This window comes from Pholcus phalangioides, unplaced genomic scaffold (genome assembly GCF_987345545.1).
Source record: "Pholcus phalangioides strain wild (caught in Gottingen) unplaced genomic scaffold, Ppha-v1.0 ptg000004l_1, whole genome shotgun sequence".
NCBI lineage: Eukaryota > Metazoa > Arthropoda > Arachnida > Araneae > Pholcidae > Pholcus > Pholcus phalangioides.
In genome coordinates, this window is record NW_028301597.1 from 26,600,790 (window position 1) to 26,733,829 (window position 133,040).

At 36.0% G+C, this 133,040-nt stretch overlaps 8 protein-coding genes and 1 long non-coding RNA gene across 11 annotated transcripts in view; 5 read left to right on the forward strand and 4 right to left on the reverse strand.

Moving 5' to 3' along the window:
- mei-9 (DNA repair endonuclease XPF mei-9) overlaps positions 1–3,177 on the forward strand; it is a 5,333-nt gene extending 2,156 nt beyond the window's left edge. The window contains exon 1 of the mRNA XM_089231229.1: positions 1–3,177. This exon is cut by the window's left edge and continues 2,156 nt beyond it. Coding sequence (XP_089087355.1) covers positions 1–608 — 608 coding nt within the window. The 3' untranslated portion in view covers positions 609–3,177.
- A 6,876-nt stretch (positions 3,178–10,053) lies between these two features.
- On the reverse strand, positions 10,054–18,728 carry LOC149087010 (XK-related protein 6-like). The gene is made up of 4 exons (XM_089231230.1): positions 18,476–18,728; positions 15,201–15,636; positions 14,559–14,761; positions 10,054–13,565 (listed from the first exon to the last, which is right to left on the reverse strand). Exons 2-4 carry the CDS (start codon positions 15,614–15,616, stop codon positions 12,946–12,948), a joined length of 1,239 nt encoding a protein of 412 aa, XP_089087356.1. The 5' UTR covers positions 15,617–15,636; positions 18,476–18,728; the 3' UTR covers positions 10,054–12,945.
- An 809-nt stretch (positions 18,729–19,537) lies between these two features.
- rt (Protein O-mannosyltransferase rt) lies at positions 19,538–50,075 on the forward strand. 2 transcript variants are annotated; one of them, XM_089231231.1, is made up of 20 exons: positions 19,538–20,021; positions 21,709–21,872; positions 22,461–22,564; positions 24,093–24,143; positions 24,307–24,453; positions 25,242–25,350; positions 25,465–25,530; positions 26,159–26,252; positions 27,982–28,137; positions 28,271–28,432; positions 30,165–30,223; positions 30,369–30,461; positions 31,199–31,295; positions 31,425–31,517; positions 31,965–32,079; positions 33,865–33,965; positions 34,954–35,070; positions 37,662–37,788; positions 41,857–42,031; positions 45,523–50,075. In XM_089231231.1, exons 1-20 carry the CDS (start codon positions 19,800–19,802, stop codon positions 45,710–45,712), a joined length of 2,442 nt encoding a protein of 813 aa, XP_089087357.1. In that variant the 5' UTR covers positions 19,538–19,799; the 3' UTR covers positions 45,713–50,075. The 2 variants fall into 2 exon arrangements, with proteins under 2 accessions (XP_089087357.1, XP_089087358.1); XM_089231232.1 differs by lacking the exons at positions 41,857–42,031; positions 45,523–50,075 and adding an exon at positions 37,925–39,363 and having other exon boundaries at positions 19,623–20,021.
- Positions 50,076–58,738: 8,663 nt separating this feature from the next.
- On the reverse strand, positions 58,739–66,779 carry LOC149087012 (torsin-1A-interacting protein 1-like). 2 transcript variants are annotated; one of them, XM_089231234.1, is made up of 3 exons: positions 66,468–66,779; positions 62,462–62,615; positions 58,739–59,724 (listed from the first exon to the last, which is right to left on the reverse strand). In XM_089231234.1, the coding sequence occupies exons 2-3, from the start codon at positions 62,594–62,596 to the stop codon at positions 58,852–58,854; spliced, it is 1,008 nt and encodes a 335-aa protein (XP_089087360.1). In that variant the 5' UTR covers positions 62,597–62,615; positions 66,468–66,779; the 3' UTR covers positions 58,739–58,851. The 2 variants fall into 2 exon arrangements, with proteins under 2 accessions (XP_089087360.1, XP_089087359.1); XM_089231233.1 differs by having other exon boundaries at positions 66,461–66,767.
- A 4,182-nt stretch (positions 66,780–70,961) lies between these two features.
- Positions 70,962–77,361, reverse strand: LOC149087013 (uncharacterized). Its single transcript, XM_089231893.1, has 3 exons — positions 77,104–77,361; positions 72,201–72,349; positions 70,962–71,275 (listed from the first exon to the last, which is right to left on the reverse strand). Exons 1-3 carry the CDS (start codon positions 77,359–77,361, stop codon positions 71,179–71,181), a joined length of 504 nt encoding a protein of 167 aa, XP_089088019.1. The 3' UTR covers positions 70,962–71,178.
- Positions 77,362–82,528: 5,167 nt separating this feature from the next.
- On the forward strand, positions 82,529–83,725 carry LOC149087014 (angiotensin-converting enzyme-like). The gene has a single exon (XM_089231894.1). The coding sequence runs from the start codon at positions 82,529–82,531 to the stop codon at positions 83,723–83,725; it is 1,197 nt and encodes a 398-aa protein (XP_089088020.1).
- Positions 83,726–84,937: 1,212 nt separating this feature from the next.
- LOC149087015 (torsin-1A-like) lies at positions 84,938–95,783 on the reverse strand. The gene is made up of 5 exons (XM_089231235.1): positions 95,446–95,783; positions 93,920–94,185; positions 93,542–93,717; positions 88,621–88,745; positions 84,938–86,874 (listed from the first exon to the last, which is right to left on the reverse strand). Exons 1-5 carry the CDS (start codon positions 95,645–95,647, stop codon positions 86,627–86,629), a joined length of 1,017 nt encoding a protein of 338 aa, XP_089087361.1. The 5' UTR covers positions 95,648–95,783; the 3' UTR covers positions 84,938–86,626.
- LOC149087016 (uncharacterized) lies at positions 90,339–93,132 on the forward strand. Its single transcript, XR_016192523.1, has 2 exons — positions 90,339–90,633; positions 93,009–93,132. It is a non-coding gene; the product is annotated as an uncharacterized LOC149087016 (long non-coding RNA).
- Positions 95,784–96,033: 250 nt separating the features above from the next.
- On the forward strand, positions 96,034–103,380 carry LOC149087017 (zinc transporter Slc39a7-like). Its single transcript, XM_089231236.1, has 3 exons — positions 96,034–97,241; positions 98,573–98,778; positions 103,054–103,380. The coding sequence occupies exons 1-3, from the start codon at positions 96,425–96,427 to the stop codon at positions 103,303–103,305; spliced, it is 1,275 nt and encodes a 424-aa protein (XP_089087362.1). The 5' UTR covers positions 96,034–96,424; the 3' UTR covers positions 103,306–103,380.
- The last annotated feature ends 29,660 nt before the right edge of the window (positions 103,381–133,040 follow it).

Below are 133,040 nucleotides of genomic sequence, written 5' to 3' on the forward strand. Positions count from 1 at the left end.
TTGGATCTTTGAATAGCGGACGTCTTTACACCCAAGCTCAAGCAATGTGTAGAGCTTATAAACGTCCGATATTACTGATAGAATTTGATCAAAACAAAGCCTTCTCTCTCCAAGGAAAATATTACGGTGGACAGAGCACTCCTCAAAATATAACTTCTAAGCTGATACTTCTGACTTGCCATTTTCCTCAGTTGCGAATTCTATGGTGCACGTCCCCCTATGTAACAGCAGAAATGTTTGAACTGTTGAAATGCAAGAAAGAGCAGCCAAATGTTGAACAGGCTATGCTATTAAAACCAGAAGGTTCAGAAGGAGAAGTTGCCTCCGACAAGTACAACACCGTGGGCTGTGAACTAATTTCTAAATTGCCTGGTTTGAATTCAAAGAATATGTGGCCATTGATGAACAAGATGAGTTGCGTTGGTGACATAGTGAAATATTCTGAAGAAGAGTTGACTGAAGTGTTGGGGAATTCTGTTGCCGCTAAAATGTTGTGGAACAGTATCCATATCGAATTAAAAGGAGATGCCGAGACAACACAGACTGTGTCCAAAAAGCCAAAGAAGAATTGGAGGTCAAACAGAAAGAAAACTACCCAAAACTCTTAATTTTAATGTCGAACTTTCATATTAATGTATATTGCTGTATAAGTTTTTGATCTTTCGGTTTCCAAATTCTTCCTTTTGTGATTTTGCATGTTTTCATATGCGAAAACAGCTGTCAAGATTTATATACCATCTCCCAAAAAAGTTCTAACATCTTGAGTTTTTACCATTATTGAAATAATCTCTACATTCGAGAGAAGAAAATTATTCCTAAAGAATTCACCCAAGAAAAAAATCTGTAGCCCTGTCCCCCCCCCACATCCCAGAATGGCATGACATGCATATTCCATAATTCTCCTTGCCACCTTTTACTGGTAAACCATTGACCCTAGAGGCACACCTCCAATTAGAAAAAGTATATGTAGACCTGAGATATGCCATTCATGTTGCAAGGGGTTGTATATAGCTATTAAAATAAAAGAGTTTACTTTTTATACGAACACCTTGTCCTAAAGAACCAATTAGAAAGTTGTTGCCTGGTCTCTCTCTGGAAGCCAACAAAAAAAATTCTGCTTTTCTTATTGCAATATTTGTAGCGATATTTGAATTCAAAAAATGGGATAAAAGGTGGGAAAGAACAGCATAAACTAAGGGGTAATGCTTTTTTTCTCTCACTTATATGCTGTTCTTTCTTAACTTTTCTCCAATTTTTGAAATACTATATCAAAACGGATATTGCACTTAGAAACGGGAAATTTTCTCTTTTGTTGGCATCAGGAGAGGCCAGGCTACAACTTTCTCTTATAGGGGTTTTTTAGGACTAGGTGTCTGTACGAAAAAGTTAATTTTTTATAACTATGCAACCCCTTGCAAATATGAATGATGTATCTGAGGTCTGCTTTATTTCAATATTTTTTATAATTAGAAGTGCACCTCCCAACCAACAGTTTGGGAGTAAGGGAAATTATGGTATCACCCTGCAGATTGTTGACATTGCATCAAGTCACAAAAAATATAGTAAAATCCCTCTTAATGGTTACCCCTCTTTCATACCCAAATAGTTTTCTGGGTCTATTTGAAGTATGTATTTTAAATCCCTGCAAGTGTCACCTCTCTTTTCTGGACAAGTTTTTTTTTTTTTATCCTGCTGGTGTCTGTAGAAGAGGGTTTTTACTGTACAGTCGATCCCAATTGAACATTTTCCCACTTATTTTCACGGTCCCAATTCTAATCCTCATTAAAATTTCTTGTTTAAAGCATTTTCCCGCATATTTTTTTGTGTGATGGTTTTTTTGAAAAACATTAAGTGTGATCCACTGTATATCATTTAGGTTAAAAAAGACCAAATTCCCCAAACAGCCATTGTCAGTTTGGCCAATCAGACAGAATAAGTTCCATTTTGCCCAAAATGCCATTGCATCTAATCGCAAAGAAATATATAATAAAACTTTTTTTTAATGGTCTCACCTTGTCTTTTACATTCAAATAATAATTTCCTGGGTCTATTTTAAAAAATTTATTTCAAACCTCTTGCTTAATGGTCACCCTTCTTTTTTGTACAAACAATTTTTTTTTTCTCTTGCTAGTGTCAGCTGGGGAGGGGGGGGGGGGTTTACTGTACATCATTTCTGCGGTGTTTGGTCAGAACATAACTCCAAAATCACATTTTTGAGATATAAGCATTTTCATTGTCATTTAAAAATAAAAAAATAAAGCATACACACAAATACAAATGAAAATATCCATCAACATGTTGTTTAGCCGTATGCATGTATTTGGGCATTTATCTCACTTCTAATTAGCAAAACGCCATTCTAGATCAAAAAGCCATTTTTGGAGATATCATGTTCTGACCAAACATCACAGATTTTAGCTGGGAAAAGACAGAATTCACCAAACAGCCATAGTCACTTTAGTCAATCAACAAAATAAGCTACTTTTTTTAATAAGTCTATCACTTTGATATTATAATTTGATTGTAGACCAGTGTTTCCCAAAGTGATGTATCACCGCATGTATCACCCGCTGGTGGGCGATGGAATGGTCTAGGAGGGGGGGGGGGTGCAATAGAAGCTACAGACTTAACATAGGATCCTATGGGTTCACTTGAGTTGCGGGGGTGATGAAAGAAATTTCTGATGAAGGGGGCGATGGAACAAAAAGTTTGGACAAATATGGTGTAGACTGACAGGTAATTTAACCTTCTGTTGGGTGATAATTGCCGTTTTTGACCTAATTTGTGATGGCTAGCACATTAAGTTTTTCCTCAAAGGAACAGGGCTGTCTTAAGAGCATCGTGGGCCCTTACATGGAAATTTCTCGAAAATTTTAACCAGTCATAATTTTTGTGAGGCCCTTCTCTTTAAGCCGATATCTTAAGATGGCACGACAAAGGAGAAAAAGTCCCTACGATTTTATTTTCCTTAATGAAAATCCATTCTTTGATTTTTTAAAAATTCCCCTTTTATTTGTGTGGGTACTGTGGTTTTTTTTAAAGGAATTCGGATTCATGCCAAAATCTCCCTAAATCTCATTCTCCAAGGTTGGCAGCTGTGTGAAAGTGACATAATGCATATCAACCGATTTTATTTTGTCTCTGCGTCATATTGAATCAAATGGTTTCGATGTATTAATTTCCTAATATTAAATGTTTGAAATAAAATTATGAAAATAATGGAGTTTTTTCTGTATTTTATTTTTCAAAAAAATCAGTTTGAAAACAGACTATTTCTGCAAGTGCATCTACACATCATGGAAATGGTTGGATTGCAGGTTATGCTGATTTCCAAGGCATATTTACAGGAAAGGGTTAAGCAGGTATAACCCAATGTGGCAACTTTAAAGGGATAACAAGAAAAGAAAAGAGAAGCAAGAAATTTGAATAGCCCAGATGGCAGCAAAGCCATAAATTTACCTCTGTTTGATTTACGAGACAATCAATAAAGTGTACTCATGAGCAATAGCAGAGGAAACTATAATAAATCACATCTTTATTTGTCATAACATAATGGTATCTGCTCAGGGCCACAAGGTAAACAATGAGATTGAAGCATGTTATAATTTTATTTTTTAAATTAAAAGAACAAGGTGTCTGCTCTTTCAACAATGGGAATGGAGAAACTATGTGAGACGATAGTAGAAATCACATTCATATTGCCATATATCACATTCAGGGGGCCGTTATTATTTTTGCTCTGGGTCCCACTTCTGGTAAGGGCTGCCCCGCCAACAGTAATTTAACCCGTGGCATTTGGATGAAAGTTTTAAGAGCTATTTTTGCCAATTTTCATAACTATTGCCATATTTGTTGTAAAATACTTTTTATGTAAAAAATAGCAAAAAAAAAAATTTGAATTCAGATCATCAAATATCTCCTTTCTCTGTCCATGTATTAAAGGATAAAAGAAGAAAAGATTAGCCTGAATGAGATGTCTTCATTCCAGGAGAAAATAACATTCATCATAATCCTCTTGTTGATCTGATGTTTTGCTGCTACCACTTTTTAAAATGGGCTGATGAAAAACTCTAGACCAGTGGTTCTCAACCTTTTTTTGACTCGCGGAGCCCTTTTTAATAAGAAAATTCTTTGGCGGAGCTCGCAGGCCAATTTCTAATTATTCATCAAAGTTACTGATTTATTTTTACTATTTAAAAATATTTGTAATTATTTTTAAATTTTACTGGTTTATTTTCCTCGAGTGGCCGAGGAGCCCCTGGAGAGTTCCTTCACAAGCAGCCCTAAGGGCTCTGCGGAACACCAGTTGAGAACCGCTGCTCTAGACCATGGACAAATCCGGCACAGATTTCTTGCACTTGAAAAATTTCAGAAATTAAGTGAGATGAAACAAAAAAGAATGAATTCTTTTAGGTCCTTGAATAAGGAAACTATTGAGTGATTTTATTTTCAGAGATTTTGAATAGAAAAGAATTTCCTATATGAATATTATTCACGCCTGTGGTTTTTGGGTTTTTAGAGAACCACAAAGAGGAAAAGTACCAACCAAAACCACAAGTGGATTGAAAATGATTGATGATGATTCAAGACTTACCAACAGCTGTCCGTATAAAAATCTTGGATGTTGAATGTCTCTGAAAATACAGTTTTTACATTCACACTTGGATTTTTTCCTGATAAACTGGGAAAATTTATAAATGAAAAAGTAGGAAGGTTTTACTGTCTTTTACTTCAAAGCAGAGGCTCTTAACCTTTTGTACTCTACGAACTGATGCCAATAAGATGAAAGCCACAGAACGATATTACACAGATTATAGTGTGTAAACAATTGGTTGTTTTCTCATCCAGAAACTCCAAGGGATCGGAGGACCTCTGGTTGAGAACCCTGCTTTTTAAGTACATTAAAACTTTTAATTGCGAGCAATTCCATTTATTAATTTCTCGCAAGATGAGAAAACTAAACAAATTTTGACTCGATTAGCAAACAAAACTAAGTTTAACAGTTTTTAACTTGATAAAGAAAATATTTCTCACAATATGTGCCATTCGTATGCAAAAGGCTCCTGATGAGCATTATAGCTTTGCGTACACATTGTCTGTTAAGCACCATGTGATCATAACTAAAAAGCTGATATGGTTTGCTTTCTCTCGCTGCAGGCAAAGCCGTCTTAAGATGTTAATGGGCCAGGCTCAAGCATTTTTCTGGGTTCTTTTAATAATTTTAATGGAAGACGACTGAAAAAATACATTGCGTGTGTTTGTGTATTATTAATTAAACACTTCAATCGTTTAAATACCCTTGTTTGATTTGGCCCATTTGATAAGATGTCACTGATTACAAGAGTATAGCATTCATAGCACAGACCCATGAAAGACTGTCTCAACTCTAGTTAGATGTTAATGCAAACAGAGATTCCAAAGTGAAACCCTTTGCTCTTCTATACCATTCTGGTAATACCAGGGCCTTCAATATAAAATAAGTAAAAATACAAAAACTCAAAATAAATCAACATGCATATATCTTTGAAAAGGATTGCATCACATTAGTGTATTTCTTGAGGTCTAAAAATTGAATGAAAACAATATACTGAAAGCCAATCATTTTATTCTGTAGCAAGGAATAGCTTAACTATAAAACTACAATTTTCTGCCCTTTAAACCTATTGCTTTCCATTGTATAAGAAACTTTTGTATATAAAGGCAGCATACTTAAGGTATACAATAAAATATTCAACTAACAACAATCACAAAATTTTACAAATTCTCATCACTAGCACACATCCACAATATCAGGGAAAATGGAAGTAAAAACTTGCAGTAGTAAAAACGATTCACAAGTATCAAAATAATAAAACAAAATACTTTGTACTATCACTGGATAACTTAAAAAGCACAAAAAACAAACAAAAAAAAAATCTTCATACAGAACTAAGTCAAAAAAATTTACAAAATAATCCCAGAAGAAAATAAATGTATGCATAATTTTTTCGTGCAAGCACAGAAATATCAGATCGATGACCTGCATGTGGTATCATCAGCGAGGAATTCATAGCTTCTGAGCTCAAACCATCAAAAGCAGCAGGAAATACAGAGACAAAAACACCAGTTTCTGGTAAGAGAAACTGGAAATTTAATTTTGTACCTACAATTACCCCCATCAATTGAGTGATAACTTGAATGAGTATTAATCCGAGTATTAATGTGCAAATAGTTGGAAATATACCTTTCTATATGTACGATAGAAAAAAAGAACTTTTCCCTCGTGCAGAAAGTGATTCAGTAAGCTACTATAAGCTCTTGATCCATTTACAACGAGTGTAGTTTAAGGATATATTAAAATGTTTCTTTTTAATTTTTCATATTATAGAACGTATTTGCTATTGCAAGCATGTGATTAATTTTCATCATTTATGTAAATGTTGATTCTATATAAAAGGGATTTTAAAACTGTGGGACATGCCTTTCTCCAGAGAGCAGCCAAAGTTTCCTACGTAAATATTTGAAAGGCATTTAACTCAAAGATCTCTAGGTAACATTTCAATGATAAGAATTTTTATACTTATCAAAAGTTTTATAATAATACTGATTAAACATAAGGCATTATCCAAAAAAAAATTAACTGCAATAAAAAATAAGAACACAATTTCTTTTTATAGGAATTCATTAAAATCTCCTGAAGTCAGAAAAAAAAATATTACTGAATAGGCTGTGGCTTTGAATTCACTGCAAGAGCAAAAAATTAACTTTTGAAACTATATGAGAAACAGCTTTATTACAGAATACTTCAACAATGAATGTTTGTGTCCATCAGGGTTCTACAAATCTCAGGCACCCAGGCTGCCATAGCAATTAGAAAATATGTATTGGGGTCTAAAATTTTCTATATGCGATTGCTAGAGTCTAAAAATGACAGAAAATTTTCTGATTTCATGACAGTGTGGTCTCCAACAAGAGAATGAACCATAGAGTCCAGGAAATGTCGCAAAGAACATTATTTTTAGGACCCCTTCTTCTAGAGATAAAACCCATGCCTGGCTTTTGAGAAATTTGGTTGATGCCAAATTTTTTTTTTGTCAGGCCCTAGTGTCCATACAGGAGCTCCAACCTAATGGATCAAATAATGAAAATAATGTCCATGACTGTATCTCAGAATGACAATTAAGAAGGGCAACAAAATGCATATATTAAATATATAATATATATTTAAATATATATAATATATATAAATATATAATATATATTTAATTTAACTGGGGGGTGGCAGTAGGGGGGGGGGGGGTTTCACTGCGCCTTTAATTTTGTCAAGATCCATTTGCAGGTCAACTGTAACTGTAAATCAACCTGATAAATCTTAAAATAAAATTTATGATCTATCACACAAAATAGATGATGTATAATTTCATCAGTTACAAGTGAGCAATATTATGCAGAACACACACACAAAAAAACATTGAAATCACAATTAGACCTTTATATAATAGGTACCACAACCCAAATACATTTAATACTTAATTAAAATTCACATTGGCACATCTTGTGCAGTCACAAGTGAAAAAAATTCAAACAAGTAAAACCTGTTATGGAAGGGTATATTGCATAATACTATACACACGCACGTACACAATATATTTGTACACATTAAAAGTCACACATACAAAACATGGATAAAATGACATCACGCAATACATGTAATCGATTTTCCATTCGTTTTTCAATCAAGTAGGGCGGGAATAAATTGTCTTATCAGTCCATAGTGGAAAAAGGAAAAAGCACAAGCAAGTTCTTTCTGGACTAATTAGCTAATGTATTATTGCTTTTAAAAAAATGGCATAATAATGTGCCAGTAATTGTGCGATTCTTCAATTTTCTCACTGCGACTTTTGTATTAATACTGATATTTAAATTGTATATACCAATTTTCAAAATGATTTTGGTTGTAAAAAAACTAATTCTAGATTACAGATAAAGTATGTCAGCTCATTTGAATAAAGTGTAGTTTGTATCTAGTTTGAGGTTTTGTAAATTTAATACAGATTATCAGTAGGAGGAAAATTTCAAACCACCATTCAGAATTTTTTTTTTGACTATGTCCATCCAATACATAAATTATAAAATTTCCAGTAAATTTTTCGAAATGTCATAATTTCCTGCATATTAATCCACAGATTGTACATTAAAACAATTGGAATTTATTATGATAGATTGCAGGCAGCTACCTTTTCCTCAGAGGTTTGGAAGGTGAAAATAAATATATTTCTTAAATAACCCACATTTTGTTTTAAGAATAAGCAGATGGTTTATGGAAGAAAAGGCATTTCTTCTAAAAATGTGGCCAACAAACCAATCTACTGTTCAAGATTTTATTGGTGGTGATAGTGGTAGTAATTTGTGGTGATTACATATCACTATAAGAACGCCAACCTCAAGATCTAACGAAAATGTACCCTGCATTAAGTAAATTCAAATTAAAAGGTTAGTAGTGTTTTTGTTTCCCACACAATTATATAAATTAAGAACATTAACATTGTGATGTTTTCTTCACACATTAAACGTAGCTGCTGTGGACTCTCTTGAAGGAACTTTGTCCCTCAAATTAGCAAAATTTGCAGATGTGGATTATACGCAGGAAAAAGTACTATATGGTTAAAGGATATAGAAGATTTTTAGAAAATCTCTCTCATTCATTTGATGTTTCGCAAAAATACATAAAATGTTTTCAGAATTTTGAAGCTAAAAATATTGAAAATTTAATGAAATTTACGACTCAAAAACTATCAAGGAAAAAAGGCAAGAATGGCAACAAACTTTCAGCTGGAGTTGAAAAAAAATTGCACTTTCACCCATTTTCCTCATTAGTCTTTTGTGGCTACCACACATTACAGATTTTACAGAAAATTATAAAGACAAAAAAAAAATTCAATAAACCTAAAGGTGTGAGGTGAGAGTATTCTCCAAGATGTAAAAATTGGAGAAAATCGAGAGTATTCGAGAATATTAATTTCCCTTTTTAAATAATTAAAAACAGGTTACTATTTTTTTTAATATTATGAAATATAATTGAGTTTTCATTGCCAGAAACATTTAAAACAAAACAATTTTTGGCATAATCACATCATAATGAAAACTTTTAGTTCGAGTATATTCTTCGAATTTTTGAGAATATTCTTTTCCATATATATAATGAGAGGTTTCAAAAGTCTTCATTAAGATTTTGAAAACCTTTAGAGATTAAAAAATTCTTTTTAAAACTAGATAAATTTTCAGAAATAAGTTCAAAACAAAAAAATAAAATTGAAGTTGATTGACAGGGGAAGCTATTTTTATAGTCACTTCCATTCTAAGATACAGCACTGTTGTTTTCTTCAACACACACACCATTAAATTTTTTTATCACTCATATTTCTTTACAAGTTCTATGTTGGTTTCATTTTCTTGCTTTTAAAGTTTAATATTGTGGCTACAAACCTGAATTTTCTCAGTGTTTTTAGTTGAAAATTTGGTATTTTGTATTTCACAATTTGCTATGATGAAAAACAAAATTCTTTAAGATCAATTAAGATCAAAAAAAGAAATCAAATTTTTAAAAACTTTGAACAAATGAAAAAAACAATTATAACAACCTGCACAACACAAGCACACAGAAACACATATTTATATATAAAATACTTGGGAAAAAATAATAAAGAGTTCTAAAGAATAAAACATTTTCTAAGCTCACACATAGATATTGATTAACACCAAAGAAAAATATAAAGAATCAACTATATTCAATACAACCAATAAAAGGAATGAAACACTCTCTGACAATGAAAGATTTCACAGGAGGGACGAAGATTGAACATTTGGATCAAGCTCAATGTCATATAAAAGCAATGTAAGGATGGAATTCCATCTTAAACAAAGCATGGCAATTCCCCAAACTATGCATGAATGACCTTGTAAGTGTCCTCACAAGATGTGTATTGAATTTGAGTGTTTTAGTTTGTTTGTGTTTTGTTTAAGTGTTTCAGCAAGTAAACACTTTATTCATTTTTTTTTTTTACAAATTTTTTTAACAAAAATAAAAAAAGAGGTAATGTAAATTCCTGCCTATAACATTCAAATTGCTTAGTGCAGATTGTAGACCTCAGCATATCTACACTTTTTCTTTCATAAATGTTGGATAAAAAACTGAATATTTTTTTGAATACATAAAATGTATATAGAATATTTTCTTCACAAAAATTTTTTTGAAGTATTTTTTCTCTATTTTCAAAAGGTAACAGATTCGCTAACAGGAATGAGCAGCAGAATTACAATTTTTTTCCTTTGAAAACACTGACCAACAATTCATCTGTATGCTTTAAAATTTCAGCCTTCTGAAGATGGGCAGAGGTTGGGGGGGGGGGCAACATCAATGATTCGAGTGTGACATGTTAAACAATAAAAAATTGCTTTTTTAAAAGGCAAAAATGATAAACAATTTAACAACTTTATATGAAGCAATGAAGAAGGTAATTCATAGTAAGAATTTCTGGATATATTCCACTCAATGTCCGACAACTCATTCAAATAAATCTTTTAAACTTTTTTCGTTGTCTTGTTTTGCCTACATTCAGTTGCACAGTGATGGTAGTCATGGTCTTCAACTTCCATGAAATGAAAAATCTGCATACATAGGACATGTCAGTGTATATTGCAAGACGACTTTTTTCAAAGTAGTGAAATTCAACTTGTGCAGAATTATAGGCAAGAAATGACTGTATGCTATATGTGACATCAGAGAGATCATTTTCAAAGATCTATGATTTAGACTGGTTACAGATCGTCACAAACTGATATTTCTTTTAAATTAACATTCAATATTCCACATTCAGTCATAAAATAAAATATTTTAGTATATTTTGTATAGAAATAATTCTCTTCATAAACATATTTCCTATTGCATTGAGCATGCATGAAAGATTTTTTCTTTTTTCCTCTGCAATAATAATACGTTCCAAACATATTATGAAAGGTAAAAATTAATTCACTTATGCAGGCATACAATGATTTATAAGTGGATGAAATAACAATCCTTTTTCACAGCTTCGTAATTTTCTACCATGACCTTCTGAACAAACATAATAATACAAACACGAGAAATTATATTGTACAGCAAATATTCTATCAGAAAAATTTTCTTACATGAAAAATAAAACTTTTAAATTTTCTAACAAGCTAATAACAGGTGGCAAGATATTTGCTAAGGGAGCATCTTTAAGGCAACGTGTACAAAAGTTGCATAGTAACTAGCATATCAAGCAAAATAACTGACACAAAAGAACAGGGTAACAAACCTATATTAGAACATACTACTGAGAAGTTATATATGTGAAGGCGAAACAGTCAGCAAACCTGTCTGCAAGTTATACTCGCATAAAAATTTAATGTCAGAGTTCTGTAGTTTAATATGTTCAGCATGAGTAAAGATGATCAACTTTGAAAGCACATTTTCAGCTCTTTGTCAATTAATACAGAACTATACCCTTGGCAGCCAAACTTCAGCAATAATTAGAAAGCTCAGCTTATATTTCTTTCTATACCTATTCATATACTACATCAGTCTTTTATTCTTAAAATAAAAAATAAACCAAACATTTGAAACTAATATAAATACTTATTAATAAGTATTACAAACAAATCTGTTTAATTACTGGTCTCAGCATCATTTTGAGACATGATATGTACAAATCATACTTCTCTCTGCTCAAAAAAAAAAAAAAAAACATGGGGGAGGGGGGAAACACATTAAAATACCAAAAAAGTAAAAATAAACACATTCTACCTAAAATTAAAAACATATAAATTGAATAAAATGAAATTTTGGATCTTTGAAATTTCTTTAAACATTTTTTTGTATGTTCCTTCATACCCACACAATTAAAGCCCTCCGCTCTATATCAATGGAAAATATGTTCTAGAGTTCCTCATTCTGATTTTCATGGAGTTTTCAAAAATTCACCAATCTATTTAAAAAAAATTAAATAAAAATCACACTTTCAAACAGATTAATTTAAATAAGTGACACACCCAAAGGATTTGTCACAAGAAATAAATTTGATTATTTTTATTATTAAAATTTGAAAATAAAGTTAAATTTGAAATAGAATTTATGTTGCTTCTTACACTCATTACATTATAATGTATTTGTTGAATGCTTGAAAATTTTTATAAAACCAATGAAAAATATTAATTCTTTTTGCAAAAAAATTTTTTTTCAATGATATATAAACAATGAAGTAACCTAAGCTCTAGATTTATTGTATAACTTTACAATAAAAGCTTCATTTAAGAGATATTTAATTCATTATTAAAAGCATGAACTGATTATTTTATAAATTGTTATGCTCTGCAATTGATTTATGAACAGAAATATGATACAAGGGAAAATTAAATTTTGATTATTTCAAATCGAAGGAATCATTGCCATAAGGTTTGTGTGTGTATATGCTCATACTTATTAACTTAAAACTTTTAAAAATTCACATGTTGGCACAATCAAGAAATGCTCAGATGGTTCTGAGAAGACAGAAAAAATTATGACAGCTACTCAACAAAATTAAAAAGTGGTTCAAAATCATGTTAATTCAATGTTAATTCTCAACACCTGAATCATTTTATTTCTAAAATTTTCTCAGTCTATATGAATGTTTACTTGGCTTAATGACGGTAAAAGTGTTGTTGAAAATAGGCAGTATCAAGAAACAAGTAGCTGACGAAAAATTTAATATAGCTCAAATATACAAGAACATAATGTTTGAGCATTTTCTTTTCTTCTTCCCAAGAGACACCTGTCATTTCCAACCACTGAGACCAGCAAAAAATTATTTAAAAAACAAGGCATGAAACTTTAACACAAATAACAACATTGTGACGATGAGGAAGGTATGAGCTAAAATTCGTAGTGCATTAGAGCGCTTCATATCATGCATTAGGAGCTTTATTTCTGTCCCTGAGGAATCTCAAATAAAATGGCCTCAGCAATCCTAGATAAAAAAGCATGAGGATTATACCTAGGAAAAATAGAATAAAGTGACTCACAGTAATAGGCAAATGATACCAATGATCTGTACTTGAGAGATAATAAGCTGATAAGACCATGCATATATTCTGAATGAATGTGAATGCGTAATACAGAGTGTATAAGCCTATGATGCGTCCTAGCATACCAAAATCAACTTTATACTCAATAAAACAAAATATGTAAACAAACCCCATGAAAACTGATACTACAAGATTCTTCCATGAATAACTTGGAGGTGTGAAGAACAAACATGCAAATACTGTCAGGGCATGGATAGCACAAATTAAAAACACCCAATATGTGAAAACAGAAGCAAAAAAAGCTAGAGCAAGGATCCTGGATGTTATCGAGCAAAACCACCATGCATACTCAATTATAACCAGGCAAAGATCTCCAACTTCTTGTCTTTGTTGAGCACTAGGAGCTTGGCTTGGGTGATGCTTACTGTTCACTTCAAAATGAACGACTACAACAGTCATTGCATTGAGCGAACATATTATGGCAAACACCTGAGCTGCAACTGTCAAGGAGAAACAAAAAAGAAGCAAAACATTAGCTTACCACATAAAATTAAAATTGAACATAAAGTACAGAAATCAGTTTTTTCTGGTGTAAAATGAAAAAGTTTCATACACATTGGAAATACTAATATGTATTACAAGATATACAGAAGACTGGATGTTGTGAAGATATTTATTATTTGAGATGTTAATTAACATCTCAAATAATAAATATCTTCACAACATCCAGTCTTCTGTATATCTTGTATTAACAAGTGGAGAGCGACATTCTTGTCATATAATATGTATTAGTATATTGTTGATCATATTCAATCTGTCCTGTCAATCCTGACAGGATGATCAATCAAAAATATAAATATATATATGATCAAGACAAAATATATTTTTATTTTCTGATAAGTAAATTTTACTGATTGAATTGGCATTGATTTTTATTATTTTATTCCTTTATTTCTATCCTAACCTCTCGAGGGAGAAAAAGAAAAGCTGCAAATAATATGTAGCACAAATAAATTCACACCATGAAATTCAGATGGAAAAAATTCAGATCTATGGATCAAATGGGCAGGGTTTATACTTGTTTTCGTAAAGAAATTTCCTTGACTTTTCCATGTTTTCCAGTCAAATATTCAAAAAATTCCACATGCAATTTTTAATTGAAAATTTAACATCAATTAATTACAATTAATAAAATAAATTATATTAATTACAAAATTGCTTACATTATAAAATTAATTTTTTAATTAACTAATTATTGTCAAATCAGAATCATAATTATTAATTACATTTTTTTATACACACATTTATGCTTTTCAAATACACCTGATAGAAAAATGAAACACAAGATTTTCCTTTTCTGCAATATCACTGTCTGAAAAAGCTGGAAAAGCACCAATGCCAATTCTTTTGTCACCACGTAATCTGGGATTTGACGTGCCCTAATGTAATTAGTTTAAATACGGTAAAACTGATTAAATGAGTATGGTATTTACTTGTATGAATATCCAATGCTTTTGGAGTGGAGAATATTATATACAACTGCAACAGCAACTGAGGAGCCGATTGCAGAAAAGCTTTGAATAACTTTTGCAAGTTATCCTTGCTCTCCCCAGCTCCATGAAATTTCTCGAGATGCTCTACACTTCTGTCTTTGTCAAATAATGCCCGGACTACATAATAAAGTCTTTTCATATAGCTAAATTACAAAGAGAAGGAAAAAAGAAATTATTGGCAATTTTAAATGAAAAAATACATTAGTAAAATCAAATTACAACAGAAAAATTACTTCCTTCATTTCAACCCTTCAAGTCGATAAGAGATGTAATGTATGTGTCGTCATTGCTGCAACTTTTTTGATGATGATGCGAGTTATGAATGTCATGCAAAACACTGTGTGTGCCAATGTTCACTGTTATTTCTGAAATGTTAAGTTTGCGTTATTAAATTACCATCCTACAGGATAGTACATGGGCCATTCAAATACCAACTTGAAGGGTTAAAAAAAATTTGATGTATAGGATATACAATAATTTTTCATGAAAGAAAAATGTGACAAAATAAAAGTTTAAATAGTGAAGCAAACTCATTATTTTTGCTATAATATGACCAATTTATACATGGCAAAAACCACATACCTCCATAGAGGCCAAAGAAGAAATCCAGCACCTGTAAAGATGTATAAAATAACCCATAGAAATTTTCTTGGTACATTGACTTTGGAATTGATCACCAACTGCAGAATAGCATTAATGATGAACATAACAGCTGGAGCACATATGAACAAGACAGTCAAACCAAACCACCAATAATGCCCATCGATGTAATGGCGAATGGCCACAGCAACATCACTGTACACATCAGCTAGAAAACTAACAAAAAGGATGAAAGCTGGAGCAACATATTTGAAAAGCACATACAGTCTTCTTGGCAAAGGAATGCAACAAATTTTTAAGGAACTGTTCAGCTCTTGAACTTCTTCATTTGCCCAGTCCTTTAGCTCCCCTTCCGTTTTTATGTATTCGATACGATCTGGGGATTCTGCGTTATTCATCTTTAATCGTCAGATATATTCTGAAAGCAGAACAAATAAGTTATCATTTAGATAGCAATGAAAGATAACATTATCAAATGCCACAAGCAACAATTTCTAATAAAGGCTGTACATTTCACATTTCCATTCTTATTAATTTTTTGCATACTGGCCATTATAATTTTAATCCCACACTCATTGTTTATATTGAACCCAGAGAGATTTCTTTACTCTGACCATAGTACTACAGTAAAACCTTAATAAGTCATCACTCACGTTATAAAAAAATTATGACTGCTTAAGCGGAGCAATGACTTAAGCAAAATGACATCACTTTCAATGTGCAATATTGAGAAATCTTACACAAATTCAAAGTAATATAAAATTTATTAAAATATGAATTAAAATCCCAATATTAGCAAAATTTATACATAACAAGAAAAAAACTGAATTTTTAACTGAGTTTTTAGTCTACCTTATTATGGTAAAATACATGGTACACTAGTGATTTATACTAGTTATTTTTAATTTAGACAAGTGATTCCCAGCGTGGGCGATGGGATGTTTCAGGAGGGTGGTAGAAGGTACGGGTATAACATAGGATCCTATGGGTTACATTGCGTTGGGGGGGGGGGTGTGATGGGAGAAAAAAATTTCTGAAGGGGTTGATGGGACAAAAAAGGTTGGGAAACTATGATTTAGTCTAATTAGAGCAACTGTTAAAATAGTTAGCCTTTTCCTAATAACAGAACTATATGTATTGCAGATCAACAAAAATAGTTTTAAATTTGAAGCTCTAAATTAGTGGAGCTCCATGTAGAAATCAGGGTCAGCTAAAACAGTTCCCTAATGTTTGTAACTTAATTGGCAAATTAACTTCCTCAGTGTAACTTTCGTTACTTAAGCTATTCTAATTTGGTGCATAAGGCTTTGATGGTCATCTTTGAATATATGAAAATATGCTGTTATCATGGGTGGAGATATGGGAGGCATTCCCCCCCCCCCCCCATATCTCCACCCAGGGTGGTGTCGACCGATCTAATGTATATGTGTATATATAAATTGACATCATTATCATGCCCAGGGCCGCAACTAGATGCTTCGTCACCCAGGGCAAGTGACATTTTGGCACCCCTTTGTAATGTTGGAGAGGTTTGAGAATAAAATTTGCGCCCCCTCTGGTCCAGCGCCCGGGACCCATCTGCTCCCCCTTAGTTGCGGCCCTGATCATGCCCTTTCCCAAACTTCTAAGTCTATCTCTGCCTATAGCTATTATCAAGCTCTTTCTTTAAAGGGAGCCATAGAAATAATATGTTCCTTTCTTTCAAACTTTTCCATAGTGATGAGTCAAGTCCACCAAAACTTGTGAGGAGTAAATGAGGGTTTATAAAAACATGATTATCTATTCCAGAGAATATTTACCATATTTTAACATGTATAAGGAACTCCTTTTTTTGCCAAAAATCTGGTCCCAAACATAAAAGGGATTTCTTATACATGGATAGTATTATAGATGCATCTTTTCAACTTCTTTCCGACAAGTCCAAAAAATGAGAGGATCCTTTATAGGCTACACATTAAAATACGGCGTATATAAGGAAGAATGTTTTTTTTTTAAAGAGAGTCCTGGTTTTTATTATTTACAATCCCTATAGGCTATAGTCTAGGATGTTATATTTTTCATTTGAATCCCTTTTTTGTTCAAAATGTCTTATTTTTCATCTTGATCCCTTACTTAGTTCTGAAAGCGTTACTGTTTTTGTCATTCATTTTCCCCCCCTTTTTTTAACAGCTATAGTTACCTTTCGGCAATGTGTTAACAATTTTTTCCTTGGCAAGAAAGCCGTACGAAAGCTTGACTCCACTTTATTTTTGGAGACTTTTTCATCATGCTTTTGGGAATTTCCCTCGCCAAAGAAAAAATTATCAATACAACGACAAAATAGATTATACTATTAAATTTTATGTTTTGACATGCATGCAATTCTCAGATAAGATAATTCATTTCAGTTTGACAGTTATTTGTTAGCAGAGCTACTTTCTTGTCATAAATGCTTTAAGTTATTTTCAAAACGATATGTTCCGTAAATGCATATGCAAAAATATAAAATATGCTTCTGAAATGTGTAATTTCCTGCATGATATGGATAACTGAAAATTTTGAATGCATATTTCACGTTTTTTATAAGTATATATTTTCTTAATTTTTATGACATGAATGTCGCTCTTCACTTGTTAATACAAGATATACGGAAGACTGTATGTTGTGAAGATATTTATTATTTGAGATGCTAATTTTTTTAAGGAAGGAAAAACTCATCTCTGCCTCTACCGGGAGTCGAACCCGGGTCCCTCGATTGCCGGACGAGTGCTCTGACTACTAAGCTACAGAGGAGATAGAGATTTTCCTTCGCTAGAGCGTATATATGTGCCCAACGGAACCGATCAGCCAATAGCTCATGGACGACGAGCCACCAGATGGCTATATATATATATATGACATGAATGTCGCTCTTCACTTGTTAATACAAGATATACAGAAGACTGGATGTTGTGAAGATATTTATTATTTGAGATGTTAATTTTTTTTAAGGAAGGAAAAACTCATCTACGTCACAGCACTCGTCCGGCAATCGAGGGACCCGGGTTCGACTCCCGGTAGAGGCAGAGATGAGTTTTTCCTTCCTTAAAAAAATTAACATCTCAAATAATAAATATCTTCACAACATCCAGTCTTCCGTGTATCTTGTTTTAATTTTTAGTTCATATTTTTACTTTTTTGGTTGCATAATTGCATACTTTAACTACATATTTTGCCACTTTTTTTAATGCATATAATCCGGCCCCTAGTAATAATTATCCATCCATATAAATACTCACACTTCACAGGCTTGATCATTTGTTTACTATCAACAACCAACAACACCGAGCAAAAATCGGCGCATTACTGTTAGTATTAAAACTTATCAGCAATGAATCAATATCATCTAGGCAAAATCACCGCTCAAAATAAACATAAAGTGCTTTTTTAATCAGTGTCTATAGCACTGATAAATTCATATATATTTTTTTAATAAAAAAAAAAGATAAATTTTTTTGATAACTACATTTTCATTACATCACGGTTACAGGTAATGACTCAATGGTTCAAGGAGAACTCACGAAATGGGGTCAAGATTAAACTGATAATTATGATGAATTTTTATATTATGAAAAAAATATGAATAAGGAGATTAAGGAGTAATTGTTTAATTTTTATATTTGAGGGGACAGTAAATCTCTAGGGTAAAGTCCTGTTTTTCCTCAGAGCAGGGATTTTTTTTTTTTTTTGCGCCGCGTACAACGTGAATCATTCAACGCGACACGGCGTTCCCTAACCAATAGGAAAGGTTGTTTCCCTTCAGAGCGCACGATGCCTCATGCCAGCGCTTTGCGTCGGGCGGGATTGGCCGGAGCAGTGAAATACGTCTCACGCCGCGCGTTTCGCCGATCTTTGCGTTGTTGTTGTGTTTGCACAGAAATCAAACGCTTGAATTGAGATATGCCAACACCTTTCTATAGCTGGTGTTTGATACGCAGACGACAGAAATGCTGATGCGCCACGCTAGGAAACACACAAAAGCATAGCGATCTTCTGAAATCTTTCAATTTAAACCGGGCTTTCCTAAGAGCAGGTTTTCTACGGTGCATGCTGCGTGGGAACGCTGATTGGTTAAAGAAAAAAAAAACGTGAATTTCAGGTTTCCAATCAATCCCCTATCACGCTGCACACGACGCAGAAATCCTACACCTAGGAAAACCCGACTTAAACATAACAAAAACGCCGATTGGTGAAACACGCGGCGTACGACGCATTTGACTACTCCAAAACCAGTCGGCCAATCATGCCCAACGTGAAGCTACGGCGTGAGGCGTCTGTTGGAAGCTCAGTGATTGGAAGACAGTCATACTGCTTTTCCTATGGTCAGTGCACGGCATGTCGCGTTGTACGCGTCGCAAAAAAACCTGCTCCTAAGAAAAGGGGCTTAAGATTCAAATTGGAGATCCAGGCGGACAGACCAGAACGCTCAGCTTGGTCGAAAAACTTGTTTATGTCTGAAAAAAGGGACATTTAATTTACATTTTTTTTTATACAAATGCATTTTGTAGTGTATGAGGTATTGTTTTATCGCCGGTGGATTTGAGGACACCATAGAAAGACGAAATGAATTCCTCAAAATCTCCTTCAGTTGCGACGAAAAAGACGTGTAGCGATGCAACGGACAAGCAACTGCCCGACAAAAACGACGATCGCGTTAAACAAGCGATGAGCGACCGTGTCAACGTGTCAGATGCACTGCCCACTAAAAAAGATGAGTCGCCAAAAGTTGATTGTGACAAGAAATTCGAAAAAAATGGACCGAAACCTTCGATACGCGCGAAGGCGGTGAGTTTGGCGTAAATTTAAACGTTTAATTATTTACATTGTAAATTCACAACCGGTTTTTTTAGTATGTTGAAAAAAAAAATGTGGATAAATTAGCTGTTAAAATTGCGACCAGAGTTTTATTTGTAAGCGCCATATATCATATTATTCACTCGTGAAATTGTACGTATGTTACAGGCGAAGTCTGGCCACTTCTCCATTGGTGCCACAAATCGGCCACTTCATAAAGTGGATGACCAGATAGTGGCCACCTTGTGAAGTGCCTAGCCTTCGGGCATTGGCCATAACCAGGGTCATCTTAACAATTAGCGCTGTTGTTTTAAAGCATGGGCAAAGCCCTGGGGGGTCTCATGATAGAGAGATCTAGTACTATGATATTTCACATCACAAGGACCTGGGTTTAAACCCCACCAGTGTCACAGTGGTGGTCGGCTGAAGTTTATTTTCTATGTTTCCCAAAAAAAAAAAAAATTTGATGCGTTAATGTGAGCCGATCTCCTCGTTAGAAATTCTTGCTGCAGAGAGCAACTGCCATACAATGGGTACAAATATTCAACACACAACACTAGATACTCTCTCAGACTGTAGGCCTAAAACACATACGCACATTTCCGTCATAACTCAATCATCAGTAGACCATAACATAGGCGGAGATTGACTTGGAAGTTTGGGGGGGGGGCACGATGATGATGATGTCAATTCATATATACATATATACATTAGATCCGTCGATTCCACCTTTGACTCTGGGGAGGGGGCAATCTCCGCCCATGGACCATAACAATAGACCAGAGTTGTGCTTGATAAGAAAGATAGCGCGGTCGATGCTCGTTATAAAGTCCTCACATTATAGCGACCATTCCATTACAACGATGTTTGGGATAAATTCCAAATTCTTTCGAAATAAAAATATCCTTTATGTTTACTTTTTGATATAACAACCACCCAATATCACGCCCATTTTTGATGGAACGATGGAGGATCATTATAATGAGTGTCGACTGTACTATGCAAAAAATAATTAATGCTTGTCCTAGAAAGCCAGAAATGCATGTGGGATATTTGCAGAGGGGAATGTTTTGTTTTAGTACAGGGCTGGACAAATCCCAGCTCGCCATGTCGACTAAAAAATTGCTATCAGCATCTAAAATTTTCTCTGTGTAGAGTTAATAAATTGCCGGCTGAAAGAAGCACAAAACATTTGGAATTTATAGCAGCATATCTGCCAACATGAAAGGGGGTCAGCATGTCTTGAAAAAGTCAAAAGAAACATCATTTTAGACATTTTTCTTCAGGGAAATTTTTGTAGAGCCTAAAAAATTGTTCAGTCACCTAGTTTTTTTTTTGCAATTTGTCCGCCATGCTTTACTATAATTTTATAATGAGATAACTAATGACACTTTTTTGATCAGAGTCAGAAAACCTATCAAAATAAATTTAAAAAAATTCTTTATTATTGATCGTAAATTTTTCTGTAAAATATGATTTTGCAACCTTATAAAATTTTCTATATATAAACTCATGATTTTAGGTTTCCAGAGGAAAATCTCTGTTGTGCGTAAATATTATATTATGTATTAAACAAAGAATAGTTTTAATTTTTTTTTTTTCATGTTTATAGTAATTTTACATGAATCAGTTATTGTTTCTTTGTGGAAATAACATAAATATGAAATTTTTTTTCTAGGAGGACTTGTCTAAAACTCCCGATTCCATGTTCACGAAGTCTTGGTTTAGTCATGACTCTAGGCCGCTCACATTTGAGATAAAAGTTGATGTTGCAGCAATACTGATTTTTATATGTGCTGCTATTACCCGCATGTGGAGGTTGGATCAACCCAGAGGAATTGTGTGAGTTGATATATTTTCTTTTTTTTTTATAAAGCATCTGGTGATTTTTTGCATGATAAAATACAATATTTATTTCTGTATACATACAGGAATAAATGTTGAATAATTGATATTTATTTAATTTCACAATACATCTCTTTATTTTAAAAAAAACATTTGTAGGACCAAGTGGTACTTTGTTAATGGTGCTAAACGTTTCCTCTTGTTGAGTGTGCAAATAAATATTAATATTTAATACTGAGGAACCAGTTTAGTCTTTTAACAGGTGTATTCACTTATTTGCAGCCTTCCTGCAAATGGGTGAAATATGCAATGCTAATACTACTTGGGTGGTATCGTTATGTATTGATAAAGAAATAAGTTTTCACATACTATAAGCTTACAAGGGTATTACTCTACATTCTAGGGACATTTACTAATTTGTAGATTATTCCGCTTCTGGATGCAAATTGGTTAATAGCTTCAATGTAGAAAATCCAATGTAAAATTTTTTTGTGAATTCAATCAATACTTAATAATGTATGAACATGATTGTTTCATACTTTATGAAAAAAAAAAAGTTTTTTAAATGGGAATTGTATTTTGCAGGTTCGATGAATTACATTATGGAAAAAGTGTAAGTCTTTACATGAAACAAACCTTTTTCTTTGATACTTACCCACCTCTTGGAAAACAGCTGATTGCATTAGCAGGTATTCTATGTTTTTACATGAAGTATTCATTGTTTATTGGTAAAATTGATAATTTTATAAAAGAATATTAGCAATTATTCTTTGATTCAGATGTACAGTAGACTCTTGCTAATCTGTCACATATCAGACCAGGGTGTGTTGCATAATCAAAATTGTCTGATTACTAGAAGTCAATTCAGAAAGCCAATTCAAATAATATAAACTTCTGTGCACAGGCATACAGTGATATGTTTTTCTCTTCTATGTTCAAAGAAAACCCGTCTAAAAAATTCCAGATTACTGGGTGGACTGGATTAGCACACGGTTAGATTATCAAGAGTCTACTGTAATATGAAAATTTAGTTCGTATATGGGATACTTTTTACAATACAGTGAAACCTTGATGTAGCGATACTGTAGACTGAGAATAAATATATTTGCAAGGAGGTTATCATATTATATCGAGAGCTAGCATTATCACGCACCACTGAATTAATACTGTTTTTAAAATTTTTTCTGAATTGCTGTTATTGGTATCATTAAAAATGCATTAAAAAAACCTTTATTTGTAACAAAAAGTAAAAATTTGATTAATTTATTAATATTATTCAGTTAGTTATTCCACACTGTAAAGTGGTTTACCACACATTACTTTTGTGTAGTGTCTAGGAAGTAGCTTCACAGCAACTTCCTTTACACTTTCAGATGATAGATATAGCAAAATGCCTATAAGGTATTATACGATAGGTAAAGAAATTGTGTGCAAACCTTTAATTTTAATCATTTATTTGCTTCAAACATATTTTAAAACAATATTAATTAAATTCTGCAACCAATCATTTTAAACAGTTAAACTATAATTTGGGCCATGATAAAGAAATGCAGTTTAAACGAAAAGCAAAATTCATAACATAAAAGAAAATTATCTTATGAGCCGCTCAAAATAGTAATTATAATACAAGTGGTCAAACAGACCCAAAAGTCACTGAAACTAAAAACTTAACACTCACCCACCATCATCCTCTGCCGTTGGAGCATCCTGTAGTGGGGAAAACCCTTATTTCATTCTATTTTACTTCATTTTTAACTAAATTTCAAAGCAACCCAGATCAGTCCAGCCAGGAAGAGCTGGACCTTCGAACACTGGAAGCTCCCGCCAAGAAATGTATGGAACACCCATATTTTGAGCACTTTGATTAGGAGGCTATTTTCTAATTTGTCAAATTGATCATGTGACAACTTCTGGAATCTCATCCAAATGTGGGAATTGGACAGAACAGAGTATGTTTATAAATTGATGGCAGTTGCCAACTTAAAAATACAACAGGTTGGTACATTAACTTAAAAAGGCTTTTGTGGAAAATAGAAAGTCAGCCAGGCACGAAAGCAAAGAAAAAAGAAGTGCTCGATTATATGATTCATAAAAATGAATTGAAGATATAAAAAATAACCTTCTCATACTGTTTCATGGATGAATTTTTCTATAGTTTGCTATATTTCTTCATTTTAAAATTCACCCATTTGTTATTGTATTTATTTTCTCGCACAGGATACGCTGCTAATTTTGATGGGAATGTAGAATTCAGTGGTATTGGAGGAGGTGTGTATAATGTAATTTCTTTTTTTCCCCATTTTATGCCTGATTATTATTATTATAGCATGTAAAAATTTCTTTATAACCTACATGAAAAAGCAACTATACCATACAACATAATATTTTCTACTACCATCAAAGGATTTTTCTTGTTTGGTTTTTGTTTCAGTATATCCATCACATATGCCTCTTCGAGCTCTAAGATTTATTCCTGCTTTGTTTGGTAGTCTTCTAGCTCCTACAGTGTATTACTTGGTAATAGAAATGGGACTAACCCACCGAACTGCCGTACTTGCTGGTGTGATAATTATTTTAGGTAAAACCTCAATGTTGGGGTACTTTGAAATATGAAATTTAAATGCTTTATATCTAAATTATACATATTGTATATTATGTATGTGTATAACTTATGTATCTATAAAACTGTGGCGAGAGAATTTTATGAAACCTGGGTACTGTAATTTCCTGAGTGTATCTGCAGATTATCACATTATAAAAACATAGTAATATCTTTTAGCAGATTTTCTTCCTGAGAGGTTGAAATGGAAATAAATAATTTTTAACAATTAATTCACAAAAAATATTATTCCTTAAGGATGAAAAGGTAGCGACTAAGGTATCATCCCCCTTCCATTCCTTAATCTCTTGAACTGAAATGATGAGTCCACACACACACAGCTCGCCATGAAATTGTCTGTTTGAGCAGTGCTGCCTGAAAATAAGTTGCAGTTCAAGATGCTCTTGCTCTCCTTTATTGGTGTCCTAATATAGAAGTAATCGTTCCGTGACAGCATGTCATTCCGTTCAGCTCAGAAAACAAGGTTCTTTTTTAAATTAAATCTATTTATAAATGATTTTTCTAAGTACTAGAAGTTGAATCTTTTTCTTTTATAAAAGATAATCTTGTGTGTGTTTACTATTTATTTAATCAGCTGCAAATTTATTTTTTAATGAATATTTGTATTAAATGATGCCATTATGGTGAAACTTGTGAATTAAGTTCCATCTCATACATTTGAATAAAAAGGCCAGTTAAATATCACATGAATAAATTGATCTATACCTTCCGTCATTTTCTTAGTATTGATTTGATTTTTATTTCAGAAAACTCTCTTTTGACCCAGTCAAGGTTTATTCTCATGGAGAGCATGTTGCTTTGGTTCTCTGCTTTTGGAGTTTTATGTTATCTAAAATTTCGTCAAAAAAAAGTCAGGTGAATATTAAAATTTTGTTTCAGGTTTTAAATACCCTTCATTTTGTGCCACGTAATGCATGTATCAATGTCTACTATTCTAGATTGATTGAATTTTTAATTTGTTTTTTCCAGACCATTTGGTTTTTCATGGTGGATGTGGTTGATGTTGTGTAGTGTGTGCCTTACTTGTGCCATCTGGTGTGTTGGCTTTTTCAGTTGATTTATAAAAATAATAAAATGACACATTTTGTTTTTTGATCTTGATGTTATCGAAACTAATTCATATAAAACATGAAAATTCACATCAATTGAAATTTTGTATGAAACATAATAAGCATATTAAGATGAAAAACTTATTTATTGAAACTTTCAATGATGTTTAGAAGTAATATATTTTCTAAGGTTAAACAAGTTTTCATGGTTAAGAATGTGTTTGTGATAAATTTTATGCTATTAAAATTAAAAGTGTGGATTTGTAGTTGAATTTACCTTAACCTAAATTGAAATCTCAAGTTAAAATGCATAAAGATAATGGGTGTACAGATATTTCTGCACATACATTTATGAATTATTTTGCAAAAAAAAAAAATTCAAATGTTCTATGACCATGATAAAAATGATCAATTAAGTTTTAAAAAATGTTATTGCATCATTCTAGACTTATATACACATGCGTGTGTGTGTTTGGTTTAAATACTTCTCTTTTTTTATCATCATTCATCTTAATTCATTTCCATATGATTTGAAATATTGTTTAGAAAATTTTTCTTTACTTTTTGTTTTGAATTTTCCTATCAAATTATTCCTTTTATTTTTTTCCTGATAGCGTGAAGTACATAGGAGGATTTTCTGCCTTATTAGTTCTGTCATTACTTACTTGGGATTATTGGCAGATGATAGCCAACTCATCATTAAATGCTGTAAGTTTTTTTGGCTTTTTTTCCAATACTTACAATTTTTTTTATTTGAAATGTATATGTAAATTTTGCCACTTTTGCCTTTTTTATGTTTATGTATGGCAATATTCATTATCATTATTTGAACAGATCCCCCATAGAAATGCATTTTAGAAAATTAAGAATATTAAATATTCACTGTGCAACAATTTCTGTCTTTGCATAGCCTGAGTAGTTATAAAAAAAATGTTTATTCCTCTCAAACTTTGCTTTTGTAGTAAGGGGATCAGTATTTGGGAATTGATCATTTACCATTGGCTGATTTGGTGAATGGAATATTAAAAATGGCAAAACAAAGAATTTTTCCCACTGATAATCATTTTAAAAAAACCTGCACATAACTTCATAATTACATATCCAGAAGCTTCACAGAAAATAAAGTTAAATTAAAATTTTAAATTTACAAAATGATGAAATTTTTTCTATCTTCATTCTCATATACCCTTCATTTCTACATTGAAGCCCTTAAATGATATTTTCACTGTTTTGTCCTGGGTATAGATGTTCTAAGTCAAGAATTTCGTGGTGAAGGTGCTCTTTTGAGTAAGCACCCATGCTTTCTTTTAATTTGTTAAGATGAGTGTGGAAGATGTGATGTGCCACTAGTAGAGACATTGAGCATTACATTTTTGTATAGATTTTTGTTTTTCTACAAAATCAAGATGGTTTTTGGTATTTCAATTACCTAGGAAGCCATTAAGCATGCAAACAAAGGTATCCCAAGCTTCTTTTTCAGTTTTGAGTTGTTTTGGAAACTTGTGTTCCACATTCTTTACTGATATCCGATAAAACCCATCTTTTAAATGTTGCCATAGAAAATGTGGGGAACATGTTGTAGGTGTTTTAATGCTGCTAATTTCTCATCTACAGCTGTGACAACTTATTTTATGTGACCAGTTTTTATGTATAATGGTGCCATTCATACTTTTGGAAATTGTTCATATGAAATAAGCAAAATGTTATAGTACAGTATTTAAAACAAAATTTAACATTGCATGCCGCGATGGCAAATAAGGAGAAGACTGACTGCGGTTACATCATTGGATCATCACCTGCATTTTTTGGTCTTGAATCAGCTATTTTTTTGTTTGGCTTAACTTTGGTTTTGGTAATGGAAGGCCATTTAACTTTTTGATGATTGATTACCTGTATGTCTGTAAGGTTCAGGAGAAAAGAGGTTGGAAAAAGGCTGAGGAGAAACAGGAGTCGCGAGAGAGGGAAACGAGAACGATTGGAGACATTCGAAAAAGATGGAGAGGTGTGAAAGTTTGTACTGAAGAGACAGGACGGTTCCGTTGGAGGTGTTGGATAATAAATTAAATAAAGTGTTGTTTTCTTCTTTTGGGAGTCTAGAATCCAGTTATTTTGTCCTGGAACTGTAGTGGAGGTACAGCCGAGGACCTACGACTGATAAGAAGTCGGGGGAAACTTTACTATGTCCCATTTTACTTTCAGTGAATTATGGTCGTTAATTATCAATAACTGGTAACCCTAGGGTAAAACTGCTAATCATTGCATAATTTTTTGTAATACTTCTGTAAATCTCCTAAAACAACAAAAATTCATTCTCCCTAGTCGCAAAGTTGAAAACATAAAAATGCTATTTTCTGCCCTTTTTAGTTGTAAGACAGAAAATGTGGCTGACTATCCAGAAACAAAAAAAATCATGTTACATAATGTTATTTTTTTGCAGCGGCAGCTTCTTCTTCATTTGTTCATAAGATTTGTTGCTGTCATCATTGTCCCAGTGTGTGTGTATCTTTCTATATTTTACATTCATCTAAGCATTTTGACCAAGGCTGGTCCACATGACAACATTATGACTAGTGCATTTCAAGCAAGTCTAGAGGTAGAGAAAAAGTTTTGTATTTTTTTAAATTATTCATGAAAAAATACTTTTTTCCCCATTTGTTCATACTTTTGTTTTGTATTATCTTCATAAAACTAAATACTTGAATAAATAAGCTGTATGTATTCAATAGGGAGGTCTTGCATCAATAACCAAAGGCCAGCCTCTTCACATTGCTCATGGATCTCAAATCACTTTAAGACATACCCATGGTCGTGCTTGTTGGATGCATTCTCATCCACAAGTTTATCCAGTGCGCTATCCAGATGGTAGGGGGAGTTCTCACCAGCAACAGGTTGGCATGTTTGTTGTTATCATCAGACTAATGGAATTTGATTGCAGATTTATATTTGTCATGCTCATGAATAAATGAATTTAATTCTTTACATTGTTTATAAATTTCACTCATCTGCATTATAAATGGCCCAATAGGGATCACTATATTATTTTGCTTTAAACATTGATTACTTACAAGTTGAGAATGGAAAATAATAGGCTGATACATATTTTGATAGTGAGCGAACATTTGTAATATATATATATATATATATATATATATATTTACAGGGTGATTCAAAATTTAACATGCAAACTTTTAGGGAAGGTAGAAGACACAAAAACTGAAAACAGAATCAAATGGGAATGTATTACCGGATACCCCAACCTGATCAGCTGGAGGATAAATGAAGATGCGGAAATGACAAGACAATAATGGGTGGAAAAACTTTTTATTTAGCGATACTTTACACGAGGACAGTACGTGTATGTGTTAAGTTTCACAACAAGTGCTCAAAGTTCTTAACATCCACAGTTATGTACAAAAAAAAAAGTTTTTTTTTGTGATACATTCCTCTGTTAATTCTGTGTTATTTTTTCGACCTCCCCTAAAAGTTTGTACGTTGAGTTTTGAATCACTCTGTATATTCAACTTAGCTCATGTAAAGTTTTAGAATTTATTGAAGTCAGAATATTACTGATAATACATAATATTAATTGCCTAATTGATAAAATTCTTTATTTTTCCTCTATTTTTAAAATCATAAGTTAAATTTCTCTTCTTTTTTTTGAAATTAAGTTAAGATAACAAAATTGTGATTATATTTTCTTAAATTCATAAACATCTTTTGCACTCATGTTTTTCAAAACAACCATTTTCAAATCCGAAAGAGTAGCAGCCAGAGCAATCTCTCCAGAGATGTGTAGAGGAGATTATGTGAAGGAAAAAAAGGATATCTAATTTGAAATATTTGTTAATAATAGAGGCATGGGCCCTACATCCTGGAACTTTGCCCCTGGGCTAGGATCCAAGCCAGACTTTTCGTGGACCCTTCTATAGTGAATTTATAGCATGGAAAAACAAAAAAAAATAATGATAATTGTCCTGGATCTTGTGGGGACCATGAATAGGGTTATCAAATTTTCAATGGAAAAACACAGACACCTATGGCTGACCTGACCATAATTTTTTGAGATGAAAGCAGGATAATCAGCCAATTGTTGTTCAGCAAAATCCCATTGCACAATCCAGACCAAATCTTTACAAACTAGAGTTAGAGATATTGTAATTTCAGCTAAAATTTCTCAGTTTTTTTAATTTAAAATCTATCAATTTTTTAAAAAATGTATGGATATTTTGCTTTCATAATGTATGGAAGTTCAAAATACAGATGTCTAGAAAGGCTAACCTCCAATAACCTTGTGTTATGTAATAATCTCGTGGATTATATATATGCATGATATGCCATAAGAACATCATTTAGGTTCAGATTTAATAATTTTTCTATTTTTGTTACATAGTTATATTTATTATTGCTATACGTAATGCAAAATTTACTTTATTTTCTTTTTAAGTGGCATGTATCATTTTCACTCAAGATATATTTTTAATTGTTATTTCAACTTTTAATTTCACTTTTGAATGCATTGTGAAAACTGTGCTTGACAAGAAAACAGACTCTTGATGAACCAGTCTTATGTTATGAAGATATTTATTAATATATTGAAGATACATTGCATTAATTTTGTAGATAACATGTTACAGTTTCAAGGATGTTAACAACTGGTGGATTGTAAAGCTTCCAGATATGTGAGTATGATTAAAACACAGAATAATTTGAGAATCATTTAAATAAACGAAAGTTACTTCAATTACATTTTGATGCAGATCATTTACTGTTTTTTTTTGTTTTGTTTTTTTTGTTGGAAAATTAAATTTTTTTTTTATCTCACAGAAATGACTTGGTTGTATCAGAGCCAATCCAGAAAATAAAGCATGGAGATATCATTCAACTTGTTCACGGAATGACCAGCAGAGCACTAAATAGGTATCAGATTGCAAAATTCACTCTGTTAATGGCTTTTTAACTTAAAGTGTTACTTTCTGCTTCTGTAAGTCAACTTGAGCTACTTTTAGTCATTTCCGACTTTTCATGTTTTTCAGTGAGATCATTGGGTACCTACAATTATTAAACTACTTTACTTAATACTTGCAAGTGATGGAAAACTATCAAATTGTGGTACCTAATTTCTTTGTTGATCTCTTACAGCTCACTAAAGTTAAAACTCTACTAGTATATTCACAGTTTGTTATTGTTGTAGACTGATTGTATGATGATAAATAGTGTATACTCGGTTCATTTTCAAGGGTTATCTTCAGTGCCATCTTAACGCATGGGCCCATCTGGGCCTCAAGAAAATATTTTTTAGGCAAGCATTTTTAGCCAGGTAAGGCCTCAGAAAACTTGCTTTACCGGTGGGGGGGGGGGAGCGTGATGCTCTTAAGACAAGCATTAGCACTTATAGGACACCCCGTAACTAAAAAAGGTTATTTTATCGTTTAAGTTGCATAAGCGTTTTAAATTGATTTTGTGTAACATTTCATCAGACTTTATTATTACATTCAAATGGTTATATTTTTCACTGCACTCAGCCAAAACTAATGAACTGAAGTTGACACAAACTGCAGAACAAGAATTTTGAAAGTTTTCAATAGATTGCAGTGTGTAAAATATTTTACCCACTGGTCCATCTTTGATAATTTTGCATCATTGTACATTTATAGTCACGATGTTGCAGCTCCTATGTCTCCACAGCACCAAGAAGTCTCATGCTATATTGACTACAATATTTCATTTCCTGAGCAGAACCTTTGGAAAGTGGTATGATTTTATGTTTTCAAAACTATGGTCGATATGTATGAGTTAAATTTTATATATAGTGGTTTCATAATTGCAATTGTTGACATATGCTATATGTTCTTCAACAGAATTTTTTTTCATTACTTTCAGGACATAATAAACAGAGAGGCAGAAGGTGACGTGTGGCATACTATACATTCACATGTCAGACTGATTCATGTGAACTCTGGACAAGCATTGAAAGTACAAACCCTGATTTGATATCATACATGTCTCACTATCAATTAAATTTTGACAAAACATTTTTGAATCGCTTGATCTGCTTGAGAAATTAAATAGAATGCTGTTTACTCAGATTATCTGGTTTTTTTTTTCTCATTAAAAGCAATACAACTATCTTAAATGGCTGCCTTCTCTAACCATAAACCTTAAAAAAGTGCTTGTAGAATGTGATGTAGGATATTTTTTGTGATTCCTTAATACAATTGCTTAGCTTAAAAGTAAATATTCAAGACATCCATGATACTTTTGATGATTTTTCTCAGTTGCTTTTCAATTAAAAAAAAAAATCAATGCTCATAAAACACTAAGTAATTGTTAGCGATCTGTGTTTGTTATTTCACTTGCAGTGATACCATTTCTTCTTATTTGATATAGTAATTTATTTCACTCTCCCGTGTTTTTTTTCAGTTCAGTGGAAAGCAGCTTCCAGATTGGGGATTCCATCAACATGAAGTAGTGACAGACAGATTGGTAAACCAAGATGATACTGTTTGGAATGTTGAAGAACACAGATATACTAAAAGTATGCAATGAATGAGATTGGGATATCTATGTATTCCTATCATAAATGACCAAGATTTTAATTTATTTCTCATAAAATTTACAACTGGAAAAAATAAATTGAAAGAGTTATGTGATTTTTGTTTTTAGACACTCAACAAACCATGCTTCATATCCATTAGTTAAAATCTGTAAACTCTGAATTTTTTTATTTCATGAAACAGTAGGTTTTGTTATAAAATTTGAAATTATTTGAATTCTTTCATAAGAATAGTTTAATTCTGTATGCCGAAGGTATGAAGGGCACTATATCAATTTCTTTTCAATATTGGAATAGCACTATTAATTTGCTTTACTTTCATTACATTACACAGAGGTATAGAACACTCTTATGTCAATAAACTGCAGAGATATTCACTTCATGAAAGGCATCATGTCATAATGAAGGTACACAAAAAACCCTTTAAACTGCTCTCCTATTAAATTACACTTTTGTGACATGGTATCCTTTACCTCCGATATACGGAATTATGATTTTAGATCCCAAGGTGTTCTGATAATTTGAATGGAAATTCAGCAATAACCTAGGACTAGCAAAGAACTTTTTTTCTTAAGTAAGGATTTTACTAGTCTTCAAGATATTCTCTCTCTTCATTGCTTGCAAAAAGAACTCTTTCAAATTATAAAATTAAAAACTAATATTTATCATCAGAGTTCAGAAACAATGAAGCATATGCATGTTGTGTGAACATGTATTTTTCTGTCAAGTTTGACCATAAATTTCAATTACCCAATCTTTTCATGTGTGCAAGTTTTACTAAAATTTATTAACTAGATGCTTTAAATATCTTCTTGACATGTAAAAAAAAATCATGTTCGTTCTTTGGGCAATGATACTGTGAAAGCATTTCTTGGCCTTTAATAACAGAAGGACCACTGAAATTTTAAATGCAATTCAATAGTGGAATATTTCTGTATTTCTTCACATTGGTTTGGTTGGAATCACATACATACCCAAGTTTTGGTTGAACTTGAATTGATTTGAAGTTCACTTGCCATTTGTCCCATTTTTGTTAACTATCTTATCAAAAATATATATATGATCTGCTCTAAAAATAAAAAGTTTTTTTTTTTTTTTTTTTTTTTGTTTACAACCTGAGAATATAAGTTTGGAGAATGACTGCATTTTGGGCTTCTGGAATATATTCTTCCAGATAATTTTCCACAAGACTTCGGGATTGCAAAACAAGAAGCGGTTTGACGGACAAACACAGATTTATTTACAGAATAGCAATTTACACGTATTTACAGCTAACAACTTTTTTGCAAAGTTTAAACGCAACTGACTAAATCTCCTTGTGTCTCTCTGAGCCTGTCTAGCCTGCCATCTTGTGAGCGCCGCACTATTCATAACCCCGGAGAAACTTCGAGAAAAAGAACATTCTACAAAATTCTATTTTAGAGTTTCCAAGTCGACGGCACCACCGTACGGAGGGGCGGGACTTTCTAGATTTTTTTCTACACGCCCTGCCAGTTCTCCACCAATCACAGTCATTTCTGCCAAACCGAAACCGGTATCAACCGATTTTGATATTTCTGAGAGCCATCGAACAAATCGCACCATCTATCATCGATAGTTCGTAACAATATATTAACTGAATTTTATTATCTTGATAAAAAAAATTTTCATATTTTTAAATGAAGCCTTTATAGATTTACATGTTTAATCGCTAAACTTTAGAATTGTCTGCATTAATATAACTTTTAATTAAATTCCTCTTTGCTTAAACAAAGTTATTTTATTTAGGTGCTGATCAAAAAGAAAGGGAAAAGGAAATGGGTATGGCAGAATTTGTGCCTCTTGAACCAACTAGACTTTCATTTCAAGAAAAGTTTTGGGAATTACAGGTGCATATGTACTTTTGATTCAAAATTTGTTAAGTGAATTTGCTTTGTTGTGTAATGGTCATCTGCAATATTGCTATTAGTCAAACTTGAAATAAGCATGATAAACTGTCCTTTACCATAATTTTTTTGTCACTTTTTCTTGTGTATACCCTGTTTGTTTTTCACACCACATGAAAAAAAAATTGATCTCAATTTCTTTTTTTTTTAGATTGAAATAAAAATTACAACCTATTACAAAAAAAAAGGTTCACAAATGAAGAAATGTATGAATGTCTTTTAGATTTGCAAATATTTCTTGCCCATACATGTTACTTTAAATATATATGGTGGTAAAACATAATAATGCCATACAAGAGGGACATTCTTATTTGTTCTTATACTATTGGTTTTTTCTATTCTGTATATGTTGAAGACAATGACATATGACCTCAATAATGCAGTCAAAAGTCCAGCTTGATGGTCAGAGCAGGGCCTTCTTAAGAGCATCGTGGTCCCCCAGGCAGAATGATTTTTCTGAAACCCCCTGTCAAAAATGCCTGCCTATCAACTAAAATGCTTACTCTCAAAAATTTTAACCAGATCTCATTTTCCTGGAGCCCCTCGGCAGTTCAGGCCTCCGAGTGGACTCGTTCATTAAGACAGCACTGGGTCAGAGGTAAAAAAAAGCAACAGTTAATGTAATAGCTGCTCATTTTTGGGGAAAATTTTTGTTTTCTAAAAAGCATAGTGATATTCTATCATAAGCACGGCCAAGCCCTTTGTCATAGGGACATATATATCTATGAGACCATATTTTACAGTTTTAGAATCTGATAACCCGATGCAACATATGCATCACTTTATCATTTGTGTCATTTTTTTTACACTTTGTTACTGAATTGTCCATCATCAAATTGAGTGATCTGCTTTCTTAAATGAGTGTTTCAATGTCCTTCCTCAAAGTTTTAGTATTTTTATTCTTTGTGACAATATTTTATTTTGGTTGCAGTATAAAATGTTTTTTACGAATAATGAGAATGTCGAAGATCACATGTATAGTTCTGAGGCATCAGATTGGCCTTTTTTGACTCGGGGAATCGCTTATTGGGTGAGCCCTGAAAGCAATGTAAGTTATTTTAATACCATCCTAATTATTGTTTTTTTTTTTTTTAACTTTATCAAGCTTTTGCAAAACTCCAATTTGGTGGCATGATATACTGTTACGTGTAATCATACAATATGGAAACCGAGACAAAAAACATTACCTTATATGTAGAAAGACGTCACTTTTCCCTGTTAATACAACAGATACGGAAAACTGGATGAATGAAGAGATATCAGTGTTTCAGGGAAGGAAAATTCATCCCTCTGCCCTCATGAGAACTCGAACCCCAATCTCTTGCTTGCTGGTTGAGTGCTCTGCCAACTAAGCTAAGACAGAATTCTCCCCCTTTGGAGCATAAGCATGTTGGCCACCATCCAATGCATGAAGCCATTCTGTATATACACACATTCCAAAGGGGGGATTCTATCTGTCTTCATAGTTTAGTTGGTAGAGCACTCTGGTAGAGTAGTCTGGCAAATGAGAGACCAAGGTTCAAGTCCCTGTGAGGGCAGAGATGAATTTTCCTTCCCTGAAACACAGATTTCTCTTCATTCATCTAGTTTTCTGTATCTGTTGAAGCATTGTCTTGTTAATGCATTACTTCATTTGAACATTAAAAAGAAGTCAATGAATTACTTATTATGTTTAGTATTCTTTCTCTTCAAAGGCATTTTTTTTTATCATTTTTCATAAACAGTAGTGGTAAAACCACACAAGGACCACACTGTAAATGTACAAAATTTATTCCAAGGTGTCCTGCAAATGCATACAGGGTGATTTAGAAAAGATGGGAAAAACTTTAATAGGTGATAGTACACACCAATAGAAACAATTGCTCTCAAAGAATGCATGGTCTAACATGGAACACAAGTGCAAACTAGCGCGTTTCGAAACTGCCATTCTGTAAACGTTAAAACTGCATTCCTGTTAAAATTTATGGGACAAAAAGGAACACCATTCATGCAAATGTAACCTGGGGAAGAAGAAGAAACCGTATGCAAATCTGCGCCACAGTGAATAAAAGGGGCGGATGCCAGCCCTGTGAAGTTATTCCAGTGTGCAACCGTTCTAATAGTTGTAACGTACGGGATAATGGCACACTTTAGTAATACTGAAAAAGCAGACATTCACCATACATTCCTGTTGCCTCTATGATACTTCCGTTTGCAGCTCCGAAAATGAAATGCCTGTCTGCTTTTTCAGTATTACTAAAGTGCGCCATTATCCTGTACGTTCTGTTAGAATGATTGCACACTAGAATAGCTTCACAGGAGTAGCATGCACATTTTATTCACTGTGGCACAGATTTGCATACGGTTTTATTTCTTCCCCAGGTTACATTTGCATGCATGGTGTTCTTTTTCTCCCAATAAATTTCAACAGGAATGTCATTTTAATGTTTGCGGAGCGGTCATTTTGAATCATCATTTGCATTTCATGTTAGACCATTCATTCTTTGATGACAACTGTTTGTATTGGTATGTACTATCACCTCTTAAAGTTTTCCCCATCTTTTCTGAATCACCCTGTATAGTTAATTTACAAAGATCATTATAAGTATTATTTGACTATTTGTTTGGATGTTATTGTGTAGGTAATTATAACCTATTTGTTGAAATATTTGACCATTTCTTGGTCTTAGATAATTCGGAAGATTTATGTTGTTTTTGCTGTAGGATTCTCTAAATAGAGCTATTTATGAATACTGAATAGCAATGCAAATAATTTTGTTCCCTTGCATGTACACAATTTTCATTACTTTGTAATAAATTATTATTATTCATTCCAATGCAGCCTTTCTCAACCCAAGGACCAGTAAAATGTCTGAAATAATTCGATGGACCACTTGCTTCCTGTATTATGGGACATTTCTGTATTTTTAGTAGAATTTTTTTTCTTTCTAAATTTCTATTTTACACATTTGTCCCATTTTTTCAATGATGTTTATTTAAATTCGTAATGTTCACCAAAATCGTTAATAAACACCGTATGTATACCATGATAATTTTGGTATACATACAAATATTCACATCTAACGTTGTCAAGTTAAACTGTTTTTTCCTCAGTTTTTCAGCAATTTTAACTACAATTGGGGATTTTGCTGACTTATGGCAACATTTTTAAAGACAATTGGTGACGTCCCATATTTTACAGTAATTGGGTCATTTGAACGTTTTTCTCATCAAATTTTTGTTTACTTCGATTTGTAGCTACCCTTTATTTTTTCACCCTTCATCCCTTTTTGCAGTAAGTAAAAAATTTGTCATAAATAGCATTTTTGGGCTTCAAATTAGAGATATCCCATATTTAGAATTGCAATTTCCCGCATTTTCCTTGATGAGGTATAATGAACCTAATAATGAAGGTACAATTTTTATTTGCGAATTCACATGGATATTACTATAATATCAATTACAACAATTGAATAATTTTCCATCCAGTTAAAATTGAATTATCAAGTCTGCCTGCGGACCACTTATGCCATTGTCGCGGACCACAGGTTGAGAAACGCTGTTCTCTAACAAATGTTTTTCATTTTTATTTTGATGAAAAAATTGTTTGCAAGTTATATTCAGTAAATTTTTGTTGCATTCTTCCATTTCTATTTCCAGGCTCAAATACATTTATTGGGTAACATTGTGATATGGTATACTGCAACCATTGGTGTCGTAATATACTCAAGTCTCTTAATATTTTACTCACTTCGAAGACGGAGAGGATTTTTTGATTTGCCTCAAGGTACATTTTTTTCTCATTCTTAGCTTAATTATATCCAGCATATGCTATTATTTAAAATAATACGATATTATTTGAAGTAATGTAGCATATGCTTTTATTTAAAGCAATTAATTATTTTATTTGATCTTTTTGTCAGGTGGGGTGAGTATAATTATCGAATTGTGTTCTTTTTATCTAATTTTGTTTATTGTGCATAGGGTATTTAACATTCCCCCCCCCAATTCTGTATTTCATGATTACATTCGCATAAAAGTGCAATTACAGTGGATCCCACTTATAATGTTCCCATTTAGAATTTAGAATGTTTTCTTATTTAGTATAACTAATTTTTTTTAATTTAACTTTTTTCTATATTGATATTGTTAACTTTTTCGTGGGTACAAAATTTAAATTTTTTGATATTCTTGCTTACAACTTTCAGAAAATTCCCATTGGGCTTTTCCTTTCCCTTGAAATCAGCATAATTTTTGGCCTTTTTCCCATGTGAAGAAACAAAAATGATGATTATTCGTGTGCTAGCAATTAACAGTTGTGTGAAAATTAGAGGTGGGGCTTTTCTTCTGTGGCTATTTCGAAGCTGTCCATTTTTCCTGCATAAAGAATTGACAGGAAAGTATCCCCAAGGGTTAGACTAACCTAGTAATTTAAACATTTTTTTTCTCGTTCTCTCACTTTGTCCCACAATAGTGTGCAGAGTATTAACTGCTCTTACCACTGTTTGCATGCACCAGGGTGATTGAAGTATATCTCTAAATAGGAAGACTAACAGATAAGAACCAGAAAAAGTTCTCAGAAGAGATTACCTTTTTCTTAGTTATTAATATTGATCATATGCAAATTTTCCGTACTAGATCAATTACAAAAAATGATTAATAATCTTCTCAAAGTAGTGTTAGACAACGTTTCGCATAAGAAGGAATGTAAACACTGGTTTTTTCATCCACTTTTGAATCTATTGGTACAAAATCAAGCCTCAAAAGTGACATGGACACAAAATTGAAATTTAATTATCACATAAAGACAAATACAGAACACAGATACACAAAAACATTCCATTCCAATATTAACCCAAAGGATCGTACAATTCATGCAGGGTTCATTAATGCATAATGCTTGGCAACAGACCAACTAGGTAAAACAGCACGCATATCTAGACTTTGGTGCATAGAAGTTAATATTCATTATGTAAGCAATTGAAAAATTAGTGTAATTGTAATCATAAGTTGTTCATGTTCATTTGAAATTTAATAGTGGTCAGATTATAATATGCAAATACAGTCAAATATAAGATAGTTAACACAAAAAAAACCCCAGAAAAACCGACAGATTGCATTCTATTTATTATTCAAGAGATTTGATTGATATCATTGATTAGTAATCATTCAAATTTTTAATGCATTTTTCCGATTTTATTTCATATGATTTAGATTACTATATTCTTTAGGTGCAATATATAAAAATTGTTTCTGTATTATGGTTTTATCACTTTGTATTGGATTTCAATTCGTCTTGGTTTGTCTCACTGTTTTATTTTGAACCATGTAAAGTTTGTCTGAATAAATAATATTGTTTTATAAACTATTGTTTCTGAATATTGAATCTATAGTCATTATTGCAGTCCTGGATCAAATATTTCTTGGGATACATTGCTGATTACTTTTTGCAAAGAACTTCCAACCATGTTAATATTAGTCTCATAGTCACCACCCGAAACTGTGATAGCATATTGTGTAATTAGCAGTACCAAAGTGAAATATATTGATCAAAGAAAGACTGGGGGGGGGGGGAGAGACAATATTTTTTAATGTATGGATTTTGATGTTAATAAATTTTAATTTATTACTTATTGTTACTTGGGATTTCCATTTAAGGTTTTTATTCAAAATAATATCCAGATAAATTTTATCTGTTTCTAATACTTCTTCTGTTCTACTACTCACAGGCACAATGAACACATGGGCACTCATTAGAATGACATTGGATTAGGATAGGTTCTCTGTTTTCAGTTGTGTATAATTGAAAATGAATGAATTCAGTTTTTTTAAGGTTAAGAGTTAATTTATTGCATTTTTCAACCAGTTTGAAATTATTGAAATATCAGATTCAGCTTTAATTTTGAGAGTTTATTGGTTTCAATCAGAGATAACTATTGTTATATCATCTGTGTAACTTATGATATTGCCATTTAGTTGTAAATGTTGAATGTCATTAACATAAATTAAAAATACTACGGGGCCAAGTACAGATCTTTGAGAACATAAACAATTTGACAGGTTTTGAGATGCCGGCATCGAATGATATTTGATAGTGGCTTTTCAGATAAGAAAAAGCGGATTGTCCAAACTAATTTTCGAAATTTAATTCTTCACAGAACAATCAATACAATGCTTTCATGACCTTAGAAGTTTTGGAAAATGAAGCAGTAACGGTCTTAGATTTTGCGGAACACAATTCAAAAATGTGCCATGTAATGTTATGCAGATTTTACAGAGACTTGAATGTAATAAGTAAACTTTAGCAAGAGGAAAGAAAAAACAATCATCTATGACATTTTTTTGATGAAGAAAACGTAGGTTCAGAGATGCATTGAATCTAGCAACGTGAAACTTACAAGATGCATCAATCAAAATATATTATTATTTTCTTGTTTTTTTTCCTGCAAACTACCGTATATACTCATGTATAAGCCGTTTTTTTTGTGGAAAAATTCGTTCCTCAAGTGGGAGGGGGATTGGTTTATACTCGGGTCAGTTTTTGATGAGAAAATATTGACCCCCACAATCAGTAGTCATTTTTGTAGCAGTGTTCAAGAAACCATCATTATTTGTATGGGATATGTTCAAACCCGAAGCAAAGAAATTGGAAACATCATTGGCTTTGATACCAGGTGGGCTAACGTCGATTGTACAGCCTTTAGATGTGAGTATCAACAAGCCTCTCAAAGACTATTTGAGGAATTTGTGGATAGAATGGATGAGTTCCGATGATAAAGAAACTACAAAAAGTGGTATCTTGAAAAAACCTAACATTGGCTTAGTGTGCCAATGGGTACATGAGGCGTGGAATTCTGCTTCCACCGAAATTGTCATCGGATCCTACAAAAAGTGTTGCATCAGCAATGCGATGGACGGAACTGAAGATGGTATCCTCTTTGAAAGTGACAATGGCACAGCCCAGATGAAGATAAAAACGAAGATGTCGCACCCCAATTGGCATACGCAAGGGGGGGGGGACGTTTGGGGTTCTAACCCCCCACTCCCTTGAGCCAAGATTATAGTGTTAATTTGCAGGGAAAAAAATAAACCCCCTTTAGAAGGAAAAAAATCGGACCCCCCCAAGAAAATTCTGCGTACGCCTATGCACACTCCTATGATGATCTGATGGATTACGATGAGCTTGGAGAGACTTAGAAGAAGCGGATTAAAAAGTTTGAATTATTTCTATTGTAAATTTCCGCAATCATTTTGCATGAAAATATAAGATTTTTTTTCTCTAAAAAGCACAGATTTTTTGGGGTTGGCTTATACACAGGTTTTGAATTTATAGTGGCTTTGGTGGTCCTGAAGTGGGGAGTCGGCTTATACACGAGTATATACGGTATATCCCGTATTTAATACACTTGAATATTTAATGAAATAACAAATAATTGCTTATTAAATCCCCTATATGTACCATAATGTTTGTTAATAAAATTAAAAACGACATAAAAAATATAGTCGTGTAAAACTATGCCATCTAATTCTGATAGATATTTCTCATTTAAAAGTTTTCCTGCTTATATAATTATAAAACGTTTAAAAAAAATGTTATAAGTGGGATCCATGTATATTCTTTTTCGGGGGGGGGGGGGGTATAATAGTATACTTTTATTTTAAAAAAGTCATGTCAAAAATGTCTTTTTGAAATCCTTCAGGATTATAGTAGTCCCTATATAAACAAAAATTTGAAATGGAACTTCCATGCAATTGCAGTTAGTAACAAAATAAAATACATGAATGTTCATTTATATTGCTTGAAAACATATCTCCTCAAAGAAGTACCTAAAGTTTGAACTATATATTTTTACAGATGTCTGGAGCAAATTCTGCTGTATGGGCCAAATTGGTTTGACTGGGTATCTCCTACATTTTCTTCCATATTTTTGTGTCGATCGTAACCTCTTTTTACATCACTACTTTCCAGCATATTTTTATAGTTTATTACTGTTACCTGCTCTTGTTGAACACATCGAGTTTCTTCTTAGGTTGGTATTTTTATTTTTCTCAAATTTTTTACTTGCAGGCATACTTTTATTGGAATAGTTATTATTTAACCCTTTAAGCAGTTTTTAAAATTTCCCTGATCTACATTATAACTGCCAGAGTTTAAATCATTAAACCTTGCAGAAATTGCCACCTGTTTTCAATACGATTTTTTTTCCCAAACTTGTGCAGTGATAAATGCTCCCCCCCCCCCAAATCTAAAATAATAATAAAAAGAAGAAAGATAAATACTCTACCTCTTTTCCATCATGTATTCTCTGCATATTTCTATGCAACTCTGAAAATATATGGGAAAGAAATACTTTCTCTCCTATCTAAATTTAAACAAAAGCGGACTGTCCATTGGCAGATGAAAGATGGAGGGGAGGATGAGGAAAACGTGTTATCAGGTAAAGCTCTCTATACAGAGCTAGCTGGGCTTGCAATTGCTGAAATTAGAGGGTTTTAAGAAGGCGAGATATTATGGGATTGCTGCTGTAAGGGATAATAGTTTGTCTGCATTTCATATTATTTTAGCAAATTATACATTAAAGCAGTGTTTTTCAACTGGTGCTCCAAGGAGCCCTTCGTGTGCTCTTCTTCCATCATGCAGGTTACCTTCAGCCCCCCCCCCTCCCCGGTTCAAATCTGGGGGAAGAACATCAAATTTGAATACCAGTTTTTTACCTGCCGAGACCACAGATAGATGCTGTCTTCATTTCCCACTTAACTAAAAAAAAAACTAATTTGAAATTGATGTATGGTGATGACCAGAGTTGGTATGCCATAAAGTATTTGTACAATTAAAGAGTCACCGTACAAGAGCCAGGTCTAATTTTTGTGCCGAAAAGTACATTTGCCTGGCCTCCCATAATATTTTATACCTTAAATTCAAACAATGTACAGTAAAACCCCTCTTCACGGGCACCTTCAGACATGATCATGCACAATATTTTCATCATTCATTCCATTGGACTGAAACCCCTGTACTGACACCTATAATTGCAATTTTGATTTGAAATATGCTCACTAGAGGGCAACAAAAGTTGTGATATTTGTTCAACATTTTTATATTTGGCTACTGTTTAACGAAATTTTGGTTTGAAGTTTGTTTTTGTTCAGAAACTCTGATGTCCGTTTAGAATCTGAACTCACATATATTGCTGGTTGTGCTTGTACAGTTTACATTATTCCACTGTTTAATATGGCCAGCTCTAGTAATAAATCTATCATTGTTTTTTATCACTAAGAGAAAAAAATTGTCTCAAATACAATGGAAAACATAAAATTAGAGTTTGTGCTCTTGTAAATAAATTCAATATGCATTGGTTAAATAAATTTTCCTCTGAACACAATGACGAAAAGTCATTAGATTTAGTCTTCTATGAAAATGAAATGCTCAGCAAAACCCATCAAACATTGATTTATCAGTTTTTCTAAAAGATATAAGTTCAGTATGTAAGCTTTGTATAATATTTCTTTTGTAATATTAATTGTGCATATCTATGCAATAACTATATATTTTCATGACTTAACGCATCTCATAGTCCAAATTTCATTCATATGCAAATAAAGAACCATTTTTGTTAACACTATAATACAATTTAAACAGGAATCACCTCTGATACGGTCTCACTAAGCTTTTATGAATAGTTTTTTCATAAGTCCTTTTTGAGTGTCTGCAAAAAGGGGGTCGGGGTTTTGCTGTATATTTGCTTATGAATGTAACAACATTAACTTTATTCGTGGGGATTCTGAATGCCCTGTTTTTTTTTTAACCCTGCCTCCTCAGTTTTAAAATCTTGATTTCAAGTACAGTAATAAAATTTAGGCTTTATAGACATCATTGTTGTCAAGCGCTGTTTATGTTAAAACAAGTTAATCCAGTAATGAATAATGGAAAAAATATAATTTCAGTGTAGCACTTAGTCTTCAATAACAACCTTTTTCTAATTACCATACTAATTGAGAACAATCCAGGCAACATTACCTATTGGAAATACTGATTTATCAATATTTACCCTCAATTTTATTTTATCTGAGCAATAATTACAGTGTTACCTTGGCTAATGAATATTTTTTGGTGATTTTTCTGCCTCGGCTAACAGACAGTTGATACAGATGCATGCACTAACATAAAGCAGCTGTGTCATGAGCTGAATTTCAGCACCAATCATCACACATCAGAATTACTGTCACTCAAGCCCGATTAACTCATGTTCACCCCTTGGAATCTTTTTCCAGATGTACCTCCACCTTCCTTTTTGAATGTTTTTGAACCATTTCAAAAAAATTAAAGATTCAGCTAACAAAAAAAAAACATTATTATGTTACAAACAAAATTATGTTTTACAGAGCATGTGCCTTCTTTAAGTGCAAGACTCTCTTAACACCAAACTGAACAGTCTGGGAACTTATCTGTTCCATCTGCATGTATCAGACACAGAAATGAGCTGACCATATTACAAATGGGTGGGGAGAGAAATGGTGTTTGACACCTACAAACTCGACTGGGTTGGTAAAGAGCTTCAGTAGACTAAAGGTATATGGTATTTGTAGACTACAGTTGGTGGTGGTTGTGCACATGGTGTGAAATAAAATGATTTTCAGTGCCTCATCTTCCTGTTAATTCTCATTCATCCAATTTTGAAGCTGTTCATTTAAGCCACCTTTTTTATAGCACTCCTTGGTGTTTTAAGCCCTGTTTAATGCATGGGCCACCGGGGCATGGCCCGGCAGCCTCAAGAGAATGTGGGCCTCACAAAAATTAGAATTGGTTACAATTTTCAAGAATTTTCCAGATGGGGTCTCAGAAAAATCACTTGGCCTGGGGGCCCATGATGCTCTAAAGATGTCCCTGCCTAAAAGTTACCAGTAACAGATTTTTGCTAAAACCAGTTTAAACAGTGTTTAATTTATGCTGGTGTATTCCTCCCTTCTTTCTGGAAGTTTTCACTGGTCACGTGGGTTGAACAGAAGTGATTGGCTCAAGGTGGCTGACGAAGCAAAGGAGCTAACAGTAGTTTATGCGCCACAAAGAATTATAGGAGAGAAGGTCAGAGCCACCCACCATTATATTCTGCAATGAAGATGGGACTCTTTCGATGGATCTCCGTCCTTTTTTGTTTACCCATGAGGAAAATGTTGCCATGCAGGTAATAATTACCAAAGCAACCCCTCATCTTGCACATGTAAACGGAGCTTACCTTTAAGTTTTGGACTATTCCTGTAACAAATTAAAATATTTTGTTTAGAAACCTATATGGGAAATCGTGTTTTAGCTCACAAATTTGATTTCAGAACGAATCATCTTCATTAGCCAAGGTATCACTTCACACTCAAGCTTTTTTCACCTACAATGAAGTTATTAATCTGTTTCCCGGATACTCAAAGTTTTACTGTATTCATGAAACTTATGAATATTTTGTATGGTTATCAGTTTTTGCTTGAGAATAACTGAATCTGTTTTTTTTTCTCCCTTTTTGTATTGCAGCTATAGTGGCAAACAGATATTCAAGATGTCACTGATGTTTCGTATGCTACTTGTTTTATGGGTATTTGCTATCACTTATACCTTCATTCAACTGAGTGTTTTCAGCTATGGTAATACACCTTTGAGTGCTGATCAAGTTCGGAATTTGCGGTGGAAAGATACGTGGGATTTTATAATTCACAAACCTTGATTACATTTTTAGTGATTTTTTTAAAGCCGTAGAAGTTTATGTCTATAGTTATATATTTTTTAAAGTATTTTTTTTTACTTCCTGTCATAGAATTGAGCAGTCATTCTTTCACTCGTACAAGTGCCAAAACTTTTTTTTTGGTACTTAAACAGGGCTTTTTGTGATTTTTTTTTAAATATAATTTTTGTTATACTGTGTTTTTTATGACTATACAAAATTGGAAATTTCATTATCATTATTTTTTGTTTGTTTTTGAAAATGAACAAAATTTTTTATTTTGTGGCATTTATTTGAAAAGAAAAATCGTCTTCCAATTAATTTATTTTAAAACGTATCAAATTTTTGTTTTTCGTTCATTGTTTTATTATATCAACACATAAAAATATGATTTTTGTGGTGTGGAGTATGACAAAATGCTGTCAAAAGGTGTTTCTAACTGAATATCACTTCAGCAACGTAACATTTTAATTCACAAAAATTAAATAAATTTTTGAAAAGCATTTGGAAATTATTTTCAGATAAATTACAGGTATTTAATTATAATTTTTATGAAACATTGTTTCATATTCAGTGATCTTTTGACAACCCTTTCATTGGCTGGACCGCACATCTATGATTTTATAATGCCACGCTCTGTACTCAACATCTTACTCAGATGTTCCTTCCTGCAACCCAGCTTCAGAAAAATTCTAAAATTCAGTATATATCAGTAAGTAGTCTCTATTGAATTACTACCTGTGCTGTACAGTGGAACTTTGGTTTATGAGTGATTCACAATATTTTTTGTTAGTGCAAAACAGATTTTGAATGGAAACCCTTGCTCTTCTGTGTCACTCTCGAAATACCCGAACCTTCAATATAAAATGAGTAAAAATACAAGTGTTTAAAATAAATTGCCCTACACTTTTCCTTTGAAAAGTATCGTGGCTGGTGTGACAGGAATAATTGTGAAACGAATCATTCAAGTTAACATTGTTTCCTATGGGGAATTTTCATTTGATATATGAGTAGGTTAATGGAACTAATTATACTTGGGGGTCGTTCAAGTATTACGTAAGTAAATTTTTAGCCATTTTTGACCCCCCTCCCCCATTGTCAGAAAAATTTCGTCATCAGCTCTGTCTCTTTGAATCCTAACGCATATTGGTGGGATCAGAGACGTAATAGGGGGGGGGCACAAATAGAGGGGGCTCTTGCCCCCTCCCACGATCAAAAATTTATTTTTTTTATGAAAAAAAAAAAAATTTTTATTGAAATTTCGGAAGAAAATACTTTTATATGTTAATATAATCAATTTCTGTTAATTTCAATGTTATTTGAAGGCTATGAACTCAAAATTTATCTTTAATAAATTCATTGCGACCCACCCTCTAAGCCATATAATGATAAATCACATAAAGGTCCTTGGCCTGCTGACCAAATATGGCCCTGGGGGTTATCTGATGCGGCCTGCCCTCTTCAAACCTAATTTTCTAAAAATGAACTAAGCGACACATTTATAGATCGCTTGTGTCCTGTGGTACAATTCCGGAACATTTAAGTGGCCCATGGCATATTTTCAGATCACTTAAATGACGCGGGACACTTAAGCGATCCGTGATACATTTAAAGATCCCTTGAGTGACACGTGACGTAGTTTTAAATACTTAAGTGGCCCCCAGTGTGGTTCTACATCACTGAAATTACCCGCGGCACAGTTCCAGAGCACTTAAGTGGCCCGGACACATTTCTAGATCACTTGGATCTGCGAAACATTTAGGATCACTAAAGTGGCTCTGTAGGGCGCTTATCAATAGGGGAATGTTACTTCAAGTGCCCACAAACTATCGAAAGGTTTTTCTCGTTTTTGCGCACTGAGTAAGATCCATTAAAAATATTTCACATTTTCATAAAGGGTTGGTTGATGACATAATCATTATCCAAACCCCCCTTCCCCCCTTGTCATCAAAAGTCAGCAAATCGGAAACCCCTCCCCATTGATGATGACGTAATACTTGAACGGCCCCTTGTAAATTAAAGCTCCACTGTATAGGATTGGGGGAGGGAAGAGCTAGAAGCAGGGTTTCATGAAACCCCAGCCTTATGTATGAATAAATTTTCAAATCTCTGAATTTTTCTTATACTTACTTACTTCATGTAAATTCCCTGAGCTATTTGGAAGAATTACATTTAAACTTCCCTATATTTTGCAATTGTAAGCCTGGTTTACATGGGAAATAAAAGAAGCTTGTATAATACTAGAAAGAGGGATTATTGCAAAAAAAAATTCGATTACATGTCTGATATTGTTTCTTTCATTGCCATACATGGTATATAGGGAAGGCGATATGAACCATAATGGATTCACCAAAAAAGGTAAAATTTTCATACCATCTTTATTCCCTACGAGGGGAAAAAGGTTGTCAAGTGGGTTTAATATTGAAATTGAACCACCTTTACACTACTAATCTTTTCCATTTGAACGGGGCTATAGAGTGAGGCTGAAAAAAAAAACATTTTGTCATTCATCTCGGCTTTTTTTCTCTTCTTTTCAAATCAAAATAAGGAAGTTTTTTACAAGTTCATAATACAAAACAGATAAAGCGAGGGAGTTGAATGCTTGGGTGTTGGTAACAAAGCAATCAAATTCACTCATCTCTCATTATAGAGAGTTATCACTGGGATATAGAACTATACAGCGTCCAAATTTGTAGCTAAAAAGTTATAAGTAAATTACCTTGTAATTTTTTTCCCCAAATGAAAATCTGTAGTATTGCTCTTTTTCAATATATTTATTTGGAAAAAGTTTCTTTTAATTACCAGTCTTCCACAGAAATCAGTAGGTTTTTGATTGCTTTTCTCAAAATTGAGAAATACCTTCAAATCTTTAAATGGATTTGCACAGTGTTGAGCTTGAGTAATTAGCTGAGATAATATGGACAGGTTGCAATTATTTAAACACAAATAATTTCAACACAAGCAATGAAACGGCTAATTGTGATAATCCATTTTGTGTCTATAAATCAAAAAAGACTTGCGTTACCCCTATCAAATTTTTTTTGGCAGAGGACCGTGGTGATATGGTCAGAATTGGTTTATGCATTATTCCTCGAGGAACCCGAACATATGTTGTATGGAATCACCTTTTCGAATTTTAAGAATTATAAATATTAATTGTGTTTGTCCTAATTCTGTTTTATCCAATCAGATTTCATATTTTTGCTGATCTAAAAATGTCATGTGAAGCATTGAAATATCTTTCGTTATATTCCATCAGAACTCTTATGTGAAGTGAGGTAAACATACAAGACAGTGAGAGAATATTGTATATATTAAAACATGAGGTTGAGAAAAAAATTATATAAACAATACTCACTAAATTACGAGCTATCTCTTAACCAGCTCATTCTCAGCAGCTTTAAAATATCAATCTGTCCCTTGAATTCAGGCAATTTCATTGTTACTACAGTATTTTTGTGCATTAATTTATAACATAGTATGTAAGATCCCTTATGTAGCTGACGATCCCTTAATTCTTGATTGAAATTTATTTCTAATCTACTAATCAGGGTTTCTTTAACATTTCTTGAGTTATGAGCACAGTCTATGCCAATCACCACAAGAACACTTATATGAAAACTTAAGCATGCGCTTAGCATCATCATAATGCTAATCTGTGAATAAAACTTGAATGTGATATTTATATTGGAATCTGGATCAATAGTATGAAATTAGACACACAAGCATTGATTACTCTTGGGTGCTTTAGGGATCTCTCACATGCAACATGTTGAAAACACCTGCACCAATTTATATATTTAATTCATGCAAATTAATATTTTAAAATTGAGTATGTCTCGTTATTATGACACACAAGAGAAATTTAACACAAAAATCAGTATTCATTAGTCAAGTTGTGGTATGACCTACGGCATTATTAAACAGTCTGAACTGAATAAATATTTTCAGTATCAAAATTTTCCCCACCACGGATTAAATACATAATTTTTTGGAATCGTTAGAAGGAAAAAATGAGATTAAAAAATTCTTGGAAACCATGTGAGAATTGCTATTGTGAATGATTTAAAATAAGATCACAAAAATGGTGCCATAAATGCATCGTACAATATTTGAAATCAAAAAAATATTTCGAAAATTTGTTATATTATTGAAACCTGCCTAGTTATAATTTGCATTATTCTAATCCATACAGAAACTGTTTGCCATTTTGTATGCAAGTATGAAATTCGATTATTCGTCATTCATGTATTCTATTTGTTGTTTGCGATCAAAGATGATTTTGTATTTTTTTTTAGAGTACATGTTTTTGGGTTTTTGTTTGCTCCCTATATGAAAGGAAATAAACATTCCATTTTCATCTCGTCTCATGTGTAATTTTCTCTGAACTGAAGAACAATAAATTATGGCTTTACTAATTGTGTGTACAGTGATACTTCGGCTAACAAATTACACCTAGGAATCCCTTTCAAAATACCCAAAAACAATGTTTTGCATTGTTCTGCAACAAACCCTTGGCTGACTGGAAATGTACTGTGATAAAAATACTCATAATAGTGTTTTCTACAGTTTTCTTAAAATATTTAGAGATTGTTCTGCAATGTTCATTGCAGATTTTGGCATATTCTGCTTTGGGATACAGATATAACACTTTATTTCAGAAAGATTTTGAGCAATTTCATGTATAATGAATGGCAAGAAGAGAAAATGCATAAAAAAAGAAAAGCTTTAGACTTGAATGGTTACAATGCCTAAATGTACTACATGCCATTTTATAAGAAATTTTCACTGGTGGGGCATTCGAAGAAGAATTGACTCTAGTCAGGAATGTGTGCCCCCCCCCCCTGAAATGAGAGAGATAAAAGATGTGCTTATACTACTATAAATATACTTAAATATTTTGGTAAAAATGTCAGATTTTATGAATTTAACTTTTGTTTTTCTGCACTTACATATTTAAATAAATATTGTTTTGTGTGGATGCTGACATCCAAAAAGAAAAAAGAAATATAATTTTTATTATTTGTTGAATCTCTGTACCCCAAGACAAGATACCCGTCAGCATGGGTAAAAAAAAAAGTTAAAAGCAGTTACTCTTTCTCTGGATATATATTTTTAGGGCACACATTTAAATTGTTAGAATCTTATTAAGTTTGTGCCAACAGTAGGGCAGTTGAAGGAAACATTAAATAATTTATATATATAATTTTATAGATTGATTTGGTTGTGATACACAAAAAAAGTAAAGATAAATAACATGAAACTCTTATGTGGTTTGAGACATTCACTTCAGAGCCCCATGAAATACTAGGCTGACTCATCTATTTTTAAGCAAAAGTATGACGTGAATATCCTGCTTCTTATCAATGATTCCTGAGACATCACTTGGAGTGGCAAACCTGTTTTTTGCTCAAAGATGGATGAAGAGTTCACTCTTCTTTATAGGGAGTGTTGAGACACCTTGATGTACTGCCTCGGCATATCAAGGGGCATTAATTTGCTTTGGATATGGTGACGTAAAAATGAAATACAATTAATTAGTGTATACTGTAGTGGCTCGTATGTTGAAAATTGGGTTGTTATGAATGTCGTCGGAACCTGTGTTTCCCATAATGGGCAGTATTAGAGGTGCCGACATGAAGAAAATATTGAAGGGGCTGAAAGTTGAATGCTATTCCATGTAAATGGAACTCAAGCACGTATGCAGGAGGGGGTGCATTGTATTTTATATTCATTATAATTATTGGGAAAGAGCACTAAGATACCCTTGACAAATTTTATGGATATTACTTTAATTATTGGCAAAATGTTTTGGGAAAGGATGGTAGTAGAACCAATACGTTTCGAACACTATAATTTAGACCAAATTGTTTTGTTTGTATTTACAATATTCTAAGGGGGCTGATGGATGAAAACCTAGTAGAAGTAAAGCCATGGCAAGGGATTAAGAAGTCCTCAGAGACCTATGAAAAAGCATAAATGCAAAGCATTTAAGTGGAAATATAAAGAAGAAAAGTATGATTATACTTTTAAAATCCCGTCAAACAACCTGTAGAAATCCCACAAGAGAGACTGACAGACCCTCCCCCCCCCCCCTGATGTTCAGGTATCCACCCTTACATATATTTAAATAATATTTTCTAATATTCCTAATGTGATCATCACGTATTTCCAAGAGAACTTTACAATCTGTCCAGGGAATTTGTTAGTAGACACCTATATCCGAACCCAAACCTGCACAGTCAGAAGCTAGCTTCCTAACCACTGGACTGCCAGCAGTTTTTGTATACAATATATTTATTAAAAAATCAAGTCAATGAATAGCAAAGTTCCTTGCTCCAGGATCTCCTGGATATGGGTGGGGGCAAAGAAACACTGTTAAACATGTTTTCCTTGGAATGCCTCTGAAATTTCCTGAGAAAAAAAAGTTAGATACTTGGTGATTAGCTTTCATTTAACATTACTGTACTTTGATAAATAGATTTATCATATAAAATAGACATGATTATTGATTTATTAAGATCTTCAAAGCATACAGAGCGAGAAAATTTCAGAATCTCATAGGAGCCACAACTGCAAAAAGTTAGAAAACCACTGATTCAGACAATTGCTGCTCTGCGAGAGCCTGAGGTTCTGGATTTTTTTTTTTTGGGTTGTTCATGTTTAATGTTCTGTCGTATTAAACGCTGCACAATTTTTCATTTGTGCAGCAGCAATTTAAATAGTATTTGTATTAAAGAAATAGTTGTTTGGTTCGGCTCCGTGGGGCAGTCTAACCATCACTGACTCTGCGACCTAACACGGAAACACTGGCCAACTAATCAAACATGACAATAACAAAAAAATATATACAGTATATATATATCTGTATATATTCAAATAAAAATTTCTAATAAATTTTGAGGTTATATTTTCTTCATTACGATAAAACTACAAAATGAATATACACATTTTAAAATAATAGTGGAACATCGATATACCGTGGAAGTTGAGGATTAACTGATTTTTCGAAGAATTAATAAAAATCAATAAACAAAACTTCACTTCTTTTCTTGAGGTGGTGGTTGCACACAGGACCGCAATAAGTGAAAATTTATCTGTATCCATTTTGGCGTCCTCTCCTTGTTATTTTGAACTGAAAAAGAGTAAATTCGCCACCCTTCCTGGTACAGCGAATGGGGCACTAGATCCCCTTGCCCTTCACTAGTTGCGGCTCTGTTGTACAATGAAAATTTGGACGATCCAGGTGTCTCCACATATTGGAGTCAATATTCAATTCTTGCTTAAAATCAGGTACTATAAAGAAACATTTCTGTTTGAGTACAAACACTTGACCTTTACACAAACAGACTAAAAGAAAATCCTTTTACCTTTTCTACAATGTCCAGTTGCAGGAGTTGTACTTTTGTTTTTCTTCCAATATTAACAAGATAATTCTATCTTCCTTGAAGATGATAAGGTATTAATTACAAAATCTATCTAAAATTGATTCCAATTCGACGAAACAGAAGATCTGGGGCAGGGGTAAATAAAGAGAAAATATTGCAATAAAAGTGCAGTTCAGGCAAAGGTTACAAGAAAAATTTCTACAGTGAGAAAAAGCAACCTGCACATTTGTGCATGCAGAGTCTGAAAGGGATATTAGCAACTTCTGGTTCGAGAGGTCTGGATTTAAACACCAGGAGTGACATGGAGTACTAGCTATTTTCTAAATCAAACTTTGAACTGCAGGTCTCATTTGAAATAGTTCTTGCTTGCATGAAATATCAATAATGCAACTGTAGTAATCAAATTAAGAGAAATGAAAGTTAAAATTTAAGCGTGTAGATGACACTGGATTTTTTTCTCTATGTAAAAGTGTGAAAGAAAAAAAAAAGACAAAAATTGCATTTATGGCAAACGAACGTGTCATATCTTTTGCTGATTTCAATGTTGCATTTATAAAGTGTTTTCATCAAAGTATATACGGATTAAGAACATTCCCCGCAGCTTGCTAGAGCTTCTGCTATTGGGAATATCAGGTCTGTCAGCGCATTCACCATGGAGGGTACAGAAAAAGAGTAATTATTAATCTTCTTTGATGTTCATTTATTTCAGGAAGTTACTTGACACCAGTGCTTTTGCAAAATCTACTTTATATTTATAGCAGGGTTGGGTTTTTGACATTAAAAACATTTGGCATGACAAGCATCAAAAACTGTCGCAAACTATCAAAAACCTAAAAGAATGCTTTTGGATAATATTTTGAATACAATAGGTATACAACTTGATGAGAAACTTATTTGTATATTACATTTTATTTTCAAACAATAATTAAAACAAAATATTAATTATAATTTGCAACCACACGTCCCTTAACCATTACAGTGTAGCAGGAGATTCTCTTTAATATGGATTTGATGGATACTTGTACAAGCAAATCCTGTTATAACAAGCTCCAAGAGACCGGAGAAATCACTTCGTTATAACGAAATTTCGTTATAAAGGAATTCCAGGTTTTTGCATTTTGTTCCTACATAAGCTTATCTGGGGGATTAGAAACATGTTTGTTAAAACGAGATTTTCGCTATAATGTATTCGTTAAAACGGGATTCAACTGTATTACAATTTTCACTGGTTGGATCAATGAAAGATGAATCTTTTAAATATGTTGAGATATGGCGTGAAATCTGAAATACAAAATTTTATTCCGCCCACTCAAGCCATTGGCTCATTTGTCAATGGTGTTTGGCATGTTTGTCAGAGCATTCGCTGTAGGAGATCAGATATTCCTGGCATGCATGATTCAAATAAGGCTCCAAAACATCCAATAAAAATCTGAAAATCTTTTCAACAAAAAAAAAATTCCATGTTTCTAAGTGCAATATTCAATGATATATTAAAATTTGAAAAAGGAAGAAATTTGGGAAAAAAAACAGTGTTAAATGCAGGTAAAAAAGGTTTTCAGCATTTAGAGCTGCTTTTTTCCCAACTTTCCTCCGTTTTTTGAATTCAAATATATCAGTAAAAATTGCACTTAGAAACATGGAATTTTTTTTGTTGGCATCAGGAGAGCATGCAGCCCCCCCCCCCTTCACATCCTGGAGCAGACCCCCAGACTGGAATTTTCTGCAGGCCTCCCGGTCAGACAGGCACTTCTACAGTTAATTTAGTGTGAAAAAGCAACAAATGATGAGAATTGTCTCGGACCCTGTCAGTCCACCCTTGTGGAGGCCATGCAGAAGAGACAGGGCAACCACTTTCTAATTTGGTTTTGGGATACATAGGGACTGTATTAAAGGGTAATTTTTTATTTTAATAACTATACAGCTCGCCGCTGTGGTGGTCGAGTGGTCATAATGATGGACTCGCATTGCGGGGACCCGGGTTCGAGCCCCACCGTCACCACAGTGGTGGTCGGCTGAAGTTGGTTTTCTGTGGTTCCCAACTTCAAGGCGCAAATGCGAGCCGATCTCCCCGTTAAAAAGTCTCGCCACAGAGAGCAACAGTCCTACAAACAGTACAAATATTCAGTCACTACACATCACTCACTTCACTTCTGAGATATAGATGGCAGCACTGAAAAATCATACACAACACTAGATACGCACTCAGACTGTTAGGTACACGCACTTACACTTCCGGCACAACTCACTAGGTAGTAAATTGCCTATGGCAATAGACCTGAGTTGTGCTCGGTTTGGGAAAAAAAAACTATACAGCTCTTGAAACATGAATGGCATATCTGAGTTTGAGTCAGTTTCTCTAGGAAAATCTCTATCTCCCCTGTAGCTTAGTGGTCAGAGCACTCGTCCGGCAATCGAGGGACCCGGGTTCGACTCCCGGTAGAGGCAGAGATGAGTTTTTTCCTTCCTTAAAAAATTAACATCTCAAATAATAAATATCTTCACAACATCTAGTCTTCTGTATATCTTGTATTACCAAGTGGAGAACGACATTCATGTCATATACATTTTTATGATGCATTAATACTTGGGAGTAAATATTGGTCGACATTTTCTTAATTAGATGTAAAATTGTATCAAGTGTTGAAAAAAAAAAATTGATTCTGTAAATACAGTGATACCTCAGCTAATGAATGCCTTGGCATTACGAATTTTCCTGCTAACAAACATTTTTTCGTGATTTTTCTGCTTCTGTTAATGAATACAGATTCAGCTAACGATCATTTTCAATTATATGAATGCACGCACTAACATAAAATATCTGCACTGTGAGCTGAATTTTCGCACTAATCATCATCAGAATTACTGTCACTAGGGCTCAATAAACCCATGTCCACCGCAGAATATTTTTCAGATGCACTTACATTTCTTTTTCTGAAATTCTTTGAGCCATTTCATATAAAACGAAAGATTTAGCGAAAATAGAAAATGCATTGAAAAAAAAACAAGCAGCCTATGTTTTCAGAGCATGTGTTCTTTCGGTGCAAGACTCTTAACATCAAGCTGAACGGTCTGGGAGATTATCTTCTCCATCTGCATGTACGAGACACAGAAATGAACTGACCACATCACAAATGGATGGGGATACCCGTAAACTTGATTGGGGGTTCATCTTCCTGTATATTCTCATTTATACATTTAAATTTTAGAAGCTGAAACGATTTTCCATAGAAACCTATGGGAAATCATGTTTCAGCTAACACATGTGATTCCAGAGTCAATCACCTTCATCAGCCGTGGTATCACTGTAATATTAAAATACAACATATCTTTAAATTTCATTGTCAGTATCATGTTAATAAAAAATCTCTCAGTTATCACTTTTTTAATGTTTATTTAAATAATAAATTTCATAATTAAAATTCAATATCAATCATTTGAAATTATCAATTTTATTTGTAATTTTCCAAATTTTAAAAAGATTGATATCTGGCTGCCAAATATTTGGTACTTGGCCAAATCACTATTCGTCCCATCCCTGATTCTATTGCTTTATAAAACTCGCCATGAAGTATGTCGTATTATGATGACATGCAGGAGAAATTGTAACACAAAAATCAGTATTCATTAGTCAAGTTGTGGTATGACCTATGGCATTATTAAACTGTCTGAATTGAATAATATTTTCAGTATTAAAAATTTTCCCACTACGGACCAAATACATAATTTTTTGGAATCGAGAGAGAAAAAAATGATTTGAAAATTCTGGCAAATAGTGTGATAATTGCTACTGTGAATGATTTGAAATAATACCAAAAAAGGTGCCATAACTGCATCACACAATGTTTTAAATCGAGAAACCTTTCAAAAATTTATATTATTGAAACCTGCCTAGTTAATTCACATTATTCTAATCCATACAGAAACTGTTTGCCATTTTGTATGCAAGTATAAAATTTGATTATTCGTCATTCATGTATTCTATTTGTTGTTTGCAATCAAAAATGATTTTGTATTTTTTTATAGTACATGTTTTTGGGATTTTGTTTTCTCCCAATATGAAAGGAAATAAACAGTCCTATCTACAAATCACATAGATGGGAGAGTAGTAAAAAAGTGTCTATTAATGGAGGTATCTGCTAATGGAAGTGTCCACTATGGGGGAGTTCCAGTGTGGAATGATTTACTTCTCTCTTGTAAATAACAAAAAAGTACAGAGTACCTTATTTGGTTAGGTGAAACCTTCTGGCATAGTTACTAATTGCTATAGTTACTGATTTAACCAGTCATCTGGCTAAGCCGGAATAGCACTTCATGTTGATTTTCGGCATAATTTAAAAAACTAATTATTAATATTCAATTATTAAATATTTTATGATTTTGAAAAAGAGTGAAGGTGGTGTGTGTATGAGTACTCAAATTCAATGTATTTGTAAAAAAAAGTTAATCAAAAAGAAATATTTTATTAGCTTCAAACTTTGGGAAAGGAAGAAATTAATTTGTCAGATGACTAGCTAAAAGTTTAAATAATATTTGATGCTGTACCAACATAAGTTAAATACTATTGGACTTGAAATTTTAATATGAAGAGTAAAAGTCTAGAGTTTGCTAGTTTTTTTACTAAATCTGTGAAAGAATAAAAATTTGTTAATTATTAAGTGACATCATGCAAGTCTGAAACACATCATAATAAATGCATCCATCAATTGTGCAAGAAAGTCTTGTCAATAGAATGTTTTTCATTTAGCCAATGATGAATGACCCTTTGGTTGTACATGGAGTGAATCAAGAAACCTGCATCATATTTGATACTGAATCACCACCAGACATTTACTTCAAAGGAGAGGTGGGCCTCATGAATAAAATCACTTTACAAGAAAAAAATATTAATCTATAAAGCTGATTCAGGCTGAATGACTTTAAATGATACTTAAACACAGGTTTTTAGTGTTCGTATTTCTTGTTTGTAATTTGTTCGTTATTTTATTCATTAGTGCTAAATTAAATTTGAAAAATTAGGTGAAAAAATATGCATTCTTAATGATTAACAAGATTTGTTTTAATTAATAAGCAGTCAGTTAACTTTAATCTAAAAAAATCTGATTTAAATAAAAAAAAGATCATAATCTTTTCATACTCTGCCTGTCAAAACATTGCATTCCAATACTTTCACAGCCAGTTTAATCCTCTGCTCCTACCCCATGTGACTTTTTCCCGGATAAAGAATTTGCTTAATGGGCAACGATTGTCAGGTTAAGATGAAAAGCAACGACAGCCACTGAACCCAAAAAAGGATTCCAATCCACATTTACAAAATTTTTGAATGAACAATGGCAATAATGTATAGTTGCACATGGTAGGCCTTAGTTACTTCCAAGGAAACATCAAATAAACAGGTTCCATCTGTATTTTTAATGTTTTATAATAAAATAACTTTCGGAACTTTTTGAACCTGGCAGTATATTGCTTATGAATTTTTTTTCAAAAGACAATATCAACTAAAGTGCTTAGAGAGGTATATTACTGCTTTGAATATGAAAATTTCAGAACTAAAGGTGATGTATAATTCAGAATCGCCTTGGTCCCAAGGAGTTCACATTTGAGAGATCTTACTGTACCAAAAAAAAAGCTTCGAAGCTTTGAATTGACAAATATGAAGCATTTTACTGATACAAAATTGAGAATTTAACAACAAATAGTAAAAACTATTATTCATTTGTGTGAAATATATTTTTCCCCTTCTGCAAACAAGCAAGTCTATTGACAAGGTAATTTTTTTTCTGGTAAAACTACTGCAGGACTGGGAGTAAGTCGCGACAGTAATGATCCCAGCTGGTCACTGTGCAGATCTTTGCTCCATACTTCACGTAAACGATCCAAAAGAATTTTATCCATATCTTTGTATTTTGCATCTTTCGGAATGCTTTCCTTGGTAGTAACAGTCATTACATAGACAGCTTTACGGAACTGAGCAGCTGTATCATCGCAATACCCATGGAATATCATAGCCGCACCCGCTGGAATTTTATCTAATTCACTGATAACTCCAACATTCAGCTCCCCTTCTTTAAAACTGTGAGACAGTTTTTCATCTATTTCTTCTTTTCCAACATCAGTATTCATTTCGGAGTAATCCTTTCCATTTATAAAAACGTAGTCCGAAGAACTATTTTTTAATGATCTGGCTAATTCTCGTGCGAGACACTCTGCAACTCCTGACCAAGATTTAGAACTGATCAAAACTATGACTGCTGGTCTTAAAGGAACGTCACTTTCTGATATCACTGGCCTGAGAGATGCATCGATTACCTTCATACTGAGGTCTGACTGACTTTCAAAGTTCCGCTTGAGTTCAATAATTATTGAGTCAACTGTGATCCTCTGTTTTTCGATGGTAGTCGGCTGGTGTGAATAAAGGTAATAAATAATAACAAATAGAAATAATGCACAGACCAAAATAATTGCTCTTAAGTTGTCCCAAACTTGCTTAATCACAATTTCTCTTTTCCTTTTACGCGCACCATCCTTTCTAAAAGTTGTGTCTGAAATTTTCATTTCTTCTGTTAGGCTTTCGATTTGAGTAAGTGCAGTTTCATGTTCAGCTTTGTTGAGTATTGGATATAAGTTTTTCTAAACAGAAATGAGAGGAGGAAAAAACTGTTTTACATTCATGTAATAAAACGATATGAAAATTTAAAAAAATTCTTGAGGGTTTTTGCACAAAAAAACTCCCGCATAACTAGCAAAAACTTTTCTCATTCACTCGTTCAAAACAACATTCAATTTTTTTTTCTTTGCATGGCTGTTGAAAATGATTTGCAGATGATTATTTAAACCAGTGATGGGCAAACTTTTTAGGAGCAGGTAAAAAAAAACCATTTAGCGGGCCAAACATATTTGGACATTGATTCATAATTGGATTTTTTTATGCTTAGAAGTAAAGAGGGATGCAATGTATTCTTTGAAGACTGCCAGTTTCATTGCAAATGAGACCCAACTGTTTAATTTTACAACTGTGAAAATAAATACATTTTAATAATTTTATGAATATTTATCAGGCCGTGTTATATCGCCATTTTTTGCATATAAATTTTTTTTTTTAAATCATTCTATCCAAATTTTGACAGCTATATTTTGCATATGCAAAAAAATGAAATGAAATTTTTTGAAACACTGAAATAAAAAATTTCTTTACTATTAATTTAAAATCTATGACGAGCCGGATGGAACCTCTAAGAGGGTTGTAGTTTGCCGATCACTAATTTAGATCATGCATGCTCAACCCATGGCCCTTGGAGTAATCTGATGTGGCTCGTGACCTGAAACTTTAATTTTATAAAAAAGGAAATAGGTAACACATTTCCAGATTGTTTGTGACCCACAGTGATATTCCAATCTTTCAATGCATGGCCCCATGGGTCAGATTTGGCCTTCGGAGCTGTTTGTTGTGGCGCACTGACAATTTTTAAAAAATGGTTGTAATCATTAAAAGACGAATTATTCTAGAATTAATGAAAGAAACAGTTTCATCCAGAATAAATTAAATGAAAGAAATAATTTCAGAATTGATGAAAATTCAGAATTTTTGATAGAAATAATTTCTGAATTGTAACGAAAAATATATATATAAATCACAGGCAATAAGAGAAATAATTTCGTAATTTGTGATAGAAATCATTTCACAATTAATAAAAGTATATGAAAGTTTTCTCAACAGTTGGCTGAGGTAAAGATGAATTCAAGAAAAAGAAATTCAACTGTCCTTGCAGGGAATTGAAACCACGTCCTCACGCTTACTGGGTGAGCACCCTAGATGACTAAAAACGCAACAAATCTCAATCTTCCCTTAGAGCTTGTGTGCGCTGAACGGCACCGTACATGGACAGTCAGATCTAACTTAGGCCAAAGCTCCAATTGCTGACACTGCCACCAGATGACAACTGCTAAGGATGATGTCATTCTCCGCTATCCATAGGAAGGTTTTCAATAAAAATTAATTTGTGAGCTTTGGCCTGAGTTAGGTCTGACCATCCATGTATGGTCCCATTCAGCGTGCATGAGCTCTAAAGAAAGATTGAGATGTGTTGCCTTTGTAGTCTAGTACGCTCATCCGGTAAGTGAGAGAACATCAGTTAGATTCCTCACAAGAGCAGTTGAATTCTCTTTATTGAGTTCATCTTCGCATTAGCCAGCAGTTGAAACCTTTGTATGGACAGTGGAGAGTGACTGCAGTGTGACTCAATTGCAATGTGTTATCCCCTATGGTGGTTTGTCATGTGGAACACATACTGCTGTAATAAACAATTTGGAGGCATTTTGTTCGTTATTTCGTATCTTTTGTTTGACTTATGGACATTAGTGCCAAATATCGGCTGTGTTTTTAGGGTTTTTTCTCGTCAAAAAAATTCCAGTGACCTAGCGATGCTAACCCTGCAAACCATTTTTTATTTTAGTTATTTTTCCGGTTTATGAATTTTTAAATTTTTCTATGGACTTTTTGCCAACCCTGTATATCTATCCCTACACTTTTTTAATGCTTCTTGTACATGGAAAAAACTTGAGCAGTGTGAGGTATTATGGCTACTTTTAAACCTGGAAATGTGACTTAGGATGCAATCAATCTATGCAAAAGTTTAGTCAATTTTTTTTCTTTTTGTCATAATAATGTCCATAAAATTTACAGCCTAATTTTATCATTTTGCAAAGAAAGTTACACCCCCATCTGCGATCACCATTTCTCAGATACTGTGTGTGATCTGAAGTGTCTTAACTTTTGTTCTGTACTGAAAATGAACCCTCTTCAATAGCAAAACATTGAAACAAATCAATATCTCCAGCTTGTAGCGGTGCCCCCTAGGAGCCGCAATGCACACTTTGAAGAAACACTGACCCAGGGAACTTCTGATGAATTGGTGCATGCCGAAACATGTATGTGAGGCTCGATGTACTTATAATGTACAAGTTATGTGTGTTTTGTGTTCTATTGGTGCTGCCACTCTACTTCCGTATTAGAAGTGAAACTGACGGATGCCTAAATTTCTGTGTCGTGTGAATATAGTAGAAGTCGGTTTTAATGACAACTCACAATCATGGGAAAAATTGTTGTTAATACAGACTCTCATTACAAGCGCAGATGCATTTTTGTAACATTAGCTCTTTGAAAATCATCTGCAAACCACTCATTATATCGAGATTGTCGTTATGAGCCATACTCGTTACAACTTGTTTTTACTTTATTATGTTCAAGATCTGCCTGTTCTGTGTTGAGACTTTTACAAATGAGAGACTGTTTTGCCTTAAAGCAAGTCACTCTTGTACAACTACGATAATTGAAATTCAATATATATTCAACAACTATGAATCACACCTGGTTTGGAGATGAACTCTGGTTCTCATTCTCAGCAACCCTATCATCCATTCCATCACTCTCTTGCTTTTCATCAGCGTCATCAGGCACATCACCTTTATGAATAGGCCTGCGTCTCAATTCCTCAGCATCCATTTTTATACAAAATGAAGCCCTTTAACAAATAAAGAAAAACATGAGAAATGAACTGACTGATTAAAACATTGCACATTACCTCGAATAGAAACAATCAAGAGAATCACAAAATAATAAGTTTCCTTAACACATCATTTCAATATGAAAGAATAAAAATAACAAAAAATGAAATTTTAATGCTAAATATTAAGATGTTATAGATGGCGGTCGTATATTTAGCAACATTATCCAATTTAAAACCCACTTGCGACATTTTTACTTATTCATAATTATAACCATATGAATTAAAATATGATTTATAAATTTAAAAAAACAAGCTACTTACCGATGCAGATCATTGTTACACTCAAGGATCCTTGGGATCCCTTCCAAGATTTTTCCTTCACTGAGAGGGGACATTGGCAAAGGGAGGGTTTCAGGGTTCTAACCCCCCCCCCCTCCGCTGAGATTATAGTGTTATTTTACAGGAAAAAAGTCAAACCCCTTCAGAATAAAGAAAAATTGAATCCCCCCCCCCCCCGAAAAAATTCTTGGTACGCCTATGAGAGGAGATGTGATGTTTCACTTTCTTTTACACTTTAGTATGCCGAGTGGATAACATATGAGTATTGGTATTTCCTTTGATAAGTAGTGTTTATTGTTAAACTTCGATTGATTATATACATGCATGGATAGGCAAGAATTTATATAGCGGGAGCACCAGGCCCATAGCCAGAAATTTCGTTTGGAAGGAGACCAAAGTGATAGAACAATAGATTTGGTCATCTTTCTCCCTTTTCCCAGTCATTTTCTCATATTTTCGGGGGTGGGGGGGGGGTGACCAGACTTCCTACAGCCTTGGGGAGCAGAAGTTCTAGAGATCCCCCACATAATACTAGGTGGAATTGTATGTCCTATGTCAATACATATGCTGATAGTCCTTATCAGCTTTATCTCAGTTTAGTTCTTTTTTGTAAGAACACCACATTCCTTTCCCGCTAACTAAAGATTCAACCAAACAGGAACTTTCCTGATTATACCACGTTTGGGAACGTTGCGAAGGAATGGGAGTGCTGGACATCTCTGGTGCCCTAGCTGGTATTGGCAGATCGCTGCTGATCTCTCCCGGAGTTGTTTGTTCCTCTGAAGCAATCTGTACTGAAGAGTCTGCAGCAACGGGAGTTGATGAAAGGGGTTGCCTGAGACTCTGGGTACCACCAAGATCGGATGCATTCAACAGTCTTGACGTGTTTGTTGATTTTATCCAATATGCTTCCATCTATTTGGAACGAGCATCAACTATGATCAAAAACATATGCTCGAATATGGGATTTGCGAAATCCACATGAATTCTCCTCCATGGAGTGCTCACGTATTTCCAATGGTGTACCCTTGCTTTCACCAGACCGGACTTGAATCTGGAAATTTTAGCTGCTTTTTTTTTATGTCGCTATCATTTGTCTCTCTAGTAGAACAAGTAGGATCGAGCAATTGCTTTCATTTTAACAAGGCCTTGATGGAGTTCATCAAGAATTTGATTTCTAAATTTCTTTGGAATAAAAACTCTTTGGCCGTGCATAATACATTCGTCCAGCAAGGTATACTCGGCTTCCTTCCCTACCAAAGGTTCACCAAATTTCAATTTCCTCAGCAATGGACACAAAAAGTTTGAGCATATGAATACATAATTTTTTATTTAATACTTATGAATATTAATAATTTCAATAACAAGGAAATAATTTTTCATTCTTAATTAAATCATCAAGTCTGCAATAGGTTGAGAAACGCTGCCCTAGAGCATATATGCTCAATGCACGTGCCACCGGCCAAACGTGCTCTTTGAAGTCATCTTATTGGGCCCACAACCTCAAACCTAATTTTGTGATGAACTAAACAACACATTTCCAGATCACTTGAGTGGCCCACAGCACATTTGCAAGTAACCTGAAGGACCCAGACACTGTTCCAGATCAGTCAAGTGGCCCGCAACACATTCCCAGATCGCTTATGCAATATTGTGTACAAATTTGTCCTCGTGAAATTTTGAAGCAGTGACTTATACAGTCTAATCTTGTTTTAACAAATACCGTTATAGTGAAAATTCCGCTGAAACGAACACTTTTTTAAACCCCCAAGATAAGATTGCATAGGAACAATGGAATTCCTTTATAACAAAATTTCATTATAACAAAGCGATTTCTCCGGTCTCTTGGTGTTCGTTATAATGAGATTCGACTGTATCACATTTTGCCATATGAGCACAGTTATTCACAAAAAAAAAAAAAACTCGAATCAAAGAAATTATAGACTGAAAAGGGCTCTGTGAGTCACAGAAAGGTTGAGAACCGCTGCCCCTAGGGATACCCTATTAGACGTCCCTCCAGGGGAGGGCCATGAGTCAATACAGCCCCACTGGTGTTTATTCAAAGAAAATAAATACAAATACAACGCCACAACAGGCAAAGTGCCCAACGAGATGGCTGAGGAAAAAGATGCGCATAACAAATATGGATGTCATAAATTTCAAAAATACAGCAAACCAATTAAAATACAATTACAAACAATATAAACTGAAGAGCCAAAAAAACTGGTACAGGCATGCGTATGCAAATAAAGAGATATTGAACCAATCAGAGTACGCGCTGCAGTCGGCAACACCTATATAACACAAGTGTCTGGCATAGTTGTTAGATCGGTTACTGCTGCTACAATGGCAAGTTATAGAGATTTAAGTGAGTTTGAACGTGGTGTTATAGTCGGCGCACGAGAGATGGGACATAGCATCTCCAAGGTAGCGATGAAATTTGGATTTTCACGTACGACCATTTCACGAGTGTACCGTGAATATCGGGAATCCGATAAAAAATTAAATCTACGACATCGCTGCGGCCGGAAAAAGATCATGCAAGAACGGGACTGACGAGAATCATTAAACGTGACAGACATGCAACCCTTCCTCAAATTGCTGCAGATTTCAATGCTGGGCCATCAACAAGTGTCAGTGTGCGAACCATTCAACGAAACATCATCGATATGGGCTTTCGGAGCCGAAGGCCCACTCGTGTACCCTTGATGACTGCACGACACAAAGCTTTACGCTTCGCCTGGGCCAGACAACACCGACATTGGACTGTTGAGGACTGGAATCACGTTGCCTGGTCTGACGAGTCTCGGTTCCAATTGCTTTGAGCTGATGGACGTGTACGGGTATGGAGACAACCTCATGAATCCATGGACCCTACATGTTAACAGGGGACTGTTCAAGCTGGTGGAGGCTCTGTGATGGTATGGGGCGTGTGCAGTTGGCGTGACAGGTGACCCCTGACACGTCTAGATACGATTGACAGGTGACAGGTACGTAAGCATCCTGTCTGATCACCTGCACCCATTCATGTCCATTGTGCATTCCGACGGACTTGGACAATTTCAGCAGGACAATGCGACACCCCCCACACGTCCAGAATTGCTACAAAGTGGCTCCAGCAACACTCTTCTGACTTCAGACACTTCCACTGGCCACCTAAATCCCCAGACATGAACATTATTGAACATATCTGGGATGCCTTGCAACGTGCTGTTCAGAAGAGATCTCCACCCCCTCTTACTCCTACGGATTTATGGACAGCCCTGCAGGATTCATGGAGTCAATTACCTCCAGCACTACTTCAGACATTAGTCGAGTCCATGCCACGTCGTGTTGCGGCACTTCTGCGGGCTCCTCGCGGGGGCCCTACACGATATTAGGCAGGTTTACCCGTTTTTTTTGGCTCTTCAGTACATATACATGATGAAATATTATAAAATGCCCATAAGAATACTTATGGTTGTCTTATAACTAAAAGAAAATATCACTTCAAATATAACTGTTATACTATAAGAAAATACCTCTTACGAAACTGTTAAATCGCTCGACGAAACCCGGACAGTCCTCCCTAAACTATTTCGTGATCAAAATCTATAACAAACGAACCATTTACGATGTTTGCATTAGAAAGGGGAGTAAAGAAAAACCGGGGAGGGCGGGAACCAGAACCAAAACTAAAGATGAGTAGATAAAAGAAATTGATAAGTAAACAGATATTTCTAAATAATTAAAAAGTTTCGTCGTTTAAAAAAACCGGAGAAGAGAACCTTAAAAAATTTATGGAAATTTTTAAATAATTCATTAAATATTTACGTAAATTTTGTTTCCACCGGCAGATTTGACTTTAACAGTTTTTTTGCCAAATCATGGAAAAAAAATAGAAAGAGATACGAAATCAAAAATATTCATATCTGTGGTAAATAATTTCTTTAAATAAGTATATATGTATGTAAATTTTTTTAATTTTTGCTGTATATTTAAATTCTTGATAATTTTTTTTTTCTTTCAAAGAAAATGTCGGTCAAGGTCGACTTGAGCGTGACAATCCCCCCAGCCGCTCTCTTGTGTTTACTATTTATTACCCCACCAGCAAGCTGCTCGTTGCAAGTTTAGTGATTAAATATGCTTAACTTGCATTTTGGAAAGCAAGTTCTGAAAAGTATTGTATTCATATACAATTAATAACATACAATTATAACCATGCGTTTTGCTTATACGGCAACAAAGCTGTATTAAGAAATACAGCATACTCATTTAATAGTTTTGAAAGGCTCTTTCATTTATTCGTTGAAATATATTCAATACTAACTATTTTTTTTTTACTTACTTTTTAAAAACTACACCTGGTACCCATAAGCGGAGATAGTCTTCAAAGTCCGGGGGGGGGGGAAGGGGTAGGCGGGTCTCGTGCCCCGGGCGCTGGACCAGAGGGAGCGCCAATTTTATTCTCTTCAACATATTAGAAAGGGGAGCCAAAATGCGCACTTGCCTCGGGTGACCAAGCATCTAGTTGCGGCCCTGGGAAAGCACGATGATGATGATTGCTGTGGTGGGGGAAGCATGATGATGATGATGATGTCAACCTCTCTTAACGGACACCTGTTTTACAGCCAAATAATGATTTCCTCTTTGTATAATAAAAGTATGCGTGTCAAATCCTTGATTAATGGTCACCCCCCTCTTTTATGGACAAACTTTTTCGTCTCCCTGGTGACTGCAAAAGAGAGGTTTTACTGAACATTAAATCAGTCGGCTCCACCTTTGAGGCGGAGGGGGGGGGGGCAATAATTCCCCCCTGTATCTCCACCCATGTTTGTACCCCCTTTTTTAGCCCTTACAGCAGCAATCTCGAAATATATTGCCAAACCTGATCTGCTTTATTTCTGTCACCACGAAATATCTCAAGATCGTAACACGCTTTTATTTCCAATGTAGCAATTATAGTGTGGATCCCGAAAATTTAAAAAAACCACTTAAAGGGTTAAACAGATGTTTTTAATATAAATAATGAATTGTAAACGTGAAACGTTTTCATAATGTAATGACTGTAGAGCCCAGATTATATCAGGGGTATGTTAATGTATTTTTGAATGACTCTCTAGGGTTGCGAGCGGACAATGCTCCTTTCTCTCATTTATGCCGTTTTTTTTCTCAACTTTTTCAATTCAAATGTCTCGACGAATATTGCACTTAGAAACGAGCAATTTTGTTGTTGTCCTCAAAAAAGGCAGAGCAACAACATTTAATTAGGTTTTTGGACACAGGGTGTCCATATAAAAATTGAGACTTTTTATTTTGTGGCATACTGTATTTTCACTCTCGAAATTGGTGCAGGATTATTTTTGAACACATTTTGATCGTATTTTAAATTGATACCATTCCTCTACGATGAAAGGTTGATGAGATAAAGGCCGAGTTATGACTTACAGGACACGCGCTATACATATTTGTTTCTCGCTTGGTTATATTTTCTGACGTTTTTCCCGAGTCATACTCACGACAGTACCAAATCAAAGCGCAGCATGCTCATAACAAGAGGTACAATAATGTGAATAAACCGCGAGATATTTAGGTATCAATGGTGTTTTTTCTCAATACAAATGAAAAACAAGTACGAATGCTAATCGAAAAAAGCAACTTTTGCAAACGCGAATTTTTTTCTACACAATTTCTTCGGTACATTTCTACCAGCGCAAGTTTGGCGAATCAAAGAAGATTAGGCGTCAAAATGTCTGTAAAATTCGTTTTTTTAAGAATCGAGAAATTCAATTTTTATCATCATTTCAATTTTTTTTGATTCCTTCAATGTAATGAGCTCTAATTCTTGGAAATTCTTTCGAAAACGCTACATGAACGCAAGGATTGAAATTATTATTGTATTATATGGGATAGTTTTACAACTTTTGAATAAGAATATATTCCATCTCACATATTTTTCATGTTTAACGTTTTATTTTGTGGAATTCATTTTAATTCGCTGTATTTTGCGGTAGTGCTTCATTTCCCGCCATTGGCGATTTTCAGTGATTTTGCGATAGTTAGCAACTTTGCTTAACTTAATCATCGATTTTCAGTATTTAGAATCAAAATGGCATGTTTTTCTCGAGGAAATATAGTAAATCTACTCATGAATCCAAAAAAAAAAAAAAGACAAAATAGGCTGATCATATTTCCTAGAGAAAAATACGGGACGTTCCCAATTATTGCCAAAAGCATTGGCGTCGGAGCCGGGGGTGCTGTGGGTGCTCGAGCACCCACGGAAGTTTGTAGAACGGCTCCGAGCACCCACAGAATTGATTCAAAAATCGAAATTTCCTACATGAATCTCAAGACGGGCACCCACAGGTTCGAAACACTTCCGACGCCCCTGGCCAAAAGTAAGCAAAATTGCCAACTGTTGATAAAATCACTGGAAAAATCTGGGAATGATGCACGAATGAGGAATACGCTGATATGCATCTGATATGGGGGTCACCTTAAATCACTAGTTTATGCGACGCCTGTGGACACACCGGAGGATCTCATAGCGCGGATTGTCGTCGCTGCGGCAGACATCAAAAGCATAGCTGGTATCTTCGAGCGCGCGTGATTAAAATGAATTCCACGAAATAAAACGTTCAAACATGACAAATATGTGAGATGAATATTCTTATTTATTGTTGTAATTGCCATAATATTTATGAGATCAAAAATAATTTCACTCCTTGATTTCAATGAAGAATAAAAATCCATTAAGGCGCGTACACACTAGCGCGCGGATCATGCAATGAAAGCAATCGCAATTGTTTGTTCAGTAATTTGTACGGTATTGCGAACAATTCTTGAGCTGTTTTCACTGGACCCACCTGAAATCGGTTTTTTCAACGAACACAAAGGAAAGAAAAGAACACAACACAAAGGAAGTTTGTATACCCACGAGCGGATTAGAACCGCTGCAGGGGGTCGTGCGTTGCAAGATCGGCGCCCTAGTGTATACGCGCCTTTACGCTTCGTTGTTAATACGAGAAAAACCGGGACATTTTTGAAACAAAGTCGGGATGAGAAAATTTACGTGAAATATGGGACGTGTGGTCACCGTAGGCATGAACATGCGTTGATGTAGTTCGCCCGGGTTCAAACCCACCGGCGCCTCAGTGGTGGTCGGCTAAAGTTGTTTTTCTGCCGTTCCCAACTTCGTGGCATAAATGCGAGCCGATCTCCCCATTAACCACTACACGTACAAGCGTTTGGAAAGAAATTTGCATGCCTATTCAATGAATCGGCGTTAAATCCGGTAACCTTGTGCTAACCTAACCACGCGTTAGAAAAAGAAAGAAGGGTAGAAAGAAAAACAAATATAAAATGAAAAAATATAATAGATAAAGTAGGTAAAAGTTTTTTTTAGAATCCTCTTTTCACCATCACCCTACATGGTCTCTTTCGCTCTTACATGTATTTAGTAGAAAGATACATTATGTGTGTGGAAAAAATCATTAACAGGAGTATAGAAAAGAAAGGAGGGAAAGAAAGAGCAACTTCCGTATAGACAGGGTTACTATAAAGCTTCACGATGGTGAAGAGAGAAGGAAGAACACACAGAGAACTTGTTTAAATTTATTCTTCTAGTGTTTGGACGTAATATTGCGCCCGTAACGTAAAGAAGTTAAAAGTCTCGCCACAGAGAGCAAAACAAGCCTACAACGGTGCAAATAGTAATCATTACACTTCACTTAGTGTTTGAGAAATAGATGGCAGGACTATAACAACCATTACCCAGGAACAAACTTCACAAAAGGTAGACTACACGTACACGCACATTCCAACATGTACCAATTCGTTAGAAGTTCCATAGAGGAATATGGACGAGATGCATGATTGGTTTAGTAGTAGGAGTTATGTAGTTCTCTTGTATGTTCGCAACACCGCGGTGCTCGGAACAACAACAGTGTGAAAATGCTCAAAGTGCAGTTTTGACCGATTCTATATGCATTAGAATTATTGCTCCATATGCCGAAAAATAGAAGAAAGAAAACCCCAATATCTGTCTCTCAGTCCAAACAATTTATTTTTTTGACAGAAAATTTTGAAAAAAGGGGAAAAAAAACTGGTTACAAAAAACAAAAAAACAAGTCTAAAGATTTTGATTTCGAGCTCTAAATAAAACACATTTTGGCTCAATTCTTGGCTTTTGAAAAAAAATTTCGAAGCGTTTCAGCTGGCGCTGCCGGATTCAAATTCGTCTCTCGATCTCCACATTTTCTCAGTTGTTAATTTGGTGCGGTTCACGTTGGTTCAGGAGCACATGCTTCACAGACGAAACTAATTCGCAACACTTGCTCCACACCGCTTCCGGATCCCTGAGAGCGAAAAATTAAAGGAATAAAATCTTTTTTTTTTTAGTCATGGAAAAACATGATTTAATATTTAAGAAATTTATATGACAATAAAGAGGGTCCCCGCCCCCCCCTTCCTGCCATCCCCGTATCTCGCCAATGATGTGACGAGCTGTAATTCCAGGAATATATATCTTGGTAAAATATACCATGAAAACGAAAGCAAAAGCGATGAAAAATGACTTTATATAACGACCAAGGTCGTTGCGTTTTCATCATTACCATAAAAAAAAGGTTTATCAGTATCGTATTCTTTATGGGGAAACCTGACCAATTTTTTTTTTAAGACGGTATAGCCGAAGTGTCGTTACGGCCGAGGTTGTTATAACCGAGTTTTACTGTATTCTGTTTGGCTTCGAAGATCAAGATTTTCGATGAGTTTTTCTCAATACATTTATAAATAATAGACTGTTCTTGGTGACGTCGGAGCCGAAGGTGGGTGCTCGAGTATCCACAGTATTTTGTAGCGTCGGATAGAAGCCTCCCACTTCAGAATTAATGCAGAAATTAAAATCTCCTATACAGGGCGGTAACTAGGTATTTTGCCGACCCACCACTTTACGCCCCCCCCCCTTCCTAATTTTTCAGTCCGGGCGCAGTTGTCCCCCTCCAACCTCCCTCTAGTTCCGGTCCTGTTCCTATATGACCTATAAAGACCAAATCGAGCACCCATAGGTCTAAACCATTTCCTACGTCTATAGTTCTATTTTCTTTGGCCCCCCAAAATATGCGGCAAAAATCACTCTTCAACGAAATACCGCAAAGCCTCGTCTCTCTGTGAACTTTTTGATTTTCTTCCAAGTGGCTCCTCCTGGAATAATTTTCAGTTAGCCATGGGGTTTAAAGCCACCGGCCTTCAGCAAAAAACTCAAATCGATGTTCTACTCACTGAATGATGCATTTAAGAGCTCCGAGAGAGAGTGTCAACGTCATCGTCGATGTCATTGAGATTCCTGGAGACATGCTCTCGATCGGAGACATGATCGTGTCGAGGATTGTTCTGCCGGGCATCATGGGGTGGAACGCGAAGAACATCACCTGAGTTGGAAGGAGAAAGCACATATATAGAGAGGAAACTGGTATACCTTGACCATAGTAAATCTTGAAACACTTCCAACAGTTTTAATAGTATTGCATTCTAAAACTAATGTTTTTCACAAATGATGGAATATCGTGTACATTGAAACAGTATAAAACGAAATTTTCTTAGTTTACCTTTTAATACTTAACTTAGACTAACTTTTAATACTTCTTCGTTTGCGTTTAAATACAGTTTGTATTTTAAATTTTAGTTCTACACTTCTCTTCCACAAAAAAAACCTCCAGCCATTCCCATTTCTCCTCTTCTATTCGTAGAGGCGGATTTACGGTTTTGTCGCCCTTCTCATATTCTGGTCCAATTTTCTTGACTACTCATTCCTCGAATTCACCACCCTGTGCATTGACTCGCTTGGTCTCCACTCCTGTAAATACGCCTGTGTGTGTCTAAATCACTCTTTTGGTCAATCCTATGCTCACACACTCTCTAAGTCACTCTTTTGGTCATTCACATGCTTACACACGCTCTAGCTCATTCTTTTTGTCGTTTACTGACCTAGTCCCTTAGTCCCAAGGCCAGCCCTTTGGCCAGATCCATGGTCACATACTCTCTAGGCAAGGCCGTCTTGAGAACATCATGGGCTCCCGGGCCAAGTGATTTTTCCGAGGCCCTACCAGGCAAATTCCTGAAAATTTCGACAAGATCTCATTTTTGAGGCCCCTTTTCTCTTGAGGCCCCCGGGCCGTGCCCGGGTGGACCCATGCCTTAAGACGGCACTGTCTCTAGGTCACTTGGCCATTCGTATGCTTGCCACGCTCTAGGTCACGTTTCGGTCATGCATGTTTGCACACTCACTAGGTCACGCTTTTGGCCATGCATGTTTGCACACTCACTAGGTCACGCTTTTGGCCATGCATGTTTGCACACTCACTAACTAGGTCATGCTTTTGGTCATTCACTTGTTTGAGCATATTCTTGGTCACGGTTTTGGTCATTTAACTGCTTACGCACTAGGTCACTCATTTAGTCATGCATATGTTTGCGCTCGCTGTAGGTTGCGCGTTTAATCGCTCATACAGACCTAGTTCCTCACGCGCTAGGTCATTCTCTTGCTCACCCACATGCTTGCAAACTCCCTCACTGCCTGGGCAGGAGGCGGTTTCATGATAGGCTTGACAAATTTTTCCGCCTTTCTTTCATTTTTCTAATTTTCTTGGCCACTCAGACCCGTAAATACGCCACTGTCCATCCACTTTTTGTTATTTACTGGTCAAATTTAGATTGTGGGAAACGCGTCAGACAAAAAACTTGTACCAAGCGAATTTCTTTGGGAGAAGAAGGGTGGGGAAATATTTTATCGTTCATCAAATGCCAGTTATTGCAAATATTGAGACAAAACGGATGTTATATCTCTAATGATATCACCTATCATCAAAAGAACTGACAGAGAACTAAAGATTTTAAAACATTTGATTTTCCTTTCTACAAGTTCAATGTAGATTAATATTATGAATTAATATTATGAATTATTAATTAATATTAAGCGCATTTCATCTGCATAAAATACGCTTCTACCTCGATTATTGATACTTTTTTGTATACAGGATGTTCTGTTAATGGACCGACAAACTGAGAGGGTTGTTAGTAGGCATCAAGACGAACAAAAATTGCAATAGAACACGGTGTCGCAAACCACGTTGAGAAGGTGAAAATCGCGAAAAACGCATGCAGGTTTCGACGTCACGCCGGAACGTCAAAAAAGTACAATAATAACTACAAAAAGATTTATTTGACTAATTATTACAAGAGTTGTTGGAAGTGGTGGCCGCTGACGTCATTGCACAGTCTAAAACGACGTAAAAACGATTCCCGGACGCGCGCTCGAAGATACCAGGTATGCTTTTGACATCTGCTGCCGCAGCGACGACAATCCACGCTATGAGATCCTCCGGTGTGTCCACAGGCGTCGCATAAACGAGTGATTTAAGGTGACCTCTATATCAGATGCATATCAGCGTATTCCTCATTCGTGTAGTCAGCCATCACGATACTCATGGAAACAGATAACTACTGCTACACGTGCTTACTACCACAATAGCTCTAATTTACGTCGTCCGCAGCGCGTGATCCTACCCCAGCGTAGAACCCCAGCGTATGCGTTTCGCGACGCTGCTTACGTCAGATATGGTGAGCGAACCCACGAACGCGTTCAGCGATCAACTAACATCCACCTTTCGTCTCCTCTGGACTCAGAGCCTGCATGCGTTTTTCGCGATTTTTACCCTCTCAACGTGGTTTGCGACACCATGTTCCATAACAACCCTCTGAGTTTGTCGGCCAATTAACAGAACACCCTGTTTATGCAGCGTGTCCACTCTCATCGTTGTGCAATGTTCATTTCCTGAACCGTTGGTTTTAGAGAAACTTTCAATTAGAAAAAAGAAATGTTTCAAATGATGTCGCCCATGATCTTAAATGCCGTTCAAATGAAGAAAATCATACGATCCTCTAACTTCCAATTGGAAAGTTGTTGCTCTAGCTCAGTGTTTCTCAACCACCGGGCAAATCAATCGTTCCGGGCCGCGAGAATATATTCATTACCCTTTCATTTCTCAAAGCATTTAAACACGAATAACTAATTGGTTTATTTCACCTTTATGGAAAATGTTATTCGAATTTTTCAGTCTAAAAATCATACAAGGGTAAAGATGAAAACCTTCCAATAATTCCAGGTAGGGCCGTCTTAAGGGTATCATGGATCTCCGGGCCAAGTGATTTTTATGAGGCCCTACCTGAAAAATTCTCGAAAAATTCAACTACTTCTCGTTTTTCTGAGGCCCCTCTTCTGTTAAAGCTCCCGGGTGAGCCCATGCATTAAGACGGCACTGGTTCCAAGAAAAGGCTTCTAGCCTTTATAGGAATTTGAAAGATCCCTCTTCCCTCTCTTATCGCACTGAAAATCCCTGAAAATCATTCGTTTTGTTGCAAGGCCCCTAGGAAGGGAAACACGTGTGTAGTGGTCCCCCATCATATTTTTAATTGTATTTTTTTTTCTTTTCGCAATTTTGAGTACCCGTCGTCATGAAAGCCGAACAATACAGCAGGGGAAAAAATTGTTTTTCCATATTATTCTCGGTCCCTCTTTCCCGAGGTCCCTCTTCCTCTACTGCTTCAGGGCTCACTATCGAGAACCAGATGACCCTGCTGCCGGACACAGTTTCTTATAAAAAAAAAAGTGGGACGGCCCAAATTACGAGAAAATATCCCGTAAAAAAAAATGCAGATCATATTCTTTATTTTTAGGCAAACATTTTTCGAGCGGCAGAAATACCTCATATCTGGCCCACAGACTGCATATTTATGGCTTCGCTGCTCGTGGGCTACATAGACTAAATAGTAAAATATAATAAATAGTGAAAAAATAGTAATAAATAGTGGAAAAATAGCAATAAATAGTGGAAAAATAGTAATAAATCGTGGAAAAATAGTAATAAATAGTGGAAAAATAGTAATAAATAGTGGAAAAATAGCAATAAATAGTGGAAAAATAGTAATAAATATTGTGGCAAATTTTTTGCCACCCTTATAATATTCTAGTCTTATTTTCTTGTCCACTCATTCCTCAAATTTACAGCAACCCCACCCTGCTCTTGTAAATACGCCTCTGTAGTTGTCACTCTTTTCGTCAAACAATGGTTGTACACTTTTTTAGTCACTTTTTTGGTTAATCTTTTGGTCATTCACTGACCTGGTTCCTCATTCGCTAGGTCACTTCTATGCTTACACAATCTCTAGGTCACTCCTATACTTACACAATCTCTAGGTCACTCCTATGCTTACAAACTTCTCTAGGTCACTCCTATGCTTACACACTTCTCTAGGTCACTCCTATGCTTACACACTTCTCTAGGTCACTACTATGCTTACACACTTCTCTAGGTCACTACTATGCTTACACACTTCTCTAGGTCACTCCTATGCTTACACACTTCTCTAGGTCACTCCTATGCTTACACACTATCTAGGTCAATTTTCGGTCGTTTACTGACTTGGTACATTGCTCTCTAGGTCCCTCTTTTGGTCGATCGCATGGTTGCACTAGTTTTGGATATTACATGCTTACACGCACTCCGGGTCACTCTTGTGGTCATTCACAAAACCGTTCTCACGCTAGCAGGGCCACTCTTTTGGTAGCGCGTATGATCGCAAACTGTTTTGGTTACTCACATGCTTGTGCATTATTTTGGTCACAGACACTCTAGGTCACTCTTTCGGCCACTCACTGACCCGATCATTTGCGCTTTTGGTCACTCTTTTGGTTATTTACATGCTTGCAAATAATCTGGGTAACTCCTTTGGTTACTCACCGACTTAGATCCTCTCTCTCTCTAGTATGACAAACCCAGAGATACTGTATTTCCCTGCAGGGGCGTAGCCAGAAATTTCGTTCGGGGGGGGGGGAGGAGAACCAAAGTGACAGAACAATGGATTTGGCCATCTTTTTCCCTTTTTTCGGTCATTTTCTCACATTCCGGGGGGGGGGGGGGAACCAGACCCCCAAGTCCGCCCCCCCCATCACTACGCCCTTGTTTCCCCTGTACCCTCTTAGTTTGCACCTGTTGAAAATCGGGAGAAAACATACTTAATTTAAAAAATGTATGGCATTTTGAAGTGGGGTTTAGTGATTTCTAATTGCCGCTTAAAGGGTTAATCTGCTAAAGATGTATCCAAAGGATTAAAAAAAAAAACTCACGTCGTATCCTTCGAACACGGCCACCCATTGATGTTTACCGGTCTTTTCCAGAATGGTACAGACGATAATTCTGATCAAACAACTGACGTAAACTGAGATGTACGTTCGGATCAGGGCATGTATGAAGACGTTGAGCGCATCGCAGAAACCGTTACTTCCCAGAAATTCTTGTAGAGCCGGATGCGGTCCTTTCAGGGCGTAACACAAAAAGACTACGGGTACGAGTTTCAGGTACCGCTCGGGTATTGCTGCAGGCATTACTATAATATATAGGAAAAATACCGTCAATATATATTCAACCAAGCAGATTCAAACATTTTCATATTTCATTGCATTTTCATTAACTCCAAATTTAATTCTAATGTACATTTACTTATTGGTCATGTTAATTAGGAGCATGAGAGACGGTGCGTCAAAGCGTCTTACAAATCTTTTTTCCCATCGTTAATTATCAAAAACTCCATAAAATGACCAAAAAATGTGTCGTTATATCAAAGTTCGTGGCATTTTCATTGACGTTATAAGCACGGTTCATTAACATTTTTCTATATTTGGAAGGGGGGATCAGCCCAGAAAGCCAATTATCGACGATGTATAGCAGCCATCTTCAACCTGTTGCTTGCGAGCACCATGGTGCTCCCCGAAGCATCAAGAGTGCTCAATGTTCATGCCGGATTCCGTGCTCGCGAGCACCTGATCAACGCTTCAATTAAATTCCTTGTAAAAATTGTACTAAAGAATTACGATTATGTAGATTTCAGGCATATGTATGTAAACATTGCCGTAAGTAGGCGCTCTCTGCAGGGCCGTCTGAAGAGCATCATGGGCCCCCTGGCCAAATGATTTTTTTGAGGCCCTATCGGGCAAATTCTCGAAAATTTCAACCAGATCTCATTTTTGTGAGGCCCCTTCTCTCTTGAGGCCCCCGGGCCGTGTCCGGGTGGGCCCATGCCTTAAGACGGCACTGGCTCTCTGTTTGATGACAAGCATAGGCAATACTCGTGGCTTGAGAAAGGGTTGAAGATCCTCTGATGTATAGGGGTAGTGAATGTGATTTTGATCTTATCAACTGTCCGTCGTAGAGGTACGGTTCCAATTCAACAAATGCTCAACAGGCGTTCAAAAATTACCCTGTATGAGTTTTGAGAGTAAAAACACAGCGTGTAACAAAATTAAAAAAAATTTCATACGGTCTCCCCGTTCTCTAACTTCCAATCAGAAAGTTGTTACCCTGTCTCTCCTGAGGCAAAAAAAAAAGTTTCTAAACGCAATACTCGCTGAGATATTCGAATTCAAAATTCGGAGAAAGGTTGGGAAAGGACAGAATAAAATGAGGGGAAAGGAGCGTTGTCCGTTAGTTTTTGCTGTTATTTCGTAACTTTCCTCCGATTTTCGAATTCAAATATCTCAGCGAATATTGCCCTTAGAAACATGTAATTATTTCCGTTGGCCTCAGAAGATACAGGCACTTTCTAATTGAAAGTTTGAGGACAGTTTCACTCTCAATACTACACCAACAAATACCAACTCTGACCATATCACTGTATTGCAATTTACTGCCATTAATGAGATGGGTTGGAAATGAAGGCGCTATCTGTCTCTTGTCGCCTCATTTTCGTTAGGGAAAATATCTTATCTATATCCTGTCTCGGATTCGAATCCGGGACCATGACAGCAACCTTACCTGTGGTAGAAGAGCATCTTACCACCATGCCACTCGGACGCCTCTCAATACTGGTACACACGGTAATTTTTGAATATCTTTTGAGCATTTTTTAAATCGGAATAATACCTCTACGACGGACGGTTGATGAGATAAAAGCCGCATTAGAGCACTTACGGGACACCCCCCCCCCCCGTATAACCGAGGTCGTTATAAACCAGTTTGGCTGGACTTCAAATCTATAAAATCGACCTACCGCAATGAAATACGCAGTTATATAGGAGGGATAAATAGAGTATATAAGCAATATAAGCAACACATCCTTACTTTATTTACTGCTAGCGAAAAATAAATTTGATTGAATCTCCCGACGAGAGAAGGAATCTTTCCTGTTGCTTTTTAACTAAAAAATATCTCCTGGTTTTATTTTTCTCTTTTCTGCTCTTGTTTGACTTTAAGGATTGGAATTACATTTCGCGGAAAGAATAAGGACGTCGTTTGTTTCGTCTGGCCGTAGGCTTCTCTCTCTCACCACTTTATTTATACCAGCGTTTCTCAACCTTTCTGAACCCAAGGGCCAGCAAAAAATCTGAAAGAAATTGACAGAAAATTCGTATCACGTATTGCGGGATATTCCTGTAAATTTTGTTTTTGTTCCCATTTATATATATTCTCCCGTTTTCCCCAGTTCATTTGAATTTTTAACGTTTTTCTAAAGTTGTGAATAAAAAGCGTTTTCACATGATAAATATAAATTATTTTATGATAATTATGGCAAAAAAATGTAAATATTCATCTCAGATATTTGTCAGAATCAATGATTTCACCGCAATTTTGATAGCAATTGGTGATTGTGACTTCTTTTGACAACGTTTTTGACAGAACCGGATTAAGACGTTTGGAGGCCCTAAGCACTTGAGTGGTTTTGGGGCCGACCCCGGTCCCTGCAAGTATATTTTACTCGATATTGAACCTATAAACGGAAGAAAAACCCATTAAATGAAATTTTATGTTTCAGAAGTAGCTAATCTTAGGCTCTAAGGCAGAATATGAAGTGAATATTTCTAAGCACGGACATCCATATTTTTATGGGCATCTTTTTTTCAACCACCTCGTTGAGCATTTTGCCTGTTGTGGCGTTGTATTCGTATTTTGAAAGTCTCTTCACCACTTTTTTTCCTACTTGAAAAGTCTTTAATAATATTACTTCTTTTTTTTGGAATTTTTCTTTCGTATCTTCTAAAAAAAGACAGACTTCAGATTTTTAAATTCTTTTAAAGATATTTTAGCTATCGACTGCTTGTTAGAGAGAGGAAAAGGATTTCATGATCCGGCTTCAAAAACAACCACTGAAACCTTAACACGGCCGAAGGTACTCAGAAGTACCGTATTTTTGATGAACCACTGTCATTGGGTACCTTTTCTTTCTGATACATTTTCGAGGTGGTAATATAGCATGTCTTTCACTTCTACGGTGGATCGAACTAAAGCCGTGATCACACTATAATAGTTTGATAAAAGATCTTTTCCAAAACTTTTGTAGTGTAATGTCGGTGTAGTGTTCTGTAGCGCGTCTCTCAGTTGAGAACCTTGACGTAACAATATGGTATAAAGCTCGAGAGCGCAAGAAGAAGAAAAGCCTCAGGAGATGGAAGATTGAAAAAACAAAATTGGACATTCGAAAATAAACAGAGAGGGAGAAGTGTGTGGGAAAGCGATCGAGTAGGATCGTCGTCGCATATTTACGTTCTTTTTTAATTTTTTTATTAATAAATTTCCTGTTTATGTTTGTCATGATGAGTGCTCACTATTCAAAGAACATAAGGTCACTACATTGGCGCAGTCGGTAGGATAGTGAGCAATAGATCGGACAATATTTAACGGAGAAACTTTCGTCGTGAGAAGGCGACGTGAAAAGTGGAGGACTTTTGTCGTGAGAAGGCGACGCGAAGAGAACTTTTGTCGTGAGGAGACGATACGAAGAGCACTTGAAGAGTGTTGGAAGAACGAAGGAAAAGTGCGGTGAGTGTTTTTTTTCATAAGAAAATTCGCTGGGTTTCTTTTCTTTGAGAAAATCATGGCTTTCTTAGCCAGAGGCAAAAAAGAGGACTTACAGCAAGTCGCTGCGGAAATGGGGCTTGAAAATGTTATGCAGATGAAAGTATTTCAACTCAAATCCGCAATAATGGAGGCAGAATGCTATGACAAAGAGTTCATCGAACAGTTTTTGAACACCGTAATTGAGGAGAGAAAACGGACAGAGATGGAAGCAAGCGAGGAGAGAAAACGAAAAGAGATGGGAGCAAGTGAGGAGAGAAAACGGAAAGAGATGGAAGCAAGTGAGGAGAGAAAACGGATGGAAGCTAGTGAGGAGAGAAAACGGATGGAAGCTAGTGAGGAGAGACGAATGGAGTTCGAACTCAGAAAAATGCAACTAGAAAATGAAAGGATTCGCATCAGCGCGGCAGGTGAATCCCAGATTAACTCAATGGCAAGGCCAAGACTAGAGCTACAGAACATTTTGCAAAAGTTCGATCCGAGGAGCAACGAGATCAGCCTCAACCTGGTGTTGTTTGAAAGACAAGCGAAAAGAGCCGAAATAAAAAGGGAATTTTGGGTTTCATATCTGATTGGACTATTACCTTATGATGTGGCGCAAGTCATTGCTAGAGAAAATGAAGAGACAACAGATGACTATGACCAAGTCAAATCCATTTTGCTTAAGAGATATAAGCTTACTCCCGAGAGGTTTCGACAGATGTTCACAAAGCACAGTAAACGATCGGAAGCAACGTGGTGTGATTTTGCTTATGAACTCAGAAACTTCACTGAATGGATCCGAGGCCTGGAGATTACCACGGTTGAAGAACTGACTGATTTGATTATTACGGATCAGATAAAACGCAAAGTACCGTCAGAGATTCGAGATCATTTTATTGACGAGTGGTCTCAATTCAAGCGACCCGACATCCTTGCTAATAAGTTGGATGACTATGAGAACGTCAGGGCAGACATCGGCGAGGATAAGAAAGCGTTCTACGGAGAAGAAAAGTCATTGTTACAGCAACAACACTTCAGTTATAGAGAGGGACGAGGAACATCGACAAGAACAGCATATCAACCACCAACTCGGAAATATCATAGCAATAAGGACTAGAACAAGACCGAAAACACGATTATCAGAAAAACCCCAAAGGAGTGTTACATCTGTGGACTGAACCATTTCGCTGGAGATTGTGACCGAAGATATAAGGCTAACACAAAAGAGAAATCGGAAGATAATGTGTTAATCGCAGAAATTCGATCGGAATTATTTAATTCCAGTGAATCGAGTCTGGATTTGAACCCTTTACGTTATGCTGACATTTGCGTAGATGATAGAAAAATCAGAAGCTTAGTGGATTCTGGTTGTCAAATCCCAGTGATTCATTCTGACTGTATACAGGGACTAATAACTAAGAAAGGGAAAATCATCTTAGTGAGTGCATTTGGAGAAAGAATTGAAGCATCCCTTGTGAATATCAGTGCTTCGCTGGAAATAGGAAATAACGAAGATTTTTGTAAACCTGTTGAAATTCTCGCTGCAGTAACAGATAAAATTCGAGAACAATGCATTATTCCACCAAACGTACATGGACTACTTTGCGAGGCCGCAGACACCGAAGAAGGGCGATTGTCCTTCCCCACTAAAGGGAATATCACAAGCCTCCTGCGACAGAGCGAAGGGAGAAGGGCGTGAGTGTGAATATTGAAGAGGACAAGATGTCATCTCTACTCGAGGACAAATACAAAAGACAGACTGAGCTGGTGGATGACCTGACTGAGCATTTCGACACCACCAAAATCTGCGAAATCAAACGCGAGAAGGTTGGAGAAACTCACCATCTCAATACAACCAAGAGCCGAAGCAAATCTGAGTGCACCATACAAATGGAATTGGATCTAAGAAGGATCATAGCGGAAGCTCGTGATTATGACGAAATGGCATACTTGTGGACATCTTGGAGAGACGTCACTGATAAACCCGTCAGGAAATATTTCTGGGAATTCGAGAAGCTCAGCAACGAAACCGCGAAGCTTAATGACTTTGAAGACACCATATCCATGTGGCGGGATAGCTACGAGTGTGACATACTCGAAGACGCCATATCTAAGCTGTGGAATCAGGTGAAACCGCCGTACAAGCAACTCCACTCTTATGTCCAGTGCATGCCCAGGAACTGTTATGGTAGCGACAAGATTCAAGAACGCGGACCCGTTCCGGCGCATATTTTAGAGGACATGTGGGCCCATCAATGGAGTAGCATTATGGACCACATGAAGCTATTTACCGAGAAGCCATCGGTGGATGTCGCTGTGGCACTAAAAGTGAAGACGGCTGAAGAGTTTTTCACTTCGTTGAGATTGAAGCCGATGACGAAGGTCTTCTGGAAGATGTTTATATTCAACAGATCCAAAGGCAAAAAGATGGTTTGCCACGCGTTTGTCCACGAATTGTCCAATGGATTGGATTTCTGGATCAAAATGTTCGCAGATAGAACCGACGATTATTTCATCACTATTCACCATGAGATGGGACACATTCAGTTTTTGATGCAGTACGTGCATCTGCCACACGTTTTCCGGGGCGGAACGAATCCTGGTTTCCACGAGGCCACCGGGGACATCCTCGTCCTGCTGTGGATAAAGGGCTTCGACATGAAACACGAGGGTTTAATCACGTTGATGTCCGACATGTTGCGGTTGTTTCTGAACATCGACGTGAACGTGCTGATTCATATCAATCGGTCCGACAAGTTCTGCGAGTCTACCGTAGGTTGCAGGGACGCGGCGACCGGCAAGATGCTCGAGAAACTCCTCCAAACGGATTACTTCCGAATCTTTGTGATAGACGACGTGGAGATCATCGAGGTGATAACGATCAGGGCATCTAGAGTTGATGCTCTGGATCGTTGCTGAGATACTTCGAGCCGTGCTGTTGGAATTCGTCAAAGAACAGAACAAACAAGAGAGTTCAGTTTGTGTTTATAGGTAAACCCAATCTTGCGTGGGGGGTGGTGTTCTGTAGCGCGTCTCTCAGTTGAGAACCTTGACGTAACAATATGGTATAAAGCTCGAGAGCACAAGAAGAAGAAAAGCCTCAGGAGATGGAAGATTGCAAAAACAAAATTGGACATCCGAAAATAAACAGAGAGGGAGAAGTGTGTTTGAAAGCGTCTCATGTTTGCGTTCTTATTCTAATTGTTTTATTAATAAATTTCTGTTTATGTTTGTCATGATGAGTGCTCACTATTCAAAGAACATAAGGTCACTACAGTCGGCTTAAGGCGACTTTATACCTATGTTCTGTAAGGACTCTAGATCAGACCAAAAAAGGTTGCTCTACAGGATGTGTAGCCTATGCGACGCACGGAGCGCCGAATCAGCGGTGAAAGAGAAAAATGATTATACAAAACTTGCAAAAAAATATTTAGGAGGGGAAAAAAAAGTTTTTATGCAAAATTTCTAACTATGAGCGTACAGAACTGAATGATTCGCAGAGAAACTGTGATTTTTGACGCATTTCATCAGGATGGGAACACAGCAGCGAGTTTTTGGGGCTATTTTGCTGGTGCGACTTATAGCCGGAGGGCATAGGCGGAGATGGACTTGGAAGTCTGGGGGGCACGATGATGATGTCAATTCATATATACATTAGATCAGTTGACTCCACCTTACGCTGGGGGGGGGGGGCGGCAATTGCTCACCACGCCCACCTCCTTATCTCCGCCCCTGCCGGAGGGGTGCCAAAACTGTCTCGCACGAGTAATAATAATTAACGATAAGATAATGCTCCGGAATTCCTCATCGTTCATTCATTGCTCCGCCCTGAAACCATGCAGTTGATCCACTGTTCACTAAGAGATTTGCACATTTTCACGTTCCCGTTCTTATTCTGTAGAACTTGGCTCACTCTAAATGCGTGGATCTTACCCGGGGACAGCCCGAGGCAATCAAGCTCTCTCAACACAGCCCTCATGACAATTAGATCGGTTTACAATTTGCGACAGTTGGTAGGCAGGTAATTCTAGCTAGGTACGGGGGGTTCCCTCAGAAAAATCAGTTTGCCGAAGGGTCACATGATGCTGTTAAAAAAGCCCAGAAAAAAATTGCACGAAATCTCAGCATTAACGTGATATTCGGTTTGCAATATTTTATTAGTTTTTCTGTCATCCTTTTATATAATGAAGGCGTTCAACAAAATTCTAGGAATTTTTGCCGGAATGCTTGATGCTGGAAAAAAAACTTAACATTAAAAAAAAATTTGTGGTGCCCCCTCTTTCTTGAAGCCCTAAACACATGCTTATTTTGCTTAATGGTTAATACGGCCCAGATTTTCGATAACAATTGGCGATATCCTGTATTTTTACCCTATTTAAGATCCCGTTTACTGTATTTGTCTCAATGAAATACGGTAATCTGATAATTTGAATATTTTCTCGTGAAATATATTTTTTTTTGTTGCAGTCCTTTATTTCCCCCACACTTCAGCAATTTTAGGAATAGTAATTATCGCATTGCCTTTAAGGCAATAAATTGCATATTTTGGCAAAATTTAATGATATCCGGTATTCAAGATCGCATTTCCCTCGATAATGTACGGTGAACCTAAATATGAAGGTATCAAAAATATAATATATATATATTTTTGAGTCTATACCTTTATTACTTGGGTAAAATTTTTGACTTACAAATCGACAGAAAAAATGCATTTATACCCTAAAAAACTAAAAATATGTCGTAAAAACCTAAAAACATGTTTTTGCAGATAGGCTGACCATTTTTTGAGAAAAATACGGGAAATTACAGGAAATCGCCAATCATTGTTAAAAATGTTGTCAAAGGTGCACAAATAAAATTGCTAATAACGCTGAAAAATCGCCAATCATAACCAAAAACGATGTCAAAGGTAAAGGCCTATTTACATTGAGCAAGTTTACTATAAGCGAGTTACTTACTATAATAGATACACACTCAGACTTTAGGAATACACACACTTCCAGCACAACTGAATACGTAGGAAATTGCCCATGGTGATAGACCTGAGTTGTGCTGGGTTTGAAAGAAAGAAAATTATAATTAGGGTCCCTCTGTATTTTTTTAAATGAAACTTAGTTTCATGAACAGCTCATAGAGCCAATTAGATTCCTCTACCTTTTTCCAGCAAAAACTTGTACATCATAAACTTACACATTTATTTTTATACATGAAAAAATTAAAAAATTGAAAGAGAAATACATTTTTTTTTCAATCAAATTATGTATTAAAATTATGAACTTCAACAAAAAACAATGTTCAAAACAGTAGTAACAAAATTCAAAACCGATTCCGAAAACGAAATCATCGTGCAAAAAAAAACTATTTACTTGAATATAACGTGCAAATTTTCTCTTCTCAAATTAAATGTGTTTACATGGGTGCGGGTATGAATGGTGACAAAAATATTTAAAAAAACACACACACATTTTTGCAAGTAAGAGGTAAGGATGCCCATTAGAATTTGAACATATAAAAAACGTATATTTTAGTGTACTGAGATGCACATGTAAACTCAAATAAGAAAATAATATTTTTGGTTAGACTATAAGTCCATAAACATCTAAAAATTTATCATCAATTGACAGACCCCCCCTCCCCCGAAAAAAAAAAACACAGTTTGAAAGTACATAAAAAAATCCCCAAATAAAACAGAAATCACACGCTGGAAAAATTATACAAAACATATATGATTCTTATATTCAAAACAGGTAAAGGAATGAAATTCGTAAAACAATGATTGGAGAAAAACAAAACATTAAAAAAAATGTTTATAAAGAAGTCTCAGCTGATAAACACATTAACTTTCTGTGCAATCTTTTTACATCCTGATGTCGAGTAAAGCTGGAATTCCGACGGGTAATATTCTAGTTCGTCAACTAATTTTATCACATCTTCATCATTCACTAACGTAGAATGCATTCTGAGTTCGTCCCTCACACACAATTTCACATGTGTCTTTTCAAGAGGCAAAAATGGCACATAAACATCAATCAAGTTATTTTTCACAATGTCACTGAATCTCAGTCCTCCTGCAGGGTAAAAACAGTAAACAAGTTTGAATAATCATTAACAGAAGCGTCAATCATACCAGTAACAAGATTAGTAATACCAGTTGATTGATGCAAAAGTTGGACAATTTTTTTTTACTATATTAAATTGGTATATGCAAATTTTTCACTTTGAAAATGCATTAAAAACATTTACTGCAAAATATTCAGGGTTTAAGTTTATTTTGTTGCAAAACATATCTTATAAACACAACAAATACAGTAAAACTCTGTTTGGCAGAAGCTCAAATTACAAGGAGAATAGCCATTACATAGTATTCGGATCAAATCTCCCTAATTTCATACAGCGATTAAAAATCGGTAATATCACATAGTGTGACCATATTAGAAAAATTTGGCTGCCCATCTCAGTGAGTTTGACGACAAATTTTCTTGAAGTGCCATTACATACGCTGCCATTGTTATGAGAAAAATGTTATCTCACCATAAAAAGAAGGAGCAAATTGTTCTGTCAGCTCTCTTCTGTGGTGTGTGTGTGCGTGAACTTCATTTTCTCTCCGGGATCAATATTTCAGATAAGGTATCATTTCATGTGTCCATCAGGGAAAAAAATTCCAATTACATAATTTGGTACTCAGAAAATCTTGAAGCAATGTGTGGTGCACACTTTCTCTTATATAGTCAATGGGCCATTTTTCATTCGGGTAACAAAAGTAGAACACGTGAAGTGAGCTGATTTTTTTTGCGAAAACTTTGTGAGTGTTGCTTTATATTTATACACTTTCTTATCCTTTCCAACTTCTTGTAAAGTGCTCAGAAATTGGGACATTTGATCTGGACACCCATGTATAATAGATTTATCATTATAAAGGAATTTAAATTTTCTTGGTCTGTAACCTAATAAACTGTAGAAAATTGTTGTTTTATCTGCATTATAATTGTCTTTTAGGAAATTTTGTTATAATGTTAGTGAATGAACAGGACTCCAGTCGTGAAATTGATTTTTGGTTGCACAGCAGTTGAATCTTTAAAATGTTTTTATATAGAATTATGTATTTTCAAAGTGATTTAGCTGACCTACCCAAGCAAATAAAATTACTAATTATCATATCATTTTTGACTTCTGTGGCTGCATGGACTGGTAAAAATTGTTCTGATTATTGGAATGTATTTTAGAATGATTTGTTCAGCCATTTGGAAACTACTTTAAACTGGGAGCTCACATTGAATAAGCAATGGCAGTGGCTATGGTCTCTTGGTCACTGCCACGTATAGTGGGAAAGTCTAAAAATATGGAAGAGGGCAGAAAATTTTGACTAATGTAATTACTAACATATTACTCATTCGCACCTGTACAAATATCTGTCAATCGAGGTATGTTATTATAGTCTTATCGTGCCATATACAGTGATATCCTGATGACGACATAAGTAGAAAAAACATAAGTCAAGGTAAACTTTTTCAACTGTAACTAATGAAATCACCCCTTTCCTCCTGAGGGTGAAGGAAGGTGAATTGCAGATATTCTATATTCTTTCTTATATATTCTTTTTTGCTCAGTGGCTTTCTTAGAGAAACATTTCTCTAAGAATGGGATGGAAAAAGCCTTCAAGCTTTGTTCAAAATGTCCACTTGAAAAAATATCAGTTTTAGGACGAGATGTCATAAATGTAAAGTGACACAAGTCAGGGTATTACAGTATAGATAATATTGGATATTTAAAATTGAAAATGTCTCTTGAATTGTAAAAAATTTTATGGCTTTTACCGATTTCGTTGAAAGCTCCTTGGTTTATGAGAGGTTCAATGTCTTTCATTTTGATAAGTTCGCGTTCTTTTCCTTCCATCCAAAACTGAAAAGCCACTCTTGTAATTTCTTTACTTCCAGCATTGCTGAAAAAACCCCACATAAGTAAATATGTATATAGACAGTTAATAGACCCAAAAATGTGTAATAGGTGAGATACATGATTTGGATTACAATCTTTCATACAAATATATATAAATATTAGTTAATTGGAACAAAGAAAAAAGCGGGTTTCTCCATTTCTAAATCACTGCAAGGTTTTTGTCTCTAACAGCTTCCTTGGCTTATATTGTAGTGCAGTGGAAGAAAGAAAAAATTTGTTATTCATAAAATAGGGAGAAAATGATAGAAATGAAATAAATTAAAATGAGACTTCAGTTTATGAACATAACTCATATTCAGTGAATGTGCTTGTAATCCAAAACACTCACATATTAAATCAACATTATTCTAGGTCATTTTTTTGGTCACTACCCTGCTCACATATTTTCTAGTCACTCACATGCCTACACCTTTTCTTGGTCACTATTTTGGCTGCTCACTTACTCAGTCTTTTGGCTGCTCTCTAAGTCACTCTTTTGGTCACTCACATGTTTGCACACACTTTAGGTCTGTCACCAGGACCATTTTAAAAGCATCATGGGACCCTGGGCAAAGTGATTTTTATGAGGCCCCTATCTGGATAGAAATACTTATCCACCAATTTATATACTCACTCTCGAAAAATTTTAATTCGATCTCATTTTTATGAGGCTCCTCTGCTTCTGAGGAACTTGGGTGGGTTCATTCATTAAGATGGCACTGTTGGCCACTACCTTGATCCCTCGCTTTCTGCACTTTCATAGCACAAAAGAGTGTCGCTGGCTACGGGATGACTTTATCTGCAGTGAAACAAAACCAACCGTATATTTTCAGTTGTGATCATGTGATGCTCGACAGACAAGGCAAATAAGCAAAGCCTCATACAGACTCGTACTTAATGTAATTAATAGTAGTAGTAGTAGTCGTCTTTGATGAGTGTATTATGAAAAATATCTCCTTTATCAACTCATAAACTGTTAAAATTCTAAATTTTTTGCTCGTCTTGCAAAACATCGTTTGTTCATTGAGTCAAAATTTGTTTAAAATTTTCACTCCTCCTGTAAAAAACTCATAAACTGAGATGCAATCAAACCTCTCTTTCTTGAAATACTCTATATCTGAAAGAAGAAGAAAACTCATGCACATTTACTGTACTAAATCAATGTACCTCTGTCACATCTCCTATTTTGATCTCTCTGTCACAAAGTAATTTTTGAAAAACTCCTTATCTTTGAAAGCCAAGCCATGATGATAACAAAAAGAAAACATGAAAATTTCTTTTCCTCTGTGTAAATATGCCTGTTTTCCCAGAGGTAAATCCCATGATGGTACATCCCATCCTTCGGAAATGATTTGATATCTCTCCGAGATGGGAAGCGGGGGTGTGTCTGGTCTTCAAAGGTTAAAAGAGGCGAAAGACTGATAAGAAAGGACTTATTTGTAAATACATTGTTTTGATAGATCTTTTCAATCATGGGCAGATAATATGATTGATGGGAGTTGGATGCCATATGGATGGCTTGTTCAGCATGGCAAAAAGTTAGATAACAGACAATTGAAAATTGCTTCATGAAACCAGTCATCTCAGTGATGAAGGATCAGACCTAGTCGCTCATTCAAATTTCACCGATTCTCAGAAAAACATGCTGAAGATGAAATTTAAGAACATTGAGGCACTAAAAACACTTGAAGATGGAAGAATCCAGAGGAATCAGGGAAAAGGTAACAGTGAAAAATGCTTTAAACACATGCTGTAAAAACTCTGCTCCGTTTCTAGAGCAAACTGAAAATATAGGGCCAGAAATATTTGCAGCTCTTGCTAGTATACATGATATTGAAAGACTCAGAGCAAAAATATGCATCAATCTAAGCTTATGGATAATTTTAAATAAGGTATGTAAATAAAATTTGAATAACAAAAAATTTGAATGTATTTCAATGCATTTGAATATGTAATGTGCATTTGCAGTGTAATTGAACGTTGATTGTGTGACTTAGCAAATAATGTCATTAATATGTAGTAAACTGTGGCACAGCATTTTTATTAGGGCTGAGAATCGATTAAAATTTTTAACTGGTTAATCAGGCCCATCATTTGGGGGGGGGGGCAAACCCCCCCCCCCCCCGCCCGGCTTTTGAAAATGCACTAAAAATGGTATGCATATATATATATATATGCATACATAGAGTACATGTTCTTTGTCCCCCCCTGGAAAAAGTTGAAATGACGACCCTGTTAATCAAAAATTTGTAATCAATTATTTGACCAATTAATCAAATATTTTTTTGTGCCCATATAATGTTAATAGATGCTATAAATAATATGTACAGTCCACTGATCACGAGAAGAACATCGCCTACGTCACGTCGGACGATTCTATTATTTCCTTTTAGGTAAAACAACTGCCCATCGAGAATAGCGCATTAGCAATAGCCCTTTTCCGTTTGGCGTCTTCAGCACTATTTTGGACTCCTAGAAACTTCACTAAAAGGGCCATGGCAGTGCTCCAGATAAAGTCGTCATCGCAGTGTTTTTGTTACGTAAACACTGGCTGTTCGACAGTGCAGTCTTAAGGCATTGTCGCATTAGATTCACAAAAATAAGATCTGGTGAAATTTTCCAGAATTTACGTGGTAGGGCCTCAAAAGAATCACTTGGCCCGGGTAGGCCTGTGATGCTCTTAAGACGGCCCGGCTGCTCGATCACTTACAGCATATTATTTTAATACAAAATATATATTTTTTATTCCGCAGAAGGGATAGAAAACTCCAGCCTTTTTTTCAATTATCAGTTCTATGCATCAAGCTGAAGCTGAACACTACACGTATAAAACGTTTTTGACCATGGTCCGCTGAAGGATGGGGCTGACAAGCCTCCAACCCAGGAGAATTCTTATAATTTTCTTTTCTTTTCCACACTGTAAATTCATTATGGACGGCCGGTGAGAGATCCCAGCCAGATCCCTGCTGCAACATGAGAGGACTATGCTTCCGATGCCCTTAAGCATGGCCCGCACATCTTACAGCTGGACTCTCAGGCTGGCATGCCCTTAAGGGTTGCTACAGACATAACTGCAAAATTGACAAGCATGCATGTTCAATCTGTTTATTTTTGTCACTACTGCATTTGTTACCTGTTTTAAAAGCCCATATGAGTAGCTTCTGTGGAGAAAGTAAAAAGAAAAAAAAGACGAGATGGCAATAAGAGAAGGTAAACAGAAGAATGGCCAATTGCTAGCAGGTGGCATTCTCTTGCTGCGGTATAGAAATTAAACCGAAGGGATGCCACATAATTTACAGTAGTAATAAATTATTATTAAATTAATAATACTCCCTTTGTATTAAATTATTAATTGAACAATTATTTCATTTTATTATTTTAGTAATTTAATTATTAATTTAAAGTAATTTTACTTCCTCCATTACTAAATTATCACTACTCCCTTTAAAATGTTTTCTGTATTAAATATTTTAGTTCTAAATATTAAAAATTCAAATTTTATAAAAATTCAAATTTTTTTTAATTAAAAAATTTATTTTACTTTTAAAATTTATAACAACAATTTTCGAGTACATCTTTTAACAAACGTCAACACAAAGCACAGCTCACTCAAGCGTGAAGACTGACGGAGTTCGCTGAATCGTGAAGAATACCAGTATACACGGAGAGATGCGATTTGCGCCAAGACAGCCGTTACTGGCAACCCGTGATAATTTTTATCTTTTCCCCGCAGCGAAATGAACCCTCTCCAGAGAGGGGTGTTCCTGTAACTCTTCTCGTGATCTGAGGACTATATTTCACTTATTTTACTCACCTATTCAGTAGATGTTAACAAATATAGGAATAGGTTAAAAAATTGAGGCTGCCCGCTTCAAGCAATTTAATATGCTAAACATAATAATAATTACAAGACATACAGAAGACTGGATGCCGTGAAGATATTTATTATTTGAGATATTAATTTTTTAAGGAAGGAAAAAACTCATCTCCGCCTCCACCGGGAGTCGAGTTGAGTTTTTTCCTTCCTTAAAAAAAAATTAACATCTCAAATAATAAATATCTTCACGGCATCCAGTCTTCTGTATGTCTTGTATTAACAAGTGGAGAGCGACATTCATGTCATATAATAATAATTGTTATAATAATGCCATAACCTGTAATGTTTTCATTTGGATCCTGTCTTTTTAAAAAAAAAAAATCAGTTATTTTTAGTTATTATTCACTGATTTCGAAACTATTTTTGATTACACTGTTGTTTATTTTTTAGAAACTTTCAAATGGTACTTGTGAGGAGATGAACTAATGCTTCCAAGAATACAAAAGACTAATGTTCACAATGGAGACAATGAATTTTGGTCGTCTTCTGAAACTACCATCAAACTCAATTTGAAACAGAAATCATCAGTTTTCGTTGAATCTAATTTGATCAAAATATTGATTAAAAATGTTCTGCGTAAAACATGATTTATAAGGCATCTAATCCGTTTTTTTTTTTTTAAATCAAGTCAATTCACAAACTTTTAATAACAATTTTAATCGAAATGATTGATTAACTGACCCGATGAAATGATTTTTAATTTAATAATAATAATTTTCAATATTTTTGGCATGTTTTTGCAAAAAAAACTCTCTTGAAAACTTTCTATCTCGAATTGTTTTTTTCGATCTGGTCAGCTTTGAGATAGAGAGGTTCCACTGTACTCGTAACCCAAATTTTTACTGCATTTTGTAAATAGATAAAATTGGTTAAAAAAAGATGACAAATAATTTTAAATGCTAAAAATTATTATTACTTTTTACCTTAAAAAAATGAATGTATTTTTCCTATAGTCAACTCCATCAATATCATCATAATAATCAATATAGGGTTTGATGACATCGATAACATTCTCTGGCATCTTGTCGATTTCATCAAATATGAACAGAGATCGACCACAAATCTTTGTGTACTCCTGAATTTCCTTTTGGAGCTTTTTCTAAACCATTAAAGAAAACAAAATTTATAAACTTCATGATATAAACCAATAAACCGATTTCTAGAAGCACTTGAATCATGAAATGAAGAAGGACCCTTTCTACACTTTCATAGTAATAAGAAGTGAAACACTTGTTGCAACATGTAAAAGAAACACAAGACATTAAAAAAAATAAGGAAAAACATGCTGATATCCGCATCACCTTATATTCTTCAACCTGACTGACGTGAGGGAAGTGTTGCGTAGCTATGTACAGATGTACATATTCGCTGTCCATTCCTTTTTTATACAGATTTTCTGCGATAATTTTGCTGACAAAGTTCTTTCCGCTCCCCGTCCATCCATGAAATGCTAGAACTAATGCTTTTTTTGGATTTTTATTTATATGATGACCTTTTATAGAGCGAGCAACAATATCTTCGGCGAGATGTTGTCCATGGAGAGATCGTCGAAAATCACTTTGCAGACCTGCGTGATTAAAAAAAACCCATGAAAACATTGAACAAACATGACATTCATATAATAGCAATGCCATCAAAGAGAGAAAAAAAAAAGAGAAAGGGAACAGAGAGATATGCATCTTTACTCAAACTGTAATTCTTCCTATACATACACAAAAATCAGTGACAATAAGCATCTTTTCAGCTAAGGAACAAAACGTGTTATTTTATACTATAAAGTTCTTTTATAAAACTTGAAAAATACAACCAATAATCTTACTGGTTACATTCAAGCGAATGCAAAGTGAAACTCTTCTATAACAATACTCCAGGGATCGAAGAAACGCACCGTTATAATGGGAATTATCGTTATAGATGGAATATATTAACACTATGAAAAGTGCATCAGACCAGAGTAATATTTTAAAACTGCTTGCACACACACAGTTATCGTTGTATATGATTTATGATTTTCACTAGTGCAATGCCTATACAGGCCCGTCATTTAGGGGGCTTTTGAAAATACACTACAAATGGTACATATATATACAAATATATATATATGTGTACCTTTAGTACATGTTCTTTGCCCCCCCCGCCCGACGGTCCTGTGCCTATATAATCACTCAAGGGACTAAACAAACATATCGGTATAAAGAAGTTATTGTTATAGATGGTGGATCCCTTATAACATTTAAAAAAACAAACCATCATGATAAAAGTCAGTGGAAAAAGCTTTAAATCAGAAATCTGGACGAGAATTAGTGAGAGTTGGGACCACAAAATAAGTCACACTAAGCAGGATCCACTGTATTAAAACTATGAGTAATATCATTGTATAGATCACTGTCGTTATATTGGATTTTCTCACCTGTGAACTGCCTATATGATACTAAAGAAGCATATCGGTATAAAGGAGTTATCATTAGTGATGGAATATTTGGTAAATTAACAATATATTGAGCTGTATGGTAAACCACTGCTTGGCGATTGTTTTCATCACCACCCCGATTTACCGCTATTTGCTGGAATTACCGCGGAATGGCACAACAAGTGTTTAGTGTTTAAAAATGTGTTACGAGAGGATGGTGTTGGAGACATATCGCTGTTTTGGCGTAGTCTGAAACTTGGCGGCAAAGGGGTATACCTTACATCGGGAATTAGCTGAATATTTTATAACACTAAAAAAAAATGCATCAAGGTTAGTGAGTAAAGGCGACTGACGTTGGTCGTTGTAGTGACGTTGAAGGTATCGTTATATAAGATTTTCACTGCATATAACACCTACCGGAATAATTGAGTTTGACCCAAGGATCACTGCAACATTCGTAGATTCTACACTTGGCGAGCTGGTACCCTGCCATCGACACCGACGCTATAATCGCTGTGGCCAAGCTGACTGCCGTACTGACGGGCTCCACGCAGTGACTAAAATTGAATGCACAGGTAAAAATAATAAGGTACAGAAGTATTTTACGGAGTCCCTTCATAGTTGATCGTTTTCATAGATGTGAAAATACCCGGTATTCGGATTGTGTTGTACTTAACAAGAATATTTTAACCTCTAACATTAATCTCAAGCAATTCGTTTCCGTTGTTTACGGTTTCAGTTCCGCGTCTACTTACGGACGGCGTGAACCTTAGGATAATTATTTTCGCCGGCAAGGCCGATAAAATTATTTTAAACATTCAAAGTAAAAATTTTTTACCTATTAAATTTGAAAGTATTCAATTCCTATAAAATAAATTTTTGTTTGCATTTCAAATGAAAATGCTATAAGAGAATTATAGAGAAAAATTAAAAAATTCGCAACTCTACCGACTTCGCTACGTGATTCATTTTGTAACTCATCTCTGACTTGTCTTTTTTTTAACAGAAATATGGTCAATCAGATTTTTACGATCCCTCCAGCATGATGATGATGGTTGTTCTGACGTCAAAAACTTTTCAGTGTTGATGTTATGAAACTGCGGTCCAGGCCGTCTGGGTTTCGCCTGGCGTGTCACAAAGTATTTGTCTTGTATTTCACATAGATATGTTGTCACTGGCAGTTCACCATCCAATCCTCCCACTTCTCCGGTTTTGAGATACGCTAAGACACCTTGGACATCTATGGACACACTCTGTTCGAGCTCGTTGAGTTTTCTTTATCATAATTGTTATAAAATTATTTTCGTGTGGTTTACTTAACAGCGTTTGTGGCGTATATGAATTGCCAGTCTTTTATATTTGTGCATATACATTGTAATTGAAATCACCATTAGCAATGACGGAACAAGTGAGGCTGCTCCGAGCTGTTGTGATATGTCTTTCTTTGTACTTAGCTGTCAGTGCTGTCCAAGCCCACGGTGGTCACGAGCACGGTCACAATCATGAAAAACCCTCATTCAAATACTCCAGGGAAGCTAATGTCAAAAAACACCATGAATCTCATGTCGCAGACAGCAGTGAACATCACCCCCCGGCGGCGAAGAAGGACACTGTGGCACTGTGGACGAACGCCATAGGGTCCACGCTTCTTATAAGTGCTGCGCCGTTCGTCGTGTTATTTTTCATACCCATCGACAACCGGGTCGAACATCAATCGAAGTTGAAAGTCCTATTGAGTTTCGCCTCGGGTGGATTATTGGGGGACGCTTTCTTACACTTGATACCACACGCGTTGCTGTCCAGTCAACAACAATCCAGTGACTCTCATGGACATTCACACTCCCATCATCACCAACACTCTCACGGTGAGACTTCTGATGTCCATGGACATGATCTTTCTGTTGGTTTGTGGGTCTTGGTTGGTATAGTTGTCTTTTTGATGGTGGAAAAATTTGTGCGGATAGTGAAAGGTGGGCATGGTCATAGCCACGGCAGTAGAGATTCAAGTGTTTCGAACGAGACAAGTTCAGGAAGTACTGCAAACGCTGTGAAGGAATCATCACATGAACAAAAAGCTGAAAGCGAGGAGGGAGAATCAAATATCCATCAAGATGAAAGCGGGGAAAAGGGTGACGATAAAGACAGTGACAGCTCTACTAGTGGCATCTCGAAACAACCTGAATCATCAAACAATGAAGGAAGCCATAGTGAAGGTTATATTGGATGTTATTTATGCTATGTTGTTTTATGTACTGATTTTTTACAATTTCAACAATGTTTTGTATTTTAATAATCTGTGAACTTGCAGAATAGTGATTTATGTATACCCAATATAAGGCATACCTTTTTGTTAAGTTTTTTATTATAAGAATACAGCAACCCAATTAAAAATGCAATTACAAACAATAAATACACATGATGAAATATTATACACAATGCCCCCATAAAGAATAGCCTATTTATTAATTGGTTGTCTTATTCTAAGTATGGATAACTTCTCGATTTACCCCATGTTATCGTATTTCTTTTTAAACTTATCAATTGTGTTAGAATTTACTACTTCCAGGGGTAAGCTATTCCATTTATTAACAACCCTGTTAGAGAAAAATTCCCTGCAACACCATAACCTCGCATTGTTCCTTACCAATTGATACTGGTGTCCCCTTGTAAAAGCAGTCGATTGATGGTGTACTAATAATTCATGGTCCATCCATACTTATCCGAATATGACTACATTTTTTTTGTCAAGCTCTGGCTCCGAACAAAGTTATAGTGCCAGTTATGAATAGTTTTTTTATGCACCAGTTTGTTAAAAAATTTTCCATAGGCGTATTCGAGTTACATGCATGGTTAAGTAGCAATAGGGTCTCTTACATCCCTGTAATGTGAAATATCCAAAACTTACCAAAAAGATGTGAAAAAATTTAACTCATAAATTCCACTGTTATATTTTTGGCTCATTAAGAACCCAGACTCTGCAAATTTGGTTCCATCGACCAAAAATAGTTCCAAGGACCTGAAGGAAATGGACCAAATTGACACTCCCCAGTGAAGTGACTGAACCTTGAATATAATAGTGAAATCTCTCGTTTTGAGAATTTGTTGCACATGTCCATAATACAACACTGGTGCTACCATTCAACATTTGGTGGTAGTTTAGCAATATGAAACAGTCCATGTTTGATTTTATAAACTTCCTTCAAGCTATCAGCCCACCGATTGTTTGTTAAAAGAATGCATCTACAGACTCTGGAACTTCCTTTTTGACCAGTGATTTGAATTTTCACCGTTTTCTTGGTGATTATGGTTTGTGAGTGTAGAAAAAGAATTTCTGAGTTTATGTAAAGAGATCAAAACAAAAAAAAAAAAAAAGAATCAGAATTTATAAGAAAATTAGAAATATTTTATATAGCTTTGTGCTAACTGTGAAAAAATTGTGGAAAAGTGCAAACATACCTCCCCTCTTTTTTTTTATTCCACACCTGGAGACTTGTGTTGTAATGACTTGTATCGCTCATAATATTGTTAATTCCATCTTTTCCAGGTGTCGAAGACATCAAAGTCGCTGGTTACCTTAACCTCGCTGCTGATTTCACCCACAACTTTACAGATGGTCTTGCGATTGGTGCATCTTACCTTGCTGGCAGAAGTGTCGGCATCATTACTACCGCCACCATCCTGTTGCATGAAGTTCCCCATGAAGTTGGAGATTTTGCTATTCTTATTCAATCAGGATGCAGCAAGAGAAAAGTATAAATGAAAAAAAAAAATGTTTTTGATAACTTGAACTTTAAGAGTTCTTTATTATGATGTAGGTATATATGCAGTTAGACCTCTGCTTAACGTCATCTCCGAGGACGGATTATTATAAGCGAGATGATTATGACAAAAAAAGGTTGCGGGGGGGTGTATGAGATTGTCATACATCCTATGTGTATATATATATATATCATCTGATTGATTATACACAGATGTTACAGGAGGGGATTAGTAGGTTATATCCCAAGGTGGCAAGTTCGAAGGGTTGTCGTATTTAAGGAATGGGTGGCAAGAGAATTAGTAGAATGAGAGAAGGGCGGTTAAATTTTTATTGTTCATAGATGTGAAACTATAAATCCTTTTTATCCTCCCTCCCAAAGCAGAATGTTTAGCTTTGCTCTGCAATGAACTTTACTTTCTATTTTAATTTTCTTTGACTAAAGCCCTGTTCACGTGTGCAATAAAACATCCTGGGAAGTTCCCGGTAACTGGGATTTTCGCTACAAACCATTCGCATGACGTTAAGTTTATGCCGGTAATCCCCCTCTTCTTTCCGGAAGCCATCACTGGTTATGTAGGTTGAACGAAAGTGATTGATTCAAGATGGCTGACGTAGGAGCTTATACTAGTTTTCGCGGCGCAAAGGATTATGGGAGAGAAGGTCGGTGTCGACCACCAATCCGCCCCAAAAAAGATGGGCTTTTTTTGATGAGCTTCTATTCCTTCCTTTTTCTTCCCTACGAGGGTAAAAAAGTTGTCATGCTGGTAATTATCACCAAAGCGACCCCCAATCTTGTACATGTGAACAGAGCTTATATGTATATACTAATACTGTCTAATCCCATTTTAACGAGTATTGTTATAGTGAAAATCTTGTTTTAATGAAAATTTTTCTAATCCCCCAGATAATTTTACAGAGGAACAATGCTAAAACTTGGGAGTTCTTTTAGATAGATATTTCCTTTATTTAAAATTTTTAAACACAGTTACTAAACATTTAGGGGCTAAGCAAGAATAATTATATAACAATTTCGTTATAATGAAGTGTTTTCCTCTAGTCTTTTGGAGTTCGTTATAATGGGAATGTATGTGGGTCATTCCCAAAAACAGTGTACATTCCACATTTTGGAAATGAAAAATTTAAAGTTCAATTTTAAAAATACAATTGATCTCAAATTATAACCAATGATTTGAAGTTTAATATTTCATAAATATTTTTCACTTTTATTTTGTAATAATATATATATATATATATATTTTGGGTTTTATTCCTGAAAGTCACAGATTTTATTCACTCTGTTACAAAAACAAATATCGTTCTAAAAAAATTATTATTTCTGCTGTTTTTATCTCTTACAATAATGAAATCAGCTTATTTCTTACACGTATGCTGAAAAAAAGCAGTTAAAAAATTTTTTTTCTGTCATTTTGATATTCATGATTTTTTCAAAATAGCACATGGAAAAGTTTATTTTTTACGTATATTTAGCTTCAAGTCAAATCCAAAAAAGTTGATTAAGCATTAAAAGTGAACCTTTCAATGAGCTAGCTCTCTTATCAGATTTAATCTGGTATAAAAATATATTTCCCAAATGACCGTAACAAAGTGGACATTTTAAAATAGGAAACAATTCAGGACATGAACAAAAAAAAATAGTTTTTCATAAGAAAAAAATTTTTTTTTTTTAATTTTATTGTCAGTTTTATTACATTTTAGTTTTTTACACATATATAAAACACAATTCCAAGTTTTTTTGAAAAAAAATTCCAGATTTGCACCAAGTCTCATTGTTAAACATTTTTTTCAAGCTGGGGCAGCCAGATTTTAAGGTTTTGCTACTACCAATGATTTAAAAAAAAAATCAGATGCCATCTGAAACAAATTAAGAAGTAACATATGAGAGAGAATTAAATGAAGTACTAGAAAAAAATTAAAATTACTACCAGACTGCTCTGAAATTTTGTAAAAAAATTAGTCTCAGAGAAATGGTTTGTACACTTATGCCCATGTAATATATATATACATACATATATATATATATATATATTTTTTTTTTTTTTTTGCCGTTAATGTCAATTTCACTTGCCTTTGACAGTTTTTTAACTGCAATTTGTAACTTTTCTTTCATTTGACAATTTTTTACGATGCCTCTTGTTACTGACTGTGTGTGAGAAACAGATGTGCTTTGAAATGAAAACTCGCTTCTCATAGACACATTTTCTTTTGTTCCTTTCATTATTTGTGACAATAATGATATGTCATACACTAGAAGAGAGATAGTCTAGATGTCTATTGTTCTGAATGTGCAATACAGATATGTAACATGAAGCTTCTGTTTCCCGTATGCCTTTTGATTCTGAGAAATCTTTTCTTTCTGTGATGAAATCAAACCATAAATAGACATTATTGGTAAAATATAGGGTTGTCAGATGTCCCATTTAAAGAAATCGCACACCCAGAATTATACTGTCACCACTCAAAAATTCGTGAAATTAAGTTAATTCCATATTCAAAACCAGAATTTTTTTCTCTACAAGTCAGTAATAGTGAGATTCTTGTAGCTACAAAACTGGTCACTAAGTAGCGGAAGTTTTGTTCCAGTAGGCAGCATTTTGTATTGAGAAATTGAAGCTTATTTTTGTTATTCTGCAATTTCAAGTTTTTTTTGAATTGTGAGAGTATTCTTCTAGGTGTGCCAAATATCCCGAAAAGTTATAGTGTGCACATTAGCTGGGGGCTGCTGTCATCTATACCTCCAGTTCATTGAAAAAATGTTACTTGTAATTTGAATTTTTGAAATCTGAACCCTACATTGGCATAGCTGTATTTTTGGCCATGGGGGTGGGGAGTGTATGTTCGGTTGAGAAAATGAAATTTGTTACTGTAATTTTCTTTATCCCCAGTAAGTTTAATATTTTTTTATTAATCCAATATCTGTAAATCAAGGATACTCAACCTTTTAAAGAGTATGGGTCACTTCATTGATTTGATATGTGTTATGGTTAATGGTTGGTATATGTCATTTATGTAAATTAAACTTTACTTTAAATAAACAATTAGAAAATAATTTCTTGCATGGACATTGTGTTGATGATATAAGATAGAGGACAAAAGCATCCACAAGAAAAATATGCTAACACGAAGTGCTGGTTCCTAAACCAGAAATGGTGGTTCGATTCTTTTTTCAGTGAAAATCCATGTGTAGGATTGAAATTCACAAGCACTCAAATTTACAAGATCTAGTTGCAAGCCTGAGATTTATTACAATGTCTAATTTTTTTCATTTTCCTCAAATAACGACACCAGACATTAAAAGGGTTAAGGCTGTAGACAGCTCAAAACCTTGCAAACATTAATTACAGACATTTCGTGTATAAAAAGTGTTGCCATCATACAATATTGTGAGTTACAGGGAAGAATGTATTCAGCTTTGTTCGAACGCTGTTGGCGTTGATGATGGTGGTTGGCTAAAGTTAGTTTTTTGCGGTTTTCCAACTTTGAGGCATGAATGCAAGCTAGTCTCTCATTGGAAAAAAACCTCCATATACAGCAGGTAGCTACACCACACGATACTAACATAACACGAAAATTCAAGTATTTACCATCTTCATTTCAAAATATGGAAGACATGGCAGCACCAGCAAGAATATGAAACAAGCACAAATCCAACAACATAAATATGTTAGGGACTACACATTCCCCAGTATGTACAGATTTATTAGAAATTCCACAGAGGAACATTTACCAGGTGCATATATGGTTAAGTAGTAGTAATGAATCCTGCTTATAATGTTTAAAAAAAAAGAAAAGAAAAACCATCAAACATTGTGAGTGGAAAAATGCTTTAAATGGGAAATCTTGATGAGTATTACCTGCATAGGAGAAAAAAAAAGTTATCGCACGCAAATAGTTATATTAAGCAGGAAAATATGCTCTAAGGCCGGGATTACACTATAAAGGTTTAATAAAAGATGTTTTGCAAAACTTGAAGGGAAAAAAACAACCAATAAGCATATTGATTACATTTGCTCAAATGTAACCAATGCGCTTATTTGTTGTATTTTTCAAGTTTTATGAAAGAACTTTTACATTGTAATCTGCCGTAAGTGGAAAAACTTGTGGGGGACAAATGTGGACCAAAAAAAACCATTTTTTTTGTAATGAATCAAAATTGAATAATTTGATTGAAAAGTTCGTGTTCCAAAAAAATATGATTGTTTTTCTTTAATTTGCCTTTTCATTTTTTGTTTCTTCTCTTCCCTCAGGCCATAATGTTACAATTGGTAACAGCAGTAGGAGCCTTGACAGGTACCGTTTGTAGCTTGCTGGCCGAAGGCCTAGATCCAACTGCTATAAACTGGATACTACCATTCACAGCTGGTGGCTTCATATATATCGCGACGGTATCTGTGATCCCAGAGCTACTAGAGGACACAAAGCTCTGGCAATCTGTCAAAGAAGTTATCGCATTACTCGTTGGAGTCTTCATGATGGTCTTGATTGCAGAATATGAGTGATTGTCTGTGATGTTTGTGAAAGATTTTCGATGGTTAATTAAATATGAGTCTTGTGGGTAAAAAAATTGAAAGGAATCTGCCTATATTTTTTTTCAATGTATGATGCATGAGTTATAACCAAAATTCTAATGTTGCTGCCCTAAAAAATCTTGTAAATGACTTAAAAGAAGTGGTGGAAAAAAAAATTCTGTTGAAAAACCAATTATTCAAAAGTTGAAAGAAAAAGTTTTGATAGCATGAAAATCATATGCAAATTTTTTTCCCAGTCATTTCATCAGAAATAACAATTTTTCTAATAAACGAGTTATAATTCATGAATCGGCTAAAAACATTGGTGCTATGGCTCTCACAAGAGTGGGACTAACATGACCCGAGATGATTTTTATCATTTTTTTTGCAAGAAATTCAGAGGCCCGTGAAGAATCTGAACGGTTGCCCTGTTGCTAGAAAGGGGGGGGGGTTTGCAGTAAAAACCGGAAAATGAACTGCCACCCGAGAAACCCTGTGTATGCATATTGTTGGGAAGTCAAAAAGCATATTTTATTTTTTCCAATAAATTCAAGGATATTTTTTCATAAGTGCTCAATGCAACCAGCATTCATAGAATTTTTTTCAATCCTTTCCATTGTCAAAAAATTTGGATAGTTAAAAATACCCTGGTAATGCCAAAAAATGCTCTAATGGGGGAAAAAGCAGAAAAATGCAAAAAAAAAAAAAAATTGTGAATGTCATCAGCATTCGGGCCCTGGTTATAACCATTTATCTGATTGTGATTCAATTTTGCAATAAGGTCATAAATCATCCTTTTAACCGACTGACGGTCCTGCACGTATATTTACGTGTGAAGTTGATGCCTTCCAAACGGTCTAGGCCGTATTTTTACGTGTGAACTTTTTGACTTCCAAATGGTCCTGGCCGTAAATATACTGCCTTGCTTTCCCCCCATAAAGAATCACTAAGCTGGCTTAGCATACGCCCCTCTCTTTTCTCCACAAAATGACCATTGTACTCGCAACAGCGCTGGGCGTTGAAAACGACAAAATGGCTTCTGCCTCTTCGGCGGGAGGGGACAGTTTTCAATTAACTTAGCAGATAGACGTTTGACAAGCAGCTCTCGAATAGTCAGTTCAAAGAAGCCTTAATCCTTTTGTAAACGAAGAGGAATTTTCAGAAAGTATAAGAAAGGCTGCTCTTCAGCAAGAAATGCCCCACCTAAAAGGCACGTCTTTATCTTATTATAGAAATTCTTATCGCTTGATTGTAGGATATGTACTGGCATTCACTTTTATTTTGGCATGAAAAAATTATATCGTATTAAAACTCATTGACTGCGAAACACTGAATGCATAGAGATAAACAGGATTCCCCCCCCCCCCCGAATTGTGACATCCTGGCTTTCCAGTGATTTTAATTTTTTACAGTATAGGCGAAATTTTTTAATTTTATTTTTCATTTGTTTATCTTTACCTCTTTATCACTACTCAAGTACGATACGGCAGAACCTCAATTATCCGATGTGATTGGAAAGCCCTACATCAGAAAACCAAATACAGTATCATGTTTATTTACGCAGAGCATAATTGATACCAGTGTTTCTTAACTCCTTTACCTTACCCCCTGTAACCCTCTTTGGACCATGTTTTCTTCTCACTTCTTGTTTCTTGGCCTTTGCCTGGGCCCCTAACCTCACTCAGCAGACTAAACCGTTTCAAAGTATACAAACTATTTTCTTTTTGAAAAAATTTATAGTGAAAGCGAAAATTTTATAAACAAAGACTGTCATAGTGTCTGTCAAGATTATCATGCCTCTAGAGTCCAGCGAGCTTCCCTCTTGTGAAGGTTATATGCTGGGCAGTGATGCCAAGATCACGCCAACCCACCCCCTCCCGCGTGCAAAGTGATTTACGGGAAGGGGGGGGGTTCAATATTTCGATGGAAGTAACAGCTTACATATTTACATACTTTCGAAAATTATTGTGTGCCAGAATTTTATCATGTAGGCCCCATGAAGACATTATACCCCCCGGACTATGCCTGGATCAGCCCATACTTGTGAACCAGAGTTGGGCGAACATACACAGAGAAAGCATATGGGAACGTATGCGCATCACATTTGTGGTAAGGCGTACATAACATGTATGGAATTCTATTAGCTTTGCGCAAACTATGCCATGCTAATGTTCAGTGAAATCGAGAATGCGGCTCATTTGCAATACCTAAATCCACGCATGTATTCAATCTCTGCAACATTTCATTGCTCAGTTGATAATTTTCAGATAGTACCAGTGCTTATGCAAATATATACATTTTTATATCATTGTTCATCACTTCGTTGAGCAATGTTCTAAAAAATAAATAAGGCAAGGGCACTCGTGTGTGGCTTTTTTTTTTTTTTTTAATTTTATCGGTTATAGTAAGAATTAAAAAAAAAAACAGTTGGAAGTGGAAATAAATATAAGCATGTTATCACATTGTTGACCGGTCATGAGTAAATTCGAACTTTCAAGCAGGATAAACCTGTAACCCCAGCGATTCTCAACCGGTGCTCCACTTCCCAGGGGCTCCGCGGTGACTCGAGGAAAATAAAACAAATCAGTAACTTTGATAGATAAATAAAAAATAAGAGGCCTACAAGGTTCTACCATAAAAATTATATGCAAAAAGTGTTCCTCGAGTGAAACAGGACTTCGCCATAGAAATTATATACTGAAAAGGGCTCCGCGAGTAAAAAAAGGATGAGAACCGCTGCTGTAACCATTCATTAAGTTGAAAAACCACAGAAAACAAACTTCGGTAGACCACCACTCTGCCGCCAGTGAGGTACAAACCTGGATGCTCGTGATGAGATCCCAGAATGATGTCCACGCGACGACACAGTAGCTCTAGAATATACTAAGTGGCCACGGGTGAAAATCCAGTAAAAAAGTATTGTGCTGTAAAAGCTGAGGCACGGCTTATGATTAAGCATTACGTACGAAAAAAAAAAAAAATGTGCAGCTCATCCATCAATTCCTCACACTTATGTGACAGGACATGAATGAGCTTGTACGTGCTCATCAAGCACAATGCCTCAACATTGAACGAAAAAAAAGTACATTTAAATTTAAAAATAAAATACAATTTTTTTATTGTATCTTCTGTGGTCATTTACTCACACTTCTTATAAAAAGTGTGCTCATTGTACAAACGAAGCATCCAAATGGTTGACTGACTTTTTTTTTTCCATCTAAGATAGTGATCTGGTGGCCCAGCCATTAGATACGTCGGAAGAGTTACGAAACCGTGGGTGCTTGACTTGAGCTTTACATGGAAACTATTGATCCCTGAATGAATTTTGGAGGTGCTCAGATCAGTGGTACAGAATACTGTAGGTACTCGAGCACTCACTGCATCCTCTGGCTCCACCCCCACTGCCAGTCATCCCCCTAAATGCCAGAATTTTACTTATATATTGTGGACTAAGTACTGCACTGTCAGTTCCCTTCCCCCAACCCACAAGAAATTTCTGGCAACGGCTCTTCCAATAGCACCATTGTCCACATAATAGAAAGGTCTTACAGGTCTTGAGGTCAAACAACCTAACATAACATTTATTTGCACAATAATGTTTTTAGGAAGAAATTTAACGATCAAACGGGCCACAGCAATTGAATTCAATTAGTGAGAAAAACTAATTTCTTAGCAAAACAATTATCGTACTCCCCCACAGTAGCTGGCATGCCGGGAAACAGTGGGGCATGCTGAAAATATCCGTATTTTCCGGAATGCCGATAAATTTGATTCACGGATTCTGGAAAATTCTTGAATATCTTTATTTTTTATTAATTTCTTATCAGGAAAATAAATTATACATATCCGCGGAGCCAACAATGATGGCTCTTACTGGATGTTAGTGAAAATAAACAGTTGAATATTTAATATTAGAATGAATAACAGAATGGGAGGAAGAAGGAAATGAAATATTTCAGAGAGAATCTGAAATATTGTTCAATGTCGGTACTGTAATTGAATGAAGGTAAAATTTGATTAGTCTTCTATACATGCGTATGAACAGGGCCGCAACTAGATGCTTGGTCACCCGGGGCAAGCGCGCATTTTTACGCCCTCTTGTAATGGTAAGGGAGAGGTTTCAGAATGAAATTTGCACCCCCTCGGGTTCAGCGCCCGGGGTACGAGACCCGTCTGCTCCCCCTAATTGCGGCCCTGTATATGAATGAAGGCTGACAGTTGAATTCATATCAGATGGCATGGAGTAATAAAATTCAGGAACTATGTAAGTAAAATACTTTCTTTTCAAAGTTTTATGAACACAAGATAATGCATAGATTCAATTTATTCCTGAGGAAGAACGAGACAAATTAATATTTAAAGAAAACGAGGAAGAGTGATTTAGAAAAAAAAAAATATATATATATATATAAACTTTATTCGGAAAGTCCACTGATTCAGCTGAATGCATGCTGTGATCCTATTATAACCTCACTTTTTCCGGCATGCCGAAAGTGGCCAAGACCACAACATACAAAAAGCTGGTGCCCCTCGTGTTTTACGGCATGCCGGCCAATGCGTGGGAATACGGTAAGTTTGTTGAAATTTTTGAGTAAAATAATTTGGTAGTTGTTCAAATCAGCGCTCGTGTGTAATCACTTCCATTTTGCCCAGATCTTTACTTGAAAAGTAAAAAATACGTTGGCAGAGGAATGGGAAAAAAAGACGAGTCCACAAAAAGCCAAGTATTGTACTTAGTTTGAATCCTTTTACGAGAGAACACACCTTTTCTTTTCCTCTCCTACAAAGAAGCATTCAACAGTGGGCGGAACAAAAATTTCAAACCACACAACACTAAATCCGATGTCCCGCTGTTTGTACGGGGGGAAGGAAAAATGGTTGGATTTTTTTCGAAGCAGTTTTGTGACAATTACCTGAACCTTTTTCAAGTAGATTTTCTCAACACCCTCAAACCGTCAGTCGGTTAACAAATAATTATGATTATTGGGATCATCAAAATTTCAGTATGTTTGATTAATAATGATGAATGTTATTTGAACTTTTATGGCTTTCATATACGGCAAGTGAACATTATCAAATAGAACAGATGCCCCTACAAGTTCATTGCATTTTAAGAAAACTATATTTTTTGTGACACTGAAGGCCTTGCTGACAACTCAATACAACCAGATCTCTATAACACCACCTCTCGGGACAGAAATAGTGACTTAATAATGAGTGTACCCAATTTATTAATTATGATAGCAGGTGAATCCTCAATTGAGGACAATGAAATACGATTCCATAGTTGAAAAAAAGATAAATGGCATACTGGCAGGACATATACTGAGGTCTTATAAACCAACATGGCTCAGTTGAATAACTTGCAATGAAATACAAGCGATACAGAATTTAAGTGTACATTCACATTGAAGAAAATAACAGTTCTCTGGGAATCTTAAAAGAAAAGGATGATTATAAGAATAGCTCCCTTTTTGTCAATCAACTTTGGTTCAATTTTCTGCTTTGAAGTTATTTCTGAAAATTTATCCAATTTTAAAAATAAATTTTTAGGTTCCAATCTTTAAAGGTTTCAAAAATGTTCACAACAAAAGTTGAAACTTCTCACAATGACCAAGTTCTCAGACTAAAAGTTATCATTATGAGGTGGTTATGCCAAAAATTGTTTTGTTTTAAATGTATCGGGCAATGAAAACTGAATTACATTTCGTTAATGTAAACAAAATTTGGTGATTCTCTAATTTTTAGACGCAGGAAAAAATATTCTCGCCTCACATCTCTAATAGAAAGTTCGGGAAGAGAGAATCCATGCACTCGCGCATGTCTCACAATTCTTCAAATGGCCTTTTATTAAGACAGTGGACATTGGCTATCGGTTCAATCCTTCAATGCAGTTTGTACAAGATGTTTTCTTAAGACGTTGATCAAGTGCTCGCAAGCACGAAATGGGAACACTCTAGGTGGTCGTGAGCAACGGGTTGAAGATACCTTGCATTTATGAGATAAAGGCTGCATTAGCACTTACAGGACACCCTGTATATTACTGCTGCAAAACTGCACACGCATCTCGTAAACATTCCTCTGGGGAATTAGTAATGAATTGGTGCATATATCAGAATATGTGCATGTGTCCCTAATATGAAGGTTGTTTCTGAGGAATGTTGAACGCCATGTGTTTTTTTAAGAAGTGCTGCCATCTGCCTTCCGAGTATGAAAGTAACAACAGGGCTGTTGAACTTTATATGATATGTAAGCCTATGATTGCTTTTTCTGTGGAGGTTATTTTTTAAATGGGAAATCGGTTTGGCATTCACGCCTCAAAGTAGGATAGAGCTCGAGGTCTTGAGTGCGTAGGAGGAGGCCTTCATGATGTTCGATTTTTTTTTCAAACCGAACAACTCAAGTCTATCGCCATGGGCAATTTACTACCGAGCGAGTTGTGTACCTAACAGTTTGAGTGTGTATCTGGTTTTTCAGTGCTGCCATCTATATCTCAGAAGTGAAGTGTAATGACTGAATACTTGTACTGTTTGAGGTCTGTTGCTTTCTGTGGCGAAACTTTTTAACAGGACGAGATTAGCTCGCATTCGCATCTCGAAGTTGTGAACGAACCACAGAAAACCAACTTCAATCGACCAACACTGTGGCGACCGAACCCGGGACCTCGCGATGCGAGTCCATCGCTATGACCACTCGGCCACCACAACGGCGAGATTTGATATGCCGCTATATATATATATATATTTCTATATTTTTTGGGAATAGGTACGTAAATTTGTATGCTGTCAATTCCCAGCCACAGGCTTCTAAATTGGCCCTGCATAGAACCTGGGTCATCTTATAACACATGAGCCTATCCAGGCATGTTCCTGAGCCTGATGTCAATAGTGGGTCCTACATGATGACATCTGGTATCATGATTTGCGAGAGTAAGTAAATATGTATGTTGTTGCTTTGAACTGAAGTAGTGGGGGGGAATAGCATTTTTCGCCCAAAGGGCCCATGGTGTAAAAGCGGAACAACATAGAACTACCCATTCTCACGAAAATCCGTACTGAATCAGGGGTCGACCTTACTTGTGAAATTTTTCTTCAATAGCAATTAGCTCTTAAAATCAATTCAGTAAGTAAGAAGGGCTTTACTTCTGGAAGAGGGGGGCCCTGTATACGACAAGGGGTGTCACGAGAAAAAGAATACGGTCCAAAGGGAGCCCATGGGCGAAAAAGGGTCAAGAAACACTGGTGTAGAACAATATTTCTTAACCTTTTCTCGCATATGGGAGTGGGGGAAAAGAAGACAGTCCCCCCCCCCCCTCTAGGAGTGCGAGATCTTTTTTTATGATGCACAAAAATTTCATAATATCGATTTCTCTTGACCCCAGGGCGAGTTCAGTGAAGCTTTCCTCTTGCACGGGGAGGGTGGTTCTATTTGGAGTCGTCTCAACATCATGGGCCCCCGGAGAAAATGATATCCTGGGCCATAGTTGGAGCAGCAGCTTACATTTAAATTCATCCTCCCGAAAAATCATCGCACCAGATCCATGGCTCCCACATCCTGAAGCCGGGCTCCTAGGCTGGGATCTTTTGCGGGCCCTCCAGACCAGACTTTACGGGCCCCTTTATATTGATTTATAGCGTGAAAAAGAAAACAAGGTGATAATCGTCACGGGCCCTACCCTTGACCAGATCTCATCATATAGTCGCCTATAGACATGACGATCCCCGGATATGCCTAAATGGAGCCCCCATGCGGCAAGACGGTCCTGTTTTTGTGGTCACTTCTGTTGGATTCTGAAAGTAGTCACCCCCCCCCCCCACTCCGATTATATTTTAACTTTTTAAAGTTTCATTTCTTCACATCTGAGTTTTTTTTCTTTTCAGCTTTCCGTGGTCCCCTTAACCACCTGCCATGACTCCCCCTTCTTATCGATTTTCACCCGTTGCTCCCCCTTAGTATATCCAGAAGGCCATATGGCTGTTATGTTATCAAACTTCACCCGCGGCTCCCTTGCCCTATTCAACGTTCATCCAAGGTTCCCCAGAACAGTGTGACAAAGAACCATTTTAAAAGCAACGAACAGGCACGTATGAATATAGCCTTTTGACCGCTACGCACACTTTGAGAATCACTCCCATATGATCTCAGGTTGAGGAATACTGGTGTACAGTCAAGCAAAATGTATCACGCTTTTCCTCACGCTCACATACTTTCTAGGTCATTCTTATAATTACTCCTATGCTTGTACACTCTTTTGATCGTTCATCGACCTAATCTCTTTCTCTTCAGGTCACTCACATTCTTTACAAACTCTCTAGGTCGCTCTTTTGATCATGCTCTCTCTCTCACACACGCACACGCAGACTTGGTTCCTTGCACTGTATATCACTTTTTTTGGTCACTCATCCCCTTTGTCTCTAAGTTCCCCTGTAAATACACCACTATCGGTGAGCAACCAAAAGTGACTCACAGCTGGAACCGAACATTTTTACTCTGCCGCCAGTACACATTTTGGCTATCAGCAGCATCGAAAAATTAGATACGCACACAACACTAGATACGCACCCAGAGTGTTGGGTACACATTGCAAATTTTCGGCACAACTTATTTGGTAGCAAATTGTTCTCATGGCGATAGATCAGAGTTGTGCTCGGTTTGAAAGAAATTATTCATTTTAGTGCCCAATTATTTTGTCCCGTTATCATAAACGAAAAAATGATAAACTCTCGGCGCTCTTTCTGGTCCAGTGTCCGGGGCACCAGATAACTTTGCTCTACCTTAGTTGCGGGTCTGACTCAGAGAATTTGTAAGCACGTGAGTGACCTAAAGGGAGAGCGTATTTCGGCGCCCCAGTAATGTGGAAGGAGCAATTAAAGGGTGAATTCGTAGCCCCCTCTAATCCAGCGCTCGGGGCACCAGAGCCGCCTACTCCTCCCTAGTGGTTGCCCTTGAAGGGGGGGGGGAGATCTGGTCAGTGAGCGACAAAAACAGTAAGCATGGGAGTGTCAGGGCTTTAACTGGGGGGGGGGGGGTCTGTGTCAGTGGATACGGGCTTTCCTCAAACCGGGGGGGGGGGGAAACAATCACCGAGATTATGCGTAGTGAACCGGGGTCTCCCATTGTCCCCGTACTCCCCTAGGGGGGAGATTCCCCCCTACTCCCAGTGTAGGGGGTCTCCCCTAGATGCCTCCAGTTGAGAGGGCTCCAGCTTGCCCGGCGCAGTATGTAGGGGCTATGGGGGGGGGGGGGTAGGAGGCGCAAAAAATAAGTCCCGCAGGGGTACAGATTTTGTCTCTAGCCGCCCCGATAGCTTATATTCTTGTTTCTGGCATTACGTGTCGAGGTGTGACTCAGAAGCGTGTGGTCATGTGAATTTTTACTGTGTTAAATGTTGGGGTCTTAACTAAAATCTACGCTGCCGCCACTTATAACCTGCGCCCGGGTGTGCGGCACCCCTTGCACCCTCGCTTAAGCTGCCTCTGCTAGAGAGCAAGGGGATTAGGTCAGTTAGGGACAAAAAGAGTGACCAAGAAAGTGTGCAGGAATGCGAGTGACCAAATGAGTGACTTAGAAACAGGAGCGTATTTACAGTTTTATACACTGTATTTACTTATTATACAGCTTCTTTCCTCATACCATTGGTGAATGGAACAAACTCCCAAGCTCTATTGTTGAATCTCCCACTATCACTAGTTTTTTGTCTGATATTAAACAATATCTTTGTCATTCTCAATCACATCTTCTTGTATAGGCCCAAGTGCCAACAATATTGTATAAATAAATAAATTAAATAAAATACAGTGCGAATGGGGAGGGGTGCTCTAGCCCCAGAGAATTCGAATTCGAGGAATGAGGTTTCAAGAAAATTAGACTAGCGTGAGCGAAAGACGGCTAAATTTGTATAACCCCACAGGCGGAAAAACCATGAATCCACCTCTGGTTACTGACTGTGTGTGTGAGAGAGAGAGAGAGAGAGAGATAACAGATGTTTTCGAAACAAAAACAGTGTCGTAAACACATTTTTTTCCCTTGTTCCTGTCATTATTTGCGTTCTTATGCACGATACGTTTAAATAATAATAATGACGATGATGATGCCATACACAAAAAGGTAGAGAGGGAGACCAGGTGTCTATTGTTCTGAATCTGCAAATAATAACATGCACACATATAACATGAAACGTGTATGTTTCCCATATGCCTTTTGACTCTGAGAAATCTCTTTTTTTTTTCTGCGACGAAATCAAACCCTAAATAGACATTTTTGTCCAAATATAGGGTTGCTAGACTTCATTGTTCAAAGTAGTGTTCTTCAACCTTTTACAGCTGGGGACCAGCAAAAATTGAATGAGAAAAATATTTTGTGCACCCCCCAGCAAGCAATAAATAAATAGGGGAAATAATTTGCAAATAAGGGAAAAAAATAAATAGATGGGGGGAAGAGAGAGATGATTTGTGCACCTGCAAACAAAATGAATAGGGGAAATAATGTGAGGATCCCCCCACCCCCGGCAAAAAATAAATAAATGGGTGGAAGGCAAATTGGGTGGAAATCATTTGTGTACGTAGAGAAAAATTAAGGAGAAATAATTTGTGGGCCGACAAAAATTAAATATTTGTAGCTACTCGACTTTTCGAGGGTTAGTATGCAAATTGTTAGGCAAGATGGAACTCCCTAGCTATGTGGCCCCCCTCTCCCAGAGCTTCACTCATCCCGGGAGCACATGCGGCATATGGTGCTGTTAGGACGGCCCTGTATAATGACAATTATTTTCAACTAAATATGCATTGATGAATAAATTATTTCTTGATAGGCTTAGTATAGCATTTTTGAACCGGGAATATATAATAATAATAATAATAATAAATTTTTGGAAACATGAATGTTTGTTGAGTATTTCACTCGCACGATCGTTCGAGTTCGGGCTTAAAGGGACAATTAAGAAGCCTTATGAACAGGGCCCGATTTCATCATGGGCAACATGGGTAGCTTAAAACCCTTTAAGGAATCCCCAAATTTATATAATCGTATATATTTTACTTAAATTTTTATAAATTTTATTTTGTAAAATTTTGGAAAATCAAAGAATTTTCCCCCAAATCACATCATGCTATTTTCCAAAGTTCCCATTATTAGCAAACCCTATTAAATATCAATTTTTATATTACTCCAATCAGAAATAGACTTTACACACAGTCGCGTATTTACAGGCAGTGGCGGATTAAAGTTGGTTGAGGCCCCCGACGCAAAAGAAAATATTGTGCTCCTTAAATTAGAAAAAAGTGTAAAGTTTGGATTTTTCGGGGCTCTTAAGAAGTCGGGGCCCCGGGAGCACGCCCGCTGTTGAATCCATCTCTGTTTTACAAGTGGGGGTGGGGGGGGCTAGTGGCACTATAGCCCTGAGCGGCAAATTTGAGGAATGAGTGGCCAAGAAAATTAGTAGAATGGGAAAAGGGTGGCGAAAAATTTGTAAAACTCTCAATAAATCCGCCTCTGTTCAGACAGCAAGGTATTAGGCCCGGTGAGTGACCTAGACAGTTTATAAGCACGTGAGTGAGCAAGCATGTGAATGACCAAACGAGTCACCTAGAGAACTAGAGGGACCATGCTAGGGAGTTACCTAGAGCGCATGCAAGTATGTTAGAGACCAAAACAATATTCAAACATATGAGTGACCAAAACACTGTGCAAGCATGTGAATGACCAAACGAGGGACCTACTAGGAAGAGGGACCAGGTCAGTGAGTTACCTAGAGAGCGTGTTCAAGTATGTGAGTGACCAAAACATTGTGCAAGCACGTGAGTGAGCTTAAAGCAGTGGTGCGGAAACCGTGGGCATGGCCCCCCACATCCTGAAGCAGGGCCCCTAGGCTGAGATCTTTTACGGGGCCCCCCGACCAGACTTTCACGGGGCCCCCCCTTTATGATGAATTTATAGCGTGAAAAACAAAAAAATGATTAAAATCCTCCCGGGCCCCAGGGCTGGAGCCTTGTCAGCCCACCCCTTGTGGGGGGCCATGACCGTGGGTCGCGAAACCAATGAACTGGGGGAGAGGGTCACGAGAGATTCTCCAAAATAAAAGCTTCCAAATAAGAAATTCATTTTTATTTAAAAATATGTCAAAACTAAAGAATGCCTTTATTAATCTGAGCTAATTACCATGTATCGTACAATATAATTTTATCCTACTCTGCTTATACAATAGTCAATACATCGGCTCCGTCATGCTAGAATCACGAATGTGCAATCTCCTTGCAAAAAAATGAATGTAGGAAATGACGTTTGAATGTTTACTCTATTCATGTTACTCTATGGAAGTTTTTTTCCTAAAATGTTTTGTAACGTGTTTCACTAGGGATACACATTCGTGTTTCAGGTACATTGAACATTGAAGGACCATTCAGGTACAACCACAGAGTAATAATACTATAGAGTGCGCGCGAGGGGTTACAATGTGAAGCAAAGATCCGGAGTCACGTGACTCCAGTCGAAAGGCTGGTCAGGGAATCTCGCTGGCAATGTTTTCCTTATGGCTACTCGTATGACGATCTACACGCGCTGTCTTATTTTTGATTAGAATGGCCAACACTTGCGCAGCTTTCGGACGTTCTGAACGGTTTAGGAAAGGGGGACCAGTATCCTTTCACAAGGGAATACTTTTTTGCTTACTCCCCTTCTTATAAATTAAAAATTGCAATATTAAATTGACGATTCAATGGATTTCTGACGTAGTCTCAGTTTTTAACGACTCCATTTTGGATTTAATTCAATTAAAGTTCCAAGTTTTGGTAAAATTCAAATGTCATGAATCATTATTAAATGTTTTAATAGAATTTTTGGCAATAAATGATTGAAATTGTGAGTTTTATGAAGTTTTAACTGAAATATACGTCTCCGCAAGATTTGGCAAGATTTGGCGAGCTAGTGAGTTCATTCGACTTTTGCTCAACTTGGAAGAAAATATGCTTTTCAGGAGGAGAAATTTATGAAAAATATTCTATTTAAATAGAATGTGAGGAAAACTCCCCCCCCCCCACTCTAGACAATTGCAGTTTTGCATAAAAGTGCATAACAACCTCTAAAAATATTAGTATTTTTACCCCTCTTCACACCTGAGATAAAACTATTACAGAAAAGAAATTTTTTTATTCATTAATTTATGTTTGTTGTATGTGAAATTGCCGCTTCAAACAAGAAAATTAATTATTCAATTGATTTTTTGAGTCAATATCTGTACTAAGACCTGAAATCATATATTGTGTACCTCAGATGTTATCTTGAAAAAGAATCATTCTAAAAACGATTTAATACCTTAAATTAAGATTAACATATGCATACTTTTGGAGCGAAGAGATTACATATGTCATATATATATATATATATATATGTGACGTGTGTAAATATTATATTATATATATGAAATATTATATCCTAAAATATTATATATATATATATATATACACACTTTAAATTATTACATATATACTCTACATGGAATTTTAATTCTTATAATTTAGAGAAATTGATGATGAGATTCTGTAATTTTCTTGAGTAAAATCTATTTTAATCCTGAAATATTATGTAAGTGTTTACAGTTTTGTGTGATGAGGTTATAAAAGGTTTTTCAGGAATGTTAGAAATGAAACTTTTTCTTATTGTTTGAATATTATTTCATGACTGAATATGGTATGAGTGTGAATGTGTTACATTACATAACATAATATGATGCATTATAATTAATTATACATTAATTATGAGTATATAGAGTAATTGTAATGTTCTGGAAAGATATATTTTTGTTTTAATTACCCCTAGTATAAATAAATTTTCGAAATTAAAAGCGACAAAGTGAATGAAGAGAATATTTAAAAATATAAATGAATTAGGCTTTACAACATATACGTTGTTCCGTTTTCCAATATTTGTTTATTTTATAGAATTTATTTTTTCAAATCTGATACTCCCTAAATATTTCACATAAAAATGAGTGAAATTCATTGAAAAAATGAAGGAAAGTTTTCATCAACTTGATCGAATTGAGTCAAATTTCGTTACAGCAACATCCTAGCTTCTGCGAAAACGCGCCAAATGTAATAGCGCAGAACCTGTTCTTTCCCCGACAATACTGCTCATCTTTTCTTCACGTTCGACAAGTTTTATGAATAGCGTGCGCGGTCTATTTATATCTTAAGTCTATGGGTACAACTTAGACAGCAAAACAAGGCACCCAAACAGCTGATAAAAAAAAGAGGAAAATTTGTACATTCGGTGCTTCTGGCATGCGGCGGACGATATCAAGTTAGTACTTTTACAAGGTGACTTACAGGGGAATCACCCGATTTCAAAATTGTATATTTCTTAAAAATTACAAACACAATATATGGAATAATAAGTAATATGTGAATATACAGGGGGAAATGTATTTACGTTTTATGAACAATTTTTTTAATGATCGATTTCAAGTGTAGAATCATTTTGAAATCGTATCATTCTTAATCACCCTGTATACGAAAATCAAAGGCCATACACCTCGCACCACTTCCATCTTGTATAAGGGACACTAAACTAAGTACATAAAAAAACAAAGTAAATAATTTTTATATGACATTAAAAAAATTGAATATCTTTGGAAGTCAATATCACGCCTAGTTAAAATCGAAACAAGCTTTGCGATTTATTTACCGGCAAAAAAAAAAAAATCGGAATATCTTGGGACATATGGTCAGTCTATATAGATGTCGCCGATGAATTTTTTGGTCAAAAGAGGGGTCGTGCTTCAAAAACTTTACGCACCACTGGCTTAGAGCGTGAGCAAGCACGTGACTGACCAAACGAGCAAGGGCCTAGATCGCGACTATAGGTCGGTGAGGGAACAAAAGAGTGACCTAGAGAATGTGTGTAAACATGGGAGGAATTAAACGAGTGGTTTAAAGAGTTTGAAAGCATGTGAGTGACCTAGAGCAGTGATTCTCAACCTTCACGAGCCCGCAGCCCGGTTTCATTCATTTTTTTGAGTCGAAGGCCCAGTCAAATACATGACCAACGGAAAATGAATCGCTAATCACTTGCGGCACGGTATGAATATGGTCAAATCCCGGTGGTTGAGAAACACTGACCTAGAGAACAAGGGACCATTCAGTGAGCGACCAAAACAGTAACTTAGAGACAAATATGTATTTACAGCGGTGTGGGAGCGACAAATTCGAGGAACGAGTTGTCAAGAAAATTAGACTAGAGATTAGGAGAAGGGTGGCAAAATTTGTGTAGCCCACAAAAAACGGCAAAACCATAATCTGCCTCTACGCATCATACGTTGGAAACTACTGTGTTAGATGAACTGTAGTTGTGATAAATTCGTGTAAAATATCAGCAACTTTTTTTTTGGAGTACGGGAAAAAGATGGACGAAGTTTCTCGTAGCACGTGGGAATCCATATTTATTTTCCACCATTTTGTGGAATCAGTCATTGCCACGTTTTTTCAGCTGCTGTGCTTAATCTGTTGGCTGTGCTAACAATAGGCTGCACGTTTAGAAGGTTATTTGGATGCTCAAAGATTCAGAGAAATGATGTACGGTCGAATCCCGTTATAACGAACGCCAAGAGAGCGGAGGAATCACTTCGTTAAAAAGAAATTTCGTTATAAAGGAATTTCAGGTTACCTAGCATTGTTCCTACGTAAACTTATTAGGGGGGATTAGAAAAGTGTTCGTTAAAACGAGATTTTCGCTATAACGGTATTCGTTAAAACGGGATTCGACTGTATAACATTTATGCCGTCAATATACTCAGAGGCAGGGGCGGATCTAGAGCTCGCTGTTGGGAGGAGTGATTTTTCAAATTGTTGTGTGGATAGGGTGAGAGATGTCGATATGGTTCGTGGTTTAACATACCGTATTTTGTCCCGGTTTTCTGTTTTTATCTCTATCCCGACTTTTTTGAAAACAAAAATGCTCCGGTTTTTTCCGTTTTTAAGTTGAAGTTTTCTTGAATTTGTTATTTAATCAAAAACGTCCATACAAGTAATTTTCAGCGGATTTATTGAATGCAATATTATCATATTGCGGTGATCACCCCGATCACTCCCCACAGATCCCCGCCTGCTCAGAGGCGTATCTACGGGAAGGGGGTTATGAACAGTGGGCTATCAGTAGCGCAGGGTGGCAGTACGGAAGGGGTGGCTAATTTAGTTTATTTTTGCACCCGTGGTAGGGTTACCAGACCTCCTCATTTTTTTTATGTCATTCTGAGTTTCCTCATACGTTTTAGAAATCATCTTCCCGTCCTCGTTTTTTTAGGTTTTCCACTCTCTACAGGCATATTTTTTCTTATATTTATTTCTACGACGAAAAAAAAAGCCAAGGAATTTGATCGAATGAAAGGCTTGTGGTGCCATCTATTGATGATACCACCAATTATACTGTTTTTAAAAAAAAATCATTTTCGCTGATAGATAGCAGCCACTGAGCTATAAGTAACCTTTACGTGTAGCTCAGTGATAGCAGCATAACAGTAGCAGAAATTCAACACCTCCACAGCAGGTGGGATTGCCAGATTCGAAAACGGGAAAAGGAGGACGCCTGCGCGCGCATCCTTAAAACCGTCATTTTTTCCAATTTCCACAACAGATGGCGCTACCATTCCGACCAAGAAAACCGGTCACAACAATTATTTCCCCAAATCCAAAACAGAACGCTAAAAAAACCAAAAAGAGAAGAAAATTCTAGGAATTTCGACGGCTATTGCTAGATGCGTGTGGGGAAAAAAGAAGCACAAAACACTCATATCAATGAAGAAATAGCCTATATGTTTCAAAATGTAGCAAAAACAAGTTTCCCCTAAAAAAAACCAAAAAAAAAAACTCTCCGGAAATATGTAAAAAAGAGCACAAAAAGGACGAATTTCCCGAAACATAGGAGGACGCTTGAAATTACATCGAAAAGAAGGACATGTCCTCCTAAATTAGGATGGTTGGTAACCCTAATAGCACGTAGAATTACCAGATTCAGAAACTAAGAAAATGAGGATGCAGTAGATAGAGTATAGGGTTACCAGTCGTCCTCCTTTTGATATCATCTCAAGCGTCCTCCTACGTTTAGGAAAATTCGCCCTTTTGTCCTCCTTTTTCAGATTTTCGGAATTAATTTTCTTTTTTTTTTTTCCGAGGAAATTTTTTTCAACTTTGAAAAATTTATCTCGTCATTGATATGAATGTTTTTGTGTTTTTTTTCCCACACGCATTGACTAATAGCAGTCGAAATTACCAGAATTGTTTGTTTTTTGTTAGCGCTGTTGTATATATGGGAAAAATCATTATTGCGGCCGGTTTTTTATCGGTCAGAATACTGGCGCCATCTGTTGTGAAAATGCGGAGAAGTGACGTTACTAGAAGGGTGCACCTTAGAATAAGACGCCTTCATATATAAGGAGTTCTTATAATAAGACGCCTTCATATATAAGTATTAAGGAGTTCTTATCGATCGGGTTTTTATCGGTCAGAATACTGGCGCCATCTGTTGTGAAAATGCGGAGAAGTAACGTTACTAGAAGGGTGCACCTTAGAAGGGTGCGTGCGCGAGCGTCCTCCTTTCTAAGAATCTTTTCTGAATCGTTTTGCCCTAAGATATAGTCATATATGTATGAATTACTATCCTTCGAGAAGAAAAAAACTGAATCAACCGCGGTTAATGCAGTTAATTTATCGCGATAAATTTTTTATTTTTTTGAATTCCGCTAAAAAACTTTAAAATTAATAGTAATAATTATTAATTTTGAATAATAATCACATAATTTAAAAATTATGTTATGTGATTGATTATCCGATTAGAAAAAAAAAATTATGCAGGTTCATGTCCTCTTGGCAACGACTCACCTATCTCTGTTCCCAACAGATGGCGTTACTATACCAAAAAAACCAACAGTAGTTTCCCAACCAAAAAAATACAGCTGAATCCCGTTATACGAATTCCAAGAGACAGGAGAAATCACTTTGTTATAACGAAATTTCGTTATAAAGGACTTCCAGGTTTTTGCAACGTGCCTATGTAAACTAATCTGGAGGATTAGGAAAGTGTTCGCTAAAACGAGATTTTCACTATAACGGTATTCGACTAACTACAATTTTTCTTTCTTTTTCGTCGGCGTTCGATCTAGGGTTGCGAGATTCGAAAACTTAGTAAGAGTGATGCTTACGCACACCCCACGGTAACGTCACTTTTCCAGATTTCGACGACAGATGACGCCACTATACTAATTAAAAAAAAACACTCCCGACACTACACATAGTAATTTTTTCCACCTAAAACATAACCTCTACCATGGGCGGAAATACGGGTGGGGGGCATTGTCCCCCCAGCGTCAAAGGTGGAGTCGACTGATCTAATTCATAAATGTATATACGAATTGACATCATCATCATCTTGCCCCCCCAGCAATAATGACCGTGCCCCCCCCCCCCAGACTTCCAAGTCTATCTCCGCCTATGACCTCTACTAAAAAAGCAAAAAAAAAGAACAAATAACGATTCGTCTCCCCTCGCTTATAATGAATCGTTAAAAAAAAAATAATTAATTTCTCAATCATCACGCATTCCCAAGAGACATCCATGCCCGAACCGGGGTTCGAACCCAGACTTGCAAGTTAGAAGCTAGCTCCCTAATCACTGCACTGCCAGGCGGCAGGTCGAGCTGTTGACAGTCTTGTAAGTTTTATTATTTTGCCTGGAGCAAGTCGAGAGGTTTTCTTTGTCTACCCTGAGAAAGTTGTTTTTGGCCAGAGGCAATTTCGTCATTGGGTATTGTTTGCGTGCTATTTTCTTTATTTCTGAATGAAAATGGGTAAGATGATTAGAAAAATGTCACGGTTTCACACGTTTTTTTGATCGAAGTTCTTTGAATTTCTCGTTTAATTTGTTGTTGCAATATTATCATTTATAAAAGTTCGAAAATTTATGAATGATCTCATTTCGCTTGGAGGGGGGGGGGGTCATAATCCCGATCACCCCCACCCCCATAGATCCGCCACTGGTATGGCTCCTGTCAGCTTCCTCCCATCCTTTTTTCTGGATTTCTTAGGGTACACCTTCCCAGCGCATGGGTCCACCCGGACACGTCTCGGGGGGGGGGGGGGGGGCTTCAAGCACGCAAGTTGCTTCGTAATAATGAGATTTGGTACCATGATTTTCGAGTGAAATCATAGAAATTTATAAGAAGGTAATTTCAGGGGATAATTAGGGGCCACCCAGAATGTCACTTTGCCCGAGGAGAACATGGTATACTGTTAACACGGCCCTGCCCCTTCCCCGACGTTCATTTTCAGCTACGCTGGAAGCATCATTCTGACGATTATAATGGTCATTATTTAAATTTGATCGAATGAGACTCTATATCTGAAATACTGACACTTCACTTTATTCTTCCTCTGTAATGCTGCCGTACTACACGAAAGAAAAAAAAACTCATGCCTGAGAAGTTATAACTCGCGATAGGTAAGTCTTTCTCTACTTCCACGACTGCCCCGGGCCCTTTGCTCATTTCCGATCAATCCAGTTCCAAGTTGAGATAACGTTCCAACCAACCCGGGAGACCGAGGCTATAAATTCCGCGAGGTAGCTCCCAGTTGACGTATAGGGCTTTCCTGATGGCACACCTACATAGGTGTCTCAGTTCGGGCGGATCGAGAGTACGTTCGGTCAGGTTCGGCAGCAGGAACGGCAAGCTCATCTTCCGGATGAGAGACGCCTTCTGTTTCGAATCCATCTTGGTGTCGTAATACCTCAGCAAGTCAGAAGTGTCCACCCTCGCGACGGATCTCAACAAGATGTTGCCGCAGATCAGATTGTGTCTGATGGCACGAGTATGGATCTCGTAGAAGTCCACTTTGTCGATGTCGTCGTAATAGCGGCTGGTGGCTATCACGCTTCCCACGGTCCATCTCAGTATCTTCGCGGGCACGGCGGCAGAGCGATCGTTCGAGTCCCGTCCAGTCGACAACAGGGCCCCATTCTGGAGCAGGAACGCGAAAAAGTCTGGCAACTTGAGCAAGTAGGCTATCGCGCAAGGTGGCATGTCGACCCCGTATTGGGTTATTAGGGCGTCGGGGAACCTCCTACCGTTCAGCGTCAGCTTGCTGCTGTTAGCCTGACTCGTGAAATAATGGACCGGTTGAACCTGGAAGTGGCGGAAAACAAGGTTTGTTACTTCAATGAGCCACGCTTGTTATATATACTCATAGGGGCACTGGATGCTTTGTCAGCAGGAATTTTGACACCCCCGTATAATGTAGAAAGGACAGTTGAAAAGTAAATTCAGCCCCCCCCCCCACCAGTCCTTCACCGAGAGTACCAGACACACCCCAGTAGCACAACGATATAGTACAATATTTGGACCATATCGTTATATATCGAAATGTCAGAGGAATATCAGATGTCATAACTATGATATAGAACGATCTCGTCTTATATGGTGCAAATTATTTATGATGTTAATTGATAAAATCTTTAATTTTTCAGCCGAATATGTATTTGATTCCATGTGAATAATCTCTACTTTGAAGGACAACAACTTGGGACAATAAATTATTTTAATATAGTTTGAAAAACATAGATCTATATCGTGCACCTGACAAAGATCTATATCAGATTCTCGATATAGACCTGATATAGATCTATCAAAGAAGACATAGCTCTATATCCTGAGCATGACATACATTTATATCATGAACCTGACAAAGATATATATCAGATACACAATATGCTGATATATCACCATATTGTGTGCCTTTAAATAAAAATATTGCCTTGAAATAAAAATTTGGAGAAAATTTAAAGTCGAGCGTACAATTTTTTGTTTGAATTGAAATTAAAAACGTTTGAATGAATGATTTTTCATATGAAATTTTGATTTTAATAGGATTAATTATGTTGATATATCAAAATCATTTCGTCAGTTATAATTGAATCCTTACTGTGCATGTTCTACATCGTAGATGTTGGTATTTTAGAAGGAGCGAGAACTTATACACTGTAACTTTAATTGCCACTTTATAATTGCACATATTTTTTAATTAAAAAAAATTGCTTTTGTTTTTGTTGTATGTGTGTTTTTCTTAAAATTATTTATTTTTTTCCTTTGATGTTTTCATTTTTACCATACTTTGAGAATTTTAACTCTTTTGTGATGCATATTTTTTATTCTGTATTTTTTGTTTTATTAGCATATAAATTAATAATTTTAAATAAATAATATACTACACAATACATTAATTTGTTTCTTGTATTATATATAATTTCCTCAATTACAATATAATTTTTCTATTATCTGCCTCAAAATGATAAATATGTCTAACAATTTCTATTTTGTAATTTTTGTGCATACATGAAAATGAATAAATTTGATTGAAAATACAAGTAAAAAAAAAGATTACTTGTAATTTAATGTTATAATAAAAAACTGTAACCAGTGCTGTAGTGGTGGGTTGGTAAGATGCGGGGTTAGAGATGGGAAGAATTCAGGTTACATGGGTTCAAATCCACCCACCTCCAATTAATTACACTTTTTTTTTCTTCCGAAAGGGCGCCATCTATCGTCCAAAATTTGAAGTATTTGAATATATCACATTCACGATATAGATCTATTTATCTCCGACTATGCCTTTTTTAGCCAGAACGATATCGTGGCCCGATATAGATCTATATTGGAAACTGAAATTTTACGATATAGATCTATATCTTTGTGCTACTTGGGCACCTGCTCTCTCCCCCCCCCCCTAATTGCGACCTCCCCCCTAAAGTGACCTAGAGAGTTTGCTAGCATGTGAGTGAACAAAAGAATGCGCAAGCACGTGAATGATCAAATGAGTGACTTACAGCTTGTGCAAGCATGTGAATGATCAAATGAGTGACTTACAGCTTGTGCAAGCATGTGAATTATCAAAAGTGTAGCCTAGAGCGTGTGCAAGCGGGTGAATGATAAAAGATACCTAGAAAGTGAGTAACCAGGTCGATGAGTGAGCAAAACAGTGACATGGAGAGTGAGTGAGCATGTCGAGTAACCACAAGAGTGGCTTATAGACACAACGATATTTGTGGGGGGGGGGCGGCAAAGCGAACCAGGGCGGTCAATTTGAGGATGGAGCAGTGAAGAAAATTAGACCAGACCACCCTTTTAATTCTGAGGGTCTTTTTAACAATTTAGACTTCCCAGCTGCCTCGTATTAAAGACGTGCTCGTGTTAATCAAGTAATTTTAACGGATATAACGAGGATATATACTCAAAGAGCAATTAAATTAGAGATACGTGGAATACCCTCAGATCTCGTGCCACGATGGCTTCTGTGCCTCATTGTGGGGAAGATGGGTTCCGAATTGCGTGGTTGCTTACAGTGCCGTCTTAACGCACGGGCCCACCCGAGCACGGTTCGAGGGCCTCACAAAAATTGGGAACTGATTGAAATTTAAAGAATTCGCCAGGAAGGCCATTACTGTGCGAGCTATCCAATGTCCCCGAAGCTCACTTTGGTCACTAATATTCTTAATTTGGCCTCGAAAGAGATCCTTTTACCGGAATCAATGTATTAGGGTAGACCCTTGACACCGTGGCAAGTGCAAATCTTAGTGTCTGCACGACTTTCGAGATGGAGTAACCTACGAGCCATCCACGCCGTCGCTTTTGCATATCACCAGCCAGAGACGGATATATGGTTGTGCCACCCTTATCCCACTACAGTCTAATTTTCTTGACCATTCATTCTTCAAATTTGCCACCTTGGGCTATATCCCGCTTACCCCCCTCCCCCGTTCTAAAATGTGACTCACACTCTCACTCTAATAAGTCACCCACGTTCTTGCACGCTTTCTGGCTTACTTTTTCAAGGTTCCTTGCTATCTAATGTTCTAGGTTATTCTTTTCCATTCACATACTTGCACATATTCTTTTGTTAATTAACATGCTTGCACATATTCTTTTGTTAATTAACATGCTTGCACATATTCTTTTGTTAATTAACATGCTTGCACATATTCTTTTGTTAATTAACATGCTTGCACATATTCTTTTGTTAATTAACATGCTTGCACATGTTTTGGTTACTCACATGCTTGCAAACTCTTTAGGGCACTCTTTTGAGTACTCACTGACCTGGTCCCTAGCTTTCTAGGTCCGTCTTTTAATCATTCATATGGACAGGGAAGTAACTAGGCTGGGGCAACCGAGGCACTGCCCCTGGGCCCCGAGCCGAAGTTTACATCTGTTTTGCATAATAGTAACCTTTTCAAGAGAGGCCCGTAAAAAAAAGTCTTCCCCGGGGCCTTGTGAAGGCACACTACGATCCTGCACATGCTTGCACATCATTATGGGCACTCATTGATTACTAGGTCACTTTTTTCGTCATTTATATGCTTGCACACATTTTTGGCCATCCAAATGCTTGCAAATCATTATGGTTGCTCATTGACTTGGTCTCTCGCTCTCTAGGTCACTCTTTTCGCCATTAGTATGCTTGCACACTATTTTGGTCATTCACATGCTTACAAAAAACTTTCTATGGCCAGAGCCGTCTTAAGAGCATTATGGCCCCCCGGGCCAAGTGGTTTTTCAGAGGCCCTACCTCGCCAATTTTCGAAAATTTCAACCGCTTTTCGTTTTTGAGAGGCCCCTTTTCTCTCGAGGCTCCCTGGCCATGATCGGGTGGGCTCATGCGTTAAGACGGCACTGTCTAGGGCACCCTTTTGGTCACTCACTGACATGGTCCGTAGCTCCCTAGGTAACTCTTTTAGTCATTCTCGTGCCTGCAAACTTCCTAGGTCACTCGTTTGGTTCACTTCTTCGATCTAGTCCCTTGCTCTCTAGGCAGAGGCAGATTTATGGGTTTTACTGGCTATGGGCTATGCAGATTTTGCTTCCTTTCGCCCACTCTGCTAATTTTATCGACGACTAAAATAAATGACTTGAATAAATGGTCATATAATTAATTTCATTGACTAATTTAGATGATTTCACTAATTTTTTACACTTTGGTAAGCGTGTCACCTCATAGAAGAAAACATTTGATCAAATGCCTCTATGATTAAGAAAACGACGCCTGATCTAAATGATTTTCAATGCATTTCCCCTGTAGAATTATGTTTTGCATTTTGCATTGCGGCGTGACCCTTCATCCTGCCGATCAAGATACCAAATCATCAGAGGAAGTGGACTCATGCTTAGATGATCATTTGCAAGAGAAATAAAAAAGTAAATATGCAATTTTCTTTTCTTTTCAACACGGTTGTGCCAGAAATGGAATATATCCCATGGGGAATATAAGCACATTACCTCTAGAGGTTGGGCCACGCTGGGGGAGAACTGAGTGCGCCGGGCCGGAAGGCCCGAATGCCGAGCTCCCCGGCCCGGCGCTCCCAGTCCTCTTTTCAACACTGGAAGCTATTTAAGGATAGAGGAAAAAGGATTCGGAGAGCCCCTGAAACACATTTGTTTTTTATTTTATAGAGATGTGATGTCCCAGATGTTTTACCCATTGACATTCAAACTGTAATACGCCTCTGCCATCAGCTGTCTCTAATTTCAAGTTTAGTTCACACAAGTTATTTTTTATTATTACTTTTTTTTCCTCCCCTCTTTAGTCACTCACCGTTCTGTTGTTGAGATATTTGTTGCACCAGAAGCTACGTGGGCGGAACCTCAACGCTTGGCGCATCGTGGTCAATCGTCTGAAGAACAAAACCCCGACGTGACCGTCTATTTCGACAATGAGCTTCAGGATGTTAGCGACCAAGTACGGGTCATCGTATTCCAACCAATAACATCTTTCGCTCAGATAGTACGCGATGTCGCGCTCGAAGCTGCCAAAAAATAAATAGAAATAAATAAATAAATATACACAAAACACACGCAAAATAAACACTGCCAAAGATCGAAATTAGCCAATTCACCAAATGGCCGGCCACTTTGCGAATTGGAAAAAGTCCGAACTGCAGAAATGATTCGGAGTTTGGCCGGCCATTTCGCGAAGTGCCCGCAGATCTCTGGCCGAAGCTCGATGTGTTGACGTAAGACGGTAAGCAGGTAGGAGACAAATAATTTTTTTAAATCACCAACGTGTGATACATGTCTATATACAGCAGCTGTATTGGATTAACTCTGTGACGAGAGAGAGAAAAAAAACTAAAAGTAATTACAGTGGAACTTCGGTTAACGAGCTTAATTCGTTCCACCATCGTGCTCGTTATCCGAATAGCTCGTTAGGCGAATCAAACTTCCCCGTAGGAAATAATGGAAACTCGGATAATTCGTTACACAATTATTCACTCGCATAAAAATTACTAACAAAAACGGAATTCAAACGGAAATAATAAAATATTAATAATTATACATAATGCAATAAAATATACGTAATATAAAAAACACCATAAATAAACGTATAATACGATAATGTTTACAAATTAACTTACTCTAAACTAGTGTTTCTCAACCGCCGGGCCCCGCGGCCCGATATTGGGCCGTGACATCATTCATACCGGGCCGCGACTGATCTGCTGTTTCCTTTCCCGCCCATTCATGTTCCGTTAATCATGTGTTTGACCGGGCCTTCCACTTACAAAAATGAATGAAACCGGGCCGCGGGCTTCCAAAGGTTGAGAACCACTGCTCTAAACGACGCGAGAGAGGAGGACTATCGTTTAGGACGATTTACAGACTCACTGTTGTTTGCACACTTATTCTTTTTGCGTGACTTGCAAAAACAACCTTATACAATGACGCTTGCTTTTTCTCTCCAACGGGAACACTGCAATTTACCATTTCCGAGAAATCCTAAAAAAGTTTAGGATTTCCCGGAAATGGTAAATGGCAGTGTTCTCGTTGGAGAGTTGCACATTGCCACAGCTTTATTTGGGCGTTTTTTTCTACAGAGTTTTGCACAGATTCCCACATTTTACACATCTCTCTAATCTCATTTTATGTATGAGGGACTTCTCCTTACTTCTCTCTTCCTCAGACGAAATGCTGTCCATAAACTCTTGCTGGTGCGTGCAAAACACATCCATCACTTCATATACCGTCAACTTATAGACATTTTTCACCCACTAGCTCTTGAATGCCATCCTCATGCACCTCCAGTCCATGGTCTTCCACAAGTGGTGGCTCTTGTTCATGAGCTAGACCCCTTAAAATCACGTTCAATAATGCAATCAACCCACAGTTTCTTCCCAAGCAGAACTTGGAAAAAAACCTTCAGGTGCACATACGCATCGCTGCTATTTTACATCAAGTTTCGTATAGTAAATATTCGCACACGCACGTGTGTTAAATTTTCGACTGAGACACATTTACCAGAGACCGTAGGGGAGAATATTACCCAAAATTCCATAACACGTGTGTGAGCGAAAGCATAAAACCATCAGCTCCGTTGTTATAACGTGAAAAATAAATGTATAAAAAAAAGGCAAAATTTTTTGCTCGTAATGCGAACCATCGCTCGTTAACCGAGGCAAAATCTGTTCAAAATTTTTGCTCGTTATGCGAATTGCTCGTTAACCGAAGTTCCACTGTATATGAACGTATAGTTTTTCTGGCAAATTTTGGAGAAAAAAAATGATTACCGCATCGTGACTGCAAATTGATGTGTAATGATAACTAATGCGGACATAATTATCGCAAAAAAAAAATACGCCAACTTGCGATGATCCCGAACCATATCGTTTGTTATCGGAATTTAGACAGAGATCACCGGCATCATTCATGTCTCGTCAGATTGGCAATCATTATAAGGTTGGCGGTCGTTCAGTGCCATAAAAATATGGCCGGGTTCTGGCCATATTTGTATTTTGCGGACGATGCGGGAACAGCTCTGTGGACCTCGAAAATGATTTTTCTCCGATACTCCCACCTTTAGCGGCCCGGTGCGGCTGCACCCTTCGCACCTGCCTAAGTCTGGCCCTGAATATAGCGCAGCAAAATCCTATAAACTTTACCTACTTTAATTATCGAAAGCTATTGATCGGTTGTATGTTAATTACCTTTGCATGCCTGGCCACTCCGCTCTGTTTGACTTCTTCCATTTCACGAACATTCTGAGTATTTTCCTGATGGTGTAGGGCGCAACGAACTGATTTTGGTTCCTCATGATGACCCGGATCAAGGATTTGGCTGCTCGGTCTCCTACTACGTTATACACGTCCATTACTTTTTATTTCTCTATTTTTACGGATACGATACTTGATGATGATTTCTTATCTGTAATTGACCTCACTTCATACGAATTTTCTGAGTTATGAAACTGCTGTAACCCTAACTTTTCAGAAAGAAAGTTATGATAACGAGAGTCTGTCTAAACGAACTATTGATGTCACTATTTGCTATTAAATTTCTATTATGTTACCTTTATCACTGGCCCCTTTTTACCTTAATTTTCAGATTTGTTTTCCCAATTGTTGTAGAGTACAACAGAGTTTAAGTATTTGAATATAGTTGGGGGGAGCAGTAGCGCAGCTGAAGACACGGAAGTGATTGGACTCCGAAGCTGAATCTGCAAAACCTAGAAGACGACCATTGGGATTGATTACAGTACCGAGGATACCAACATTCACTCGGCGTTTAAAGAGAATTCCGGCATCGTTAATACCCCTCACGTACAGGCTTTTGGCAACAAATATTAATGATCCCTATTTTAAGTATAGGCGATAAAACTGGTTTCCTTGTTCGCATGTTAGAAATAGAAGAGGGGAAAAAAGATTAGTGTGCACTAGATTTCGCTTTCAGTCTTATTTTCCTTCCCCTGTTTTTTTTTTTAACAAAAATCGCCATTTTAAAACCTGTTCCACTAATTTTTTTTCCCTTGGTTTCCTGAATTTTAGCAAAGAACCAGTTTTTGAGATTAATCTCTGGTAAATCGTTGAAATTTGTCGGTAAAAGCCAGTACGTGAAAGGGCTAATGAAAACATTCTTAAGTTCATTTCCTCTAGACACAGCAGTGGCGTCCTATGAGACTTAAAGGCCAGTCGTAGTCCAGGCTCTGTCCCTGGTGGGATGTAAGCCGTTTACCCGGAAGGGTTGGACTAGTCCTATGAGACTGGACTCATCAAGAAAAAGCACAACATCCTTGGAAAAATGGCCAGGGAATCCTCTGTTATATCGGCCACCGAATCTCTAGTTGATCTTTGTCATGATAGGAATAAGAGAAATATGGTTTATGACTACCTAACAAGAGACGTGTTGTGTATATGTTACTGCCAAAGCCTGAAATCTTGGCTTCGACCAGGCAATTCGCGAAGTGGCTGATGATCCCTGGCCATAATCCGGAAAAGAAGATATGATACGGAATCATCGCCAAGTTACCGATAATTATGGCCACGTTAGTTATGGCAACCCTAACGCGGAAAGGAATTGGAATATATCGACGTCTCAAATAATAATAAATACTTGAACTTTTTTTTTCCAAATCTTTTACATCATTTATTATCCTGCTTTCATCGTATAATATAATACCGTTGTACTATCAATTGCAGTAAAATCCATCTTAACGGATGCGATCACCCATCTTTTACGGCCAAATAATAATTTCACCGTGCATAATAACAAAATAAAAGTATGCATTTCAAACCTCTGATTAACGGTCACCCTCCTTCTGGGAACGAATTTTTTTTTTGTCCCTCCGGTGTCCGCAAAAGAGAGGTTTTACTGCATTTTCTGTTGTCTTTTAGGAATTTTCTATCGGATAACTAGTGGCTCATACCGGATCGCCTTACATCAGCACATCAAACATTGTTCAGGAATCTCCATCCACTTCGCGAATTGGCCAGCTAAAGCCGGAATCATTTCTGAAAATCGGACTTTCGCCAAACATTCAGCCATTTCGCGAATCGGCCGACATTTCGGGCTTTGGCAGTAACATCTACACAGTACTTCCTAGGTTACAACAGGCCGAATTCGTGGCAAAAAAAAAAAAAAAAAGAATCTCATAAGGCAAACGTCCTCCAATAACCCTGCGAATAAGAATCAACTTCAGCACTGAACGCGAAACCAAGCGGAGTTCAAATGCTGGGTGCGAACACCATTAGCATATACAAGTATAGCAGAGCGAGAGAGGGAGAGAGAGAGAGAAACGCCCGTTCTCTCCTCGAATTCGAATGGTAATAAGTAAATGGTTGTTTTCTTGAATATTCAAGGGCGTCGTATAATTTTATATATTTTTTCATTCATAAATGATTATTCTTTGAAATGCGTAATAATTCAAGGTGAAGGTCAAAGTCGTTTTCTTCCTACTGCGAGTATATGTGATGTTATCACATCTCACATCCCAGAAAACGCGCTTTTTATTTCAGTGCGTATGTCCACCTGTAGTTCCTTACAAAAACGAATTAAATATTATAATGAGAAGCATTTTTTTTTTCGCAGGACAAGATAGTTTCGTCATCATAGAGTACCCGCAAGTTTTCACAGGTGTAAGTTTGAAGTGGAAATTACCTGGCGTATTATAAATTTCTGATATTGTTATAGAGGCCAGGGGGGAGGTAAACCTCTGGTTCACCAAGAGGTTCCACCCGGCCTGCGGAAGGTGTTCCGGTAAAAAAAGTATCGTTCCAACCCTACTGTCACAACAGTGGTGGTCGGCTGAAGTTGGTTTTCTTCCCAACTTCGAGGTGCAAATACGAACCGATTTCCCCCGTTAAAAAGTCTCGCAACAGACCAACAACGGTATAATTATTCAATTATTACACTTCACTCATAGTTAGAAA

Bases quoted from the DNA above. Each gene is read 5' to 3' on its own strand.
- rt (XM_089231231.1), top strand. From the start codon at position 19,800: ATGAATTCCTCAAAATCTCCTTCAGTTGCGACGAAAAAGACGTGTAGC. The intron at 31,518-31,964 runs GTACAAACCCTG...GTTTTTTTTCAG, and splicing joins ACTCTGGACAAGCATTGAAA to TTCAGTGGAAAGCAGCTTCC. The intron at 37,789-41,856 runs GTACATTTTTTT...ATATTTTTACAG, and splicing joins ATTTTTTGATTTGCCTCAAG to ATGTCTGGAGCAAATTCTGC.
- LOC149087014 (XM_089231894.1), top strand. From the start codon at position 82,529: ATGTCATCTCTACTCGAGGACAAATACAAAAGACAGACTGAGCTGGTG.
- LOC149087012 (XM_089231234.1), bottom strand. From the start codon at position 62,596: ATGGATGCTGAGGAATTGAGACGCAGGCCTATTCATAAAGGTGATGTG. The intron at 59,725-62,461 runs GTGTGATTCATA...ATTTCTGTTTAG, and splicing joins AGAGTTCATCTCCAAACCAG to AAAAACTTATATCCAATACT.
- LOC149087015 (XM_089231235.1), bottom strand. From the start codon at position 95,647: ATGAAGGGACTCCGTAAAATACTTCTGTACCTTATTATTTTTACCTGT. The intron at 93,718-93,919 runs GTGATGCGGATA...TTAATGGTTTAG, and splicing joins GTCAGGTTGAAGAATATAAG to AAAAAGCTCCAAAAGGAAAT. The intron at 86,875-88,620 runs GTAAAAGCCATA...TTTACCCTGCAG, and splicing joins AGGAGCTTTCAACGAAATCG to GAGGACTGAGATTCAGTGAC.
- LOC149087013 (XM_089231893.1), bottom strand. From the start codon at position 77,361: ATGCCTGCAGCAATACCCGAGCGGTACCTGAAACTCGTACCCGTAGTC. The intron at 72,350-77,103 runs GTGAGTTTTTTT...CTTCCAACTCAG, and splicing joins CCGTGTTCGAAGGATACGAC to GTGATGTTCTTCGCGTTCCA. The intron at 71,276-72,200 runs GTGAGTAGAACA...TTTCGCTCTCAG, and splicing joins GCTCTTAAATGCATCATTCA to GGATCCGGAAGCGGTGTGGA.
- LOC149087010 (XM_089231230.1), bottom strand. From the start codon at position 15,616: ATGAATAACGCAGAATCCCCAGATCGTATCGAATACATAAAAACGGAA. The intron at 14,762-15,200 runs GTATGTGGTTTT...TTTGTAATTTAG, and splicing joins CTTCTTTGGCCTCTATGGAG to CTATATGAAAAGACTTTATT. The intron at 13,566-14,558 runs GTAAATACCATA...TCTCCTTGACAG, and splicing joins AGCATTGGATATTCATACAA to TTGCAGCTCAGGTGTTTGCC.
- LOC149087017 (XM_089231236.1), top strand. From the start codon at position 96,425: ATGACGGAACAAGTGAGGCTGCTCCGAGCTGTTGTGATATGTCTTTCT. The intron at 97,242-98,572 runs GTTATATTGGAT...CATCTTTTCCAG, and splicing joins TGAAGGAAGCCATAGTGAAG to GTGTCGAAGACATCAAAGTC. The intron at 98,779-103,053 runs GTATAAATGAAA...CTCTTCCCTCAG, and splicing joins CAGGATGCAGCAAGAGAAAA to GCCATAATGTTACAATTGGT.